The sequence below is a fragment of the Oncorhynchus masou genome, chromosome 6 (assembly GCF_036934945.1).
Source record: "Oncorhynchus masou masou isolate Uvic2021 chromosome 6, UVic_Omas_1.1, whole genome shotgun sequence".
NCBI lineage: Eukaryota > Metazoa > Chordata > Actinopteri > Salmoniformes > Salmonidae > Oncorhynchus > Oncorhynchus masou.
The window spans coordinates 75,202,460-75,346,638 of record NC_088217.1 but is presented as its reverse complement, the minus strand read 5'-3'; the positions used below and the strand labels follow the sequence as shown (position 1 = coordinate 75,346,638).

At 44.4% G+C, this 144,179-nt stretch overlaps 6 protein-coding genes across 11 annotated transcripts; 4 read left to right on the top strand and 2 right to left on the bottom strand.

Annotated features, from left to right (window-relative positions):
• Window positions 1–1,883: 1,883 nt before the first annotated feature.
• On the bottom strand, window positions 1,884–32,284 carry LOC135542626 (ATP-binding cassette sub-family C member 4-like). Of its 3 annotated transcripts, XM_064969732.1 has the most exons (30): window positions 32,082–32,284; window positions 30,287–30,397; window positions 28,944–29,064; window positions 28,565–28,789; window positions 27,953–28,042; window positions 26,828–26,991; window positions 25,134–25,259; window positions 20,065–20,314; window positions 19,214–19,321; window positions 18,421–18,510; window positions 17,725–17,916; window positions 16,925–17,019; window positions 16,732–16,818; window positions 14,696–14,792; window positions 14,262–14,471; window positions 13,532–13,669; window positions 13,364–13,401; window positions 13,149–13,255; window positions 12,842–12,988; window positions 12,592–12,671; window positions 12,326–12,476; window positions 12,116–12,235; window positions 11,844–11,954; window positions 10,510–10,610; window positions 4,901–5,248; window positions 4,672–4,761; window positions 4,380–4,552; window positions 3,719–3,824; window positions 2,838–2,972; window positions 1,884–2,644 (listed from the first exon to the last, which is right to left on the bottom strand). In XM_064969732.1, exons 1-30 carry the CDS (start codon window positions 32,153–32,155, stop codon window positions 2,558–2,560), a joined length of 3,972 nt encoding a protein of 1,323 aa, XP_064825804.1. In that variant the 5' UTR covers window positions 32,156–32,284; the 3' UTR covers window positions 1,884–2,557. The 3 variants fall into 3 exon arrangements, with proteins under 3 accessions (XP_064825804.1, XP_064825805.1, XP_064825806.1); XM_064969733.1 differs by lacking the exon at window positions 11,844–11,954; XM_064969734.1 differs by lacking the exons at window positions 28,565–28,789; window positions 28,944–29,064; window positions 30,287–30,397; window positions 32,082–32,284 and adding an exon at window positions 28,389–28,546.
• Window positions 32,285–68,433: 36,149 nt separating this feature from the next.
• LOC135541201 (claudin-10-like) lies at window positions 68,434–70,500 on the top strand. The gene is made up of 5 exons (XM_064967307.1): window positions 68,434–68,653; window positions 69,268–69,429; window positions 69,513–69,594; window positions 69,725–69,823; window positions 70,344–70,500. Exons 1-5 carry the CDS (start codon window positions 68,434–68,436, stop codon window positions 70,498–70,500), a joined length of 720 nt encoding a protein of 239 aa, XP_064823379.1.
• Window positions 70,501–73,210: 2,710 nt separating this feature from the next.
• LOC135541200 (claudin-10-like) lies at window positions 73,211–76,048 on the top strand. Its single transcript, XM_064967305.1, has 5 exons — window positions 73,211–73,736; window positions 74,041–74,202; window positions 74,274–74,355; window positions 74,438–74,548; window positions 75,135–76,048. Exons 1-5 carry the CDS (start codon window positions 73,505–73,507, stop codon window positions 75,526–75,528), a joined length of 981 nt encoding a protein of 326 aa, XP_064823377.1. The 5' UTR covers window positions 73,211–73,504; the 3' UTR covers window positions 75,529–76,048.
• Window positions 76,049–77,778: 1,730 nt separating this feature from the next.
• On the top strand, window positions 77,779–80,641 carry cldn10d (claudin 10d). Of its 2 annotated transcripts, none has more exons than XM_064969719.1 (5): window positions 77,779–78,343; window positions 79,416–79,514; window positions 79,843–79,924; window positions 80,019–80,126; window positions 80,241–80,641. In XM_064969719.1, exons 1-5 carry the CDS (start codon window positions 78,112–78,114, stop codon window positions 80,419–80,421), a joined length of 702 nt encoding a protein of 233 aa, XP_064825791.1. In that variant the 5' UTR covers window positions 77,779–78,111; the 3' UTR covers window positions 80,422–80,641. The 2 variants fall into 2 exon arrangements, with proteins under 2 accessions (XP_064825791.1, XP_064825790.1); XM_064969718.1 differs by having other exon boundaries at window positions 79,353–79,514.
• LOC135542613 (cilium assembly protein DZIP1-like) lies at window positions 80,625–95,822 on the bottom strand. Of its 3 annotated transcripts, none has more exons than XM_064969715.1 (18): window positions 95,717–95,822; window positions 93,717–94,319; window positions 91,254–91,338; window positions 90,561–90,697; window positions 90,312–90,458; window positions 90,062–90,187; window positions 89,913–89,975; window positions 89,616–89,744; window positions 89,269–89,317; window positions 89,049–89,099; window positions 88,744–88,803; window positions 88,054–88,211; window positions 87,626–87,830; window positions 82,440–82,575; window positions 81,833–82,218; window positions 81,522–81,649; window positions 81,214–81,376; window positions 80,625–81,123 (listed from the first exon to the last, which is right to left on the bottom strand). In XM_064969715.1, exons 2-18 carry the CDS (start codon window positions 94,173–94,175, stop codon window positions 81,074–81,076), a joined length of 2,532 nt encoding a protein of 843 aa, XP_064825787.1. In that variant the 5' UTR covers window positions 94,176–94,319; window positions 95,717–95,822; the 3' UTR covers window positions 80,625–81,073. The 3 variants fall into 3 exon arrangements, with proteins under 3 accessions (XP_064825787.1, XP_064825788.1, XP_064825789.1); XM_064969716.1 differs by having other exon boundaries at window positions 91,254–91,293; XM_064969717.1 differs by lacking the exon at window positions 88,744–88,803.
• An 18,223-nt stretch (window positions 95,823–114,045) lies between these two features.
• LOC135542619 (heparan-sulfate 6-O-sulfotransferase 3-B-like) lies at window positions 114,046–139,882 on the top strand. Its single transcript, XM_064969725.1, has 2 exons — window positions 114,046–114,894; window positions 136,214–139,882. Exons 1-2 carry the CDS (start codon window positions 114,326–114,328, stop codon window positions 137,004–137,006), a joined length of 1,362 nt encoding a protein of 453 aa, XP_064825797.1. The 5' UTR covers window positions 114,046–114,325; the 3' UTR covers window positions 137,007–139,882.
• The last annotated feature ends 4,297 nt before the right edge of the window (window positions 139,883–144,179 follow it).

Below are 144,179 nucleotides of genomic sequence, written 5' to 3'. Positions count from 1 at the left end.
TACACATGGGGACAAAGATGGTAATTTTTGGAGAAATGTCCTCTGGTCAGATGAAACAAAAATAGAACTGTTTGGCCATAATGACCATCGTTATGTTTGGAGGAAAAGGGAGATGCTTGCAAGCCGAAGAACACCATCCCAACCATGAAGCACGGGGGTGGCAGCATCATGTTGTGGGGGTGCTTTGCTGCAGGAGGGACTGGTGCACTTCACAAAATAGATGGCATCATGAGGAAGGCAAATTATGTTGATATTGAAGCAACATCTCAAGACAGTCATGAAGTTAAAGCTTGGTCGCAAATGGGACTTCCAAATGGACAATGACCCCAAGCATACTTCCAAAGTTGTGGCAAAATGGCTTAAGGACAACAAAGTCAAGGTATTGGAGTGGCCATTACAAAGCCCCGACCTCAATCCTATAGAAAATCTGTGGGCAGATCTGAAAAAGCATGTGCGAGCAAGGAGGCCTACAAACCTGACTCAGTTACACCAGCTGTCAGGAGGAATGGGCCAAAATTAACTTATTGTGGGAAGCTTGTGGAAGGCTACCTGAAATGTTTGACCCAAGTTAAACAATTAAGACAACGTTACACTCAATTAGTATTTGGTATGTTAACTTCTGACCCAATTGGGAATGTGATGAAAAAAATTAAAAGCTGAAGTAAATAATTATATTCTGACATGTCACTTTCTTAAAATAAAGTGGTGATCGTAACTGACCTAAGACAGCGAATTTTTACTAGGATTAAATGTCAGGAATTGTGAAAAACTGAGTTTAAATGTATTTGGCTAAGGTGTATGTGAACTTCCAACTGTAGGTACAGGGATAGGGACCAGAAGGTCACAGGTTCTAATCTTGTTGCTGCCAGAGGTTTCGAATTGCAGTGTGGTTTGTTTTCTAACCTTACCCCAACCCCTATTCCTGAATTTACACAATCACCTTTGTTTCAGCCCTCAACAGAACATCTAATAAGCAAAGTCACAGGATTTATAAATGTGGTTTTCACTACGTCAACGAGATTTTACAAATTGTATAAATGTTGATTAGGGGCTTTATTCAGTCTGTATGGCGGAAGTCCCACGCTATAGCACAAATGAAATTGAAAGGCAATGTTCGTGTAGACTGTAAGGTAAACGCCACAGCAGCTTAATCAGAAATAACCTTTGCATTTCAATCATGCTATAATGGGGGATCTTCTGCACTACAGATTGAATCAATTAGAAATGTGAGTGATATTCATTGAAGTAAACTCATCCGACAAGACCTGAGGATCAATGCTGAATAAACGGGCACAGTCAATTTATCGATTACAAGCGAGAAAAGCTCCTGTATACGCCATTTCAAGTCCCAGTGCAGTCAAATGTGACTTTCCTAGGTTAGGTTGCCAGTTCAAATACGGCGTGCGACTTGTTTTTCAATATTCCTTACTAATCACAGTTCTAATCTACGTGACTAACCATTTCATAACCCAGTGCTGTCATGTGATTTTCCTGTTTTATAAAACGTTTCCAGACTGAGGTTGGAGTAATTTCAGTATTATGAAGCCCTTGTAACGTAAGAGCTGTTTGAAAACACAGGCTGAAATTTCAGGCAATTTTGGGAGAGTTTAGTTAGACCACTAAGAGCATTCCAAACCTCTGCCAATAAGCCAATTGTCAAGTCCCCCCCCTTCACTCAGGCCACTCCCAGACAGTATCAGCACAATTTTTGCCTGAGAAATTGCTCTTTGACTAAATATGTAGTGGGATTCATAATCAAACTACCCAAGTATTGAGTTTCAGAAGACATTCGCAAGCCCTATTTGATGCAGTGACTACAGTAAATACTGCATTTGGAGCTGCAGATGCAAATAAGTTGTAAAAGAATAGACAAATCACTGGTGTACATAGTGTTACATTTTTACATGAGATTGATTTGGTATAGCTAAATAACTTCTGTTTTTACATGGAATACACATTACATTTTTAATAAATATGAATTATACAAAGATGATTAATTTAAAACTGCTGCAAAAAAATGAAGGCACTAAACTACATGACAGTTTATATAACCAGACAATAGGCCACGTAAATGAATCTAAGGAAAGAGTTCTCAAATTTTGGCCATTGTAAATTGTGGACACAAGTCTGGCAAAAATATTTATCAGTCAAGTCACAATTATACAATCAATTGTCATGGGTCTCGATGGTTATTCCTTTAAAATCGATTGGTTACTGCATGTTTCTTTGATAAATAAAAAAGCGAAATAAATAAGGGACGGTTAACGTTTAGTGTTTCCTCAACACGTTCCCCATCCCAACTTTCTTAGCTTGGGGAAAAATCCCTACAACTGCATAAGTGGATTTGACTCAACTCCGCCTATGACACACTGGACCAAACCGTTCCACCTCTTTGCAGCTTCCTGTCCAAATGGAGTTTCCGACATGGAGTTTTTGCAGGGTGATAAGGCACTGTTGATCTCTGTAGACTGGAGAATGCCATGGGACTGCAGTGCCAGCCAACTCTGAGGAGCAGTACTCCAGGCTTTGAACAATAGCCAAAGCCTCCTCCAAGCTGTTACAGGGCCGTCTCAAAGATGACCAAGTTGCCGTCCGCTCCGACCCCTCCGTTGGTCGTACTGGGACGACTCCGGCTGTTGTATGCCTGAATCAAGACGAGACAACCAGTGTTAGTGTACGCCAACCCGAAAAGCCAGAGGTATGTGGTGGATGCACAAGAACACTACTCCCACACATCTGTGTGGTAGCATGTCACTTTGAGCAGTAAGCTATTTAACTGCCAGAGAACAGTGGGAGAGTGAAGTGGACATGCTCTGTTGAGTCAGTGTGCTACTTACCTGTTTAGCTGACTGCAGGAGGGCAACAGCCTCCTGCCTGCCTGTCTGCTGGACCATCTTAAAGAAGATACCGTCGTGGTTCTGAAGTAGGGTGTAGGGCTCGTCGTATTCGTGGATCTGACCAGCGTCTAGAACCTGGGAACAGAATGAAGTTATAGTAAGTAATCTATGGTCTATCATTAGGGATACAAAAAGGACCCGACAAGCCCTTGGACACACGTTTGGGGTCACTTAGAAATGTTCTTGAAAGAAAAGCACATTTTTTTTGGTCCATCAAATTAATCAGAAATACAGTGTAGACATTGTTACGGTTCTAAATGACTATAAGAACATCCAATAGTCAAAGGTATATGGAATACAAATGGTAGAGAGAAATAGTCCTATAAATACTATATTAACTACAACCTAAAAACCTCTTACCTTGGAATATTGAAGTCTCATGTTAAAAGGAACCACCAACTTTCACATGTTCTCATGTTCTGAGCAAGGAACTTAAACGGTAGCTATTTTACATGGCACATATTACTTCTCCAACACTTTGTTTTTGCATTATTTAAACCAAATTGAACATGTTTCATTATTTATTTGAGGCTAAATTGATTTATTGATGTATTATATTAAAGTTAAAATAAGTGTTCATTCAGTATTGTTGTAATTGTAATTATTACAAAAAAAAAAGAAAAGAAATCGGCATCGCCTTTTTTGGTCCTCCAATAATCAGTATCGGCCGACCTCTTTACAACATTAACAATGTTATTTTAAAAACAAGGACATTTTTAAGTGACCCCAAACTTTGAATAGTGTATATATATATAAAAAAATAATACTCGAGTAGACAGATACACAATGATCACCCAACTGGGTAACTGGAGAGCTCTCACCAGAATGCGGTCGCTGTCTATGATGGTGTTGAGGCGGTGGGCGATGGTGAGCACGGTGCACTCCCTGAATTTGTCTCGTATCGTCTTCTGGATCAACTCGTCTGTTCTACAGAGCCAGGACACAGAGGACACACTCAGCTGTGAGGAACACACACACACACCTCTACTACTAGATGCCTCCCAGTCTTATGTTGCATTCATAACCAAGTGGGAAGGTGGTAATTATCAGTTGGATGCTTTCAACTAATTGAGAAAAGACGAGTGGCTAATTGACAAGAGGCTGAATCAAACTAAAATTACAGCTATCATGCCTGTGAACAAATGTTTGAAAACGATAAGTACATTTATTTTTGTATTTTTTTTAAAGTATGGTTTTGTCAAATGTTATAGAGAATTTTCTTACATTTACATTTAAGTCATTTAGCAGTCTTAGTAGGTGAAGTCAGCATGTGAGAAAAGTCCAAACTCAGGGATGATAGATGAGTTTCCCCACTAGTAATTACTAGTTGGAGGGGCCTTCAAGTGGTTTTTCCCAGTCATAAGTGGTGAATACCACTTGGTTATGAATGCAGCATATCAGCTGTCTCTGCTGCTCAGCTCGAAAGGACAGACAGGAGGTCCTCCATGGCAACACGTGTGTATGTGAGAGGCAGCTCTGTACCTGGGGTCCACGTTGGCTGTGGCCTCGTCTATGATGAGGATGCGGTTCTTCCTCAGAACGGCTCGGGCCAGACAGACCAGCTGCCTCTGACCCACACTGAAGTTGGAGCCCGACTCGGCCAGAACCGTCTCCATCTTATTGGGCAGCTCTTCCACTACAGACTTCAGCTGGACCTGGAGAGGAAACAGTTACTGGAGTAAGAGCCTGATCAATGCCACCAAAAACACACATTAACCTGTATGTCAATTCGTGAGAGTATGTCCCGTTACTGTATCAATAGGAGGAGCAGTACCTCTTGGAGAGCGTTCCACAGGTCCTCGTCTGTGTGCTGGCTGAAAGGGTCCAGGTTCTTCCTCATGGTGCCGGTGAAAAGCACTGGGTCCTGCAGAACAGAGGGGCCACAAACAGAAAAATGTAATAAGCTCTAACAGAGCCATATCTGAACTAGGAGCCTTTCCTTTACTACTTTTAGACGGACTAAGGGACAGAGCAGCCACAGAAGACCCACCAACAGTAGCTACCTGAGGTATGATGGACATCTTCTGGCGCAGGTCATGAAGGCCGATCTCGGAGGTCAGAACTCCATCGATGTAGATCCTGCCCTCTGGCTCAGCCAGGCGGAAGAGCGCCGATACCAGGGAGCTTTTCCCTGCACCCGTCCTGCCCACGATGCCAACCTTCTCTTTGGGCCTGAACATGGCCTTCATGTCCTTCAGGACCACAGGTCCGTCTGAGCTGTAGGAGAAGCTGACTCGGTCAAAGGTGATGAGGCCTTGGCTCGGCCACTCAGGAGGAGGACGCTTCTGGGTTTCCCAGGGTGCTTCACTCTCCAGCTCTGTGTACTCCACCACCCTCTCCACTGACGTCATCTGAGGACGGTGAATAAACCACGTCAGTCAAACAGCCCTGGCTTTTGTACCAGCATGGCGTCTAAGCAGCCCAGTACATCATTGGGGGCGAGCTCACTGCCATCTAGGAAGGAAGGCCCAGATCCCAGCAACCCAAGCCATAGACTGTCCTCTGCTTACGCACAGTAAGTGGTACCAGTGCATCAAGTCCGACACAAACAGGCTCCTGAACAGCTTCTATCCCCAAGCCATAAGACTGCTAAATAGCTAACAAAATGGCTACACAAACTATCAGAGTTGACCCTTGTATTTAATTTTGTTTCTATGCTCACTCACAGGAATCTTGCACACACACAATCATATTAGCTGCTGCTCCTCTGTTTATCATACATTCTGATGCCTAGTTACCCCACCCCTATCACTCCAGTATCCCTGCACATTGTAAATATGGTACTGTAACTGACTGACCCCAAATATAGCTTACTCACTTCACATGCTGTTCTTATTTCTATTTCTCATGTGATTTTGTTCAGCTTCCGGGTTGGAGCGAGCGGTCGAATCTACACTTCGGTCCGCAGGTAGTATAACTTTTCATTACATTTCATTATAGTACAACGGTTTGATTTGTCTAATCTTAGCAATTTCTTCTTAGCTAGCTACATAGCCGTCTTTGTATCAAAGATAATTGCGTAATTATCGTATTTCGTCGTCCTAACGTAGTCTACACTGCTATCTGCCCAGCAGCTAGCTAACGTCCACCGTCTACCGAATATCAGCACTGTAGAAACTATTACACTCAACTGAACGACTTGATTAGTGTAGTGTTAGCTAGCTACATAGTTGTCTTTGCTGTCTTCGTATCCAAGACAATTGTGTAGTTTAGAGTGTGTAGACTTAGAGTGATTATCTTAATTTACCGAGGTTAGCTAGCCAGCTATTTGTCGTCCTTAACGTAGGAGATACTGCTAGCTAGCTAGCCAACAGCTAGCCAACATCTACCGAATAGAACTTCAACAACCCGGTCAACATTCCGCTTCACTCCACAGGTAGTATCACATTTTCATTTCACTTCATTACAGTACAACGGTTTGATTTGTTTGATCGTAGCTAGCTAGCTACATAGCCATCTTTGTTCAAAGACAATTGTGTAGTCTAGAGCGATTTTCTAGGTTAGCTAGCCAGCTATTGTCGTTCTTTTAACGTAACGTAATCAACACTGCTAGCTAGCCAGCTAGCCCTCGAATAGCAGCACTGTAGAAACTATTACACTCGACGGAACGACTTGATTAGTGTAGTGTCAACAACGCAGCCACTGCCAGCTAGCCTACAAAGTCAACAACGCAGCCACTGCCAGCTAGCCTACTCCAGCAGTACTGTATCATTTCAATCATTTTAGTCAATAAGATTCTTGCTACGTAAGCTTAACTTTCTGAACATTCGAGACGTGTAGTCCACTTGTCATTCCAATCTCCTTTGCATTAGCGTAGCCTCTTCTGTAGCCTGTCAACTATGTGTCTATCTATCCCTGTTCTCTCCTCTCTGCACAGACCATACAAACGCTCCACACCGCGTGGCCGCGGCCACCCTAATCTGGTGGTCCCAGCGCGCACGACCCACGTGGAGTTCCAGGTCTCCGGTAGCCTCTGGAACTGCCGATCTGCGGCCAACAAGGCAGAGTTCATCTCAGCCTATGCCTCCCTCCAGTCCCTCGACTTCTTGGCACTGACGGAAACATGGATCACCACAGATAACACTGCTACTCCTACTGCTCTCTCTTCGTCCGCCCACGTGTTCTCGCACACCCGAGAGCTTCTGGTCAGCGGGGTGGTGGCACCGGGATCCTCATCTCTCCCAAGTGGTCATTCTCTCTTTCTCCCCTTACCCATCTGTCTATCGCCTCCTTTGAATTCCATGCTGTCACAGTTACCAGCCCTTTCAAGCTTAACATCCTTATCATTTATCGCCCTCCAGGTTCCCTCGGAGAGTTCATCAATGAGCTTGATGCCTTAATAAGCTCCTTTCCTGAGGACGGCTCACCTCTCACAGTCCTGGGCGACTTTAACCTCCCCACGCCTACCTTTGACTCATTCCTCTCTGCCTCCTTCTTTCCACTCCTCTCCTCTTTTGACCTCACCCTCTCACCTTCCCCCCTACTCACAAGGCAGGCAATACGCTCGACCTCATCTTTACTAGATGCTGTTCTTCCACTAACCTCATTGCAACTCCCCTCCAAGTCTCCGACCACTACCTTGTATCCTTTTCCCTCTCGCTCTCATCCAACACTTCCCACACTGCCCCTACTCGGATGGTATCGCGCCGTCCCAACCTTCGCTCTCTCTCCCCCGCTACTCTCTCCTCTTCCATCCTATCATCTCTTCCCTCTGCTCAAACCTTCTCCAACCTATCTCCTGATTCTGCCTCCTCAACCCTCCTCTCTTCCCTTTCTGTATCCTTTGACTCTCTGTCCCCTATCCTCCAGGCCGGCTCGGTCCTCCCCTCCCGCTCCGTGGCTCGACGACTCATTGCGAGCTCACAGAACAGGGCTCCGGGCAGCCGAGCGGAAATGGAGGAAAACTCGCCTCCCTGCGGACCTGGCATCCTTTCACTCCCTCCTCTCTACATTTTCCTCCTCTGTCTCTGCTGCTAAAGCCACTTTCTACCACTCTAAATTCCAAGCATCTGCCTCTAACCCTAGGAAGCTCTTTGCCACCTTCTCCTCCCTCCTGAATCCTCCTCCCTCTCTGCAGATGACTTCGTCAACCATTTTGAAAAGAAGGTTGACGACATCCGATCCTCGTTTGCTAAGTCAAACGACACCGCTGGTTCTGCTCACACTGCCCTACCCTGTGCTCTGACCTCTTTCTCCCCTCTCTCTCCAGATGAAATCTCGCTTCTTGTGACGGCCGGCCGCCCAACAACCTGCCCGCTTGACCCTATCCCCTCCTCTCTTCTCCAGACCATTTCCGGAGACCTTCTCCCTTACCTCACCCCGCTCATCAACTCATCCCTGACCGCTGGCTACGTCCCTTCCGTCTTCAAGAGAGCGAGAGTTGCACCCCTTCTGAAAAAACCTACACTCGATCCCTCCGATGTCAACAACTACAGACCAGTATCCCTTCTTTCTTTTCTCTCCAAAACTCTTGAACGTGCCGTCCTTGGCCAGCTCTCCCGCTATCTCTCTCAGAATGACCTTCTTGATCCAAATCAGTCAGGTTTCAAGACTAGTCATTCAACTGAGACTGCTTTTCTCTGTATCACGGAGGCACTCCGCACTGCTAAAGCTAACTCTCTCTCCTCTGCTCTCATCCTTCTAGACCTATCGGCTGCCTTCGATACTGTGAACCATCAGATCCTCCTCTCCACCCTCTCCGAGTTGGGCATCTCCGGCGCGGCCCACGCTTGGATTGCGTCCTACCTGACAGGTCGCTCCTACCAGGTGGCGTGGCGAGAATCTGTCTCCTCACCACGCGCTCTCACCACTGGTGTCCCCCAGGGCTCTGTTCTAGGCCCTCTCCTATTCTCGCTATACACCAAGTCACTTGGCTCTGTCATAACCTCACATGGTCTCTCCTATCATTGCTATGCAGACAACACACAATTAATCTTCTCCTTTCCCCCTTCTGATGACCAGGTGGCGAATCGCATCTCTGCATGTCTGGCAGACATATCAGTGTGGATGACGGATCACCACCTCAAGCTGAACCTCGGCAAGACGGAGCTGCTCTTCCTCCCGGGGAAGGACTGCCCGTTCCATGATCTCGCCATCACGGTTGACAACTCCATTGTGTCCTCCTCCCAGAGCGCTAAGAACCTTGGCGTGATCCTGGACAACACCCTGTCGTTCTCAACTAACATCAAGGCGGTGGCCCATTCCTGTAGGTTCATGCTCTACAACATCTGCAGAGTACGACCCTGCCTCACACAGGAAGCGGCGCAGGTCCTAATCCAGGCACTTGTCATCTCCCGTCTGGATTACTGCAACTCGCTGTTGGCTGGGCTCCCTGCCTGTGCCATTAAACCCCTACAACTCATCCAGAACGCCGCAGCCCGTCTGGTGTTCAACCTTCCCAAGTTCTCTCACGTCACCCCGCTCCTCCGCTCTCTCCACTGGCTTCCAGTTGAAGCTCGCATCCGCTACAAGACCATGGTGCTTGCCTACGGAGCTGTGAGGGGAACAGCACCGCAGTACCTCCAGGCTCTGATCAGGCCCTACACCCAAACAAGGGCACTGCGTTCATCCACCTCTGGCCTGCTCGCCTCCCTACCACTGAGGAAGTACAGTTCCCGCTCAGCCCAGTCAAAACTGTTGAGCCGTGGAGTTAGTAACAGCAGCTGCAAACGTGGGCTAGGAAAAAACAGACAGAGTATCCCGTCTACCAAACAACGACATTACTACAACGTATCCAATTTACCAGCAGAGACATTCTTCAAAGAACTCTGTTGGGCAACACGACCTTCCATCAACCACCAACCTATCAAAGTGCAGCTCAGAGTAAATATTTACTGCATTTTCCTTTTCCAAATGGGCGGTAATTTAGAATGCATAAGATACTGTATTTACGATAGCATGGCTTCTCCCTTTGTTATGCAAGTCTTCCCACTCTTTCACTCAAACCCAATCCCCCTTTTCTTTGTGTAACCAGCTGTCATATCTGTTCCGTCCGCCAGGGACGTTTTCCTTTATGATATAATTTGTAATCAAGGTATGATTCATCCTGTGTATATGTAATTCTGTGTGATTAGTTAGGTATTTAGTAAATAAACCCAATTTTGTATTGCTGATTCAACTTGTTAGCCAGGGTTCGTGAAGATAACCAAGAATTTACAACTTTCAGATTAGACTGAAATAAGGTGACGATTAATATTGACTGCTATTGATGTAAAATATTACTAGGTCTTTAATAGTTTATTAGGAAGATAACAGCTCTATAAATATTATTTTGTGGTGCCCTGACTTTCTAGTTAACTACATTTACATGATTAGCTCAATCAGGTAATATTAATTACAGAGAAAGGATTTTATAGAATAGCATGTCATATCACTTAATCCGGCATAGCCAAAGACAACACTGGCATGAAAACCAGCATGAACAAGATGAAAGGCCAAATAGACCAGGAGGCAGTTTCAGAGCGGCCACTAATAGTTCTGAGAACTGGGTTACACATTTCAATCAACATACTTCCAGACTAAGTTGTCTGGTGGGTTTGTAAAGCATGTAGCATCTCTGAAGAAGGGATTGATTGTAAAAACAGGTGTTCCTCTACATATCTGGTTGTCTCACCATGTTCTCCACCTCAGCACTCTGCCGTACCCCCCACTGGAACATCCCCATGAGAGTCACAGCGTAGGACAACGCCAGGCCTACAGATCCAGCCTCCACCTCTAACAAGGCCAGAGGAGAAACAAACAGGACACTGGTTAGACCCAATGCTCAATCATTGCTATTCTAGGTCTGGTCTGGCAACAAGCTGCAGTTTTCATAACCTCCTTCAGCCCCAAGTATACAGTCTTGGCCAAAAGTTTTGAGAATGACAAATATACATTTTCACAGTCTTCTGTCCCAGTTTGATGATGGAAATTTGCATATACTCCAGAATGTTATGAAGAATGGTCAGATGAATTGAAATTAATTGCAAAGTCCCCTCTTTGCCATGCAAATGAACTGAATCCCCCCCCAAAAAAATTCCACTGCATTTCAGCCCTGCCACAAAAGGACCAGCTGACATGTCAGTGATTCTCTCATTAACACAGGTGTGAGTGTTGACGAGGACAAGGTTGGAGATCACTTGGTCATGCTGATCGAGTTCGAACAACAGACTGGAAGCTTCAAAAGGAGGGTGGTGCTTGGAATCATTGTTCTTCCTCTGTCAACCATGGTTACCTGCAAGGAAACGCGTGCTTTCATCATTGCTTTGCACAAAAAGGGCTTCACAGGCAAGGATATTGCTGCCAGTAAGATTGCACCTAAATCAACCATTTATCAGATCATCAAGATCTTCAAGGAGAGAGTTTCAATTGTTGTGCAGAAGGCTTCAGGGCACCCAAGAAAGTCCAGCTAGCGCAAGGACCGTCTCCTAAAGTTGATTCAGCTGCGGGATCAGGGCACCACCAGTACAGAGCTTGCTCAGGAGTGGCAGCAGGCAGGTGTGAGTGCATCTGCACGCACAGTGAGGCAAAGACTTTTGGAGGATGGCCGGGTGTCAAGAAGGGCAGCAAAGAAGCCTCTTCTCTCCAGGAAAAACATCAGGGACAGACTGAGATTCTGCAAAAGGTACAGGGATTGGACTGCCGGCCTGGGGGTCAAGTCATTTTCTCTAATGAATCCCCTTTCCGATTGTTTGGGGCATCCGGAAAAAAGCTTGTCCGGAGAAGACAAGGTGAGCACAACCATCAGTCCTGTGTCATGCCAACAGTAAAGCATCCTGAGACCATTCATGTGTGGGGTTGCTTCTCAGCCAAGGGAGTGGGCTCACTCACAATTTTGCCTAAGAACACAGCCATGAATAAAGAATGGTACCAATTCATCCTCCGAGAGCAACTTTGTCTCATTCTCAAAAATTTTGGCCACGACTGTACTCTGTAATTGTGTTGGCTCTGTGTGCCGTTGTCCCTTACGGTCTCGGAGCAGAAGGCAGCCGAAGGCGGTGATGGTGACGAAAACGGCGCACATGCCATCCAGGCGGACGGCGAACCAGCGAGAGGTGACCAGGAACAGGAACCAGGATTCTGAGAGACACTGATTCAGTTATATTCCTATAGAACGGACCGCACAGAGCGGAGACTGGGTAGAATGTATACATGTTATTAAATATCATTCTCCATCAATGTACTTAGACCCATTGGAGACAAACAAAACGGAAGTAAGGCAGCATTCAAAGGACAATCACCAGAGTGCAGATCCTGATAAGCGTCAAAGGTATTTTGGAATCGCTCCTCAGCTCTGAAGGCTCGAATCGTCCACAGACCTTGGAGGGACGAGGACAGGTGGGAAAAGACTGGACTCCGAGCTGCAGAGAGACACACGGTTACTGATTACTGTCCATGTGCAGACACACACACACACACACAATTAAGCAAAAAAGGCCGTTGGCACTCACTGGTGGATTCCAGGCGCTTGACATCTCGTGATGTCTGCAGGAAGTAGCGTCTCAGGAACAGGAAGACTATGATAAGAGGGGCCAATGGGATGAGGATCCAGGGGATGACGGAGGCCGCTACAGCGACCACACCGATGATCTGCAGGAATATCTACTCAGGAAAACAGGCCCAAAGAAATAACCAGAGGAGAGGGAACAGGTTAACTGGTGATCGAATAGTAAATACTTTTGTGAAAATGACCCGGCCAAAATGTGTCGTGGCTCACCTGAATGAAGTCCACAAAGGTCCAAGGTAAGGCCGCGTCCAGTTGGCCAATGTCCTTAGAGAAGCGGTTGAGGACTCTTCCTGGGGCACAACAGAAGACAAGACCAGGAATTTAAAGACTTCTTTCTTTGTCTACAGATATTCATGTTTGACCTTAAGCAAACAATGTAGCGTCTCTCAACACAGAAACTGTGGCAACAGAAAATTGCTTTCCCTATGTGTTCCAGTTTGCGCATTGGCTTATGGCTCACCAATTGGGTTGACGTCAAAGAAGCGTACAGGTGTCCGGAGGATAGAGTTGAACATGCGGTTGTGCAGAGACTGAGCAGCTTTCACCAGCACATTGAACATCAACAGACTCCTGGCAAAGCCAAAGATGAGAGTTGCTCCAGTCAAACCTGAAAATACAGATTTCCCATTTTAGAATGTTACATTCTGAAGCACACATTTTGTAACACAGACAGACGCACAAAGGTTATGGAGGAAGAAATAGCCTGCATGACACTATTCTAGGAGTATCAAAACAACTCCCTGAGTAGGGTTTCCACTGTGTCTCACCTGCATAAATGCCGAGGTAGAAATCCAGGTTCAGCTGTTCAGTGACGTTGACACCATTTTGGATGGTCACAGTGCCGTTAACGTTGAGCTTCTCCTGCTCTCCTGCCCTGTCAATCACAGAGGTAAAGCACAGAGCCAGTCCCAACACGGCATGTTAAAAGGGTATCATGACAGTTGCATGACTGAAAATGAACAGTGAAATTAAAACGTCTTACCAATATGCCAACCACCAGTCCTGCAGAATATATGCTGCCTGCACACAAGAACATAAGTATGTTAGTAGACCTATATCATTTAATGAAGTCGTCATCAGATTGAGTTTCTTCCACACTACTAGCGCTGCTTTTGATCATGTAGTTGTACTGGGGTTATGATGTCATTACCTGAGCTAGGAACTGGAGTAATACAACTCCTATCAACACCAGGATGTTGGCGCCTGCCTTCAGGTACTTGACATAGAGGCCGACGCCGATGGTCCCCGCCGAGCGGCTCTCCTCGGCTACTGTCTGGACAGGCTCTGCCTGCATTACACAGAAACACCATATGATTTATTGGGGGTTATTCATTAAAGCCAATGCAAATAAAATAACATTACGCTGCACAGATATCATGTCTAATGAGTCATTCTGTGCACTCTGTGTCGGAGATGAACCTCTACATAGTTTAAGCACGAGGGAAGTTGAGAACTTACACAACCCCTGTGTTGGGGAATCTGAGCATGTCAACAAGATCCAAATGAAAGTTGTTTTTTTTAAGGAAAGTACAACATGTACTTTGCTGTGGCTTACATAGGTTCTACTTAAAGGCAACAGTAAACACCCCCACCCCTCTTGGGCCGCCATATAAGTGTAATTGCCGGATTTGTATAGCAGGACATCATTCACCCAAAGGTCGGCAAAATCAGGTCAGTGCTGTCTGAGATATGACGTGTGAAGGACTTTGCTGTCTGGCAAACTTCTACTAAAAGTTTGTACGCACTGCCTTGTGGACAAAAAGAGCAAGCACAGGTAACTTTTTATTCACTCCCTGCTTTGCTACAAAATATCTGGGGCAGAGTGAAAATGCTCCTCGTGACTATATCTAAGGACTGGACTGGAAGTGGGCGGGACCCACCGGAAGCTGTTCAGTTCCATCTTTAACAGAGCGTATGGAGGAGGTGTGGGAGACCTCTGAATTCTGCGAGAGGGTGCGGCTGCATGGCGAGCGGCTTTCAGTCTCCACCCCTGGGGCTTGTGGCCCCTCCTCTTCCCTCTTCAGGAGGGAGGTGAAGTCGACCCCAGAGCGCTGGAGTTCGCTGTACGTCCCCCTTGCCACCATGTGACCCTGAAACAGACACACGAAAGTCACACCCCACCAAACATCTGGAGTTTGTATGTAATGTTTAAGTCGGTCTGCATTTATACAGGTGTTCCTACGTGTGTTTACAGTGTAACCCATGGTAACCAACCACACCCGCTTGCAGTGCGGGTCCTGCATTAACTTAAGCGCAGGGTAGTGCATATGTGCTCCTATGTAGTCTTAAAGTGTGTGTGGAATGTTGAACACACCTCCTTGAGGACGAGGATCTGGTTGGCTGCTTGGAGGTACTGCAACTGGTGGGTGACCAGGATGCGGGGCTTATTCTTCAGAATACCACAGATACACCTGGACACACATGGAAATAGACACAGAGACTTTTTAGAGTACCAGATGCGCGCCGGCAAATTGGAGATTGGCCCTGTTTGAGAGGTGACAATCACTAGGGCCAGCTCACAAGTATTTGCTTTTTAGACATGGTTCCTAAACAACAAAAGCAAAATCATTTTGAAAAAATATGATCGCATCGACACAGATCAAACTGGCTCCACAAAGCTTAAGTAGGCTACCACAAAGGGAACCTGAACGCTGTTCTCTAGAAGAGTCCGCTGTTTCAGCCTAGGTAACGGTGCCTATTGAATTTCTTTGCAGCGCATACATAATTTCAGATTTTCGAAATTGATAAAATCTCAAATCTAGTGCAAAGGCATTATAGGAGCATTTCCTCTATAGCTAATACCAGACACTCACTCATTCTTCATCGCGCAGTCTTCTAATCTCCCCACTCAATTTAATGCCAAGATGTTTATATTGATGTTTGATCATTACAGCCTAGCAGGTTGCGTGATCCTCGTAATGTTACGCGGAAAATACAACTAATGGGACGCAGTATTAAATGTATATCACACTCGCCCAAATGAGACCAGTTATTTTTAGTATTTGCATTTCATTCCTTTCACTAGCAAATGCGAGTGAACTGCTGACACTTTAGAGCCCACTGAATGTCCAGCTTATGTTTGCTAACGTTAGCTTGAAACAATGAGTTTACCTTTCCACAACACACAGAGCCGAAAAGGGATTTGTCCATGTGTATGTACAGCCGACAGTCGGCAAACTCAGCATCACATCAAACAGGAGGGGCAGACGCAGGGTAGCTATGTCCAATAATGATGTATTAAATCATCATATCTGTTGACACAAACTCCATTCATGTCGGTGTGTTGCAGCTCAAATCGGGATGATTTACTCAGTGGATGTATTTATTAAAATCAATTCAAGCCCCATTCATTTCTACGTACTTTTAACTCAATCTCATACATGGACAGAATTGCATAGTTGGTAGGTAAAATGTGTGCATGTTGGCAGGTCTGTGACAGCATCCACACCAAAAACACAGATTTACACTTACAACGCTATTGAAACCTGTTCTAACCATTATAGCTTTTTATACATGTGAGCCCTGCACAGTAAAAGTGCTGCCCACCCCTCGTCACTGCCCTGCTGGTTCCATTATGAACACTTTCCAGGGGACCATGTCATGTGACAGGAAGCGGTAGAGTAGGGCTCTGTTGCCATTGTGTGCTTTGACAGTGGCAGCAGCACCACTCCTTTTCCTGCCTTACTACCCTCACTGATCCCCACCGGGCCCCTCTGCTGTGATCAGAGGCTAGGGCTGCTTTGATGGAAAACTCAGGGAGGTGGGAATAGAACGCTCCAGGCTTTCTGCTACCCTGCCAGATAAATCACCAGCCACCAACAAAGGACTGGGGGACAGGAGCAGGAACAGAATGCTTCATAACGCCCCAGAACAATAGTGGAAGTACTGTACACATTCCAGTTTATGCTTCAGTAAGTCAGTAGTTCATTCACTGCATTACAAGTAAGAGAGGAATACATTTCTGTATGCTTTGCTCATGATCCTTGGAGGTACTGTCCTTGCTTAGCCAATGTTACAGTAGCACATCTTGTTTAGACTTGGTGAGCTACCCTGTGGCAATCCCCGTGACCCCTTTATAAGGACAAGGAGAGTGAGGATTACGGTGCTGCAAAAGTCAATTCTACATCTATTCCACATTGGTTCAACATCATTTCATTGAAATGACGTGGAAACAACTTGGATTCAACCAGTGTGTGCCCAGTCGGTTTGTGTTTTCTATAGTTTTGCTCTTTTACAGTCATGTTGAGACGTGTACCGAGAGCAAAGTTCTAGCAGTGTATTGCATCACTATTCAGTTGTGTATAAATTCTTCTTTTTTGAACTGTTTAGCTGAAACTGTGGTTGACTCACTGTTCAAACAGGTGTCTCCCGACCTCAGCATCCACAGCACTTAGAGGGTCGTCCAGCAGGTAGATATCAGCATCCTGGTACACAGCCCTGAGACACAACAAGGCTTTCAGATAGACTGGAGGATATTCATCGCATCTATAGAATGTACCTCAGCTCGACTTCAAACCAGAGTAGAAATGAGTTGTGGTCTTACCGGGCCAGGTTCACTCTAGCTTTCTGTCCCCCACTGAGGGTGGCTCCTCTGTCCCCTATCACTGTCAGGTCCCCATCTGGCAGCAGCTCCATGTCCTGAAAACAGAAGGGACAATAGAGATGACAGGAGTTAATAGGACCCACAATCCCTCAAACAGGAGGACCATAATGACTATGTGCAAGACATGATCTTCCACACAGAGGGAATGCAGCTTGTACACAGTGGTAGTGTTACAGAGTGCACGGTTGGGGAAGTGACACTCACTACAGATCACTGTGTGTGTGGTTCCTCTCTAGGTTTCTTCCTAGGTTTTGGCCTTTCTGGGGAGTTTTTCCTAGCCACCGTGCTTCTACACCTACATTGCTTGCTGTTTGGGGTTTTAGGCTGGGTTTCTGTACAGCACTTTGAGATATCAGCTGATGTAAGAAGGGCTATATAAATACATTTGATTTGATTGGTTTGAAGCGTTCTCCATGGCAAGTGAATGTGTGGCTAAAAGTCCAGTCCTCTGATCAAAGAGGAAGTGTTTGTAGAGCAGATGTCTGTTTCATGGGATGTGGTTGTGAGACCTTGAAACTAGTCTCACATTGTGTTCAATAGGGCAGAGAGGACAGCGTGTATGTGTTCATGTACGAGTGTTGACAGCTCTGATGTAAGGCGTACCACCTAGAGCCCAAGGTGTTGGTTCTCTTTTGCAGTCAAAGTTCATGAGATCCAACGGGCTCAATGGAGCTTCAATCCTTGCATTTAGCAATCTCCCAGCGTTAAATACCATGAGAGCTCCATTCAGTGTGTCTTACCCTCTTGAGGGCGCAGGCTCTCAGGACCTTCTCATACTTTTGAGGATGGAGCGCTTTGCCAAACAGGATGTTGCTGCGGATGGTTCCGGGGAACACCCAGGGCTGCTGGGAGGCATAGGTCAGCTGACCTTTGACCTTCAACACCCCTTTGTCGTGAGGCAACTCCCCCAGGATGGCACTGAGCAGAGAGGACTGTGGGAAATTTGAAGGGGGAACAGGTGAGCTTGATAACATACACTGAGTGTGCAAAACATTAGGAACACCTTCCCAATATTGAGTTGAGCGTGAAAAACCCTACAGCGCTGCAGTTCTTGACAAACTCAAACCAGTCGCCTGGCACCTACTACCATACCCCATTCAAATGCACTTAAATCTTTTGTCTTGCCCATTCACCCTCAATGGCACCATGTCTCAAGGCTTAAAAATCCTTATTTAACCTGTCCCCTCACCTTCATCTACACCGACTAAATTGGATTTAACAAGTGACATCAATAAGGTATCATAGCATTGACCTGGCCAGGCTCATGGAAAGAGCAGGTATTCATACTGTTTTGTACACTCAGTGTACACAAAGGCACTGTCACAGTCAGAGCAATACCCGTTTCTGATTCACACGGTAGACAAATATTCCAGTTGCCTTGCTGTCCTCATACAGTGATGTAATAGGCTGGCACACCAAGAAACATGACCTCTGACCTTTCCAGCCCCCACAGGTCCAATGACAGCGACAAGCTGCTCTGACTTTACTGTGAGTGACAGGTTCTGGAGAGATGGGGCGTCCTGACTCTGTACAGAGTGAGAGAGGGAACATTTCAGGTTAGACTTTATTATAAGAGTTGTAATACAGTGAGAGGTTAGCATGTCTTGGGGGTATGATCTAACTTTCTCACTCATCATTATTCACATGCAGGATTATCCATAATCATGGTAGCAGCCACATTAATGTAGAAGTGTTTAGAAACATTATATTCTTATTTACAATAAGTGACATTTAACATTAATTTCTATTGGGCACAAAATAATCTGAAACAACCAAAACAAACAGCAAATGCATCCAACACAAGCTTGATGTAATCTGTGTGTGCTAGGAATTATGGGACCAAATACTAAACGGTTGACTACTTTAATACACAAGTGAATTTGTTTATAAATACTTTTGCTCCCCTAAAATGGGAGGACTATGTACAAAAAGATGCTGCAATTTCTAAACGGTTCACCCAATATGGATGAAAATACTGTCAAATTAAAGCTGAGAGTCTGCTCCTTAACCTCAGTAATATTTCAAATCTGGAGTATGTATCTGTGTGTATACATTGAGCTCAAAGTGCTGGAGTAGAGACAAAACAACTAAATTGCCTCTGTCCCAATACGTTGAGCTCACTGTATACACACACAAGTAGCGTCAAGCTGTAATAAATGTGTGTGAGATAGCAGTAAACAGCACTGTAGCTGTATTTAGGAGTCTGGGTGGCAGTGGTTGAACATTCACCGTGTCCCAGTAGCAAATCAGGTCCTGGATCTCCACATTGGGCTCTTGCTTCTCCTCCTGGAGGAATCCATGTTTGCTTTTCACAATCTCATCCAACAGGAGAAAAGTCTGAGAGTGGAAACAAGAGAGAACCAGTGATATACAGCCATGTCTCATGTTAACAAAACCACCGCGTCGAGATTGATCCCAGGCTTCGTTTACAATCGTGTTGGATCGAGATGACACATTTAACAACTTGAAGATTTTGATAGCAATGATGCCCGTTACGTCCCTGGCTTTGAACAATCAGATGACCTACAGTAATGAAAAGTCTGGCTGTGGCTCAGATAAGTCCCATGGTGATTTTACAGTCACTGATCATAAAGCATGATAATGTGACATGATTACATAATGAGTCTTAGGAGGTCAGATCCAGAGCTGGGACTTGTGTTTCACATTGGCATCTAGGCAACTGTCAGGGCAGCACGTCTAAAATTAACTAAAAAGGAACCGAGCGCAGAGACGACACCTGCACTGTCGGAAGCCAACACGTGCAGAAGACGAGTCTTGCACAACCTCAGGAGAGCTCTGGTATTGTATGGTTCACACAGAGATAATACTTACATATGTCAGAGATAATGATTAAAACCACCCAAGAAATAATGCCATGATTCACATCAGCGCTTTGCTGTTTTTACGTCTTCATTTGACATGGTTTCTTTTTAACGAGGGACAATGCCTCATAGCATCTCTACCTTGGATTAACTACAGATGCTGTGTGCTTCCCAGTAACTTTACCATATGATACCACAAATAAATACTGAAACTCCTTAAAATGGTTGCAGTCTCAGAAGCTCACATGTATTTTGTACCTTGATCCTGCGGACGCTGATGCGCGTCTCAGACAGTTTCTCTATGGCCGAGGGGAAGAAGAGGGTGACGGTGAGGCGGACGGCACCGTACAAAGACACTGCCACAAACACCCGGCTGGCTGAGATGGTGTTCCCCAGGAGGACATAGACGGTGAAGGTGATGAAGACGATGATCTTACTGGCTGCAAAGAAGGAGGCCATGTTGAGGCCTCGCAGGTAGGAGCTTGACATGATCTTGGAGATCTCTTTCCTGGGGGAAGAATGGGAGAGAGGCGTTCCATAACAAACAAACCCAGGAAGCATTTCAATAAGTATAAGACCACAGAAACAAGTCTGCATATAAATATGCCTGAGGATGCTACATGATTGACATGAAAACCAGGACGACGACACACTGATAACATGGCTTTGATGACTGTTGGTTTATCTGGCCACTTTTCTGAGTCCTGCAAGTATGTGTAAACACGTGTGGATATGCAAAAGGAGAGCAGCAGGGTTGTCCTGTTGCATGGGGAGAGGTTGATGTGCACCACAGATTCACTCAGTGACATTATTAACCACTGCACGAGGAATCCGTATGTAGCCCTTTATAAAATTGCTCAGATTGAGTATTTTTATCACTGGGATAAACCATGGGCACTTTGTTCTCCTTTTACTAACAGCCAGGTGACAGATTTAGACAGCCTTATGACTGGATAGTAGTAGCATGTCCATGTCACAGCTCAGAGGTGGAGAAGCAGAGCTTGTCGACACCTGTTAACATGCCAGTGGCTTTGTGCCAGCTCTGTGATCCGTTGTCCATTTTAGGACATCGTAATATACACAGTGTACAAAACATTAAGGTCACCTTCTTAATATTGCGTTGCACCCCACTTTTGCCCGTAGAGGAGTCTCAATTCGTTGGGTGGTGGACCATTCTTGATACACACAGGAAACTGTTCCATGTGAAACTCAGCAGCATTGCAGTTCTTGACACAAACCGGTGTGCATAGCACCTACCACCATACCCCGTTCAAAGGCACTTAAATATTTGGTCTTGCCCAGTCACCCTCAATGGCATGCATACACAACCCATGTCTCAATTGGCTCAAGAATACTTCATTAACCAGTCTCCTCCCATTCATCTACACTGACTGAAGTGGATACAACAAGTGACATCAATAAGGGATCATTGCTTTCACCTGGTCAGTCTTTAATGGAAAGAGCAGGTGTCCTTAATGTTTTGTACACTCAGTGTACATGGTGGTTGTGTGTCAGAGGCCCTCTAGCAATACCACACCAGGCAATAGTGGTGGTTATGAAAAGTAGGGTCAGGTGGTATCCAGATTTTCATACCGCTACTGTAACATACCAGGGTATGGTGTTCCCGGCAATGCACACAAGGGGGCACCATTTCTCTTCAAACAGTCATATTCAATCAATCCCTATACCAGTCTGCTGTTCCCACATGCTTCAAGAGGTCCACCATTGTTCCTGTTCCCAAGAAAGCTAAGGTAACTGAGCTAAACGACTAACGCCCCGTAGCACTCACTTCCGTCATCATGAAGTGCTTTGAGAGACTAGTCAAGGACCATATCACCTCCACCCTACCTGACACCCTAGACCCACTCCAATTTGCTTACCGCCCAAATAGGTCCACAGACGATGCAATCTCAACCACACTGCACACTGCCCTAACCCATCTGGACAAGAGAAATACCTATGTGAGAATGCTGTTCATCGATTACAGCTCGGCATTCAACACCATAGTACCCTCCAAGCTCGTCATCAAGCTCGAGACCCTGGGTCTCGACCCCGCCCTGTGCAACTGGGTACTGGACTTCCTGACGGGCCGCCCCCAGGTGGTGAGGGTAGGTAACAACATCTCCTCCCCGCTGATCCTCAACACTGGGGCCCCACAAGGGTGCGTTCTGAGCCCTCTCCTGTACTCCCTGTTCACCCACGACTGCGTGGCCACGCACGCCTCCAACTCAATCATCAAGTTTGCGGACGACACAACAGTGGTAGGCTTGATTACCAACAACGACGAGACGGCCTACAGGGAGGAGGTGAGGGCCCTCGGAGTGTAGTGTCAGGAAAATAACCTCACACTCAACGTCAACAAAACTAAGGAGATGATTGTGGACTTCAGGAAACAGCAGAGGGAACACCCCCTATCCACATCGATGGAACAGTAGTGGAGAGAGTAGAAAGTTTTAAGTTCCTCGGCATACACATCACAGACAAACTGAATTGGTCCACTCACACAGACAGCATCGTGAAGAAGGCGCAGCAGCGCCTCTTCAACCTCAGGAGGCTGAAGAAATTCGGCTTGTCACCAAAAGCACTCACAAACTTCTACAGATGCACAATCGAGAGCATCCTGGCGGGCTGTATCACCGCCTGGTACGGCAACTGCTCCGCCCTCAACCGTAAGGCTCTCCAGAGGGTAGTGAGGTCTGCACAACGCATCACCGGGGGCAAACTACCTGCCCTCCAGGACACCTACACCACCCGATGTTACAGGAAGGCCATAAAGATCATCAAGGACATCAACCACCCGAGCCACTGCCTGTTCACCCCGCTATCATCCAGAAGGCGAGGTCAGTACAGGTGCATCAAAGCTGGGACCGAGAGACTGAAAAACAGCTTCTATCTCAAGGCCATCAGACTGTTAAACAGCCACCACTAACATTGAGTGGCTGCTGCCAACACACTGACACTGACTCAACTCCAGCCACTTTAATAATGGGAATTGATGGGAAATGATGTAAATATATCACTAGCCACTTTAAACAATGCTACCTTATATAATGTTACTTACCCTACATTATTCATCTCATATGCATACGTATATACTGTACTCTATATCATCGACTGCATCCTTATGTAATACATGTATCACTAGCCACTAACTATGCCACTTTGTTTACATACTCATCTCATATGTATATACTGTACTCGATACCATCTACTGTATCTTGCCTATGCTGCTCTGTACCATCACTCATTCATATATCCTTATGTACATATTCTTTATCCCCTTACACTGTGTACAAGACAGTAGTTTAGGAATTGTTAGTTAGATTACTTGTTGGTTATTACTGCATTGTCGGAACTAGAAGCACAAGCATTTCGCTACACTCGCATTAACATCTGCTAACCATGTGTATGTGACAAATAAAATTTGATTTGATTTAACAGTCAAAAAAAATAAATGCTTACAAATTACTAGCGTATTCCCATAGCGGACAATTGCGAACAAGCGCAAGTCAACATAAACAAATTACAAGGACAGACATCTCAGCGCATGAAGTTGTACAACTATGTCAAAAGGTTTGCTGCACACACAACAAATATTAGACAGCAGGGTACTTGATCCAGGAGGGGATTGATTGTCTCTGCTGTAACCAATAATCTTGATCTTGCATGCTAGCCACTTAGCTAGCAAACCATTTACATAGCTGGAGCCCTGACTTGGAGAGAATTTATTTGGCACGTCTTAGATAGTTTTAGACGTAAGATATTTAAACAGTTGTGAACTTCAAGCGTAACTTGATCACCTCTCTTGCACTGGACAACAGTCGTCACGAAAGCTTCCGTTAACCCTGTGCTCTTTGTAAACAAACATACCATGATTGGCTCAATCAGCTGCATTGGGGCAGGGCTTCATAATGAGAAAAATAAATAAGCAACAGGCAAAATGAAGAACAAGATCTGCTTTATCTATTAACCTAGTGCACAAGATGACATAAAAAATATACATACACTCAGTGTCCAGTTTATTAGGTACACCACCCCGACAGTAATTCACATGGCTGTGACTTGCTATATAAAGCAAGCAGACAGACATGCAGTTACTGTTCGATTGAACTTCAGAATAGGCAAAGCGAGTATGATCGTCGGTGCCAGGCGGGCCGGTTCCAGTATCTCAGCAACAGTAGTGACTAAGGTTACAGAGAATGGTGCGACAAACCAAAAACATCCAGTCAGTGGTAGTCCTGTGAGCGAAAACAGCTCGTTGATGAGCGCAAATGAGAATGGCAAGAAACAGGCAAGCTAACAGGCAAAGAACGGCGCAGTACAACACCGGTGTGCAGAACGGCATCTCGGAACACAAAACTCCTCTGTCCTTGCAACAGATGACCACACCAGGGTTCCACTCCTATCAGCTAAAAACAAGATGCGGCTCCAATGGGCACGCCAACACCAACGCTTGAAAAATGAGTGGAAAACATTGCCTGGTCCAACGGTAGTCAGGATTTGGCATAAGCAGCATGAGTCCATGGCCCAATCTTGCCTGGTGTCAACGGTACAGGCTGGTGGCGGTGTTGTAATGGTGTGGGGGAATGTTTTCCTGGCTCATGTTAGGTCCATTGATACTAATTGAGCAAAGTTTCTAATCTCTGAATAATTCAGACCGTTCTGGAGGAAAAGGTGGGTCCAACCCGGTACTAGATGGGTGTACCTAATAAATTGGCCACTGAGTATATATTGACAGTATTGAAAATCATAACATGGGTATTTCAAAATACCCCAGTACACCACCCAAGCCGAATGAAAAAGGGTTCATCACTAGGATTTCAGTCGATTTGACTGACAACTATATGTTTGTATAACTTATACATTTGTGTCAGTATTACTTTGGCACAAAGTATGAGATGGACTCAATGCATTGTCTAGATAAGCTTATCTAAAATGTCTGGACAAACCCTCAGGAGACTGACATGAATGTAGTTTGTGTGTTTGACAATTTCCTTAAACAGCGTTACAACATCACAAGAAGCTGTTGTTGGTGTCGATTCCTCATCACAGAAAAATAAGAGGAAGGTATTTGGTTAAAACACATCATGGGACCGTGACTCACGTCAGCAATCCTAACAGGAAAACCAGCTGAATTGAATCATGGGTGATGGCAGAATTCTTGAAATAACACATTTCACAATCTGTAATGGGCTTTGGACAATAGCGTTTGTTAAGTAAGCATTATTACAGTAACAATATCTACAAATTTAACACTATTTCAATATTGAGTTTGTTCTGTGCAGTGGGATCTGTTCAAAAGCTTCAATGTTATACTTTTTTTTTACCTTCTGACATCATTGACCAGTGCTGAGAAGGGCTTCTCCCAGGCATACATTTTGATGATCCTGATTCCAGACACCACTTCATTCATGGTGCGTATCCTATTGTCAGTCAAGGCAGCGGTTTTACTCCTGCAAGAAAAGGACAGTTCTGAGCTATTTTTAAGACTGTAAAAACACCAGCTTCATGTGATTTTATTTAGTACTCCCACACATAGAGATACATTTGTATACAATCATATGCAAGTAAGGTTTGAAATTACTATTATTTAGTTAAATATATCTGTTTGGGCTTATTGCGGTCAATTTGCAGTCTACAAATTATTTGTAAGTGTGTTCAAGCCCCCTGACCATGTGCTCAAGAAAAAAAAAGGTAAAAAGAAAAAAGACCACTATATTTCATAGAAAAACCTGGTTTATTGACAAGACAGCGAAATGTGCCCTCACAGGCTCCATGCTGGGGTTACGTTCTCACGGGCTCCGCGCTGGGGTTACGTTCTCACGGGCTCCGCGCTGGGGTTACGTTCTCACGGGCTCCGCGCTGGGGTTACGTTCTCACGGGCTCCGCGCTGGGGTTACGTTCTCCGCGCTGGGGTTACGTTCCGGGCTCCGCGCTGGGGTTACGTTCTCACGGGCTCCGCTGGGGTTACGTTCTCACGGGCTCCGCGCTGGGGTTACGTTCTCACGGGCTCCGCGCTGGGGTTACGTTCTCACGGGCTCCGCGCTGGGGTTACGTTCTCACGGGCTCCGCGCTGGGGTTACGTTCTCACGGGCTCCGCGCTGGGGTTACGTTCTCACGGGCTCCGCGCTGGGGTTACGTTCTCACGGGCTCCGCTGGGGTTACGTTCTCACGGGCTCCGCGCTGGGGTTACGTTCTCACGGGCTCCGCGCTGGGGTTACGTTCTCACGGGCTCCGCGCTGGGGTTACGTTCTCACGGGCTCCGCCGCTGGGGTTACGTTCTCACGGGCTCCGCTCACGGGCTGGGGGTTACGTTCTCCGCGCTGGGGGTTCTCACGGGCTCCGCGCTGGGGTTACGTTCTCACGGGGTCCGCGCTGGGGTTACGTTCTCACGGGGTCCGCGCTTGGGTTACGTTCTCACGGGGTCCGCGCTTGGGCTACGTTCTCACGGGCTCCGCGCTGGGGTTACGTTCTCACGGGGTCCGCGCTGGGGTTACGTTCTCACGGGGTCCGCGCTGGGGTTACGTTCTCACGGGCTCCGCGCTGGGGTTACGTTCTCACGGGCTCCGCGCTGGGGTTACGTTCTCACGGGCTCCGCGCTGGGGTTACGTTCTCACGGGCTCCGCGCTGGGGTTACGTTCTCACGGGCTCCGCGCTGGGGTTACGTTCTCACGGGCTCCGCGCTGGGGTTACGTTCTCACGGGCTCCGCGCTGGGGTTACGTTCTCACGGGGTCCGCGCTGGGGTTACGTTCTCACGGGGTCCGCGCTGGGGTTACGTTCTCACGGGGTCACGTTCTCACGGGGTCCACGCTGGGGTTACGTTCTCACGGGGTCCACGCTAGGGTTACGTTCTCACATGGTCCATGATCAGTTTATAAATGGCCAAAGATCAGTTTATAAAGCCATTGGTATGTTCATTTGGTTTCGTATTGGGCAAGAAAAGGGAGAAAGGCACTCACCAAACTCCCTGCTTATTTTGAAAAATCTTAAGCTCAAACTCCTATCTACATTGTGTGTTACCTGAACTTGGAGAAGAGCCTTCCGAACATGGTCTGCGTTGGCATGAGGATGACGAGAACGGCCATGCCTGCGAGGCATGATGGGCCAATCTCCACCCACAGCAGCCCCAGGACGGCCGCCGCCTGGAGAGGCCCCACCCACAGGAAGTGCAGGAAAATTGTCACCTGTAACAAAGTGGGGGGGGGGGGAATCATGTGTTGGAACTCATAGGGTGAGAGTATTTCTAAACGACAACAGGATTTTGGGAGATGGTTGTACAGCAGTTGTCTCAAATTCCCACCAGCAGGCCACCAGTGACTTACAGGCCTGATGTGGCCCACAAGCCATGAGTTCTAGACCTCTGTGTTACATCTTCAACATGGCTGCTTCATCTACACTGTAGTTTGATGCTAGTCACTGAATCGGACTGTGTACGTTCCATTCAACCATGTTCTAAACAGTAATATGTAGCAGCATCTTTCCTTGACTTTGAATCATTGACCACAACATGCATCAAAACAGTAGGGTGGAGCAGGGCAGTGTTTTCCCAACTGTGGTCCTTGAGTACCCCTAACAGTACACGGTTTCATTGTAGCCCTGGACAAATGCACCTCATTGAGGGCTTGATGATTCGTTGAGCAGTTGAATCAGGTGTGCTTGTCCAGGGTTACAATAAAAATGTGTACTGTTGGGGGTACTGGGGAAATAGGATTGGGAAACACTGGAGTAACAACTCAAATGTTAATGTGTCTGCCAGGTGCCTGGAGAAGCCTGTGACTGACCTTTATCAGAATGTACAGTACTATACTTCAGTCTGTCACCAAGAAACATCCCTTTAGATGCCAAAATAGGTTACGTTTTCACCCCAGGTGTCAGCACACAGATCAAAATTAAACTCAAGTGTTAACCTGCATGGTGCCAGTCAAAGTAACAACTCAGTCAGTCTTGTGTGACTTATGCAACCTTCCAGGGTTGAAGTAACAGAGCTGATATTGGATTGGGTCTGTCTGCACAGTGGATCAAAAGTATAGGTCAATTTTCAAAAGCTTTTTTCTGCTGTTGCTATTAGACCAAGTCAGCAATATGCAAAGTGATAATATATATATATATATATATATATATATATATATATTACAAGGTTCATACCTCATCAAACTTGTTGACATCATTGGATAGCAGGTTCACTATTTGGCCTGTGGTTGTTTTCCCCATCGCTGCACTGCTGAGACACAGGGCCTGGGGTGACACAGACATTACCAAGTTAATTATTGCAAACTCAATAAATAACACCAAGTGATTTGTCACTGTCACAATACAAAGAAAATACCTACACGTCAGTTTGGAAAGGCAGTCATACCCTAGAGCAGTGTTTCCCAGCCCTCTCCTCAGGGACCACTAGTCGCTTCACATTTTTGTTGTAGTCCTAAACTGGCACACCTGATTAAATTACTCTATCAATCATCAACCCCTTGACTAATTTAATCAGGTGTGCAAATTTAGGACTACAACAAAAATGTGAAACGTATGTTGGTCCCGAGGAGAGGGTTGGGAAATACTGCCCTAGGTGAGGGGAGTTCCTTACCAATTAGTGACCTTAATTCATCAAGTACAAGAGTGGAGCGAAAACCTGCAGATACTCTGCCCTCTGTGGAGTGAGTTTGACGTGTGTGAGAGAGAGACTCATCCTTTAGTCAGCCGAGCTCAAGTTCAGAAACAACCTTGAAAAAAAAGGTGTAGGCATGTGTCTCTTATAAAGACCTTCTTGTAGATCATGTGACACATGGCTACTCGCATCTTCATGCCGGTCCTCTGGACGTGGAAGAAGTAGAGGTGATGCGTGATAGCCAGGATCAGGGTGGACAGACAGACACCAGCAGCGTAGCCAAAGGCCTCATACAGTGCGTCCATATTATCAGGATTGTAATTCTCAAAGTACTGGATCAGCTTTCCCAAGAACACTGGCTGGATCACCTTAATCACCTCCTATTGGGGGAACAAGAGAAGAGGTAGAGAATACAGAGGATATGAGGTGAATCCACAGCTTGATATATAAACATATGGCTAAGATATCATTGAAATTCCCTAGCAGTACAGGGTACCGGTAAGTCTTCCACAAGTCATGTTTTTTTCTACATACCTCAATAAGAGTAAAGATCCCCAGCACTGCGTAGGGTTTCCAGTAGCACTTGATGAGGACTTTGGTGAGTTTGGGAGGCCTGAGTTCTTTAGCAGCTTTCTGCACCTCATGGTCCCAGTGCCTGAGGAAAGACGGCTTTTCTTTTACTATGGGAGAATCGCAATTGAAATTACTTGATTTCTCATGTCCTCTCTAATGAGTATTGAGAAGGAGGCGAGGACCGACGACACAACAAGTCCCTATAGGTACCTGGATGTTCAATTCTGCATTGCATCATGTGGTGATACAAATGGGCAATCTAGGATTGGTACAGCGATTTCTTTACATTTAAATGAGTGACATGGAACACCTTTAAATAGTTCTGAAGTAACTACATTGATTTGTCATTTTAAAATATTTCGAGGTCGTTTTCCCTGCAAAAACAAGGAGTTTTTTTATTATTCAAACCACCTGCGGGCCAGATTGGACCCCTCCAATGTTTGACACCCCTGTTTCGATAAAGGCAACAGACTGGTCAGCCTGACCACATTTAACAGACGTAGGATATTTTAGTTAAATTTGTGTACCTCCATTTAGTATGATACGCTACGTTGCGTATTGAATAATGGTCCGGTTACTTAAGACAGAAACAAAAGTTGGGTGGTTGGTCGGGGAGAATGGGTACATCCAGCAACTCAAAGGTTACATGTTTTAGTCGCGTCGGGGACAACAGTAGCATTTTAGCTAACTGTTCCCCTTAAACTCTACTTTGCAGGTATGGAGAATTTAAGTTAATACTCCTAACCTGCTGCTTTAGCCGCTAACGTTAGCCACAAATGCTAATGACGCAACAAGAAGCCTGGCCTTAGAGCAAGACGTATCATACTATACATCCTCCAAGATGCTTGATACATTCAGTCATCCAATTTCTATGATGTGGTACGACCATTATTCCATTTGTAAGGTAACATATCATACTAAATGGAGGGATACAAATGTACATTCCAAATCCTACAAATTGAGTCCAGGTTGGATAGGTGAAGCTAGACAACATTATTTTCTTATTTATTCCGTTTACATGCTTCCTTTTACTGAGCTATTTCATAATAGTCCTTGAAAGCAGGCAGGACAGGCAGCCTGTAAAATATTAACAATGACATGTTAAATGCAGCAACTCCTTTCCATCTATTTATCAAAGGGTAAACAGCCAACAGAATATGGCTGTCATGATATGCTTGGTGTATAGTAGTGGGAGGATAAACATCTGGTTCGAAGACCCTTCCGCTATTACGTTCTATTTGGCCTTAATTAACCACAATTCAACAGGCCACTTCTGACTTAATTCAGAATGATGTTTGCCATACCTCTGTAGTTCCTCTCCCAGTCTCTCAGATCCATCCTCCGGAAGCACTTTGTACATGTCATCTTCCTCTAACCTCCGTTTGTATCCAATGCGGAACAAAGGATTTAGCCAGCTAACAAAAAAGGGAAGAGAAGAGATGAAGAGTTCAATACATGTAGTGTTACATTCAGGATGAGCAGGGCAATGCATGCACTAGACGAGGGGTTCCCAAACTCGGTCCCGGGCCCCCCGGGTGCACGTTTGTTTTTTTCCCCCCAGCAGTACACATCTGATTCAAATAATCAAATCTTGATGATGAGGTAGTTATTTGAGTCACTGTGTAGTGCTAGTGGGGAACAAATTGGGGGGAAAAAACTTGCACTCAGGGAGGCCCCAGGACCAATTTAGGGAAATCTTGCAGTAGACCAGTGCTTCCTAAACGTTTTCCCCCCATGTCCCCCTTTCATCTAGGGCTAGCAATTACCAGGCACCTCACGATATTATCCCAATACTTAGGTGCCGATATTATATGCATTGTGATTCTATACTGTGATTCAATGTTCCAAACATATTGCTCACCAAATGTCTGCTGCAGAGGAACAAGAGAGCTATCAGAAAACGAGTTTTGATCCGTCATAGAAATAAAAGCGCTGAAATGAACTGGCTCCCTATTTAAAAAGATGGGGAACAAGCTATGAAGGAAAAATACTGGAGATTTGGTACAGCAAACTAGCACAAAAATATTGGGATAGTCAAAACGATACATCAAAAATAATATCCCGATATGTAGCTATCAATTTTTTCCCCGGTGACTACTTTCATAATTGGTGAACATCACCTGGACATTTCTGAAGTTATAAATAGCTCTAAGGTCTGCAAAGACAAGAGGAAAAGTGCTGATGCACTACCCAATTTCGAAATTGCACCTTGTGCATTATACTATTACAACTTTCAAGAGTAAGTTGAACAAAAAAAAATTTAAAAGTTGTTTATTCGTCATCTCCCACTACCTCTCCAAGCCCCCACTGCAGTAGACAATCTACTATATTTGTGACATAGGCCTACTGGTAGCATGTCTTTGTAAAAAGCATTTATTGCAAATGCTTGAGTACCCAACTGTGTGCACTGTGCATGTAAAATGTACAAATTGTCAGCAAAGGCCTGAGCAAACAGCAAATTATGTTTTAAAGACCTACTCCAATCTCCTTTTCAGCTAATTTGCACTCGAAAAAAAACGATTTTGCTCAAAACATTTGTGTTTTACCCATTTGTACATTACTGTATTTATACGTGGGGCTGGTGTATTGTTTTTCAACAGGAAATGTCTAAATGTTGCTGGAGTGCGTCTTTAATGCAAATATAAAGCACAGCTTGTCTCATTCAGTCAAAACGAGGCATCCATCCTTTCCCTTCTGGCAGAGGTTTACCGAGACAAATGAGATGGCGATTAATAGCCTCGTTTGCGCAAACAATATTCTTGATTCATAAATTACTGGAATCTTATTTGGCATCATCCTTAATCCAAGACTGTATGAATCAACCGGAAATTGTGATTTCTCGGTGGGGAAAACCATCGAATTACATGGGTAAAACGCACTTTGTGTTAAACCATACTAGTGATTTGAGTTATAAGTGTTTATTATGACGTTATACCTCATTTAATTAATCAGCAAATCATTTAACCCCTCAAACTAAAATTAATCGAATACGTTTTGAATATCCTAACGGTACCACTTTCAGTAAACACTATAACGACTACCTGTAGAGCCTAGCTCAACTTTATTTCAATAACCCGGCGGCGAAGGTAGTTGACTTACCAGAAGAATACCTGTGAGAAAAGATTAGCTGTTGTCGATGGATTCGTCTTCGCATCTTTTTTTACCGGTTCCATATTTCCCTGCTGGCTCTATTCAAAGGCTTGGCCAACTTCCACGCGTGCGGTGCGACAAAATCTGCTAGCTCCAGTCTTCAAAACGGTTACTTTATTTCCTGTCGTGTAAACTTGGTTGCACGCACATGGTACTGGGTTAGGTTACAAGAAAGACAGCCAGGAGAATTATGTCAGCCAATCACTGATCTCGAGTCGGAATTGTGCTGTTGCACGCCACGAGCTACCGAGCGCCAAACTAGGTCGTCACTAGTTACCAGTCATAATCCCCGCCTATTTCTAAAATGTATCTTCTTAAAATGTGTTTTTAACTTAACCCTAACATTAACCACACTGCTAACCTAACCTTATGCCTAACCTTAAATTAAGACCAAAAAGCAAATTTTGTTTTTCATGAATTTTTACGAAAAGCCCACTTTGACTTTGTGGCTGTGGTAACTAGTGGAAACCAGAGAGAGCGGTGGAAATAAGGTAATTGGTGGCAAGCAATAGCAGCGGTCTCATTGAGTAATGTCCAAAATGTAAATACATAGTACTGCATGCTACATCCTTTCTAGGAGTAGAGCCAAGTTGACTCTAAGGGCGACTTCTACCTGGAGCTAACTTCGAGTTCATGAACCACCTGGTACTCTTGAAGGCATTGGTTTGTTGCGAACATGAACACTACAAAACATACCTCTGCAAACTAGTAAGGTCATTCCATCAATTCAGTGCCTTTTGAGAAGTGTAATTTAGTCCCCCGAAAACTTTAGATTTCACGTAATTTTAACATTCTGTCATCAACGTAATAAAAAAAATCCCATCTCAAAAGGTAAAATATTTGGCACTTCAGTGCCTATTTTGTGCCAAATAAAATAACAGGGTTGACGATTTATTTTTAAGTCAGCCATAAATCCCTTTGTGACAGGGGAAAAGGAAGGTCATTGTGTGAAACAGGGAGTGGCAATTGAATACAAGCGTCACAAAATTGTGTTCATTGCATCGACCTGCTCAGTTTTCTACCACAAAACACCAAAAAATGGCCAAAAACAGTAGAACCAGCTCATCTGCTTTTACTCTACGATTTGACAATTAGATGTTCAATGTTTCATTTGAATTTTAAAAAAGGAATAGTTTCACCATATTAAAAGGAGAGTTCAGTTCCAGTAGCAGTGTTGACCTTAAAATGACGGACAGATGTCAATCACTAATCACATGAAATAAATGATAATCTTCAGAAATTACTTTTCAAAGCAACAAAATAACTAGGGATTTATAATGATGGTGAAAACTTGGAGACATTTTGGGATTATGTGGGTTAAAATCTTCCTAGAAGTGACAAAAGGGTTGACAGGCTGAATATTGGCACTTCAGCAAGCCTGTATTCATAATAAAAAATCTGGTTTGTTGAATTCTCCATGTGTTCTATATTAAAGGGCACTTCATTTAATATAACATGCTTTTAGAATTCAATATTGGTGCACAATTTCTACTTATAATATCAAAGAAAAGGCACTATATTTGTGGAACGACCCTCTAACAAATATAAATGAAAGCTACAGTCTTGATAGTTTGAGCACATCAACATCAAACATATCACTGTGTAAGTGTGTGAAGCCCCCTATAACACATAATACCTATTTGTTATTTGGTTACAAACAAATAATAAAACAAAAACAATAGGATTCCTGCATCTTTGGTGCTAAGAACCCTAAATAGGTGTGACGCAAAACTAACTGTAAACCTGACTGTGTGTTCATGTTCCTGAATCCCGGCTAACAAAAACGTATCCTTAGAACACATGTAGCCTATCAGCTTTCAGGGATGTGATCTGGTTTCTCTCTCTAGCAGAATGGGTAGTAAACAGTGACACCATAACAACCATCTGTTATATATTAGTGCTGTGGTAAATATGTACTCAGTGAGGAGGTAACCTTCAAGCAATTAATTTTAACCACACCGAGAGCAACAACTTTTCAACATGCACATACATTATTCTTGTCTCTAAGCATTTTTGAATGTAATTTTCAACAGTAAAAGCTACTGTAGACCTACTGTAAGGCTCACTGAGCATAGTGCTCTCTTTTCTCTCTCGCCTCTCTCTGTATAGCCACATATATACCTGCCGCTAACATGCGTCCTTTATCTCGATCTTGTCCACATTCTGATTGTGCTCATATTTTCAGAAATGTGTCTACACATTGTATTCAAATGTGGCTCATATCTTTCCACTGTGTTCGCATTGTGACCAGATTTCCTGGTCCCTCTCTGTAAGCAAATTATTTAACAGCTACTCTTTCAAAATATTACGTGTTTATTTATTTTAAGACACATATTAAGACACATATTGATGCCATAAGTCAATGGTCCCATTGGGCACACACTGGTTGAATCAACGTATTTCCACTTAATTTCAATGAAATTACATTGAACCAACGTGGAATAGATGTGGGTGCTACCTTTCAATGATTTTATAAGGTGCAATAATAATATTTTAAATGGTTTCACTGTCCATATCTGTATACACTTGTAAGATATCCGGACGCAATGCGTGCCTGACTACTTCCAGAGGTGGTCAGGAAGATTGACGACTTCCAGAGGTGGTCAGGAAGATCGAATCACAATCAGATCACAATGCATCTTTTAATCGTCGATACTTGTCCTAAAATTTGGACAGATCAGGACAAAGGATTCAGGTTAGAACCAGGTATAAACGGGGCTTCTCTCTCTGCTACCCTATAATGATAAATCAATGAAAGAGCGGATTGCAGGTGACAGATGCACTATTACACACTCCAGGTGGGTTCTTCTTCAGATAAAGGACCTGGTGAGAGATAACCCCCCTCCCCTTCCCCCCTCCTTTCCTATCCTCCATCCCTGATCTGCCCTTTCACCACAGACAAAGGAGTGGCTCGGGAGCTTTTGAGGAAGCAGACAAGTCGTGTCCTAACTCTTTCTCTCTCTTTCGCCCTCTCTCTATCTCAAATCAATTCAGAGTTTTATTGGCATGGGTGCACATGTTTACATTGCCAAAGCAAGTGGAATAGACAATAAACAAAAAGAGAAATAAGGAAGGGAAATAAACCATCATAAATGATCAGTAAACATTGCACTCACAAAGGTTTTTACAATAATATAGACATTTCAGATGTTATATTGTTGGCTATGTTGTAACAATGTGAAAATAGTTGAAGTATGAAAGGCGAAAATAAATAAACCGATGAATATTGGTTGTATTTACAGTGGTATTTGTTCTCCACTGGTTGCCCTTTTCTTGTGTCAACAGATCACATATCTTGCTGTTGTGGTGGTATACTGTGGAATTTCACATAATCACACAATTCTTTGTGTTTCTGTGTAATCTGAGGGAAATATAGAGAATTATTGTGTCTCAAATAAAATTTTACAGTGAAATGCTTACTAACCAACAATGCAGTTTTTTTAAACAGATAAGAATAAGAAATAAAAGTAACAAGTAATTAAAGAGCAGCAGTCAAATAACAATAGCAAGACTATATACAGTGGGGCAAAAAAGTATTTAGTCATTTATTGTGCAAGTTCTCCCACTTAAAAAGATAAGAGGCCTGTAATTTTCATCATAGGTACACTTCAACTAAGACAGACAAAATGAGGGGAAAAAATCCAGACAATCACATTGTAGAATTTTTTTATGAATTTATTTGCAAATATGGTGAAAAATAAGTATTTGGTCACCTACAAACAAGCAAGATTTCTGGCTCTCACAGACCTGTAACTTCTTCTTTAAGAGGCTCCTCTGTCCTCCACTTGTTACCTGTATTAATGGAACCTGTTTGAACTTGTTATCAGTATAAAAGACACCTGTCCACAACCTCAAACAGTCACACTCCAAACTCCACTATGGCCAAGACCAAAGAGCTGTCAAAGGACACCAGAAACAAAATTGTAGACCTGAACCAGGCTGGGAAGACTGAATCTGCAATAGGTAAGCAGCTTGGTTTGAAGAAATCAACTGTGGGAGCAATTATCAGGAAATGGAAGACATACAAGACCACTAATAATCTCCCTCGATCTGGGGCTCCACGCAAGATCTCACCCCGTGGGGTCAAAATGATCACAAGAACGGTGAGCAAAAATCCCAGAACCACACAGGGGGACCTAGTGAATGACCTGCAGAGAGCTGGGACCAAAGTAACAAAGCCTACCATCAGTAACACACTACGCCGCCAGGGACTCTAATCCTGCAGTGCCAGACATGTCCCCTTGCTTCAGCCAGTACATGTCCAGGCCCGTCTGAAGTTTGCCAGAGAGCATTTGGATGATCCAGAAGAAGATTGGGAGAATGTCATATGGTCAGATGAAACCAAAATATAACTTTTTGGTAAAAAAAACTCAACTCGTCATGTTTGGAGGACAAAGAATGCTGAGTTGCATCCAAAGAGTGAAGCATGGGGGTAGAAACATCATGCTTTGGGGCTGTTTTTCTGCAAAGAGACCAGGACAACTGATCAGTGTAAAGGAAAGAATGAATGGGACCATGGATCGTGAGATTTTGAGTGAAAACCTCCTTCCATCAGCAAGGGCATTGAAGATGAAACGTGGCTGGGTCATGACAATGATCCCAAACACACCGCCCGGGCAACGAAGGAGTGGCTTCGTAAGAAGCATTTCAAGGTCCTGGAGTGGCCTAGCCAGATCTCAACCCATAGAAAATCTTTGGAGGGAGTTGAAAGTCCGTGTTGCCCAGCAACAGCCCCAAAACATCACTACTCTAGAAGAGATCTGCATGGAGGAATGGGCCAAAATACCAGCAACAGTGTGTGAAAACCTTGTGAAGACTTACAGAAAACGTTTGACCTCTGTCATTGCTAACAAAGGGTATATAACAAAGTATTGAGAAACCTTTGCTATTGACCAAATACTTATTTTCCACCATAATTTGCAAAAGAAGCTGTTTAGAAGCCTCTTGGATATGGCTTGGGGGTAGAAGCTGTTTAGAAGCCTCTTGGATATGGCTTGGGGGAAGAAGCAGTTTAAAAGCCTCTTGGATATGGCTTGGGGGAGAAGCTGTTTAGAAGCCTCTTGGATATGTCTTGGGGGTAGAAGCTGTTTAGAAGCCTCTTGGACCTAGACTTTGCTGTCCGGTACCGCTTGCCATGTGGTAGCAGAGAGAACAGTCTATGACTAGGGTGGCTGGAGTCTTTGACAATCATAGTGAAGGCGTAGGCTCAGGTTTTATGGGTCTCTTTGTTTTTGGTTGGACAGGTTGGTTGGATAGGTTCCTCAGTTCCTTTCTTAGGTTTTTGAATTCTTCATCAAAGCATTTGTCATTGTAGTTCATTTTCTTAGGTTGTCTGGTTGAAATGTTTAGATTTGATTAGGAGGCTGAGAGTTTACACCTTGGCTATTGCAGCAAAACATTTTGTCCCCCCTTTTTCTCCTAATATCAATTACCATTTTGTCTCATCACTGAAACTTCCAAATGGGCTCAGGAGAGGCGAAGGTCGAGTCATGCGTCCTCCGAAACATGACCTGCCAAAAAACACCCACCCACTTAGCTCCAATGTGTCAGAGGAAACACTGTTCAACTGACGATCAGTCAGCCTGCAGGTACCCGGCCTGCCACAAGGAGTCACTAGAGTGAGATGAGCCAAGTAAAGCCTCCCCAGCCAAACCCTCCTCTAACCCGGACAACGCTGGACCAATTGTGTGCTGCTCACAGGGACTCCAACTCACAGCTGGTTGTGACACAGCCTGGGATCGAACACAGGTCTGTAGAGATGCCTCAAGCACTGTGATGCAGTGGCCACACATGCACCATTCAGGAGGCCACATGTTTTTGCAATTTACAAATAAAAAATATGAATAATTATAAAAAATAAAAAAGCATTAGTGTTTAGTGAGTCTGCCAGATCAGAGGCAATAGGGATGACCAGGGATTTTCTCTTAATAAGTGTGTGAATTGGACCCTTTTCCTGTCCTGCTAAGCATTCAAAATTCTATTTAGGAATCTAGTGAAGTAAAAATGGTCAAATTTAAGTAGTAAAGTACAAATAACCCCCAAAACCACTTAAGTAAAAATACTTTAAAGTACTACTTAAGTACTTTACCACCGTCATGAAGTTGCCTGAAATTAATTTAAAAAAATGTTGGCTAATTGTTTTCTGTGGCAGGTATGCGTACATAACTGTAAAGGAGTCAGGTGCAGGAGAGCAGGTATTGGGTAGCCAATGGAGCCTTTTATTTAGGCGAACCAAAACCACAAAATGAAAAATGGATCGGCAATGGATAGAAGACCGGCGACTTCGACCGCCGAGCATCGCCCGAACAAGGAGAGGCATCAACTTTGGCAGAAGTCGTGACATTCTGGTAGATTTCCACACTATTTTCCTTTCACCTATAGCATTTCTTAATAGTATGCAGTTTTTTTGGCTTTGAGGCCTCATGATTGAGTATTGCCCTGTTCAAGAAGACTGATTTTGCTGTGATCTGATAGAGGTGTCAATGGTCTGACTGTGAACTCTCTGAGATACACTGGGTTGACTTCAGTGATAAACTAGTCTACAGTACTGCTGCCAAGGCATGAGCTGTAGGTCTACCTATTGTGAGAGTCCCCTCGAAGCCTACCTTTGACTATGTGCAGACCCAGTGTGTGACAGAACTGCAGGAGTTGTGACCTGTTTTTGTTGGTTGTTTTGTTGTAGTTGTGTCTAGGGGGATATTGTGGAAGGAATACTGTTTTACTGGAATAATGCGTGAAGGTGATAATCGTGACTGGCGACTTGCAGGCCCTAAAGCCCAGCGTGAAGACTCAATCACATTTTTTATGACATTGTTTGGATGGCTGACCATTTTTGGGCTAACACACCTTATCTGTGGTTTTCTCCAGTTCCCATGCAATTCCTGGGGTCACTGATGCGAGAGGAGGAATGAAATAGACAAAATGAATGTCACTTGTGTGAATGAAATTGTCATGTTTGCATTGTTTCAAGAGTTTATAAAGAGCTATGACTTATTGTATATTTAATTGTACTGCAAGTGCTATGGATTTATTGTTTCAGGGAAGCTGTATTCTTTTGTTTGTTGGACAGGGATAGTTTAAAGAGGAGTGACACAAAGGTGCGCTCCTATCATTTAAATTGATTAGATAAGAATCTGGGTGTGTTGTTCCTGTCTTTGTTTTTACGAGTAAAGTGCAAAGAAATGCTAATTCAGGTTGGGGGTGAGTTTCTGCTTGAATTTGGTTAAAAGGGCAGTGAATTTTCTCATACTTTGAGAACATTCACTGTCTTCTTGGTAAGCAACTCCAGTGTGGATTTGGCCTTGTGTTTTAGGTTATTGTCCTGCTGAAAAGAGAATTCATCACCCAGTGTTTGGTAGAAAGCAGACTGAACCAGGTTTTCCTATAGGATTTTGCCTGTGCTTAGCTCCATTCCATTTATTTGTTATCCTGAAAAACTCCCCAGTCCTTAACAATTACAAGCATGCTCATTACATGATGCACTCACCACTATGCTTGAAAATATGAAGAGTGGTAATGTGTTGTATTGGATTCAAAGGACGTTGGTGGCACCTTAATTGGGGAGGACGGGCTCCTGGTAATGGCTGGAGCGGAATAATAAAAATGGTATCAAATGCATTTAACACATGGTTTCCATGTGTTTGATGCCATTTAATTTCCTCCATTCCAGCCATTATTATGAGTTGTCCCTCAGCAGTATACACTGGTTGGATTTGTCCCAAACACAACACTGTCTTGAGGACCTAAAGTTTATTGCCCTGCCAATTGTTTTGCCGTATCACTTTAGTGCCTCATTATAAACAGGATGCATGTTTTGGAATATTTGTATCTTGTACAGGCTTCCTTCCTTTCCCTCTGTCATTTAGGTTAGTATTATGGAGTAACTACAATGTTGTTGTTCCAGCCTCAGTTTTCTCCTTACAATTGGCCTCACGGTGGAGCGGTTTCCTTTCTCTCCGGCAACTGAGTTAGGAAGGACGCCTGAATATCTGTAGTGACTGGGTGTATTGATACACCATCCAAAGTGTAATTAATAACTTCACCATGCTGAAAGGGATATTCAATGTATGCTTTTTTTACCCATCTACCAATAGGTGCTCTTCTTTGCGAGGCATTGGAAAACATCCCTGGTCTTTGTGGTTGAATCTGTGTTTGAAAGTCCATGCAACTGATTATGTGACTCGTTAAGCATATGTTTACTCCTGAACTTATTTAGGCTTGCCATAACAGAGGTTGAATACTTATTGAATCAAAACCGTTGAGCATGTAATTTGTCATTAATTTGTAAAATGAATTCAATCCATTTTAAATATAGGCTGTAATACAATATAGGCTGTAATACAACAAAATGTGGAAAAAGTCAAGGGGTGTGAATACTTTCTCAAGGCACTGTAGGCAGCACACAGGAGGAAATGTTTCTCTGTTGAGATTATTTCCATATTTATTTCTAACCAGATGTAATATGTTCCTGTTTTTATTATTTAATTGAGAGGGTTAGGTCTGCTCTATACCAAATTAGCATACTGTCACGATCGTTGTATGGAGTAGACCAAAGCGCAGCGTGGTTAGAATACATTCCTCTTTATTTAATGAAGAACACGAAGAACACTTAAACAAAAACAACAAAACGACCGTGACCGCTATATAAACAATGTGCTAATGTGCAACATAACAGACAATAACCCACAAAATACCCAAAGAAGATGGCTGCCTAAATATGGTTCTCAATCAGAGACAACATTAAACACCTGCCTCTAATTGAGACCCAATCTAGGCAACATAGACCAACATAAACACCTAGATGAAAACAACCCCATAAATCTACAAAAAACCCTAGACAGTAGAAACACCCTAGAATGAGACAAAAACACACATTTCACCCATGTCACACCCTGACCTAACCAAAATAATAAAGAAAACAAAGAATACTAAGGTCAGGGCGTGACACATACCCCCTGAGTCTCTTCCCTGTTTCACACCAGGTCATTTGGTGGATGGGACTACCATCTCCTCTGTACCATGTTTCTTGTAGGATGACAATGTCTGTATTTCCTGATTTCTTTGGTGGTCTGGGTTCCTGCTCTTTAGTCCAATGGCAGATCTTGTATATTCCAGGATGAAATAGTCAAGGCTTTGTGTTACACAGTGTCCAGTGTTGTTATTTGCGCGGTTTAGGCTCGGACCACTAGGTGTGAGCTGAGCATCTGGTGCATGCCTCTTAGGCTGCAGGATGTGGCTTGGGCGGGTGTATTAGTGGGGGTTGGGCCTGTTGCTCGGCTTACAGCCTTTTGCTCTCTCTTTCTCTCTTTCTCTCTAACTCTCTCATTCTCTTCAATACAGCAAAGAACAGAGATAACACTCTCTGGGTGTGGTGCATTTGCTGAAACTTAAAAAAGCAGAGTCATGCTATCTTGCTGTAGCTTTTTAGCTCCTCTCTGGGGCCAGAGCTCAGGGAGAACAGCCAACAAGGGATTGCACTGTTGCCCTGCTCAACCAACTCAGTAAAATTCATCAAGAAAGGATCAAGGTTATTCCCTTATTGAAACCTTGTGATACGATTTATCTTCTACATCAGTGTTTTTCCTAATCCTTTCTTCCCCTCTTCGTTTTCTCTTTCAGTAATTCATTTCTCTTTCACTACTTGTAAGGCAAGTGGCCATAATCAAAGGACTGGAAAAAGGAAATGTATGTCACCATAAATTGAATTTGTGCGAAGTGATCTTGGGATTATGGAATGGAAAAGACTAGAAAACATGATGTAATACATACTAAAAAAATGGTTATATTTAGTGCCAGAAAGGGGTTCTTCGGCTTGTAACCATTGTGGATCATTTTTACAAATCCTGCAAATGCGAATGTATTGGCTAATGGGGAGGCTCTTTTTTAGGGTTGTGGGGTGGAAGCTGTCTCTGAGTAACAGGGAATTCCTGTCCTATGGCTTCCTGTATAGATCCGTGCAACCCCCCCCCCCCCCCTTAATCAAAATGTAAAGAAAACTTGTTTCATGCGCATCAAAGGCTAGCGTGAATTTAAAATGTTGACTGCTTGTATTGATGAAGGAGTGGAATCGATGAAGTTCCTCTGCTGTTCCCTGGAGTTGAAGAAATACATCATCAATGAAGCGTTTCCAGAGTCTGATATGACGCAAGAATGAATTGTTAGGACTGAAATTCTTCACATTCTTCTCAAACAACCCCACATGCAAATTGGAATAATTTGGTGCCATTTTACTACCCATAGCAGTTCCCTTCTGTTGAATGAACATGTCATTGTTCTGACTAAGAACCTTTTCATGTTTGGCAAGTTCAACAAGTTCAAGTTCAACTGTTTGGCAAGTTCATCTCAGCAAGTTCAACAGTATGGTTAGAGCTAGGGAGTGTGCCATTGAGTCGTTGACGAAGGCAGTGTGCCATGGATTCTAGGCCTCTCTGGAGGGGGATATTAGTATACAGGGGTTCAACGTCAAAGCAAGCCATAAGCATCTCCCCATTGATGTTGTCCATTGTCTTAAGGGTGTTAATCATGTCCATAGAATCGTGTACATATGCAGAGTGACACCACACTGGGTTATAGAACGAAATCTACAAAAGCAGAAATATTTTTAGTCAAGGAACCAAATGAGGGCACAATAGGTCTCCCTGGTGGCTTATCCAATCGTTTGTGGATTTTTGGTAAAGGCATGAATAACGCTCCTGATTAGATCTACTTTCATGAATTCACATTATTTTTGCATAATGTCTCGGATTTCCACAAGAGACTTCAGCTTGCAGTGAATCTCATCTTTGAACAGTGGTGTGGGGTCACGTGACAATAGAAAGTTGGGTGGTTCAATTGTTCCCAGATTCCATTGACATCACGGTTCAACAACACCACAGCTAATTAAGTATGTCATTGTAGCAAGTATTTCTAAACAAAAAACCTGATCTCTTAAAATGTTCCTTCATTTTTCTATACAATAGGCCATAGTTGATTTTGGATCAATAGGCCTGGCATATTTCATCTTTCAAGGAGTTTTCCATTTTGCTTGGGTTATTTTGTATAAAAACCTTTAGGCCTACCTATAGAAGAAGAAAAACAACTCTGCATTCCTGCTCAGACTGGCAAGAGTGGCCAAAAGGGTGTTTGACATCTCCAGTGGCTCTGCAAGCATGGTGAGAAGATATTCTCCGCTGTTGGCCTGCTCTCCAGGCACCATCGCATGAGCCTGAAGCCACAGACTCTGGCCAAACTGGTGTATCTAAATATCAATTCAAAGGCACTTTAGACTGAGTCTAATAGTGTGTCGCACTCGCAAATGCTTCACACTGTATTTCTTTATAGCCTTGAAATAATATAGCCAAAATAATTCAAATCCGTTCCTTCTTAGATTCCCTGTCTGTCTCCTGACCTATTTAGTGTTTATATGCTGTTTAATATGGCATATATTTGAAATGACGAGCACTTCTTACAATCACCCTTTCATGTTTATTATAACACTTTTCATTCAAATCATATGGTTTGGTTTCAATACTTCAAAACCAAATGGAAGGTCCATGTAGTCACACAACTGGATGGGTGTTGGTTAAATAGTGATTTTAATTAATGGAGCGAATTTGGATTATTATTTTTTGCGATTTTCTGACCGCTCAACTCTGCTCACATACTCTGGGTGACGTATTCTCTCTCTCTCTCTCTCTCTCTCTCTCTCTCTCTCTCTCTCTCTCTCTCTCTCTCTCTCACACTCACACTCACACACAGATCATCTACCCATAGCCTGTGCCTTTGGACCCACTATTTAGGGGTCAGAAAGTGTGACCTCAATGGAATTTCACTGACCGTTGTAATGTCTACAACACAGTATACTAATGGTAGGAAAGTGAAGTGGCATTCTGTCAAACCGTAGGATCACACTATTAAGAGGGAAATTAGCTCACAACAGTGACTGTTCAGAGGAAAATGCAGTGCCTTTAATTGAATTGCCCCAACAACATTTCTCCTATTTAGTAAGTCAACTTAACAATTGCTGTTCAAGAGTGCAATAGCAGTGGGATGAGTGTAGCGTCATAGAAGACTCAATGCTGTAATCGCTAACGAAGGTGCTTCAACAAAGTACTGAGCAAAGGGTCTGAATAGTTCTTTATATTTCCGTTTTTTATTTATAATACATTAGCAATGATTTCTATAAACATGTTTCTGCTTTGTTATTATGGGGAATTGTGTGTAGATTGATGAGGGGAAAAAACGCTGAAATCAATTTTATAACAAGGCTGTAACGTAACAAAATGTGGAAAAAGTCAAAGGGTCTGAATACTTTCCAATGGCACTGTATGTACAGTACATCGACTCAACTGGTGCTCCCTGTATATAGACATGTTTTTTTTACAAATTTCTATTAGTTATTCACTGTTTATTTATTTATTGTCACTATTTATATATATTTATTTGATCTTATCTTTAACTCTGCATTGTTGGTAAAGGACACGTAGGTAAAGATTTCACTGTTAGTCTACACGTGGTCTACAAAGCATGTGACAAATAACATTTGATTTCAGTAAGTATCCTATCTTTGGTAGCGTATCTCTGACAGTCAATCAAATTAGTGAGATTTAGATTTTTCTCATGAAAATAATATAACACATTTACTATCCACACAAAGTAATATTGCAAAGTAGCTGGTTACTTTGTTAAATGTATTACTATATATTACCTTTCCAAGTAACTAATCTCTGATTATGTAAAAGAGTTACAGAGAAAAGCCGGGTGTACACTACACAATGTTGGCCACGATATACCTGTCCTAGACAAGTTTAAGATCAGAGACCATATGCCCATGTTGCCTACTCGGGTTGCGCGGCCGTCACCGACGCTCATTTAATGTGAGCGGGTCAAAGACGCAATCTAAGGGTTACCAATCTAGTCTTTGAGCAGTCCCAGAAGTCCCAATACTTTCAAACATGTTTGATTTTATCTGCACAAAATCTGCAATGCTCTTGCAGTGCGAGATGTGCAACAGCAATTTTTGAGAACGAGGATCAGCAATAGCCAATGAGTGCTCACCAGAGAAGAAGCCAGTGAGATGATGATGTTGTTTCACATCACCCAGAATGTGTCGACTCTGGGGCAGGAGCCATGACTACTACTAGTATGTGTTTGTACTTGACTTTAACCAAAGCATCAAATCATTACAGCTCTGAAGTTCACAAGCAAATGTTACTCAATTCAAAATGCTGACTAGATATTTCAACTGAATGTCTGACTGAAAACGTGTATAAGGCTGCTTTGAGCCACAGCTCGTTGTGGCTACATTAAATCACATCATTGTTCTTGCGAGACAGCCTGGTATCAACAATCCTCACGACCAGGTGAATAATCTTGTAGTGTGTGACCCCCCCCCCCTTCTGTGCCACATATTTTAGTGTGAGAACCACTACGTTGGTAACACCCCAACAAAAATACAGGGAAGACCCCGAGTGACTAAGTCCTAGCAGAGAAGGGATAAATGCAAACTGCCAACAGTATTATCCAAAGGAAGACATCCTAATGACATATCTCACATAAGCATTATTATGTAAATAAAACATCTTATTTATGAATGTTACCTAACTAATTCTGATTCATCCCCAACAGCTGTGAACACTACGGGTGACAAGAAACCTCAAGAGAGATTAACCACCGAAGACTCTAAAGAAGAAATAAATAAAACATGGCTCCTAGACCAAGACCCTAAAGGCAAGAAGGTTGATCTATTATGGAAAAGAAAACATAGGAAACCTGGATGGCTCTGGAGATACGTCATGGAAGAGACAATGCCTGAACCAGTCACATCTTGACGGTGGTGATTTAGAGACTGATGGAGGTGTTGGTTTACCATAGATCATTCCCCAGGCCCTTTTCTCTTAGAAAGGAATTAAAGAATACTTACATATAAACATGTACAGTTGAAGTCAGAAGTTTACATACACCTTAGCCAAACACATTTAAACTCAGTTTTTATTTTTATTTTTATTTTTTACAATTCCTGACATTTAATCCTGGTATATAAATTCCTTGTCTTAGGTCAGTTAGGATCACCACTTTGTTTTACGAATGAGAAATGTCAGAATAATAGTAGAGAGAATGATTTATTTAAACTTTTATTTCTTTCATCACATTCCCAGTGGGTCAGAAGTATACATACACTCAATCAGTATTTGGTAGCATTGCCTTTAAATGGTTTAACTTGGGTCAAAGGTTTTGGGTAGCCTTCCACAAGCTTCCCACAATAAGTTAGGTGAATTTTGGCCCATTCCTCCTGACAGAGCTGGTGTAACTGAGTCAGGTTTGTAGGCCTCCTTGCTCCACATGCTTTTCCAGTTCTGCCCACACATTTTCTATAGGGTTGAGGTCAGGGCTTTGTGATGGCCACTCCAATACCTTGTTCCCTTCGGTCTCAACATAGACTTTGATCTGAAGACATTCTTGGGATTATTGTGACTTTGCCATTGTAATTGTTTGTAGGCTTATGTAGACTAAATTTAATCTATGATTGTGTGCTATCCATTTGTTTTTTTGTATTTTGTTCTTGTATGTCCTTTAAATATTTGAGAATTAACCAATGATATTAGGCCATACTTGGCCATGATTACAGACACCCATGTGTGTCTTTTGACACTATATAAATGAGTCACCCTGCAGTGTTTGTGATTATACCCTGATGAAGACAGCGTGTCTGTCGAAATGTTGGACATGACATTTTTGCATCTGAGCTCTTAGAGTGTGTGGCTCTCCTTTATTTTCAAGTTTTCTACTCCGCTAGCAAGCACCTCACCTAAATAGGTGTGCGTTTCTTTTTCCTCTAGATTGTTCTGTTACCCAGTAAACAGCACCCTACCGACAAAAAAGCTCTAAAACGATGCAGAATGATAATTATTTTCCTGATATTGGTCATAGACCCAAACAAGATTACTTTGAATTTAGCCAAAGGGAGCATGAAAACATCATAGTATTGGTCCCTTTTTGACATGTTGGGAGGTAATTCTGACATCTCGAAAGAACTGTTAAAGCATCAGACGAGAATGCATCTACATATAGTCACACTATCGCGTGGCAGCGCAGACATTCAAATCAAATCTGATGCATTAATTAGGTAAATTGGGTGTAAAATGTACACTGTATGTAGTATACATATTAATAAATATGTTGCATGCTGCAGGCTATGTTTAATTTCCTCTGAATTGATTTAGTTAATTAAAATGTTTTATGGATATTATCTCATGAGGTGGGCATAACATACAGTATTTAGCCTGTTATTTCCCGATATTCCTAATCCATGCAACAGACGCAATGGGAAGGGCCCTTTCCTCCACAGCCCAGCGTCTCTTATCTGACACCTGCTGAGATCAAAACACACACAGCTCATTTACAGCCATTCAGAGGACAGTGGGATATTATAAACCCTGGCTGAGAACCTGTCTTCCTGCCCATGGAGTAAGAGGGGAGGACAGGGAGGAGGGTGGAGGAGAAAGGCTACTATTACATGACTCCATAATTCTCTCATGGATTGTGTGAATATGTCGTGGAAATACTGAATGAAATATTTCTCAGATACCGGAACTTGTACATTCAAAAATGCTTTATTATCAAAGTAACAGAATTCCATGGAACAACTGACTTCTCTTGTTCAAAACATCAGTATTTATACATTTCCACCAGATAATGACACTCTTCCCTCCTTTCTATGTAAATGATTAACTCCCCTTGGGCCACCATGATCTTTTTGTTTTAATTCTGGCGTGTTTGCGCCCACATCTGACTCAGTTTAGGTTATATTGGTGGCGTCACCACCGGTTTACTATAAAGAATAATACATTTATTACATACTGTATATATGTTCCCAATATACGTACATTTCCAATAGCTTTTGATTAATACAACCATGTCTTCCCACTACATAGCTTGTGGCCCCTGTTGTGGCCCCTGTATTGGTTGGTAAAGATGTACAGTCACTGTCCCACACCAGTTCAGGTCTGTGTCACTTGGAAATGAATAACCCATGTAACTGTCTAGTAGCCTTGACTAGATTCTATGTGTCAGTCCAAACAGTCTGGTCTATGTTAGCTCAGCGTAGCATGTTCACATAGATACCTAGTTCTGTTTCTTCATGTCTAATGGTTAACTCTATGTTGGACCACTCCTGCACATTCACATGGTTTCCACCTTCATTCTGCTTACACATCTAATATTTAACCTTATATTGCTTCTTCTTCCTATCTCAAAAGGAAATAGTATAGGTACTGGAAAATCACCTGGTGACTGGAGGTTCTCCAACCTGGGTACAGGAAAATCACCTGGTGACTGGAGGCTCTCCAACATGGATACAGGAAAATCACCCGGTGACTGGATGCTCTCCAACATGGGTACAGGAAAATCACCCGGTGACTGGAGGCTCTCCAACATGGGTACAGGAAAATTACCCGGTGACTGGAGGCTCTCCAACATGGGTACAGGAAAATCACCCGGTGACTGGAGGTTCTCCAATACGGGTACAGGAAAATCACCCGGTGACTGGATGCTCTCCAACATGGGTACAGGAAAATCACCCGGTGACTGGAGGCTCTCCAACATGGGTACAGGAAAATTACCCGGTGACTGGAGGCTCTCCAACATGGGTACAGGAAAATCACCCGGTGACTGGAGGCTCTCCAACATGGGTACAGGAAAATTACCCGGTGACTGGAGGCTCTCCAACATGGGTACAGGAAAATCACCCGGTGACTGGAGGCTCTCCAACATGGGTACAGGAAAATTACCCGGTGACTGGAGGCTCTCCAACGTGGGTACAGGAAAATCACCCGGTGACTGGAGGCTCTCCAACATGGGTACAGGAAAATTACCCGGTGACTGGAGGCTCTCCAACATGGGTACAGGAAAATTACCCGGTGACTGGAGGCTCTCCAACATGGGTACAGGAAAATCACCCGGTGACTGGAGGCTCTCCAACATGGGTACAGGAAAATCACCCGGTGACTGGAGGCTCTCCAACATGGGTACAGGAAAATCACCCGGTGACTGGAGGCTCTCCAACATGGGTACATGAAAATTACCCGGTGACTGGAGGCTCTCCAACATGGGTACAGGAAAATCACCCGGTGACTGGAGGCTCTCCAACATGGGTACAGGAAAATTACCCGGTGACTGGAGGCTCTCCAACATGGGTACAGGAAAATTACCCGGTGACTGGAGGCTCTCCAACATGGGTACAGGAAAATCACCCGGTGACTGGAGGCTCTCCAACATGGGTACAGGAAAATCACCCGGTGACTGGAGGCTCTCCAACATGGGTACAGGAAAATCACCCGGTGACTGGAGGCTCTCCAACATGGGTACAGGAAAATCACCCGGTGACTGGAGGCTCTCCAACATGGGTACAGGAAAATCACCCGGTGACTGGAGGCTCTCCAACATGGGTACAGGAAAATTACCAAAGAGCTGGAAATTTCCCCAACAAATGCTAGTTGGATTTTAACCCTCCAATCTCCCAGGCCAGGTCAGCCATGTACATAACCCTGTAGCCTACTGAGAAGATAAGGGGGCGGCAGGTAGCCTAGTGGTTAGAGAGTTGGGTCAGTAACCGAGAGGTTGCCGGATCAAATCCACAAGCTGAGAAGTTAAAAATCTGTTCTGAACAGGGCAGTTAACCTACTGTTCCCCAGTAAGTTGTCATTGTAAATAAGAATGTGTTCTTATCTGACTTGCCTAGTTAAATACATTGCCTCCTGCATTGAGGAAAACAAGAGTCCAAGGCATGCTGACCTCAAGTATGTAAGATTAGGACTTTTCAACTCACTATGAGATCTACAAATCTCATTTGTAAGCAGTGATCTTGTACTGTTGAGAATGTAGATTTTGATCTGAAGACATTCTTGTGATTGTGACTTTGCCATTGTAATTGTTTGTATTCTAAATTCAATCTATGATTGTATGCTATCCATTTGTTTCTTTGTATGTCATTTTAATATTTGAGAATTAACCAATGATATTAGACCATACTTGGCCATGATTACAGACACCTGTGTGTGCCTTTTGACACTATATAAACGAGTCACCCTGCAGTGTTTGTGATTATACCCTGATGAAGACAGCTTGTCTGTCGAAACGTTGGACATGACATTTTTGCATCTGAGCTCTTGAGTGCAGCTCTCCTTTATTTTCAAGTGTTCTACTCCGCGAGCCAGCACCTCGCCTAAATAGGTGTGCGTTTCTTTTTCCTCTTAAGTCTCAACACATTGGAGAAGCCTTGCACAAGCAAGTGACTGAAATGAAAGGAACATTAATATTGTACTTTGCTTCCCTCTGGTGGTGTAACTGTGTCTTAATTGTGGTCTTCGCCTGGTGGTGGGGGTAAATAATAACAATTACCTTCATTGGATGTTGTGTAGTCTGAGAAGACAGGCATCAACAAAAACATATGTTCTATATTTATATTATTTCAGTGCCATAACAATACAGTAAACAGAGGTGTACATATAAATAAACAATACAGCATCAAAACAAATTTAAGACGTAGTATAAAACCAGTGACCTGCAAACAACATACATTCCTCAATACCTGAAACATCATCTATGGCCACAAAACTATAAACCAGTGCAAGAAATCAAATGAAACAAAGCGACATAATGTCTTTCAAACATCATTTAATGTCAATATCCATGATACATTTATCCACTTTACCACCGGTGTTAAAAAAAGAACGTATTAAAAATAAAAAATAAAAGTTGTCGGTTTCTTCTCTTAAGTTTTGGTTCTGGTTGCAATAGAAATAGTTTTTAAAAACCCCACTGTTAACAAACCATGTCCAATACCATCCTAACAATGTGTCCTAACAATGTAGGCAAACAATACTATAGGAATACAGGTAACCAAACACCAATCACCCTTAGGTGTCAAGAGTAACAATAACACATGTACATACTATATAACACACTTCTGACTGCTTCAACCACAGCTAACCGAACCTATTAATTAGGGAGAGAAATCAAATGTTTATTAATTTAAAATCAGATAAAAAGATGTAGTAAAGTAAACTGCATAATGTAGCCTAAATATGTAGGGTTTCAAGTTAAAAGTTAAAGAACAGCATAGGCACGATGTCAGGTTTGAGGGAAAAGTGTTGTCTTTGCAGGTTGACATCAACTACTGTTCTGTCTGGTGTATCCTGTCATGGTCGACAGATATGCTTACGAATCACGTCTCTCCTGACCACCGCTTGTTCCATTCATCCATGGGAGAGCTATGGTGCCTGGCTGTTCGCTTAACTCTTCTCCTCTGGCTGGAGGATGAATGGTGACCACGAGGGGCTTACATTCTGAGAGGAACCTGGACAGTGACCGTGACGGGACTTGCATTCTGAGAGGAACCTGGACAGTGACCGTGACTTGCATTCTGAGAGGAACCTGGATGGTGACCGTGACGGGACTTGCATTCTGAGAGGAACCTGGATGGTGACCGTGACAAGGACTTGCATTCTGAGAGGAACCTGGATGGTGACCGTGACAAGGACTTGCATTCTGAGAGGAACCTGGATGGTGACCGTGACGAGGACTTGCATTCTGAGAGGAACCTGGACAGTGACCGTGACGGGGACTTGCATTCTGAGAGGAACCTGGATGGTGACCGTGATGAGGACTTGCATTCTGAGAGGAACCTGGATGGTGACCGTGACGAGGACTTGCATTCTGAGAGGAACCTGGACAGTGACCGTGACGGGGACTTGCATTCTGAGAGGAACTTGCATTCTTCTGAGAGGAACCTGGACAGTGACCGTGACGGGGACTTGCATTCTGAGAGGAACCTGGACAGTGACCGTGACGGGGACTTGCATTCTGAGAGGAACCTGGACAGTGACCGTGACGGGGACTTGCATTCTGAGAGGAACCTGGACAGTGACCGTGATGGGGACTTGCATTCTGAGAGGAACCTGGACAGTGACCGTGACGGGGACTTGCATTCTGAGAGGAACCTGGATGGTGACCGTGACTTGCATTCTGAGAGGAACCTGGACAGTGACCGTGACGGGGACTTGCATTCTGAGAGGAACCTGGATGGTGACCGTGACTTGCATTCTGAGAGGAAAATGGACAGTGACCGTGACGGGGACTTGCATTCTGAGAGGAACCTGGATGGTGACCGTGACTTGCATTCTGAGAGGAAAATGGACAGTGACCGTGACGGGGACTTGCATTCTGAGAGGAACCTGGACAGTGACCGTGACGGGGACTTGCATTCTGAGAGGAACCTGGATGGTGACCGTGATGAGGACTTGCATTCTGAGAGGAACCTGGATGGTGACCGTGACGAGGACTTGCATTCTGAGAGGAACCTGGACAGTGACCGTGACGGGGACTTGCATTCTGAGAGGAACCTGGACAGTGACCGTGACGGGGACTTGCATTCTGAGAGGAACCTGGACAGTGACCGTGACGGGGACTTGCATTCTGAGAGGAACCTGGACAGTGACCGTGATGGGGACTTGCATTCTGAGAGGAACCTGGACAGTGACCGTGACGGGGACTTGCATTCTGAGAGGAACCTGGATGGTGACCGTGACTTGTATTCTGAGAGGAACCTGGACAGTGACCGTGACGGGGACTTGCATTCTGAGAGGAACCTGGATGGTGACCGTGACTTGCATTCTGAGAGGAAAATGGACAGTGACCGTGACGGGGACTTGCATTCTGAGAGGAACCTGGACAGTGACCGTGACGGGGACTTGCATTCTGAGAGGAACCTGGATGGTGACGGGGACTTGCATTCTGAGAGGAACCTGGATGGTGACCGTGACGGGGACTTGCATTCTGAGAGGAACCTGGACAGTGACCGTGACGGGGACTTGCATTCTGAGAGGAACCTGGACAGTGACCGTGACGGGGACTTGCATTCTGAGAGGAACCTGGACAGTGACCGTGACGGGGACTTGCATTCTGAGAGGAACCTGGATGGTGACCGTGACTTGCATTCTGAGAGGAACCTGGACAGTGACCGTGACGGGGACTTGCATTCTGAGAGGAACCTGGATGGTGACCGTGACTTGCATTCTGAGAGGAACCTGGACAGTGACCGTGACGGGGACTTGCATTCTGAGAGGAACCTGGATGGTGACCGTGACTTGCATTCTGAGAGGAACCTGGATGGTGACCGTGACTTGCATTCTGAGAGGAACCTGGATGGTGACCGTGACTTGCATTCTGAGAGGAACCTGGATGGTGACCGTGATGAGGACTTGCATTCTGAGAGGAACCTGGATGGTGACCGTGACTTGCATTCTGAGAGGAACCTGGATGGTGACCGTGACTTGCATTCTGAGAGGAACCTGGATGGTGACCGTGAAGGGGGCTTGCATTCTGAGAGGAACCTGGATGGTGACCGTGACTTGCATTCTGAGAGGAACCTGGATGGTGACCGTGATGAGGACTTGCATTCTGAGAGGAACCTGGATGGTGACCGTGATGAGGACTTGCTTTCTGAGAGGAACCTGGATGGTGACCGTGATGAGGACTTGCATTCTGAGAGGAACCTGGATGGTGACCGTGAAGGGGGCTTGCATTCTGAGAGGAACCTGGATGGTGACCGTGATGAGGACTTGCATTCTGAGAGGAACCTGGATGGTGACCGTGACTTGCATTCTGAGAGGAACCTGGATGGTGACCGTGACTTGCATTCTGAGAGGAACCTGGATGGTGACCGTGACTTGCATTCTGAGAGGAACCTGGATGGTGACCGTGAAGGGGGCTTGCATTCTGAGAGGAACCTGGATGGTGACCGTGACTTGCATTCTGAGAGGAACCTGGATGGTGACCGTGAAGGGGGCTTGCATTCTGAGAGGAACCTGGATGGTGACCGTGACTTGCATTCTGAGAGGAACCTAGATGGTGACCGTGACTTGCATTCTGAGAGGAACCTGGATGGTGACCGTGACTTGCATTCTGAGAGGAACCTGGATGGTGACCGTGATGAGGACTTGCATTCTGAGAGGAACCTGGATGGTGACCGTGACTTGCATTCTGAGAGGAACCTGGATGGTGACCGTGACTTGCATTCTGAGAGGAACCTGGATGGTGACCGTGAAGGGGGCTTGCATTCTGAGAGGAACCTGGATGGTGACCGTGACTTGCATTCTGAGAGGAACCTGGATGGTGACCGTGATGAGGACTTGCATTCTGAGAGGAACCTGGATGGTGACCGTGATGAGGACTTGCATTCTGAGAGGAACCTGGATGGTGACCGTGATGCGGACTTGCATTATGAGAGGAACCTGGATGGTGACCGTGATGAGGACTTGCATTCTGAGAGGAACCTGGATGGTGACCGTGAAGGGGGCTTGCATTCTGAGAGGAACCTGGATGGTGACCGTGATGAGGACTTGCATTCTGAGAGGAACCTGGATGGTGACCGTGACTTGCATTCTGAGAGGAACCTGGATGGTGACCGTGACTTGCATTCTGAGAGGAACCTGGATGGTGACCGTGAAGGGGGCTTGCATTCTGAGAGGAACCTGGATGGTGACCGTGACTTGCATTCTGAGAGGAACCTGGATGGTGACCGTGAAGGGGGCTTGCATTCTGAGAGGAACCTGGATGGTGACCGTGACTTGCATTCTGAGAGGAACCTGGATGGTGACCGTGACTTGCATTCTGAGAGGAACCTGGATGGTGACCGTGATGAGGACTTGCATTCTGAGAGGAACCTGGATGGTGACCGTGACGGGGACTTGCATTCTGAGAGGAACCTGGACAGTGACCGTGACGGGGACTTGCATTCTGAGAGGAACCTGGACAGTGACCGTGACGGGGACTTGCATTCTGAGAGGAACCTGGACAGTGACCGTGACGGGGACTTGCATTCTGAGAGGAACCTGGATGGTGACCGTGACTTGCATTCTGAGAGGAACCTGGACAGTGACCGTGACGGGGACTTGCATTCTGAGAGGAACCTGGATGGTGACCGTGACAAGGACTTGCATTCTGAGAGGAACCTGGATGGTGACCGTGAAGGGGGCTTGCATTCTGAGAGGAACCTGGATGGTGACCGTGACTTGCATTCTGAGAGGAACCTGGATGGTGACCGTGACTTGCATTCTGAGAGGAACCTGGATGGTGACCGTGACTTGCATTCTGAGAGGAACCTGGATGGTGACCGTGATGAGGACTTGCATTCTGAGAGGAACCTGGATGGTGACCGTGAAGGGGGCTTGCATTCTGAGAGGAACCTGGATGGTGACCGTGACTTGCATTCTGAGAGGAACCTGGATGGTGACCGTGAAGGGGGCTTGCATTCTGAGAGGAACCTGGATGGTGACCGTGACTTGCATTCTGAGAGGAACCTGGATGGTGACCGTGATGAGGACTTGCATTCTGAGAGGAACCTGGATGGTGACCGTGATGAGGACTTGCATTCTGAGAGGAACCTGGATGGTGACCGTGACTTGCATTCTGAGAGGAACCTGGATGGTGACCGTGATGAGGACTTGCATTCTGAGAGGAACCTGGATGGTGACCGTGAAGGGGGCTTGCATTCTGAGAGGAACCTGGATGGTGACCGTGATGAGGACTTGCATTCTGAGAGGAACCTGGATGGTGACCGTGATGAGGACTTGCATTCTGAGAGGAACCTGGATGGTGACCGTGAAGGGGGCTTGCATTCTGAGAGGAACCTGGATGGTGACCGTGATGAGGACTTGCATTCTGAGAGGAACCTGGATGGTGACCGTGACTTGCATTCTGAGAGGAACCTGGATGGTGACCGTGACTTGCATTCTGAGAGGAACCTGGATGGTGACCGTGACTTGCATTCTGAGAGGAACCTGGATGGTGACCGTGAAGGGGGCTTGCATTCTGAGAGGAACCTGGATGGTGACCGTGACTTGCATTCTGAGAGGAACCTGGATGGTGACCGTGAAGGGGGCTTGCATTCTGAGAGGAACCTGGATGGTGACCGTGACTTGCATTCTGAGAGGAACCTGGATGGTGACCGTGACTTGCATTCTGAGAGGAACCTGGATGGTGACCGTGATGAGGACTTGCATTCTGAGAGGAACCTGGATGGTGACCGTGATGAGGACTTGCATTCTGAGAGGAACCTGGATGGTGACCGTGAAGGGGGCTTGCATTCTGAGAGGAACCTAAGAGGCAAGCATACGTGAGAAGGTGAGAAATATTCACATTAGCACTGCAGGAAATAGCCGTCACCCAGTGACTGGCTTTCCAAGTGGAGATGATGGATCAGTAAGGCAACTTTTCAGTTCAAAAATCTATTGAACGTACACAGGATCCTGAGAACACTGCCTCAGAATATGAACAGAACATGTTCCAACCCAGTCAACACGAGTGACACTTACATAGGTTTCAGTTACCTAACAAGTTGGTATTGACGGTCTCATCGATAAGGCTGATTTTCTAGTGACGTTTTTGCGCACTTTGAACAAGTACATCTTCCCTAAGCTTCCCCTTTACTTTATGGGTCGTTCCATTTGACTGCAATCACCTTTTGACTGCACCTCTCTTGATTTGAACAAATCTTTCCACATGTTTGACCGGTGAAAACGTGATTGAAATCAAATGGAATGACGCTTATCAATTACACATGGTAATGTTTTAAGTCACATCCTGTGAGAGTTGGGAAATACACCGGTCTGTTCACCCCTATTCTCTGTCACCCCTCTTCTCTGTCACCCCTCTCACTTTGACTCCCAAGTTTGCTTAGGTCATGTTGACCCAGACTCACTGGCCTGTTTAAAATAACGATACATTTGCATTCACTACTCAGCTCCTAAAATAACATAATACCCTTTCATCTAGATCACATATGTCAGAGTCAAGGCCCGCGGGCCACATCCGGCCCGCGAGAAGGTTTTTTACGGCCCCTGGGATGATCTTGATTTATTATTAGAACCGGCCCGCAGACCGCAGCAAGCCGGCAGCCCGCAGATCTTTTACACGCACCAATACTACATTTCCCACAATGCAACGGTGACGCACCGAGCAGTAGGCTGCTTCATTTCAATATTTATTGGCACAGCAGTCGTCAGCATCACAGTAAAATTAACTTTCAGATACCCATCAAAAATGGCAAAACGGAAGGTGGACACTGAGAACCGGGGTTTCAAACAAGGTGGGAGTCGGAGTATATGTTCACGGAGGTAGCTGGAAAACCTGTGTGTCTTCTGTGTGAGAAAGTGTGGCGGTACTGAAAGAGTATAATCTGAGACGACATTATGAAACGAAACACGCGGACAAAAACAAGAATATGGACATGGAACAAAGGCTACAAAAGGCAGAGGAATTAAAACGAGGCCTCAAATCTCGACAGGCTCTGTTCAAAAAAGCCAAATCACAAGGCCAGGCTGCTGTCAAGGCCAGTTTTATTTTGGCAGAAGAGATCGCTAAATCAGCCCGGCCATTTACGGAGGGGGATTTCATCAAAAACTGCATGATTAAAGTTTGTGACGAAGTTTGCCCAGAAAAAAGGCAACTCTTTTTAAATGTGAGTCTGAGCAGAAACACCATTGCCGAGAGAGTAGACCAGTTGTCCATCAATCTAAAAGAGCAGCTTGTGAAAAAGGGAAAAGATTTCATTGCATATTCCTTGGCTGTGGATGAGAGCACCGACATTTCTGACATTGCCCAGTTGTCAATTTTCATCCGCGGAGTGGACTCCAGCCTAAGCGTGACAGAGGAGTTTTTGGCTTTACGTCCTATGCATGGCACAACTACGGGGCATGATTTGTATGAAGAGGTGTCAAGATGTGTAAATGAGATGGAGCTGCCTTGGGAAAAACTCGTGGGTTTGACAACCGACGGAGCACCTGCGATGTGTGGACACAGGAGCGGACTGGTGGCGAAGATACGGGAAAAGATGCAAGAGGAAAACGCGACAGGTGAGCTGACAGCTTATCATTGTATCATACACCAGGAAGCGTTGTGTGGTAAAGCCTTGAAAATGGAGCATGTAATGAGCATATTCGAACAGTCCGGCCCTCGGCTTGTAGCTAAATTTTTTATTTGGCCCTCCGTCCATTTGACTTTGACACCCCTGATCTAGATGATTCCAATCAGAACCCAACAGTCAGTCAGTCTTGGTCTGAGATTTTTCTAAAAGGAAAAATACATGTACAACAGTTTGAAATACTGGGAAATCATTGGCAATTGTAAAAGTAGCCTACCATGCGAGGCTGGCATAGCCTGCGACTTACCTTCAATTTCATTTGGCCTCTTCTGCTTCTCGGACCACTTGTAACCAACTCCAGGTATTTTTGCTGTAACCAGAAGAACTTGTCATTGACTGGAAATCCAACAAAATGTATCTAAATATTGACCTGTAGTGTGTTATTCTGTGTGTTTGTTTTTCATCAGCTATATACATTACACAAAAACTTGAGGGAATACGTGTCATTTTCTTTTGCCAGTGGCTTGTGATTGGTGTCCTTGCCCGAGTGTCTGAAGTCTTTCGGAGGTTCACGATGGAGAGACTTCGCCCAATGCTATAAAGAACCATGCTCATATGGTTCTAAATGGAACCTGCATGGTGCTATAAAGAACCCTTTCTTACAGTTCAATAAGGAACCATTAATAAGGGTTCTATATCGGGTTCTTCTATGGTTACAACCCTTTTTGGGGCTATATAGAACCCTTTTTATGGTTCTTTCTTTATGTTCCAAAGTATTCCCACACATAATAGAGACACCCTTAGAACAGTCTCAATTTGTCAGTTCATGGACTCTACAAGCTGGCTCATGTTTACTCCAATGCTTCCCACAGTTGTCAAGTTGGCTGGATGTCCTTTGGGTGGTGAACCATCCTTAGTACATACAGGAAACTGTTTAGCGTGAAAAACTGAGTAGCGTTACAGTTCCTGGCACCTACTACCATCCCTCGTTCAAAGGCACTTCAATCTTTTGTCTTGCCCATTTACCCTCTGAATGGCACACACATGCCTCAATTGTCTCGAAGCTTAAAAATCCTTCTTTAAGCTGTCTCCTCCCCTTCATCTACACTGATTGAAGTAGATATAGGAAGTGATATCAATAAGAGATCATAGCTTTCACCTGGTCAGTCTATGTCATGGAAAGTATAGGTGTGATTATGTTTTAGCAGATGCTCTTATCCAGAGCGACTAGGGTAAAGTTCCTTGCTCAAGGGCACACCAACAGATTTTTCACCTAGTCAGCTCAGGGATTTGAACCAGTGACCCAACACTCTTAACCACTAGGCTACCTGCCATCAAATATTATATCGGTTTGCGCTTCTTGTGGTCAATTTGCAGTCTTCAAATGATTTGTAATTATGTTCTGGACCCCTGGCCATCCGCTGGTGCCAGGACAACAACCTCTCCCTCAACGTGTTCAAGACAAAGGAGATGATTGTGGACAACAGGAAAAAGAGGACTGAGCACACCCCATTCTCATCGACGGGGCTGCAGTGGAGCAGGTTGAGAGCTTCAAGTTACTTGGTGTCCACATCACCAACAAACTAGGTCGCTCTGGATAAGAGTGTGTGCTAAATGACAAAAGAACAACAAAAAACATGTTGCTATAGCTACTGTCTTGGAGTTTTGTAAATATTTTAATTCAACCAGGTAAGTCAGTTAAGAACAAACCCAGATGACGCTGGGACAATTGTGCGCCCAAAAAAAATAAATCAAGGTGACTTGCAAAGATGAGCAAGTGAGGTGATGTAGTGTCCATAACTAAAGAATCATTGTGGAATCTGAAAAAACACGTATCCCAAAAGCATAGTCTATTTACTACTTGCACATGCTAAAAGGAAGGAAGGAAGGAAGTGGATAGTTAATTAAGAAGGCCAACACACTTAAAGCCTCCAATTCACCGCTTTGACAATGTTTTGATCGAAACGGATCTTCATCAGGTAAAAAAACAAAAACTCACATCCCAAAATATGCACATTTCACCTCACATTAACTTTGCGGACATGATGCATGTTGGGTGAAAAAACAATGTGTATCTCTAATAATGTAAATGTCAACTTTAACTAGGCAAGTCAGTTAAAAACAAATTCTTACTTGCAATGATGGACTAATGAGATTGGTACATTGGTCCAGAAAATATATTTACAAAATGACTAAGTAGGTAACGTGGGGGGGGGGAAACTACAAACACTACAGATTAAAAAAAAATATTATCATAATAATTCCTCTCTCAAAAAACAAGCACACAAGGCACACACCTCTTTTAATGTCTCTAGGATGGTCTCTGCCACCCTCTGGTGACAGGTGGAACCATGACAGAAGGCATGACAAATCAAAGTGACATATTCATGTAAGAAATGGTCTGATATCAAACTGTTGGTTCAGACCTCTAGGAGACATGGTGCACCAACGGTGAAAACAATACAATTCTCTTCTCAATAATAGATTATCACCCCGGTATTGAACTAGGAGGACTGTAGCTTGAACACCAGAGAACACTGAGTGAGGAACCCCTTGCATCTTCCCGGGTGGCCGTCACACCGCTCGGGGGCTGGGATCTTGGGTTCCTGGTGCAGGTTCCCTGGAGGAGCTACGGCGATTCCTGTAGCCCTGGGCGATGAAACTTGGACATTGGCTCCTCCTGGGTTGAGGTTGGACTGTGGTTGGAGTGAGTTGGTAAGTGCCCGGAGGGTCTCTGATATTTGGGAGAGTTGTTCTTGCTGCCGCCCCATCAGTAACCCTTGGTGGGTTACAACATTCTTGATCTGGGTGATCTCTGCTGGGTCCATGTTTGGGCAGAAGCTTGCTGTGACATGGTGAGGTTGGACCCAGCTGCAGAGAAGAGACCAGATGAGGAATCAGTGGTTAATAATACTTTATTGAGAAATGGAAGCCACAGGACAACAGTACACTTGAAAAACCAGTCAATCTGTGTACAACAAATCCTGCATATGCGAATGTATTGGCTAATGGGGAGGCTCTTTTTTAGGGTTGTGGGGTGGAAGCTGTCTCTGAGTAACAGGGAATTCCTGTCCTACGGCTTCCTGTATAGATCCGTGCACCCCCCCCCCCCTCTTAATTAAAATGTAAAGAAAACTTGTTTCATGCGCATCAAAGGCAAGCGTGAATTTAAAATGTTGACTGCTTGTATTGATGAAGGAGTGGAATCGATGAAGTTCCTCTGCTGTTCCCTGGAGTTGAAGAAATACATCATCAATGAAGCGTTTCCAGAGTCTGATATGACGCAAGAATGAATTGTTAGGACTGAAATTCTTCACATTCTTCTCAAACAACCCCACATGCAGATTGGAATAATTTGGTGCCATTTTACTACCCATAGCAGTTCCCTTCTGTTGAATGAACATGTCATTGTTCTGACTAAGAACCTTTTCATGTTTGGCAAGTTCAACAAGTTCAACAGTATGGTTAGAGCTAGGGAGTGTGCCATTGAGTCGTTGACGAAGACAGTGTGCCATGGATTCTAGGCCTCTCTGGAGGGGGATATTAGTATACAGGGGTTCAACGTCAAAGCAAGCCATAAGCATCTCCCCATTGATGTTGTCCATTGTCTTAAGGGTGTTAATCATGTCCATAGAATCGTGTACATATGCAGAGTGACACCACACTGGGTTATAGAACGAAATCTACAAAAGCAGAAATATTTTTAGTCAAGGAACCAAATGAGGGCACAATAGGTCTCCCTGGTGGCTTATCCAATCGTTTGTGGATTTTTGGTAAGGCATGAATAACGCTCCTGATTAGATCTACTTTCATGAATTCACATTATTTTTGCATAATGTCTCGAATTTCCACAAGAGACTTCAGCTTGCAGTGAACAGTGGTGTGGGGTCACGTGACAATTTCTGATAGAAAGTTGGGTGGTTCAATTGTTCCCAGATTCCATTGACATCACGGTTCAACAACACCACAGCTAATTAAGTATGTCATGGTAGCATTGTAGCAAGTATTTCTAAACAAAAAACCTGATCTCTTAAAATGTTCCTTCATTTTTCTATACAAAAGGCCATAGTTGATTTTGGATCAATAGGCCTGGCATATTTCAACTTTCAAGGAGTTTTCCATTTTGCTTGGGTTATTTTGTCTAAAAACCTTTAGGCCTACCTATAGAAGAAGAAAAACAACTCTGCATTCCTGCTCAGACTGGCAAGAGTGGCCAAAAGGGTGTTTGACATCTCCAGTGGCTCTGCAAGCATGGTGAGAAGATATTCTCCGCTGTTGGCCTGCTCTCCAGGCACCATCGCATGAGCCTGAAGCCACAGACTCTGGCCAAACTGGTGTATCTAAATATCAATTCAAAGGCACTTTAGACTGAGTCTAATAGTGTGTCGCACTCGCAAATGCTTCACGATGTATTTCTTTATAGGATATAGCCTTGAAATAATAGAAATAACATAGCGGAAATCATTCAAATCTGTTCCTGTCTGTCTCCTGACCTATTTAGTGTTTATATGCTGTTTAATATGGCATATATTTGAAATGACGAGCACTTCTTACAATCACCCTTTCATGTTTATTATAATACTTGTCAGTCAAATCATATGGTTTGGTTTCAATACTTCAAAACCAAATGGTAGGTTCATGTAGTCACAAAAATAATTCATTTTTGTTCCATCTTGTTCCTGTCTGGCTCCTGACCTAATTAGAGTGTTTAAATGCTGTGTAATATGACGTGTAGCCTAAATGATAGGTCGAACAAAAATTGATGGGTGTTGGTTAAATAGTGATTTTAATTAATGGAGCGAATTTGGATTATTATTTTTTGCGATTTTCTGACCGCTCAACTCTGCTCACATACTCTGGGTGACGTATTCTCTCTCTCTCTCTCTCTCTCTCTCTCTCTCTCTCTCTCTCACACACACACACACACACACACACACACACACACACACACACACACACACACACACACACACACACACACACACACACACACACACACACACACACACACACACACACACACACACACACACACACACACGGACCTTTGTAATGTCTACAACACAGTATACTAATGGTAGGAAAGTGAAGTGGCATTTTGTCAACTGTAGGATCACACTATTAAAAATCAGATTATCTTGTTATCTTATTGTCTCACACACCACATCCTCACCTCCCCTTGTTTATAGAGCTGCACAAGGTCAATGCATCACTCTCTGTAATATATTATTGTAAATGGTTTTCTTGAGAGACGGACTCACTCTTCACAGGTTTTACTCACATTTAAATTTCATCTTAAATGTTTTATTCTGTTTGACTGGCTCTAATTACTGACACAAAGAGGGAAATTAGCCCACAATAGTGACTGTTCAGAGGAAAATGCAGTGTCTTTAATTGAATTGCCCCAACAACATTTCTCCTATTTACTGAGTCAATTTAACAATTGCCGTTCAAGAGTGCAATAGCAGTGGGAGTCATTCAAACAGGTTGCTGAAAGTTGTAATGAGTGCGCTGAGAGTCAGGAAGCAAATTCAGGGAGTGGGTATTTTAATAAATGAAACAATAAACACGCAACGCACTGACATGAAACGGAGCCAATATCACCCGAGGAAAGAACCAAGGGGAGTGACAGATTGTTCACCTTTATTTTACTAGGCAAGTCAGTTAAGAACAAATTCTTATTTTTAATGACGGCCTAGGAACAGTGGGTTAACTGCCTGTTCAGGGGCAGAACGACAGATTTTGTACCTTGTCAGCAAGGGGAATTGAACTTGCAACCTTTCGGTTACTAGTCCAATGCTCTAACCACTAGGCTACCTTGCCTAGGGAAGATAATCAAGGAGGTGATGGAGTCCAGGTGAGTGTCATGAGGCGCTGGTGCGCGAGACAATGGTGACAGGTGTGCGGGATAATAACCTAGATGCTGGAGGGGGAGTATATGTGACAGTAGCGCCTCTCCGACGTGCGGCTCCGGTCGCAGGAAGTGGTCAAAGGGGATGAACCCGGGGATCAGGAGAGGACCGGTCACCCCTGCTGATGAACATGTAACACCAGCTGAAGCACGGGAACCTGACGAGTCAGCTGTGGTGCGGGAACCTGACAGATCGGTTGCCTGGCGATCCGGTGGAGGCATGAGAACCTGACGAGCCAACTGAGGCGGGGAGCCTGGCGATCAGGTGGAGGCATGAGAACCTAACGAGCCGGCTGAGGCGGGGAGCCTGGCGATCAGGTGGAGGCATGAAAAGCTGACGAGCCAGTGGAAGCAGGGGATCCTGGCGATCAGGTGGAGGCATGAGAACCTAACGAGCCGGCTGAGGCGGGGAGCCTGGCGATCAGGTGGAGGCATGAAAAGCTGACGAGCCAGTGGAAGCAGGGGATCCTGGCGATCCGGTGGAGGCATGAAAACCTGACGAGCCTGCTGAGGCGGGGAGCCTGGCGATCAGGTGGAGGCATGAAAAGCTGACGAGCCAGTGGAAGCAGGGGAGCCTGGCGATCAGGTGGAGGCATGAAAAGCTGACGAGCCAGTGGAAGCAGGGGAGCCTGGCGATCAAGTGGAGGCATGAAAACCTGACGAGCCGGCTGAGGCTGGGATCCTGGCGATCAGGTGGAGGCATGAAAACCTGACGAGCCAGCTGAGGCGGGGAGCCTGGCGATCAGGTGGAGGCATGAAAACCTGACGAGCCAGCTGAGGCATGAGAGCCTGTAGCAGTTCCCGGACCCAATGTCATTATCCTGACATAAAAATGTAATTTAAAAAACACTCCCTGATGCTTCCCTTAGGTGAGGTGTTATTCTTTAACGAGTGCGCTGAGATGATAGTGATATATGTGCATATGATGATGTGCAAGTAGAGATACTGGAGTGCAAAAGAGCAAGAGGATAAATAACAATATGGGGATGAGGTGGTTGGGTGTGCTATTTACAGATTGGCTGTGTACAGGTAAGCTGCTCCAACAGCTGATGCTTAAAGTTAGAGAGGGAGATATAAGACTCCAGCTTCAGTGATTTTTGCAATTCGTTCCAGTCATTGGCAGCAGAGAACTGGAAGGAAAGGCGGCCAAAGTAAGTGTTGGCTCTGGGGATGACCAGTGCAGTATACCTGCTCGAGCGCGTGCTACGGGTGGGTGTTGCTATGGTGACCAGGGAGCTGAGATAAGGCGAGGCTTTACCTAGCAAAGACTTATAGATGACCTGGAGCCAGTGGGTTTGGCGATGAATATGTAGTGAGGGCCAGCCAACGAGCATACAGGGCGCCGTGGTGGGTAGTATATGGGGATTTGGTGACAAAATGGATGGCACTGTGATAGACTACATCCAGTTTGCTGAGTAGAGTGTTTGAGGCTATTTTGCAAATGACATCGCCAAAGTCAAGGATCGGTAGGATGGTCAGTTTTACGAGGGTATGTTTGGCAGAGTGAAGGAGGCTTTTTTGCGAAATAGGAAGCTGATTCTAGATTTAATTTTGTATTGGAGATGCTTAATGTGAGTCTGGAAGGAGAGTTTACAGTCTAACCAGACACCTAGGTATTTGTGGTTGTCCACATATTCTAAGTCAGAACCGTCCAGAGTAGTGACGCTGGACGTGCGGGCAGGTGAAGGCAGCGATCGGTTGAAGAGCATGCATTTAGTTTTACTTGTATTTAAGAGCAGTTGGAGGGCACTGAAGGAGAGTTGTATGGCATTGAAGCTCGTTTGGAGGTTTGTTAAGAGAGTGTCCAAGGAAGGGCCAGATGTATACAGAATGGTGTCGTCTGCGTAGAGGTGGATCAGAGAATCACCAACAGCAAGAGCGACATCGTTGATATGTACAAAGAAAAGAGTTGGCCTGAATTTAACCCTGTGGTACCCCAATAGAGACTGCCAGAGGTCCGGACAAAACAGGCCCTCCGATTTGACACACTGAACTCTATCTGAGAAGTAGTTGGTGAACCAGGCGAGACAGTCATTTGAGAAACCAAGGCTATTGAGTATGAATGCGGTGATTGACAGAGTCAAAAGTCTTGGCCAGGTCGATGAAGATGGCTGCACAGTACTGTCTTTTATCGATGGCTTGTTATGATATCGTTTAGGATCTTAAGCGTGGCTGAGGTAGCACCCATGACCAACTCAGAAACCAGATTGCATAGTGGAGAAGGTATGGTGGGATTTAAAAATGGTTGGTGATCTGTTTGTTAACTTGGCTTTTGAAGATTTTAGAAAGGCAGGGCAGGATGGATATATGTCTATAACAGTTTGGGTGTAGAGTGTCTCCCCCTATGAAGAGGGGGTGGCAGTGAAGCCTAGTGGTTAGAACATTGGACTAGTAACATGAAGGTTGCAAGATCAAATCCTTGAGCTGACAAGGTGCAAATCTGTTGTTCTGCCCCTGAACAAGGCAGTTACCCCACTGCTCCTAGGCCGTTATTAAAAATAAGATTTTTTTCTTAACTGACTTGCCTAGTTAATTAAAATAAATAAAAACAGGGAGATGACTGTGGCAGCTTTCCAATCATTGGGGATCTCAGATGATACAAAAGAGAGGTTGAACAGGCTAGTAACAAGGGTTGCAACAAATGCAGTGGATCATTTTAGAAAGAGAGGGTCCAGATTGTCTAGCCCAGCTGATTTGTAGGGATCCAGATTTTGCAGCTCTTTCAGAACATCAGCTGTCTAGATTTGGGTGAAGAAGAAGCGGGGGGCTAGGACAAGTTGCTGCAGGGGGTGCTGAGCTGTTGCCCTGGGTAGGGGTAGACAGGTGGAAAGCATGGCCAGCCGTAGAAGAATGCTTATTTAAATGATCGACTATCGTAGATTTAACAGTGGTGACTACACTGCAGACAACTAACAGAGTTTTTGGAAAATGTGGTCACATTCTGTTACCAAACTTTACATCTGCACTGTTCTTCGAGCAAATGTGTTTTTGTCAAATTTGATGTGGAAATTGTTCAAAGTAGTCCTTGTGCATTAGACTGAGTCTCAGCCATTCTGTTACAGTGGAATTGCCCCGTAGCTATTCATTCAGTTCTCTATAATAAATTCTTTGGTCTTTAATGTAAAACTGGACTTACAGTTTTTGGTCAATATGTAACCAGCCATAGGAAAACACATCCACAATAACAGGAAACTAAGGACAATATGTGTGATATTGCTCTCTCTCTCTCTCTCTCTCTCTCTCTCTCTCTCTCTCGACCTCCCTCCTTCAATGGGAAGCCCTTGTTTCATTTCTGACATCCAAACACCCCCTATCCACAGGAATGACCATTTCTACAGCAAAAATAAACAAACATGACAAAACATGCTGGCATTTGCTGAAATACCAAATTCCACCTCATTTTCAACATACAGAAACAACTACTTTCCTTCCAACTGCACTGATGTGAAGGACATAAAGCAGTGAATACTTGCCCTTTCACCAATCCTGTGTTTGTTTGATCTGGATATTGTCAGATAAAACAGAGAGAGGAAATGCCCCTATTGAAGTTTTCGCATCATGGCTCAGGACACCCTCATGTGGTTGCATGAATATTTATATCTTCTCTCCACTGGGTGGGGCTATGAGTCAACAGATAGGCCGACCGAACACCAGATAACTGCAACATTTATAAGATTGGTATGAAACATTTATAGCAGGACATTTTATAATCAAATCAATTAATTGTATAATTTCAACTAGCATAATTGTAAAGAAACTATGTAAAACTAACCGATGCAACGAGTGAACAACGGTCTTCCTCTGTCTATCTATATGCTGAGCAGTTGCTTATTGTCAATTTTCTGTCATACACATGTCAGTGTCTTAGCTCTGTTTCCTGTCCACCAGCAAACATGTCAAATCCTTTCAATTAGCCCCATCTCCTACTGATCCACTCACTGACCCCCCCTCCTCTCACTCAAATGACTACTGTGGAGTGATGTGTGTGTGTGTGTGTGTGTGTGTGTGTGTGTGTGTGTGTGTGTGTGTGTGTGTGTGTGTGTGTGTGTGTGTGACTGTGTGGATGGGTGGATGGGTATGTGTGTGTGAAAGAGAGAGAGCATGTGTCTGTGTGTGTGTGTTTGACTCACTGTGTGTGTGTGTCAGTGTGTGTGTCTCGGTGTGTGTGTATGTGTCTCAGTGTGTGTATGTGTGTGCATGTGTCTCAGTGTATAAGTGTGTGTGTGTGTGTCAGTGAGTAATGTGTATCCTTGGGATTGGTCCACAGGTAGAGGTGCAGAGTCTTGAACACAGAGCCCTCCCTGTTGAACATAAACCAGGCTACGACATCTTAACCACTGACACACTTCACCTCCTAACCATTCATCCTGGACTGCCTCTCTGCTCTGTTCTCCATGCACTGTCCTCCACAGTATACAGTCTCATCTACCACAATTGCTGTTTACCAGCTTACCTGACCCAGCTCTACAACAGACAGGACAGGACTGAGGAGGATGAGTAACATGGCCACGGAGATCGTTGCCTTCATCCTGAACATATCTGGATGGATCCTGGTCTGCTCCACGTTGCCTACTGACTACTGGAAGGTGTCCTCCGTGGATGGGACGGTCATCACCACGGCGACCTTCTGGTCCAACCTGTGGAAGACCTGCGTCACGGATTCTACAGGAGTGTCCAACTGTAAAGATTTCCCCTCCATGCTGGCTCTAGATGGTCAGTCCAAACTTTAGCTGGTTGCTATTTTTCCTGTGATGTTGTATTGTCATTGTAATTGTATGCGATTATGTGTATTTTTGTGTTTGCATATGTGTTTGTGTGTGTGCATGCGTTTGTCAGTTTGTGATTATAATGGAGATATATATATATATATGTGTGTGTGTGTGTGTGTGTGTGTGTGTGTGTCTGAGAGAGAGAGAGAGCGCAAATACGTCACCCAGAGTGTGTGTGTGTGTGTGTGTGTGTGTGTGTGTGTGTGTGTGTGTGTGTGTGATTTCTTTGACCTAATCACAGATGTGTTACATCTTAAGCATCCGTCTCCTGGGATGAATGGCTGGCTCTGAAAAAAGTGGTATTTGGAATTTGATAACCCTATCGGTTTGTTGGCTTAAGGCCAAGAGCCTCTAAAAGATACACTACCAGAGGCCAGAGACACATTTGAACCGGGTGTTCAAGCTGCCATTTGAGGATACAATGCTTTTAAAGTGGCAATGAGAGGAAAACTGAGAAAGTCAGAGCACTTTTACAAGTGTGAGATAACTCTGTGTTTGTCTCTTTATCTCTCCCTCCCTCACACCCACCCACCCACACACACCCACCCACCCACCCAGTGTATATCCAGGTGTGTCGGGGCCTGATGATTGCGTCTGTGTGCCTGGGGTTCTTTGGAGCCACCCTGGCCCTGATGGGAATGAAGTGTACCAGGATCGGAGGCTCAGAGAGCACCAAGGCCAGACTAACAGGCCTCTCAGGCCTTCACTTCATACTCAATGGTGAATATTCATTATATTGTGTGCTCGTTGAACTACTCCTTGCTATTTAGACCAGAGCTGAGTCCTCTCTGTTTTCTCTGCAGGGCTTTGCTCCTTGACTGCATGCTCCCTGTACGCACACAGGATCACATCAGAGTTCTTTGACCCACTCTTTTTTGCTCAAAAGTAAGTGCTCAGCTTAACTGTGCTACTTAATGTCCTACTGCACTGCATGTAGACAAATGAAATGCAGTGAGCACATGTATTTACTAACTGGTCACTGGCTTTGCCGGCTATGCCGTCCTCTCGTTGCCAGGTTTGAGCTGGGTGCAGCGCTCTTCATCGGCTGGGCTGGCTCGGTGCTCTGCATTTCAGGAGGACTCATATTCTGCCTCTCCTTGTCAGAGAGCTTCAGGCAAGTTTGTACAATTAATTAAACGATGATCAATTACAGAAAATGATTACTTTGACCGACGTGTTTCCCCCCCTTCCATTTACTCAGTGTGTTATGTGATCTGTAAGTACGGTACGTATCTCAACATCATGTTGACTGAGACACAGAAATGGAAAGTTATCTATAATAGAGTAGACGGATCGTAAAGCTTGTCATTCAGTAAGTCAATGAAGCAGTTTAATTTGAACTGTAATTAAGTTGTTTAAGTACTGGGATATTCAGGGATCACTGTCAACATCTTGTCTCATAGTGATAACAGTATAAGGACATGCACTGTATGTTGATGACTGAATGTTTTCTTTGTGTATAGTATCAACGTATTTATGTGAAAGTCACCTTGGCTAGGGGGCCTAGGGAACTAGTGTATGGGGTGGGATGAATTGGCCTAGATCCGAAGACTTCTGTCTTCTGAACTAGAACTGTTTTACCATGGAAATGGAATGTATATCTCAAAGGAGTAACCCTTAGTGTTTTCCTCTAGTCGAGCAGAGTGCTCCTACAGTGGTGGTACGTCTATGGTAACCAAGCGTCACAAACCCTGCAAGTCTGCCAACAGTTTCTACAAATCGCCAGTTTCCTCAGACCCCCGAGACCCAGCAGAACACTCAGGGCAGTTTGGAAAGAACGCCTATGTGTGACAACGGACGGAACACTGGCATTGCCATATGGTCATATGAGGTGACCATGGACTTTTTGACCCTTGGGCTAAGCTTGTTGAGGTCACCTTTTCATACCTCTTCAACCAGAACCCCAATTCCTTATTGAGACGGATTCCTGTGTGATTACATTACCTAGGGGTGTGATTCATGCTACCTGCTTTTATTTTCCTTAATATGGAACCTCTTTCCAATGCACTGCTCATGGAACATGGTTTTTGATATCTTCTCTGCCAAAGGAGACTCATTGCTGTCTCTGTGCCTCTGCTGTATAACTGACTTGAACAATGTCACCCCCTGTGGCACAAACAATGCTGGGGGAAATAACCCCTGAAATCAGTAAGAGGAAATAGACAAGCTGTTGGCTGCTCTCTAAAGCCACATTAGGTAATTGGCCTCTTCTGTCAACGGGCGATAAACAAAAGAAGTCAGATAAGCTTGTTTTCTTCACAGAGCAGGACATTCGGTTTGGCTCGGATCACAGTATAAACTCCCGGGTCACCTTGAAAGGACAAACGAACTGGTGCTCTTCCAAATCCATTGTTGTTCATTAGATATGCCTCAAGAGCAAATATCAGGAATATGTGTCCGTTTGAGGTCATCTAGAAACATTACTCAATTGGTTAATTCCTGTACGTCTCCCAATATGTTGTAATCAGTGGCAATGTCAATAAATGTTTTTTTTTTTTTGCATACAAGGAATTCAGTGATCATTTTCTCTGAATGATCTGGTGAAAGAACATTAAGTCAGTATAAAGGAAAGGGGGATTGAATAAGTAGACTTTTTAATTGGGGGATTTAACACTTTGACATGGACCTCTGTATGAGTGTCTCAAGACAACTACCTCCGGAACTCAACTGTGGAGCCAATGCCTGTCTGCCGTATGCTGTCACTCTTCAGCAGACCACAAGTGAAGCCTAGACGAAGAAAGAGTCAATAGAGAACATTGTGTGCTCTCAAGAAATGTCAAGTTGTTGTATTTTTGCAATATACCTCACACTGAAAGATGGCCCCCTACGTTCCGTTGTCTCGACTGATCACAGAGTTACCAGTCAACAGCAGTCCTGCCCCAGTTGATCTCTGTTCAGACTCAGATATGAGAATCGAAAGTTTCCTCCACCGCCTGCCATCTATCCCACCTTCTGATCAATGGAAACCTTAACCCTGTTACTTGAATCCTCTTGGCCCTCCGAGCCGGGGGACTCTCACCAGCTGGCATAGAGCTACAGCTGGTAGCCGCCCCGTGCTCCCTGCTCCAGTCCTGTGTATCCGTAAACAAGTGTCGGGTGTCCCGCAGCTCTGGTTGGTCAGAGGACCGACCTACTCTGACTACACTACTAAGTTAGGATGATAGCCAGACATCGAGACAAAATCAATAATGGTGAGTGATTTCACATTTTGATGTCCATATTTTTCAGAATGAATCCAGAGATGAATTCACCATTTAAAAAATACACAGTTTTATTGCATGCAATAAGTCTAAGATTCCTCATTTGTATGGATTGAAGCATCAGAAGAGCCACATGAATCCCAAGCATCCCTAATTCATGTCTATTTTATTACATCAGATTCTAAATTCAAACATGAAGGCCACCAGCAGAATCCTTGCCCCAAAAAGCAGTTTATTTATGCCAAATATACAGAAAATCCATTATGGACAATACTTCTAAACATACAAAAGAATCAAGTACTTTTCCGTACAAAATACACAAGTTGAGTGTGATTTATTATTATTATTATTATTATTTGGACTGTGGTTGAGGTACAGTTTGGCTGCATTTCAACAAGACACCACCAGAGAGCAGTATACCTATACTTTTATTTAGAGGACAATCGAGTCAAACTATTGACAGATAGAAATTCAAACAATGTTCTGTGTATGCATCTTTGGATGGAATCTTACTTAATATTTCTTAAATTCTCATGGTAGGTTATTCTGCAGCAGGTATTTGTGCTTTATAACCCATAATTAACGTGAGGCCCTGCCACAACCACTCTTTAGTTCTTTCTCCGTTATTAGCCCATCATTAATGAAAAGCATGAATTACCACCATATAGGTCCATGCATCACAACAGTGGGTCCATTCCAATCTCCCATCTACTTTGCCGATAACTTTGCCAATAAGCCGAGGGACCCGGTACAAAGAAGACCCTTCTCATCTTCACTCACCACAAGAAAATCCATCACTCCCCATGCAACTAATACCATCAGAGAGAGCCGTGGATTTAAGCATAATTATATGAGGCCAAAGACGTTATGTTTTAATTATATAAGTGAAGCAGGCAGCACACCTAGCTAATAACCTACCGCAGCACGAGGCAATGTCAACGGACAATGGAAGCGCTTCAGCGGACTCTGAAGTTGTAATTCCTCAGGTAATGAGTTCTTATTGAACTCGTTAAGGTCAGACCAGCACTGTATTTAAAATAATAATCATCTTGAGATGAGGTCAAGTTTTGCCATAGCCTCTGGGTCGTACTAGGTCATGTTTATGTCCTTTGAATACATTTGATCAGAATAGGTCAAATAATTCAAAACCCAAGGAATCAGCTTGGGACATAAGAGATGGGAGGTTTCTGAAACGTGAGATAAACACTTAGGTCAACATTTTCAGCATCCAAAAAAAGGTTCTGGAAACCTGAGCAGCAACAGACCCATAGCCACCCTCATGCAGTATGGGAAAAGTGACGACCAGGTACAGCAACAAAAATGACTGTCTCCTTAGTCATACTGAGCCCTGCTACCAAGCTGACTGGGATGAGCAGGTTTCTTCCCTATCACAGCACAGTACAGCAGGAGACTCGGGCTCCACTGGACGGTGGCTCCACCAAGGAGACACACCATCGTATAGACGAGAGAAAAAGGAATCGCCAATAAGTCAGATCTTGAGAAAAGAGACGCAACAGCGACGGTCGTAATAAGACAACGTGAGGGTTATCTAGATATAGAGCAAATAGACTGACTCCACACACCAGAGTATCAGGATGAAAATCCGCGTGATGCAGATCTGGGGCTTCCTGATGACAGTGCTGGGTTGGATCTTTGTGGCATGCACCATGGCCATGGAGGGCTGGAAGGTCACGTCCATCGGGGGCATGGGTGGCTCGGCTGTCATCAAGGTGGCCTGGTACTGGTCTAACCTGTGGAAGGCCTGCTTCACCGATTCCACTTCTGTCACCAACTGCCAAGACTTCCCTGTGCTCTGGTCCGTGGACAGTAAGTACTGTAGAGACATGCATCATATATTGTGTTCTAATTCTATTTCTGTGGTGGGCATGAAGTCGTATATCAACAAGAGGGACACATCTGAAGACAGTCTATTAAGCTCATTTACCCCACCAAAAATAGGCTTTAAAACCAATTCTGTTCATATGTGACTATTACTGTACTCTATCTTTTAAGGAAACTTCTTTAAGTTTAGACTGTTTCAGTACAGTGACATTGGGTATTCCACTGAAGTTATAAAGCCTACTGTAGTGTAAAATGTGACCGTGCGTTTGGTTGTGTTCTAATCAACCAGACCACATCCAGATTGTGAGGGGCCTGCTGATGGGTGCTCTGTCTGTGGGGATGCTGGGGTTCGTACTCAGTCTCATTGGGATGGAGTGCACCTTCCTCGGGGGCAAGGACAAGGCGAAGCACAGGAAGCTCTTCACTGGAGGAGTCTGTCACATCATCAGTGGTAAAATCACCTGCTAGATGCACACTGTAGCAGATTGAGAGTAGCTGACTGACTCACTTCGTCTTATGCAGGCTTTCTGGCTGCGTCGGGATACGCTGTCTACGCAAAATACGTCTCTGGGGAATATTTCAACCCCTATTTGGACGGATTAAAGTAAGTTGACCTGGATGCAGGTTTTTCCATTCAGTTACAAGATAATATTTATTGATTCTCTCTCTCTAACACACCAACACAGGTTTGACCTGGGGACTCCTCTGTTTCTTGGCTGGGTGGGATCAGCTTTTCATATGACAGGGGGTTGGTTCTACTTGGTCTCTGTGTGCAAACTGCTCTGTGAGAACGAGAGGTGAGTACAAGCATAACCAGCCTCATCATCAAATCAAAGTTTATTGTCACGTGCGCCAAATACAACAGGTGTAAACCTTACAGTGAAATGCTGAATACAACAGGTGTGCACCTTACAGTGAAATGCTTACTTACAGGCTCTAACCAATAGTGCGAAAAAAAGGTGTGTGTGTGTGTGTAGGTAAGTAAAGAAATAAAACAACAGTAAAAATACATTTGAAAATAAGAGTAGCAAGGCTATATACAGACACCGGTTAGTCAGGCTTATTGAGGTAGTATGTACATGTAGGTATAGTTAAAGTGACTATGCATATATGATGAACAGAGAGTAGCAGTAGCGTAAAAGGAGGGTTTGGCAGGAGTTGGGACACAATGCAGATAACCCAGTTAGCCAATGTGCGGGAGCACTGGTTGGTCGGGCCATTTAGGTAGTATGTACAGCACAATTGGTTAGGAGCCCGCAAAATGTTGGCCACCTCCTCCGGCACCATTTTCATCAAATTTTCATCATGAAATAGTTATTAATTTATTCATAACACACTTGTCATTGATTTGTTCTTTCTCATTTTGTGTATCATCTCTCCCAGCGAAACTATAGTCATCCCTGAACTTCCTGAGGTTGAGAGGGACCAGGCCAAGTCCACCACAGTACAGTCCCCAGGATCCCAGATCACCTCAACGATCAAGGTTCCATCTGCATCTAAGATTTCTTCAAAATCTGCAGGCTCAGATGTGTCTGCCATCTCCTCAAGGTCTGGTCAATCCGGTCGCGCGTCCAAATTAGAGCGGTCTGGACGGTCCTCGAACTCCAGGCAGTCCTCGAAATTTGGCAGTGGGTCTTTGACGTCTGGTCATCCATCGAGGTCTCATGGGTCAGTGCACTCTGAGGTGAGCAGAGGCAGTAGTAGTACAGTGTCCTCTTTATCCAGTGGGTCAAGAAGGAGCAAGAGAGAACCGTTTATCAAAAACTCCTATATATGATCTGGTTCTGTTCATACTATGTGTGATTGTGACTGGACCGAACTGAAGTAACAATTGTATATACTGTGTATGATGATTAGTGCTGTCAGAGTTAATCCGTTAACTCAAGTTAACGTTTTTGAATTTTAGTGAACTAATGTTTTTGAATTGCGATTAATCACATTGTCTCTAAGCTTTCAAAATACAGTGAAAACATCCAAAGTACATAATTTATACAGATAAAAACAACAATTCGATGTCAAAACAAGTTGACAAGGAGGTTCAATTAAGTGGACAACTTTGGACAACTCAATTTGAGCAAATTCTGAATTTGAATCACAACAAATCCTTTGATTAACTCAATTAAATGTTTGAATCGTTTGACAGCCCAATAATGATCCAATTGTGATTCTGTATGTGGGGGAAAGTCTCTGTATCCAATGGCCTGTTTCCTGGGAATGTTTCACTTTCATCAAATGAACTGCTTCATCACAGTCATTGTATTGCTATTGATAATGTCATTAAAGCTGTTCTGCCTTTCGTCAAGCTCTCTCTGACTCCGTGTTGTTGTTGTTCTCCCTTTTCAAACGATTCAACTGTAGTCTAATCAAAATCAGTATATTTTAAGATATAGAAATAATCACCAACTCTTTTAGATGTTACTTTCCTAATATTGTCAGCACAGTCATACCTGCCAAAGCAGTCAGGGAGGTTTCCTGTAAACAGTCTCTGTTTTTGGTGTTGCCACTCTATTCTGCCCGACACTGTTTCCTATTTGAACTAAGAGTGATATGCCGCACAGCTGACAGACCGACGTTCCAATCTTGTGCTAAGTGAATATGGAATCATTTTTATTGAATGCATTTTTGTGAATTCCGTGACTGAAATCAGTAACTTTGCAATAGATCCAGTAACTTACCCCCGCTAGTCCTTGTGAGCGATCCTCTCCACCTGTCCAGACAGAGGAATGTGGAGGACGTTGGTTCAGATCCTGGGCCTCGAGGTGTTCATGCTGGACTGGGTGATTGTGGCCTGCACCCTGGCTATCGACTACTGGAGGGTGGCCCAGGTCGGGCGCTGGTCCAACCTGTGGAAGGACTGCTCTGAGGACTCCACCACTGTAGTCAACTGTGTGGACTTCTGTGGACAGTGAAACGTGGTTTGAGTACTAGAATCTCTCGTCTCGTATCTGGTATCTCTGTGTGGAATAATCAGGAGTCTTATGGGTGCAGTGTCTGCTAATATGAATTTTTCTCTAAAACTGTATGGGAATGCCAAGCTGCTTTTTGCCTACATTTTCCCTACTCAGGTATAATATTGGATCTACTCTTTGGCTTGGCCTCGTGAGAGGCTTCCTCATCATATTAGGACCCATTCTGTTCTCTGCCACTATATTCACAGTAGCCCATTCACAGTACAGTATAAGCGACAATAAGCATACATGCCTAAGTTACATACACCACCACATAAGCATGCTTCTCTAAGTATTGCCTTACCTCTCTAATCTTATTACATTTGCACACACTGTATATAGATTTTTCTATTGTGTTATTGACTTTATGTTTGTTTGTCCCATGTCTTATCCCATCTCTTGTGTTTTGCTTTATCCTGGACAGGTCATAGTTGTAAATGAGAACTTGTTCTCAACTGGCCTACCTGGTTAAATAAAGGGGAAATAAAATTAAAATAAATAAATGAATGGTGTATTTTCAGTTATCAGTCTACAATGCGATTTGCGTAAATGTTGAGTGCATGTTTTCTGAATATATCTTAATTCGCTTTATATAATTTCTCTAGCAGGGTGGAATTGGCCCCTTCCTCCAGATTTCCCATGGTGCCCCTCACCAGAGAATTCTCAACTGGAGAAAACAGCCAATCCAAACAGTCACAAGAGCCAAAGGGACCTAACAAGACCCACGTCTACAGTGACTGGTTGTGATTTTGTGGCATGTGCATGTTGCAGTGGGAATTAAGTGTTTTTGTATGTAGCTGTTCTGTGTGTATTAGCATGTTTTTCATTTTAAAATGCTATTTTAATTCTTGTGGCAAAACAAATTGTCCAATAAAGATCTACTTTAGCATACTGTCCTCAGCTCTACTCTATAGGCTATATTACATTGATAATGATCTATTTGTCCAGAGAATATCGACATGAATTAGTTACATGCACCAGTATCTTGTGACCTTAGCTGGGAGGGAGCAGTTCATCCACTGTGATTTGAGAAAGAGGGCTATGAGAGAGAGACCTAGTCAAACCCCCATACGAGGGGAGGGAGAGCGGGAAACAGTTTCACCACTCCCCATCCCTGACACTATCTCCCCCTGGATCGTGGGAAAAGAGACGTTTGCTTACGGAGCAAAACCCTGTGAGATAAGCCAAACGTACACAATGCTGGTTTGACTGGGAGGCATCAGTGACATAACAAAGCAAGTGCCTGGCTGCACCTCGACTTCCACAGACCGAAGATCCTGAGCAACTGTGGAACTTCACTCCAGCTTTGTTCACTCTACCCATCTCTCTGGTTAATCCTCCTCGTAAACCTAGCTTTTTTGGGGGGAACCACTGCCAAGCTCAAGGAGAGCATCTTCCTTATCACCATCATCATGAAGCACAGGACGGTGATGATGTACATGGAGATAGGCTGCTTTGTGTCCTGTCTGGCTGGCTGGATTCTGGTGAGCTCCACCCTGGCTATAGAGTACTGGACCTGGTCTGAAGTGGGCAGCGTGGTGCTCACCACCGGCAACTACTTCTCTAACCTCTGGAAGGACTGTGTCTCAGACTCAACGGGGGTGTCCGACTGCAAAGAGTACCCCTCCATGCTGGGACTACCAGGTATGTTCTGGTCAGCTTGTCACAACTTCCATGGATGTGTGATTCTGTCCTAATATGGACACCGTACATCTGATGATACATGATGGGATAGTGACGCTTACAACTTGGAGGGTTATCTCGATCTTCAGTGCAGTTGATGGTCATTCAGCAGATGCTCTTATACAGTACTACATTACAGGCAGATAATGGGGCAGAGCAGAAGTATGAATATGAATATCATGATCAACATTTTGCAGACGGAACTAGCGATACCATAGAGTGGAATCCACAAACTCCAATATACACGGAGTGTACAAAACATTAAAAACACCTGCTCTTTCCATGACATAGATTGATCAGGTGAAAGCTATCATCCCTTATTGATGTCACTTGCTAAATACACTTCAATCAGTATAGAGGAAAAGGAGGAGAAAGCTTAAAAGAATGATTTTTAAGCCTTGAGACAATTGGATTGTGTATGTGTGTCATTCAGTGGGTGAATGGGCAAGACAAAAGCCTTAAATGCCTTTTGACAGAGTCTGGTAGTAGGTGCACCAGCTTGTGTCAAGGACTGCAATGCTGCTGACTTTTTCACACTCAACAGCTTCCTGTGCGCATCAAGAATGAAAAAGGAAATCTAGCCAACTTAACACAATTTTGGGAAGCATTGGAGTCACCATGGACCAGCATCCCTGCTTTTGACACATATCATATCATATCTAGACACTCTTATCCAGAGCAACTTACAGTAGTGAGTGCAAGCATTGTCATACTGGTCCTTCATATGAATTGAACCCACAACCCTGGCTTTGCAAGTGCCATGCTCTACCAATTGAGCCACACGGGACTTGTAGTACCGTGCAGAGTCCATACTCTGATGAATTGAACTTGTTCTGAGGGCAAAAGTGGGTTGGTACAACTCAATATTAGGAAGTTGTTCCTAATGTTTAGTACACTCAGTGTATAATACTTAACTATAGTCCTGTACTTTGGCTTCCTGTTTAACTGAGTGTTCTACTCTCTGCATCAGTGTTCCTCCACTCAGTAAGGGCTCTGTCCATCTGTTCTGTCATCCTTGGGTTCTTCGCTGGAGTCCTCACACTGATAGGGATGAAGTGCACCAAGATTGGAGGGTCAGAGCTTGCCAACGCACGGGTCACCTTCGCCGGGGGAATCACCTATCTGGCATCTGGTAAGATATGTTTATGGAGTATCTGATTAGTAACCGAGTGGGGCAGCGGTCCAGAGTGGGGCAGCGGTCCAGAGTGGGGCAGCGGTCCAGAGTGGGGCAGCGGTCCAGAGTGGGGCAGCGGTTTCAGGCACTGCATTTCAGTGCTAGAGGCGTCACTACAGAGCCTGATTTGATTCCAGGCTGTATCAAGTGGCTGTGATTGGGAGTCCTGTAGGGCGGTGCACAATTGCCCCAGTGTCGTCTGGGTTTGGCCGTCACCGTGAATAAGAATTTGTTCTTAACTGACTTGACTAGTTGAATATGATAATAATAGCGGTTTTCCTCCTAGGATTTGCTGGCCTGATCGTGTACTCCTGGTGGGGTAACAAAGTAAGATCAGAGTTTGTGGATCCCAATTTCAAGGCACAGAAGTGAGTGGATTTTTTTTTCAATGAGACTGCGGGAACAACATTGGTTTCAAGTAGTTAAGTATACAGTATATGCTTTCTAATTTTTTCACTTCAGATTTGAAATCGGAGCAGCGGTTTTTATTGGCTGGGGAGGCTCGATCTTGCTCATCACCGGAGGTTTCGTACTCAGTTTCTTCTCTGGAAAGGAGGGTCTACGCTCAGCGTAATACAATCCACAAAATTCCTGCTTCACTCGAAAGACAATAGTTGGCATCAGAGGAATATATTTTGTGTCGAATGTGTAACATCATCTCAGTTCTCTTGCTCCGTCTTCCAGATCAAAGAAAAGGCCCCGCAGACCTAACTCCTATGCCACAGCTCAGACCAGACGCACATACATGATGCCAAACTCTTCCAGAGTGACTCCAATGCCACAATTGGTCCAAGGGAGCAGAGGTGGCAGAAAGATCAGGACAACAAGGACCACTGGGACGTATAGCAGGGACGATTTTGTTTGAGCTGCAGTAGCTCCTGTACCGCAGGAAATACACTGCTTCATATCATTGGTCGTTAGTTACCATGAACACATTGTGAGAACTGAATCAATTTGATTTGGTAACTGTCTCGCCACCTACACCTTATGTATGAATGTTTTACTAACATAGAACTGTGTTCCTTTTGTGAACTGAATTGACATCAAGGAAAGGGATGAATGTTTCCATTTGATACAAAAATAAATGTTTATTGCTAGCATGTATAAATATTTTAGATACAAAAACACATTTTCTTTTCTTTCATGGGACACACAAATGTCATGTAAATTGTTTTGACACAAATCATACAAGTACCTCACATGGAGTGCAATATCACATTTCATAAAACCTCTAAGTTGACAATTCACTATAGCTAATATATAATCTGTATATAAAATAAAAACACTGAAAACTGCCACAAGGCAGATGGCTACCACTGTCATAGGTGTATATCTCTAGAGAAATACTGTGTCCTGAACAGAGAGGATCTCTTCGTTAAGTCTCTTCTATATGCAACTGTAATTCTAACAGTATCGGTAAATCATGTAGAAGTATATTTGCCTTCCAAATAATTCCTATGGGCGTCATATTGAGTTGTATCATTGTAGAACTGTAAACCTGTATCACCTCCATATGACTATATATCATCGTCACTCCAGTCGCTGCCGGTTCCTGCTTCATTCAAACCTGGGGAATTGATAAACATCATCAGAGGCTGAAGGTGAAGGATAAAGGGACCTGAATGGAGCCGGGTCTGTGAGAGTCAGTGAGACTGACCTGTTTTCTGTCCCTTCCCGGTGGATGTTCCCCAGACACTGGTAGTGCTGTCTGAGTCCAGGCTCTTCCTCACGGGGGCGGTGGGCTTGCCCACGGGGGCGGGGACCGATAGGTCATCCAACGAGGAGATATCCCAGTCATCCTCATCATCATCGTTTGTATACTGAAACGCCACATAACAGTCCAGATGAACACGATTAGGATATGGGAACATTCTGACGTCAGCAAATGTTCTGTTTGTACTCTGTGTCTTATGTTACTCTGAGTTGATGATGACACAACAGAGGAGGCGAGAGAGAATTTCTCACCTTGAGTTCCCGTACAATGTCTTTGTCTTTACTCTCTGGTAAGAAGCTCACTCCCCCTAGCGGCTTCTTTGGTCCTCGGTCTGCAAGCTGCTTCTCCAGGCTCTTAGTCAAGTCCTTGACCAGGTTATCTGGAAAGACAACTATGGTCAGCACAACGCATAAAAACCTATGGGTAACAGTTTTCAATAAACACAAAACTAAAAAAGAAAAGGCTGTAGACGTGGGATATGTGCGTTGCTGTCTGAAATTAGCACTTAATACCACACAAAGGAGTAAATCATAGCAATAAAAACATCAAAAGTCCCTCTTACTGTTTGTAGTCTTCTGTACGTTCCCATTCTGGTCTTTGTAGTTCTGGAGCTGTTGTTGGTCGATCTCCTCCAACTCACTCCCCTCTGTCCACTCTCCCTCACTCTCTACTACGTTGACCCCCATCTTGGTTGTGTTGACCGCAGCACTTCTGGGCTGCTGGGGTTTATATGGCTGAGCCTGGGTGGTCCTGGGCTGGCCAGATCTGGTCTGGACCGGTTTGGACTGGGTGAGTTTGTGATGGGGGGTGGTCTTGGGTTGTGTTGGTTTGGGCTGGGACGCTCTGTGATGAGGGACTCTCTGCTGCTGCCTGGATTTCTGAGGTGGCTTCTCCTCTTCAGACTCCTCCTCCTCTGTTGACTTGTCGTCTGAGCTGAAGGGAGGGGTCCTACGAGGCCAGAGGCAATGTCATCATTTGAAATGAACATACAATCAATCACTCCCATATAAGGTAATACGACACAGCTTGTAAGACAACTCACTTTCTATGGTATCCTTCTCAATGCAACAGACTATGTACTCAGATTTCTGATACCACATAAATGAAGCCAGTGGCGAGGTAGTCTCTGGCGTGAGACAAGCAGCAGGAGATTCTGACTCGGTACGTACTTGGGAGTGGAGGTCTTGGGCAGGGTACTGGTAAGGGTCCGAGGGGCAGGCTGTTTGGCAGGCGCTGCTGGTGGTCCTGAAATCACTTGTGTCACCTTGGAGGAAAGGCTACTGGACCGTTGTCTGGCCTGGGTCACTTTCAGGAGGGACAACAATCAGCTGATTAGTTAGTTTGAAGACGTCTCGAGTCCTAAGTAGGCTACAACGGAGACGGACATGACTCCTGTTGGGAGCAGCTTAATTAACCTCTTGAAGCTAGGGGGCACTATTTTTATGTTTGGAAAAATAACGTTCCCAAAGTAAATGGTCTATTTCTCAGGACCAGATGCATATAATTGACAGATTAGGATAGAAAACACTAAAGTTTCCAAAACTGTCAAAATATGGTCTGTGAGTATAACAGAACTGATATTGCAGGCGAAACTCTGAGGAAAATCCAATCAGGAAGTGCCTCTTATTTTGAAACCCTTCTGTTCCTTTGCATGCCTATCCTCCATTTAAAGGGATATCAACCATCTGGCTTCCCTAAGGTGTCAGTCTTTAGACATAGTTTCAGGCTTTTATTTTGAAAAAGGAGCGTGAAAGATCACATTGCGTAAGTGGATAGGTGGGGGCTCTCAGAGTGAGTTTTTGCGCTACAGAGTAAAGCAGCCATTGTTCCTCCCGCTGTTATTGAAAAACCTACACACTCGGTTGATATATTATCGAATATATATTTTAAAAACCACCTGAGGAATGATTATAAAAAACATTTGACATGTTTCTGTGGACATTATGTATACTATTTGGAATTTCCGTCTGCGTTGTCGTGACCGCTCTTTCCTGTGGATTTCTGAACATAACGCGACAAACAAACGGAGCTATTTTGGACATAAAAATAATCTTTATGGAACAAAAGGAACATTTGTTGTGTAACTGGGAGTCTCGTGAGTGAAAACATCCGAAGATCATCAAAGGTAAACGGTTCATTTGATTGCTTTTCTGATTTTGACCAAGCTTCCTGATGCTAAGTGTACATAATGCTATGCTAGACATCGATACACTTACACAAACGCTTGGATTGCTTTCGCTGTAAAGCATCATTTCAAAATCTGAGACGACAGGTGGATTAACAAAAGGCAAAGCTGTGTTTTGCAATACTGCTCTTGTGATTTTATGAATATGAATATTTTTTTGTAATATTATTTGACTGTTGCGCTATGCTATTCACCGGTTGCTGACGAAAATGATCCAGCGACAGGGATGGGTAGCGTCAAGAAGTTAAGGCTTAAATGTTAAATTGATTAAGGGGGACGTTATTAATGTCACCAGCAGCATGCTAGCAAACTATCACAAGAGAATGGAATCGACCCATGAGATGAAACATGAACCCCTCAGCAAAAACCCCATGAACATTCTTGAATGAGTTAAAAGTTCTAAGTCCTCATACTCCCCACATGCCATAGACCACCAAGTGCTAACAGTCAGTATCTGGATAATATCTGTGAAATGCTTGACAATGTATGTGATATCAACAGAGAAGTATATTTTCTGGGTGATTTAAATATTGACTGGCTCTCATCAAGCTGCCCACTCAGGAACAAACTTCAAACTGTAACCAGTGCCTGCAAAACTGGTTCAGGTTGTCAGTCAACCTACCAGGGTAATTACATACAACACAGGAATGAAATCATCAACATATATTGATCACATCTTTACTACTGCTGCAGAATTGTGCTTTAAAGCAGTATCCAAATCCATAGGATGTAGTGATCACAATATAATATCCATATCTAGGAAAACCAAAGTTCCAAAGGCTGGGCCTAATATAATGTATAAGAGGTCATACAATACGTTTTGTAGTGATTCCTATGTTGATGATGTAAAGAATATTTGCTGGTCTGTGGTGTGTAACGTGGAGCAACCAAACGCTGCACTTGACACATTTATGTAAATTGCTTATTCCAGTTACTAATAAGCACGCACCCATTATGAAAATGACTTTAAAAACTGTTAAATCCCCTTGGATTGATGAGGAATTGAAAAATTGTATGGTTGAGAGGGATGAGGCAAAAGGTATGGCAAATAAAGTCTGGCAGCCCAACTGACTGGCAGCCCAACTGACTGGCAAACTTACTGCAAATGAAGAACGAAACTAAATGTGACTAAGCTAAATAAAAATACAAATAAACTATACAATGAAACAAAGAAGTGATATAAAGAACGATAGTAAAAAGCTTTGGAGCACCTTAAATTACATTTTGGGTAAAAAAAGCCAACTCGGCACCATCATTCATTGAATCAGATGGCTCATTTATCACAAAACCCACTGATATTGCCAACTACTTTAATTACCTTTTCATTGGCAAGACAAGCAAACTTCAGGTTGACATGCCACATCCAAGTATATCAGACCAAATTATGAGAGATAAGAACTGTACTTTTGAATTCCATAGAGTCAGTGAGGAAGAGGTGAAAAAACAAGCCACCAGGGTCTGACAATCTGGATTGAAAATTACTGCGGATAATAGCGGACGATTTCGCCACACCTTCAATTTAAGACTACTAGAAAGTGTGTGCCCTCAGGCCTGGAGGGAATCTAAAGCTATTCCGTTACCCAAGAATAGTAAAGCCCCCTTTACTGGCTAAAATAGCCAACCAATCAGCCTGTTACCAACCCCTACTAAACTTCTGAAAAGAATTGTGTTTGACCAGATATAATGCTATTTCACAGTAAAGAAATTAACTCATATGTCAGGCGAACACCTGAGACAAATCCAACCAGGAAGTGGGAAATCTGAGGTTTGTAGTTTCATTTAAGTGATTGCCTATCCAATATGTCGTGTCTATAGCAGCCAGATTGCACTTCCCAAGGCTTCCAGCAGATGTCAACAGTCTTTATAAGACTTTATAAGAATAAGAGCTGTTTCAACTAGTGGACGAGGCTGTGGCCAATCAGTTGTTTACTGCGTGGTCACAAGGGCGCACCGTTCCTTCTTTTGCCTCTGTAATGAATATGCTATTGTCCGGTTGGAATATTATTGAAGATTCATTATAAAAAGACCCTAAGGATTGATTGTAAACATCGTTTGACATGTTTCTATAAACTGTAATGGAACTCGACTTTTCGTCTGGATTTTGTGGTCGCGCATTATGCCTTTGGAATAGTGAACTAAACACGCGAACAAAACGGAGGTATTTGGACATAAATATGGACGTAATCAAACAAAACAAACATTTCTTGTGGAAGTGGGAGTCCTGGGAGTGTATTCCAACGAAGATCAGCAAAGGTAAGTGAAGATTTTTAATGCTATTTATTATTTTTGTTGACTCCACAATTTGACGAGTAACTGTATGGCTTGCGTTTGTGGCTGAACGCTGTTCTCAGATTATTGAATATTGTGCTTTTGCCGTAAAGCTTTTTTGAAATCTGACACAGCGGTTGCATTAAGAACAAGTTTATCTTTAATTCCATGTAAAACATGTATCTTTCATCAAAGTTTATGATGAGTATTTCTGTTATTTGATGTGGCTCTCTGCAATTTCTTCGGATGTTTTGGAGGCATTTTTGAACATGGCGCCAATGTAAACTGAGGTTTTTGGATATAAATAAGAACCTGATCGAACAAAACATACATGTATTGTGTAACATTGAGTCCTGGGAGGGTCATCTGATGAAGATTGTCAAAGATTAGTGATTAATTTGATCTATATTTCTGCTTTTTGTGACACCGCTCTTTGGTTGGAAAATGGCTGAATGCTTTCTGTGACGAGTTGCTTACCTAACATAATGATATGTTCTGCTTTCGCCGAAAAGCCTTTTTGAAATCGGACAACGTGGTTGGATTAACGAGAAGTGTATCTTTAAAATGGTGTAAAATACTTGTATGGTTGAGGAATTTTAATTATGAGATTTCTGTTGTTTGAATTTGGCGCTCTGCAATTTCACTGGCTGTTGGCGAGGTGGGACACTAGCGTCCCGAACGATCCCAGAGAGGTTAACAACACTATCAACAAGGCAGGTCCTACAGGCTAGAGGTCAACTGATTATGATTTTTCAACGCCGATACCGATTATTGGAGGACCAAAAAAAGCTGATGTCAATTAGGTCGGCCGATTTTGTACATTTATTTGTAATAATGACAATTACAGCAATACTGAATTAACACTTATTTTAACTTAATATAATACATCAATAAAAATCAATTTAGCCTCAAATAAATAATGAAACATGTTCAATTTGGTTTAAATAATGCAAAGTGTTGGAGAAGTAAAAGTGCAATACGTGCCATGTAAAAAAACTAATGTTTAAGTTCTTTGCTCAGAACATGAGAACATATGAAAGCTGGTGGTTCCTTTTAACATGACGGTGTCCAAATAGACCGATTTCCGATTGTTATGAAAACGGCCCTAATTAATCGGCCATTTCGATTAGTCGGTCGACCTCTACTACAGGCCCTGGTTTTGTCACACCTGGACTACTGTTTAGTCGTGTGGTCAGGTGCTACAAAGAGGGACTTGGGAAAATTGCAGTTGGCTCAGAACAGGGCAGTGCGGCTGGCCCTTAAAAGTACAAGGAGAGCTAACATTAATGACATGCACATCAATCTCTCATGGCTCAAAGTGGAAGAGAGATTGACTACATCATTACTTGTCTTTGTAAGAGGTGTTGACATGCTGAAGTTACCGAGCTGTCTGTTTAAAATACTAGCACACAGCTCGGACACCCATGCATACCCCACAAGACATGTCACCAGAGGTCTCTTCACAGTCCCCAAGTCAAGAACAAACTATGGGAGCGCACAGTACTACATAGAGCCATGACTACATGGAACTCTATTCCACATCAGGTAACTGATGCAAGCAATAGAATCAGATTTAAAAAGCAGGTAAAAATACACCTTATGGAACAGTGGGGACTGTGAAGTAACACAAACATAGGCAGACACTTGCATACATACACATGATAACATACACATGATAACATACGCACTATACACACACGCACACATGGATTTTGCATTGTAGATGTGTGGTAGTGGTGTATGGGCCTGAGGGCACACACTTAGTGTGTTGTGACTCACATAATGATTGTATTGTAATGTTTTTAAAACTGTATCACTGCCTTTACTTTGCCAGACCTCAGGAAGAATAGTTGCCTTGGCAGCAGCTAATGGGGGATCCATAATAAATACAAATACATGTACCTTGAGTGGGTTGTTTTGGTTTGACCCGCTGCTCGGGGGCAGAGTCACTCCCTGTCCTCTTGTCCTTCAGTCTCAGACGCAATGTGTGAGCCACATCCTCTCGGTGACGCCAGTAGTCCGGAATGTCCCTCGCCGTACTCTCTCTCTCCGAGCGCAACTTAGCCATGAGATCACTGTACTCGCTGCCTCCGAGTCCCCTCAGCCCCTACAGAGTTGTGTAGATTAGAAAACGGAAGACGCTTAACTATCATAAGGATTATCTTTACTGGGGAGACAGATGATCCCTTAAGTCTATTAGTGAAGTCAATTTGTTGTATGTTTTTGATGGTGTATCGGTCAGGCTGACTCTTTAATGGCATAGATCTTCCACAGAGTGTGATTTTAAAGATTCCATAGTGTATTTGTACTCATAAATGTACAGTACATACCTGTTTGACTCCCAGGGACTCAAGCTTCTCTAAGAGTGCCTGCTCCAGGGCGGGACGCAGCTCCCTCTTGATGTCGGGGTTCTTCCTCAGGACACTGGTCACCGAAGACGCCTGCTTCATTACAACAACTGGCTTCTTCTCAGACACGCTGGACGAGTCTATGACAAGCACCAGACAGGTACAGTACAGTTACACACATACACTTGATGACACACTCAAAATAACACGGACGCCTTTGTAGTTTCAGAGGACAGGCTGGGCAAGCATGAAAATGATTTGAGAGAGAGAGAGGTACATATTCCTTGTCTTCCATCTACAAAGGACCTGTGCCATAGATAACTACAGCTAACAGCCACAGGATTCTGGAGAGGGATGCTCTCTGCATATTTTAGCGACAAATACAAATCATGACAAAAACAAAGTGATTAACCAGTCATAACTAGCCAATGGCAATGCAGATTACACAGTAAGCAACCAATCGATTAAACACAGGATATGACATCATGGAACACCCTGCTTCTTCGCTTCTAGAAGAGGAGAACATCTTGCTGCTTTTTTGGGCCAACGTGGCTTTGAATGACTCAACTTCACAAATGCTCATGGCAGGCATCATAGACCGACTCACACGTCCGTGCAGAGAGCATGCATGGAGCAGACAGACAGGCGCTGCTGTCATCTAGACTGTGTTACCTTTGTCCTCCTCAGACAGCTCCTCTATAGGATCCAGTTTACGAGCTGAGGGAGGCTGCTCTGATTGGACAACACAGGGGGTCAGAGGTCAGACAAGAGCGGGAATTAGGAGGAAGGAACTCCGGTAGAGGGTACAATAACATTGATCTTTAATGGTGTCTCGTTGGGAGGTCTGATCAACGGGGAGAGATCGCTGACAGAACAGTCATGTTACGTGCTTGCATACCTTTTCTCTGAGCAAAAGGACGCAGATGTCTAGATTGACTGAGCTACATATTGTTGGGAATCTCCTGCTAATTACCTACCCTTCACTACTCTCTTTGGTTTAGGCTCTGGTGCCGGGGCTGTTATGATCACTGAAACATACAAAGTAGGAACAATTGTCAGCAATAACAGGTTCTTTACAGAACTACAAACCGCTAATATCCAAGTTCAAGCTAACATCCAGATTCAAGCCAATATCCAAATTTGACAAATATAAACAAAGTAATACAAAACATAAAGTCAAAGAAAAAGCATGCATACCTGGAACTTCAACTAATTTAGTAGGTGGATTTGAGGACATATGCTTTATCTGTGAAAAGAAGAAGTATAATTAGCTACATTTCTTAATTATATATATTTTTATGTTTTATATTCAAAGCTGTAGAACCCCAAGGGCGTGATCTAATTTAATTTAACTTCTTAACATGCTTATGAAGTCAGAGTGGCCCTGACGACTACACTATATGAGCGTGTGAAAACATGACACGTCCATCTGGCCCCATCAATCCAGGATTTCCTGTATGAGGGCCAAGTAGGCGCCCTGTTTCCGGATATTCCCAGCTGCCCCGGTGGCCGGGTCGCCAGGGGGTGGTGGCGAGTGAACTGACCTGCTCTCGCTGAGAGAAGATGATAAGGTCCCGCTCCTGAAGCCGCTGGTCACTCTCCTCCTTCTGCCTCTGGCTCTGCTGCTGCCACTCCACCACAGACGACTCCAACCTGCTAAACTGATCCTGCCACTGAGAGGAGACATAGGACAGACGTAGACGTTAGAGATCCCACTGCGATGGCTGCCTCTTTCAAGGCTCTCCGCTGACCTTGAATGAACTATTCAACAGAACTCACAAGTAGTTCTGTTAACCAGCATTCTTCATGAAAGCTTCACAGATGTGTCATCCACATCTTACCTGATTCTTCTCACTCTCATGGTTAGCCTTCATTTTTTCTATTTTTGATGTAAACCTTTCTTCCTGTAACAAAATAAATAGTTGATCTTTTTTTGTTGTTATCACAACTTGAAATATTTCAAGAAAAGAAGTACTGCTTAGCTGCTTACCAGTTTCTTGTGTTTCTGATCAATCTTCTGGATCACAACATTGTTTTTTTCATCCATGTCTTGGTCAGTCTGCTGGGGAGCAGGACTGGGCCTCCTCTCAGGAGTGGTCATCTTGAGATCCACTTTCTGTACAGGTCACATCAAATCATTCAAACAAAAACCTCCCTTACTTACAGAACCAAATCCCCAACACATCAGTTTGAACTGGACACAGAACCATGAAAGTCAGTGCTTTGTCAAATGGACTAACTTGTTGAAGAAGAGCGTTCCTGTTGTGAAGCATCTCGATCTCCCTCCGGAAACCGTCTCTCATCTCCTCTATCTTCCTGTGTTCTTCTTCCTTCCATCTCTCTAACTTTCTCATCAAATCCTGGTGCATGGACTGCTGGTCTCTTTCCTACAGATGAAAAGAGAATGAAAATGGTCAATAGTTCTAAACAAATACGCAAGTGCAAACTGCTCAATGCCATGGAAACAAGCACAGTTCTTATTGTCCCACCTGAGAGGCTTTGGCCAAGAGGGCTTGCCTCTGTGACTCCAGCTCAGATGTGATGTAACTCAGCTGCCCTTTCAGCCGACTGATCTCCTCCTCATCTGCAATGCTCTTCACTTCCCTCTGGTTGCCTGTCCTTAACTCTGAGAGAAACAATAACAGAGACATACTAATGAAGAAAAAGTTAGCCTAACTAGTGTTTTAGGGCCCGGGCTCAAAGATACACCTCTCTCTTTCTGCTAGACTGTGTGGGAGTGTGTGACATGTCTACTGCTGCTCCAAACTAGAGTGGGATGTCATAGGAACTGGTTTTCCAGCATTGTAGGAACACTGTGGTGCACTTGGGGACACCCATACCAGTGGGACTCCCTATGGGACTGTCAGGGAGACGGGTTGGTTGGCTGCAGCAAACTTTTTTTTTTTAATTCTTTTTTTTAAACCTTTATTTAACTAGGCAAGGCAGTTAAGAACAAATTCTTATTTTCAATGACGGCCTAGGAACAGTTGGTTAACTGCCTGTTCTGTGGCAGAACGACAGACTTGCCAGCTCGGGAGTTTTGAACTTGCAACCTTCCGGTTGCTAGTCCACCACTCTAACCACTAGGCTACCCTGCCGCCCTTCTTACCTGACTGACGGTTACTTTCCCTACCGTTCGCTGTAAACTGATGATCAAACCTTTTAAAGCTCTCTTGACTTACGGCTGTCGTACTCGTCTGCATGGCGGCGTTGCATGTGATTCTGGAGAAAGGAGGAATTCATGAAGGCTTTATCACAATGTTGACACTAAAGGAAAAGAAAAGGAACCTGAATTATACATCAACAGTATATTCCCATGCAAAGATTGCAATGAATCAATGGGCTGAATACATGTTGTTTGCTACCTTCACTTATAGATCAAATGTAAAGTCAATTTTGTAATAGGCAACTTGGGCCGTGTGTAAAATATGAACACATCTGAATCCAAAGCTCAAGCCGCGACTATGCCATCTACCATTAAGCTTTAATGACTGTTTCCTGGGAGACAGATCAACATAGCGACTATGCCATCTACCATTAAGCTTTAATGACTGTTTCCTGAGAGACAGATCAACATAGCGACTATGCCATCTACCATTAAGCTTTAATGACTGTTTCCTGGCAGACAGATTGACATAGCAACTATACTATCTACCATTAAGCTTTAATGACTGTTTCCTGGGAGACAGATCGACATAGCAACTATACTATCTACCATTAAGCTTTAATGACTGTTTCCTGGGAGACAGATCGACATAGCAGCTATACTATCTACCATTAAGCTTTAATGACTGTTTCCTGGGAGACAGATCAATATAGTGACTATACTATCTACCATTAAGCTTTAATGACTGTTTCCTGGGAGACAGATCAACATAGCGACTATACTCTCTACCATTAAGCTTTAGGGACTGTTTCCTGGGAGACAGAGCAACATAGCGACTATGCCATCTACCATTAAGCTTTAATGACTGTTTCCTGGGAGACAGATCAATATAGCGACTATACTATCTACCATTAAGCTTTAGGGACTGTTTCCTGGCAGACAGATCGACATAGCATGAGTGACGTGATTCACCCCGGATGCCTGGCGTCACCTCGCTCCAGCTCACAGGAGGAGTGACAGACGGGGCAGATTAAACGCTGGAGCAACCACATCACACGACACATTTAACGCCCGACACCCAACACAGCCTGTTTGTGCCTTCATTCAAACTGAACCGCACTGACACCGATACCTTGTTGCGCTGCGTGCTGGTGCTCTACCATGCTGCAGGGGAAGTGGTGGTTTCTACAACAGAGACCCTTGTTGTTGTGTGCTGTAATTACATTGCTGCTCTGGAATAACTGTGGAAATGGCCAATGAAATTGAATTAGGTTTGGTCATTGATAGAATCAAGGCGGTTGTGTATCTGTTGGCATCCGTTTGCCGTGTCTTGAAGTGCAAGATGGCAATAAAAAAGCAGACTTAAACCTTCATTTTCTAGATTGCATTGACAACACACAGGCTGAAATAGGCAGGACGTTTCTTGAATGATAAAGCACTACAATTTAGGCGACATTTCTGTGCTTTGCAGACAATTAGGCTTGATGCTGTGTATCAAATACACTGTGCATTCTGTATATCTGTTGAAGTTTCTGTATCTGTAAAATGTAGCTTGACGCAATATATTTGAGTACCTGTGTGAAACAATCAACCCATCTAGGTCTATTTTTGGGTGCATGGTGGCACATCAATAATTGAGCTGTACAGACACCTCGGTTATCAACGTGCCTGTTACACTCACCTAGCAACAATGCTCATTCATATGAAACACTAGGTGTTGTCTTGGCAACAGCTGAGCCCTATTCAACAGCAATACCCTTTAAAAGTATAAGGATATATCCTTCTATTCTACATCTTTTCAATAAATGCATACATTTCTGGTGTAGAAAATAGAACATCAAAACGTCACGTTGACTCGAGACCAACGTTATTATGGAAACATGAATGAGGGTGGGGGAGGTGGTTCAGTCATTTTGGTTCCGTCTCTTGCCACCCTTTATAAGTGGGTTAAAAGAAGTAGGTCTAATTATCCCCAGCTGACACCAGCTGCTCAGAACACAATCCTATTGTTTAGGTCCCAAAACAAGGCTGATAATGATTACGTCTAACAATCCTTATAAAGTGGCCACATTACAGCTACGGGACAAGGTGAACCTTTTTCCAATACTATGTCTCTGATTTAAATGGTATAATTTATTTAAACCAAATCAAATTTGATTTGTCACATGCGTCGTAAACAACAGTTAGACTAACAGTGAAATGCTTACTTACGGGCTCTTCCCAACAATGCAGAGAGAAAAACAATAACAATTATAGGAAAATAATAACACGATGAATAAATACACATTGAGTAATGATAACTTGGCTACATACACAGGGATACGAGGTAACTGAGGCAGATATGTACAAAGATGAACCTCCTGTTAGCATTCTCACTCCTCTGACAATGATAATTGAACAAAACTAAAGTAGCTCTGAATACCGCCTGGGGAACAATGGCTACGAGGAGGACCCAGGAGGAAGGTGGGAATAACTGTTGTACAATACACATAGAAACAGACACTGAGAAGAAGTGGCAGCGTGAGGAGGTGTTCAGTACCTTATGGCAATTGGTCATGTTGATCATAGCCTGCTGGTTGAGGGCAATGATTTTCTTCCTCTGCTTCAGCTCAGTCTTCAGTACCTTGGCCTGGTCCGCCTGCTTCTGCTGCTGGGCCTGGAGCTGCTGGTGCTCGCGGACCTGGGTCTGCAGCCTCTCCTCGGCTGCCCCCAGGCTCAGGGTCAAGTACTCCTGGGAGTGCAGCAGGTACTCCACTGTCAGCTGGGCCAGGCGGAAGAGCTTGAGCAGCGCTGGGTCCACGGGGTTCTGGCAGCGGACACAACGCTCCCCCTCCACGTTGCAGAAGGTCACCCCTGTGATGTGCTCCTGCAGGGTCTGGAAGTCCAGCTCGCTGGCCACCAGGTCCACGTCCACCGCGCTGATCCGGCGCCAGTCAACGCTCTCGCGTCGCGGACGGAATTTGAAGGGCGGGATGGTGGTGGATGTGGAGGCAGACATGGCTGGTGGGGGTGGTGCTGGAGGACACCCGGCTGCTGGAGGAGGGCTGGCTCAGGGGGGAGTTTAGGGGGAGGGGATCCCAGCTGATGAGTGGGTCCCTTGGGTCTCTGGCTGGTATGGGTAATAGACGTTATTGTAAAATGGCTGAAAAAAACAAGACATTTATACTAGGTTATTATTTTGGATTTGATTTGTGACAGACAACAACGGAGAGATTGTGTGTTACATATTAGAAATGCAGCATCTCAATCAAGGTCAGGGAGAAACAAACCTTCTGCAGGGATCACAGCAGTTCAACAGCAGCATGAACACAGAGTAGAGAATATGGACATAAAAAAGCAAGGATTCCACTATTCAGCACATGAATGAACCATATGAGATGACACAAAAAATGGTAAGCATTACATTCGTATTCGATGGTAATCTACCCAGTTCTGCTGATGTCGAGTTGATGCCGTGTTGTCCTTACCATCGTGGATTTCATGAGAAATGAGATTGAACATAGAAAACGAGTAGTCGTTTCCTATTGGTGCACGCCCCCTTCAGCTGTCTGCCGCCACACAGAGGCAGAGCATCCTCTCGATCACCATGGAGACAGAACAGTGCGTCCCACTTAACTTGTCTCCCCAGGGAGCCCGTAATCAAAATATTGCACCTAAACAATCCTAAATGATTCCACAATGCACGAGACTGCAGCATCAACAGCATCCTCGCAAGCTGGACGTATTCAATGTTTTTGTGAAGCCACTGACACTGCAGTAATAACATATGACCATTTCTAATTAATGTTCTGTTATTCTACCCACGTGATATCTGGCTGGCTAACATCTGCAACAAAAATGCTTAAACTTCCGTCTTTTTTCTATTTGTGCATCAAAAGCCACATAACCAATTGAGTGAAGTGAAGTGTCAAGCTCTCAACATGCATGACATTGCTTGATCGCTATTACCAAATCATATAAACAAAATCACGCAGCTATTCTCATCGAACTAGATCATTTGTAGCCAAAAAACACATTTGATTTCTGCAGCACCACCCAATTCTGGTTGCCCATCTCAAATTACGGGCACTGTGCCTCAAAAGACGTCAAGTTGGGACAAGTTGAGCCCAACAAAAGAACAGAAAAAGTTTCGATTTTTTTTAACGTTAGTTAGCTAACGTTACCTAGTTATAAATGTAACTAGGCTATATTAGTTAATAGCGTAGTAACTCGCTATTTAGCTAGCTAAGTAACGTTTATTTTGTAGACATGAACAAAATAGCAACCAATAAATTAGCTAGCTCACACGTCTGTATTTTCAAAAACACCCCTAGCTAGGTAGCGGACTAAACTCCACTCCATGGTGAAGGAAGAGTGGAGTTTAGTCCGTTAGTTACTACCGTCGGCTCGCTAGCTAGCTAAATTGGCTAACGGACATTTAATTTAGCAGCAAACTCATTTATTGAACATTGACTTCATTGTATGTGCATTTTGAGTGTATCTCATAAAATAAATAACATTCTGATCGAACTCTAAGTTTTAGTTAGAACTCAAACTTACCGTCTGCAACGTTTTTGAAGTCCATAAAAACAGTTTTTCCACGGGACTCGGGCTTTACTGAGATCTTCGGATGGAGTGAGACTGGAAAGACTGTGGTGACGTAGAAGCTGCTGCACACATTCCAAAAGCTCTGCTAAAGGAACTCAAACTGCTGAGATTTAGGAAAGGGGGATTGACAAATGTGTGTGTTGGTCTATTATCCCCTAAATACGCAATTGCATATACCATATACACATTTAGAGCCACAGTGCTTTTAATATTTTGTTGGCTGTTGGTCGTTACTTTTTAGTCACAGTCGTTGTTTTTATAGGCAAGAAAAGCAACGGCGCAAAGGACAGCGCTCAAAGTGGTGTTGGTTTTTAAGTGGATTTTAGTGGCTGAAGGACTCCCCCTTGTGGTGAAGATTATGAACTTCCCCACAGAGATGTGTGCCTTGTTCTGCCAGAAGATGTCAGTAGTAGGTCCTTTATAAAAATGTTTATGATTATCCATCACTGGCATGTCAGTTGGGAAACATGTCAGCTGTTTTAGTTGAGGGCAGTCAGGCCAAACAGCTGTGGGGGCAAGGAGAGAACACAGCATCTCCTTGTTAAAAGAGACAGAAAGACACTGTGGTGTGCATCATGCCGGTCAGCACACGCACACAGTGAACATTACATTGTTCATTTAACAGATCATCTAGTGCTGAACCTGCTGTCGGAGTCCCGCTGCTGTGGTAGACTGACAGTAGGCGCTATGTGAGCAGTGGATCCTGGTACATTTCCCTGGTCAGTCCCCAGACTGCACCACCAGCAGCAGATAGAGGTCCTGATAAATAGAGGATTTATTTCAGACAGACAGGATAGCCCCAGGCAGACAGACAGACAGAGACTTTTCTCTCAGGGGCTGGCAGGAAGCCCCTGCTGGTGTGGTGTGGCATCCCAATGAAGCATCCCACAGTTCAGCAAAAGGACAACATGTTGAAGATGATGTGTAGAGGTCCAAGTTTCACCCAAAGGCGCCTGACCACAGGCCCATTAGATGCTTACTCCAAAGGTCGATATTGGTGATGTCTGGGGCCCTTTGGAAGGTGAAACCATCAGAGCCACTTCTGCAACTATCAAGCTGAGTGACAAGGAAAATTGCAAGACAATTGAGTTGCTACACTGTCGTCGCTATGCATCTTATCCTCCACTTTTCTCCATATCTGAAGCCTAGTGAACGTGGTATAACAATTGTGCAGTATCTCAGAGCTGAACATTCTATAGAAATGGTCCTTTTCCTTTCATCCAAGCCACTTTGTTGTCTATTTTTGACAGGCGAGCCGAGGAGTGTTTAGATACAGTGTAGCGAGGTGACTCGGCCTCGTAGGAAGAGAACATGAAAGGAAATAGTGACGAGGACAGAGGCAACCCACGGATCCTTTTATTGTCTACCCACAAACACATGTTGCTAAGTTCACTGGGAACCGAAGACTCTGTGTTCACAGGTTGTACATGATTTGTTGCTGGAGCTAGGGCGAAGAAGGCTCTAAGAGTGTGAGAGAGAAGGAGTTAGAAGTAGAGAGATTACCAAGAATCTCAAAAGTAATAAGAGGTAAGAGTCAGGGAGAGGTACCTGTATGCTGCATGTGGACTCGGACTGTGCTTTAGTGCTCTAAAATCAAATCACATTTAATTATATAGCCCTTCTTACATCAGCTGATATCTCAAAGTGCTGTACAGAAACCCAGCCTAAAACCAAACAGCAAGCAATGCAGGTGTAGAAGCATGGTGGCTAGGAAAAACTCCCTAGAAAGGCCAAAACCTAGGAAGAAACATAGAGAGGAACCAGGCTATGAGGGGTGGCCAGTCCTCTTCTGGCTGTGCCGGGTGGAGATTATAACAGAACATGGCCAAGATGTTCAAATGTTCATAAATGACCAGCAGGGTTCAATAATAATAATCACAGTAGTTGTCGATGGTGCAATAAGTCAGCACCTCAGGAGTAAATGTCAGTTGGCTTTTCATAGCTGATTATTAAGAGTATCTCTACCACTCCTGTTGTCTCTAGAGAGTTGAAAACAGCAGGTCTGGGACAGGTAGCACGTTCGGTGAACAGGTCAAGGTTCCATAGCCGCAGGCAGAACAGTTGAAACTGGAGCAGCACAGCCAGGTGGACTGGGGACAGCAAGGAGTCATCATGCCAGGTAGTCCTGAGGCATGGTCCTAGGGCTCACGTCCTCCGAGAGAGAGAAAGAAAGAAAGAGAGAAAGAGAGAATTAGAGAGAGCATACTTAAATTCACACAGGACACCGGATAAGACAGGAGAAGTACTCCAGATGTAACAGACTCAAATCAAATCAAATTTTATTTGTCACATAAACATGGTATGATGATGTTAATGCGAGTGTAGCGAAATGTTTGTGCTTCTACGTCCGACAATGCAGTAATAATCAAAAGGTAATCTAACCTAACAATTCCAAAACTACTACCTTATACACACAAGTGTAAAGATATAAATATAAAGGATATGTACATAAAGATATATGAATGAGTGATGGTACAGAACGGCATAGGCAAAATGCAGTAGATGGTATCGAGTACAGTATATACATATGAGATGAGTAATGTAGGGTATGTAAACAAAGTGGCATAGTTTAAAGTGGCTAGTGATACATGTATTACATAAAGATGCAGTAGAAGATATAGAGTACAGTATATACATATACATATGAGATGAGTATTGTAGGGTATGTAAACATTATATTAAGTAGCATTGTTTAAAGTGGCTGGAGTAGTAGTGATAAAGTAGTGATATATTTTTCCATCAATTTCCATTATTAAAGTGGCTGGAGTTGAATCAGTGTGTTGGCAGCAGCCACTCATGTTAGTGGTGGTTGTTTAACAGTCTGATGGCCTTGAGATAGAAGCTGTTTTTCAGTCTCTTGGTCCCTGCTTTGATGCACTTGTACTGACCTTGCCTTCTGGATGATAGCGGGGTGAACAGGCAGTGGCTCGGGTGGTTGTTGTCCTTGATGATCTTTATGGCCTTCCTGTGACATCGGGTGGTGTAGGTGTCCTGAAGGGCAGATAGTTTGCCCCCGGTGATGCGTTGTGCATGCAGACTTCACTACCCTCTGGAGAGCCTTACGGTTGGGGGCGGAGCAGTTGCCGTACCAGGCGGTGATACAGCCCGATAGGATGCTCTCGATTGTGCATCTGTAGAAGTTTGTGAGTGCCGAAATTCTTCAGCCTCCTGAGGTTGAAGAGGCGTAGCTGCGCCTTCTTCACGACTCTGTCTGTGTGCGTGGACCAATTCAGTTTGTCTGTGATGTGTATGCCGAGGAACTTAAAACGTACTACCCTCTCCACTACTGTCCCGCCGATGTGGATAAGGGGGTGCTCCCTCTGCTGTTTCCTGACGTCCACAATCATCTCCTTTGATTTGTTGACATTGAGTGTGAGGTTTCTTTTCCTGACACCACACTCCGAGGGCCCTCACTTCCTCCCTGTAGGCCGTCTCGTCGTTGTTGGTAATCAAGCCCACCACTGTCGCGTCGTCCGCAAACTTGATGATTGAGTTGGAGGCGTGCGTGGTCATGCAGTTGTGGGTGAACAGGGAGAACAGGAGAGGGCTCAGAACGCACCCTTGTGGGGCCCCAGTGTTGAGGATCAGCGGGGTGGAGATGTTGTTACCTACCCTCACCACCTGGGGGTTGCCCGTCAGGAAGTCCAGTACCCAGTTGCACAGGGCGGGGTCGAGACCCAGGGAGGAGTTTGGAGGGTACTATGGTGTTAAATGCTGAGCTGTAGTCGATGAACAGCATTCTCACATAGGTATTCCTCTTGTCCAGATGGGTTAGGGCAGTGTGCAGTGTGGTTGCGATTGCGTCATCTGTGGACCTATTTGGACGGTAAGCAAATTGGAGTGGGTCTAGGGTGTCAGGTAGGGTGGAGGGGATATGGTCCTTGACTAGTCTCTCAAAGCACTTCATGATGACGGCAGTGAGTGCTACGGGGTGGTAGTCTTTAGCTCAGTTACCATAGCTTTCTTGGGAACAGGGACAATGGTGGCCCTCTTGAAGCATGTGGGAACAGCAAACTGGGATAAGGATTGATTGAATATGTCCGTAAACACACCAGCCAGCTGGTCTGCGCATGCTCTGAGGACGTGGCTGGGGATGCCGTCTGGGACTGCAGCCTTGCGAGGGTTAACACGTTTAAATGTTTTACTCATGTCTGCTGCAGTGAAGGAGAGTCCGCAGGTTTTGGTTGCGGGCCGTGTCAGTGGGACTGTATTGTCCTCAAAGCGGGCAAAAAATTTAGTTAGTCTGTCTGGGAGCAAGACATCCTGGTCCGCGATGGGGATGGTTTTCTTTTTGTAATCCGTGATTGACTGTAGACTCTGCCACATACCTCTTGTGTCTGAGCCGTTGATTTGCGACTCTACTTTGTCTCTATACCGACGCTTAGCTTGTTTGAGTGCCTTGCGGAGGGAATAGCTACACTGTTTGTATTCGGTCATGTTTCCAGGCACCTTGCTCTGGTTAAAAGCAGTGGTCCACGCTTTCAGTTTCACGCGAATGCTGCCATCAATCCACGGTTTTTGGTATGGGAATGTTGTAATCGTTGCTATGGGTACGACATTGTCAATGCACTTTCTAATGAACTCGCTCACCGAATCAGCGTATTCGTCAATGTTGTTGTTGGATGCAATGCGGAACATATCCCAATCCACGTGATCGAAGCAGTCTTGAAGCGTGGAATCAGATTGTTTGGACCCGTGTTGAAGAGACCTGAGCGCGGGAGGTTCTTGTTTTAGTTTCTGTCTGTAGGCTGGGAGCAACAAAATGGAGTCGTGGTCAGCTTTTCTTAAAGAGGAGGGCCTTATATGTGTCGCAGAAGTTAGAATAACAATGATCCAGGGTTTTACCAGCCCTGGTTGCACAATCGATATGCTGATACAATTTAGGGAGTCTTGTTTTCAGATTTGCCTTGTTAAAATCCCCAGCTACAATGAATGCAGCCTCAGAGTATGTGGTTTCCAGTTTGCATAGAGTCAAATAAAGTTTGTTCAGGGCCATCGATGTGTCTGCTTGGGGGGGAATATATACGGCTGTGATTATAATCGAAGAGAATTCCCTTGGTAGATAATGCGGTCGACATTTGCTTGTGAGGAATTCTAAGTCAGGTGAACAGATGGACTTGAGTTCCTGTATGTTGTTATGATCACACCACGTCTCGTTAATCATAAGGTATTCCCCCCTGCCCCTCTTCTTACCAGAAAGATGGTTGTTTCTGTCGGCGCGATGTGCGAACCAGCTGGTTGCACCAACTCCGATAGAGTCTCTCGAGTGAGCCAAGTTTCCGTGAAGCAAAGAACGTTACAGTCTCTGATGTCTCTCTGGTTTTCATCAACCTTGTTGTCAAGAGACTGGACTGACCCTAGCCCCCCGACACATAAACTACTGCAGCATAAATACTGGAGGCTGAGACAGGAGGGGTCAGGAGACACTGTGGACCCATCCGAGGACACCCCCGGACAGGGCCAAACAGGAAGGATATAACCCCACCCACATTGCCAAAGCACAGCCCCCACACCACTAGAGGGATATCTTCAACCACCAACTTACCATCCTGAGACAAGGCCGAGTATAGCCCACAAAGATCTCCGCCACAGCACAACCCAAGGGGGGAGGGGGGGGGGGCAACCCAGACAGGAAGATCACATCACATCAGTGACTCAACCCACTCAAGTGACGCACCCCTCCTAGGAACGGCATGGAAGAGCACCAGGAAGCCAGTGACTCAGCGCCTTAGAGGCAGAGAATACTAGTAGAGAGAGGGGAACCGGCCAGGCAGAGACAGCAAGAGCGGTTCGTTGCTCCAGAGCCTTTCCATTCACCTTCACACTCCTGGGCCAGACTACACTCAATCATATGACCTCCTGAAGAGATGAGTCTTCGGTAAAGACTTAAAGGTTGAGACCGAGTCTGCGTCTCTCACATGGGTATGCAGACCATTCCATAAAAATGGAGCTCTATAGGAGAAAGCCCTGCCTCCAGCTGTTTGCTTAGAAGTTCTAAGGACAGTTTGGAGGCCTGCGTCTTGTGACCGTAGCGTATGTGTAGGTATGTACGGCAGGACCAAATCGGAATGATAGGTAGGAGCAACCCGTGTAATGCTTTGTAGGTTAGCAGTAAAACATTGAAATCAGCCCTTGCCTTGACAGGAAGCCAGTGTAGGGATGCTAGCACTGGAGTTATATGATCAACATTTTTGGTTCTAGTCAGGATTCTAGCAGCCGTATTTAGCACTAACTGAAGTTTATTTAGTGCTTTATCTGGGTAGCCGGAAAGTAGAGCATTGCAGTAGTCTAACCTAGAAGTAACAAAAGCATGGAGTAATCTTTCTGCATCATTTTTGGACAGAAAGTTTCTGATTTTTGCAATGTTACGTAGATGGAAAAAAGCTGTCCTTCAAACAGTCTTGATATGTTCGTCAAAAGAGAGATCAGGATCCAGAGTAACGCCGAGGTCCTTCACAGTTTTATTTGAGGCGACTGTACAATCATCAAGATTAATTGTCAGATTCAACAGAAGATCTCTTTGTTTCTTGGGACCTAGAACAAGCATCTCTGTTTTGTCTGAGTTTAAAAGTAGAAAGTTTGCAGCCATCCACTTCCTTATGTCTGAAACACAGGCTTCTAGCGAGGGCAATTTTGAGGTTTCACCATGTTTCATTGAAATGTACAGCTGTGTGTCATCCGCATAGCAGTGAAAGTTAACATTATGTTTTCGAATGGCATCCCCAAGAGTTAAAATATATAGTGAATACAATAGTGGTCCTAAAACGGATTTGTCAGAGGACAAAGCGAAATAAACAATAAAAATTAACAGTAAACATCACACATACAGAAGTTTCAAAACAATAAAGACATTACAAATGTCATATTATATATATATATACAGTGTTTTAACAATGTACAAATGGTAAAGGACACAAGATAAAATAAGCAAGCATAGATATGGGTTGTATTTACAATGGTGTATGTTCTTCACTGGTTGCCCTTTTCTCGTGGAAACAGGGCACAAATCTTGCTGCTGTGATAGCACACTGTGGAATTTCACCCAGTAGATATGGGAGTTTTTCAAAATTGGATTTGTTTTCGAATTCTTTGTGGATCTGTGTAATCCGAGGGAAATATGTCTCTCTAATATGCTCATACATTGGGCAGGAGGTTAGGAAGTGCAGCTCAGTTTCCACCTCATTTTGTGGGCAGTGAGCACATAGCCTGTCTTCTCTTGAGAGCCATGTCTGCCTACGGCGGCCTTTCTCAATAGCAAGGCTATGCTCACTGAGTCTGTACATAGTCAAAGCTTTCCTTAATTTTGGGTCAGTCACATTGGTCAGGTATTCTGCCGCTGTGTACTCTCTGTGTAGGGCCAAATAGCATTCTAGTTTGCTCTGTTTTTTTGTTAATTCTTTCCAATGTGTCAAGTAATTATCTTTTTGTTTTCTCATGATTTGGTTGGGTCTAATTGTGGTGCTGTCCTGGGGCTCTGTAGGGTGTGTTTGTGTTTGTGAACAGAGCCCCAGGACCAGCTTGCTTAGGGGACTCTTCTCCAGGTTCATCTCTCTGTAGGTGATGGCTTTGATATGGAAGGTTTGGGAATCGATTCCTTTTAGGTGGTTATAGAATTTATCGGCTCTTTTCTGGATTTTGATAATTAGTGGGTATCGGCCTAATTCTGCTCTGCATGCATTATTTGGTGTCCTACGTTGTACACGGAGGATATTTTTGCAGAATTCTGCGTGCAGAGTCTCAATTTGGTGTTTGTCCCATTTTGTGAAGTCTTGGTTGGTGAGCGGACCCCAGACCTCACAACCATAAAGGGCAATGGGCTCTATGACTGATTCAAGTATTTTTAGCCAAATCCTAATTGGTATGTTGAAATTTATGTTCCATCATCTCATTATAACACGTCACTTATAAGCAGTAGTCATTTCTAAATGGCTCCTCCCCGCTTGTGTTCCCAGAATATTCAGTCATACAGCTTTTAAATCAATATGTTTGGGTGTCTTCTTGACTTGTGTGATGCAACGCTTTCAGACTTTCAGTCTCTCTACGTAACTCACTGTGTAACGTCTGTACAGTATCACTCTGGTGTTGGAGGTAGAGAGTTCACACAACTGCAGTGGGCCAAGCATGGCAGGAGGGGAAGTGTTTGAGTACTGGCTGTTGCTATCCAATAGGGAGATGGGAAGTTGACATCGACATATATTAACAGAGATCATAGTGCATATCGATGTACCTTGTTAGGAATGTTAGCAAATACATAGGTTATGGCTCCACTTTCTATTCAATTGAAATACTGGAGTTCTCTATCTCAGTGTGCAGGTGGAGAGCATCAGTAGCTATCTTAATTTGACAGGTTGAAAGACAATAAAGGGTGTAGATCTGAAAGGGCGATATCCGACATAGTCCCTGGCAACTCTCAGCCTGATTCTCTTCCAATTCTGAGAAGGGATCTCATTCCTGTCAAGCCAGGACAAGAGAAGCACTTAACTTGACATTTAGAAAGGCTCAGAGATTCTCTCTAGAGGCCAGGGGAAAAAGAAAAGAAGAGGATGTTATCGCAGACATGTGTTTAAATGCCAAATGGGCTGGTAGCTCTGTGACCACGGAGATAGCAAAAACCTGTCCTCTGGCCTATTTGGAGTTCACATATTAAGCTTTTTCTACACATTCTCTTGTTTTTATCAAACATTATCTTCCAAGGCTTAGTGCTTAGCGAAAGGTCATCATCACAGAACAATCTTCTTACATAGCATATTAATTCTGCTTCGGCCCTTTCAGATACTACTGCAATACAAATGGATTTGAAACTGTCCACACATTCGGGCCGGATGAGATTTCACTGATCTTCATGACTCACAATCGCAAACATAATAACAAACATATATAGCTGAACAAGGTTAATATACTGCTCTGTCCCAAATGGGACCCCATGCCCAGTAGAGTGCACTACATAGGGAGATATGATGCCATTTGGAACGTTTCCTACATCTACTTCAGGTGTCCTTTTGAAGCACTGCTCTTGAAAAATAGAGCACTAGCTGCATCATTCTTTTCATCATTCCAACTGCTGCTTGTTGAAAGAATCCTTACAATGTTATTTATAATGGTGTTCCTTTATGTTGATATACAGTACCAGTCAAAAGTTTGGACACACCTACTCATTCAAGGGTTTTTCTTTATTTTTTACTATTTTCTACATTGTAGAATAATAGTGAAGACATCACAACTATGAAATAACACATATGGAACCATGTAGTAACCAAATAAGTGTTAAACAAATTCAAATATATGTATTATTTTACATTTTTCAAAGTAGCCCCGCTTTGCCTTGATGCCAGCTTTGCACACTCTTGGCATTCTCTCAACCAGCTTCACCTGGAATGCTTTTCCAACAGTCTTGAAGGAGTTTCTACATATGCTGAGCACTTGTTGGCTACTTTTCCTTCACTCTGCGGTCCAACTCATCACAAACCATCTCGATTGGGTTGAGGTCAGGTGATTTTGGAGGCCAGGTCATCTGATGCAGCACTCCATCACTCCCCTTCTTGGTCAAATAACCCTTACACAGCCTGGAGGTGTGTTGGGTCATTGTCCTTTTGAAAAACAAATGATAGCCCCACTAAGAGCAAACCAGATGGGATGGTGTATCGCTGCAGAATGCTGTGGTAGCCATGCGGGTTAAGTGTGCCTTGAATTATAAATTGATCACTGACAGTGTCACCAGCAAAGCACCCCCACACAATCACAGCTCCTCCTCCATGCTTCATGGTGGGAACCACACATGCGGAGACCATCTGTTCGCCTACTCTGTGTCTCAGAAACACATGCAGTTGGAACCAAAAATCGAACATTTTGACCCATCAGACCAAAGGACAGATTTCTACTGGTCTAATGTACATTGCTTTTATTTCTTGGCCCAGGCAAGTCTCTTCTTCTTATTGGTGTCCTTTAGTAGTGGTCTCTTTGCAGCAATTCAACCATGAAGGCTTGATTCACACAGTCTACTCTGAACAGTTGATGTTGAGATGTGTCTGTTACTTGAACTTTGTGAAGTATTTATTTGGGCTGCAATTTCTGAGGCTGGTAACTCTAATGAACTTATCCTCTGCAGTAGAGATAACTCTGGGTCTTCCTTTCCTATGGAGGTCCTCATGAGAGCCAGTTTCATCATAGCTCTTGATGGTTGTTGTTACTGCACTTGAAGAAACTTTCAAAGTTCATTCAATTTTCTGATTGACTGACCTTCATGTCTTAAAGTAATGATGGACTGTTGTTTCTCTTTGCTTATTTGAGCTGTTCTTGCGATAATATCAACTTGGTCTTTTACCAAATAGGGCTATGTTCTGTATACCAACCCTACCTTGTCACAACACAGTTTTCACAACACAACTGATTGGCTCAAACCCATTAAGAAGGAAAGAAGTTACACAAATGAACTTTTAACAAGGCACACCTGTTAATTTATATTCATTCCAGGTGACTACCTCATGAAGCTGGATGAGAGAATACCAAGTGTGCAAAGCTATCATTAGTCAAAGGCTGGCTACTTTTAAGAATCTCAATCTCAATCTCATATTTTGGTTACTACATGTTTCCATGTGTTCCATGTTATTTCATAGTTTGATGTCTTTGCTATTATTCTGCAATGTAGAAAATTGTAAAATGAAGAAAAACCCTGGAATGAGTAGGTGTGTCCCAACTTTTGACTGGTACTGTAATTGGCTTCATTAATAATTTAAAGGTCAACAAATGTTTGTTTTGAAGTATTGTTTCTGCTAACCAACAATATATTCTACTAAGGGGTGTTGAGGACACAATGTCACGGATTCCACCGGTACTGCTGCTCATTCCGTGTACGAGTTCCGGAGGTCTACGTCACCGGCCTTCTAGGTGTCGCTGAACTGTGTCATTACGCACACCTGATTCCAATTCCCCTGATTAGTAATTGTATATATGGGCCTTCTGTTCACCATTGTCTTGTGGGTTATTGTTCCCATGTCCGTTGGTCTTATGAGTACCTGTGCTTTGTTGTTTCGGCTTTCGTGCTGCTTGTATTGTGTACTCGTTATTACGGATCTCGTCCCGTGTAGTGTATTGCGGGTCTTGTCCCGTGTATCTATTAGAGGTTTTATCTTGCTCTTTTGTTTGGGTTACATCCCTGTGTTTTTGTATACATGTTTGCTTTGGGCTTTGTCCCCATACCTTTTCATGGCATGTTGTATATTTTGGTGGAGTATTAAACCCCCCTATTACAAATTCCTGCGCCTGTCACCAATCATTTATACAACGTGACACACAACATTCTCTATTTTCTATTTCTGTCAGCTCTCACCATTCTGCATCCCAAATGGCACCATATTCCCTAAAAGTGCCCTACTTTTAACCAGAGCCCTATGGACCCTGCTCAAAGGTAATGCACTATATGGGTAATAGGGTGCTTTTTGGGACACATACCATGTCACTGTGGAACATGTCACTCAGGGAATGTACTATAAAAGATTCCCTGTTGGCTGCCTTATGGAATGTGCCAAGATGAGATTCATTATATTTACGGCCGGAGGGAGATGACTAATCCGTTAGTATATTTTTCTTACCATTTCTGCTCTGCTCACTGAATATTTTGAGGCTTTGATGTACAGTTGTCCAATGCACTTACCTAAGCAGCCCAGGCATATCAAGCTTTCACAGATATCCCAGTGCAATTCTCCTAGTTTTGTGCAATGTGACTGCATTCTAATATTAAGATATCTGTTTGAAGCCTCCTTGCTCCTCCTCTGGGGAAGGTGTTTTCAGTAGATAATGACTTTCTGTGATTCAGACTGGATCCACAGGCTGTTCACCTTGTTTTCTTCCCCAAGTTGCTTGTTAAAGTCCTGAATACCCACACATATTACTGCATGAATTCCACCATGATTCATTGACATTATTACACATACTGCCTTGGGAAAAACAACAGCAATAACAGCTGTAATAACAGAAAATAATTTCAGACAAATACACATTTAGTTTTTATATATACTGTAGTTAGGATATGACTTCAACAACATATAAATACATATTTTGAGATTATATTGAGATTTGAAGCACTATGGAATGATTGAATGTCGGCCCTGGTCTTTAGTGGTGGAGTAATACATTGGCTGGTGAGGGCTAGTCTGGTGCCAGGGTCTGTGTGGCACAGCTCCCACTTCCTCCTTGACTCAGGTGGTACACTGGGTTAACTCAGCACCCACGTACGCACACCCGTAAGCACCCACCCATGCACACACGCACGTGCGCACACACACACACACACACACACACACACACACACACACACACACACACACACACACACACACACACACACACACACACACACACACACACACACACACACACACACACACACACACACACACACACACACCAAGGTATTTAGCCCTACCGTTACCAAGAAAGGCCAGTGAGTCTAGTCTCTATCCTATTCTGCATCCTATGAATGTCCTTCCCTATAGATGGGTTAGCTGATTGTTAGCTGATTGCTAGCTGATTGTTAGCTGATTGCTAGCCAGCATGACAAGAAACTGCCATGCAGGGAATCGTAAGTGACTCATTTCAGATGGTTTTGTCTTGTTCTTCATAACATGTCTTGTTTTGACTTGTTTTGACTGTTGTCATGTCAATTCTATGGCAAAAATGTGTTAGCTAGCGAACCAACAACTGGAACGAAGTATTTAAGAGAAAGTGCGCATTGTGAAAATTTGTATTTGTTTTCAATAAACATTGGAGACAAAATATAGTTTACATGTTGTCAACAATCAATGTCTGTCTGTTTTTCCCCATAGTTAGTTGCACATGTGTCAGTTTTGTTGCTAAACAACCAACCAGTCTATGCATCCTTCCTATTTACCAGACCTAGGTTCAAATACTATTTGAAATAATTTCAAAGACCAAAACTGCAAACCCAGCCATTTGGCACTCCAGACAGACTCAAATGCTTATATTTGAAAGATTTTAAAAAGTATTTGAACCCAGCTCTGCTATACACATCTATCGGAATCCTATGCTAATCCAAAATACTTTTATGTATCCCCAATTCACCCATTACTGAGTCATCTATGGTTTGACTTGAGACCTTCTTTTCACTCCATCCATTACACAACTATAGCACCATTTCTAATGAACACTGACATATCTTTTAAAGAATTCTATCAGGGCCAAGGAAAAAGGACACCTGAGAATTCACTCTCACAGCTTCACACTTTTGACCCACTTTAAATGGATCCTTTGAATTGTGACATATACAGTAATATACAGTACATGGCTGAAATCCTAAAGAATATGATTAAAATCACTTGTATGTGGTTGAGTTTTTTCACACTGTTTTTATTTTCTTCTTGAAATCTTTCATCTCCTTCAATTATGTCCATAACTCAATCAATGTAACAGCACCTCACAGTCAAGGAATTACTACAATGGCCCTTGCTGCAATGGATCATTTCCCCTCTGCCAGGAGAATGCCTGCAGAGAGGAGACTGCCTGCAGAGAGGAGACTGCCTGCAGAGAGGAGACTGCCTGCAGAGAGGAGACTGCCTGCAGAGAGGAGACTGCCTACATAGAGGAGACTGCCTGCAGAGAGGAGACTGCATGCAGAGAGGAGACTGCCTGCAGAGAGGAGACTGCATGCAGAGAGGAGACTTCCTACAGAGAGGAGACTGCCTGCAGAGAGGAGACTGCCTGCAGAGAGGAGACTGCCTGCAGAGAGGAGACTGCCTACAGAGAGGAGACTGCCTGCAGAGAGGAGACTGCCTGCAGAGAGGAGACTGTCTGCAGAGAGGAGACTGTCTGCAGAGAGGAGACTGCCTGCAGAGAGGAGACTGCCTGCAGAGAGGAGACTGCCTGCAGAAAGGAGACTGCCTGCAGAGAGGAGACTGCCTACAGAGAGGAGACTCCCTGCAGAGAGGAGACTGCATGCAGAGAGGAGACTGCCTGCAGAGAGGAGACTGCATGCAGAGAGGAGACTGTCTGCAGAGAGGAAACTGCCTGCAGAGAGGAGACTGTCTGCAGAGAGGAGACTGTCTGCAGAGAGGAGACTGTCTGCAGAGAGGAGACTGTCTGCAGAGAGGATACTGTCTGCAGAGAGGAGACTGTCTGCAGAGAGGAGACTGTCTGCAGAGAGGAGACTGTCTGCAGAGAGGATACTGTCTGCAGAGAGGAGACTGTCTGCAGAGAGGAGACTGCCTGCAGAGAGGAGACTGCCTGCAGAGAGGAGACTGTCTGCAGAGAGGAGACTGCCTGCAGAGAGGAGACTGTCTGCAGAGAGGACACCCCAGCACTGGATCACTCCTGTGAAATCAACTGCAGGAGACAGAGAGGGAGGTAAAACACCGTTGGAAACACTTGATGACACATCTAAGCTCTTTATCTCACACAGCAGCACTTGTAATTATCATATTTTGAGGTAAAAAAAACATGGATGCATTAATTCACAGGAAGGATTCTGATGCTTGTGCGTCCATGGATTGCAACATACAGTATGTCAAAGCTGCCAGTACATGTGTTTCAACTAGTTTAATTCTAGCTTTAAGTAGACAGGTAGGACAGCATTTACTTGTGAGCCTTTTCACATGTGATTTTTCCTCTGCAGAGAGGTAGAGGGGCCTTACCCTGGGATGTTGCAGCGGTGAGTACTTCCTCCCCCAGCACTGGCCTGATGGCAAAGCGCTGGTAAGCTGAGGTGACAGACTCCTGTCGGAACCCAACAGTCCTCCTCCAACGCCCCAATTTCCTTCCAAATCACGGAGACAGGTTCTGTATATTTCCTGTTTGGACAGGAAAGTGGGTAATGGCCCTCCTGGCACACAGAGCAATCATAGCTGCCATGGTAACCTTGGTGGGCAGAGCATGAGCGAGAAGGCATTTATACAGGCCCAAGAGGAAGACATGGGAGCTTTACCATTGTGTAGTTGGACCATGGGGGACAGTGGGGGGCGGAAGCTTGGCACTGGAGCTCCACAGGGCAGTGGGTCTCTACAGAAGCAAGGGCTTCTATCTAACTCATTTATGTGTTGGACACACACGCACACACACACACACACACACACACACACACACACACACACACACACACACACACACACACACACACACACACACACACACACACACACACACACACACACACACACACACACACACACACACACACACACACACACACAGTCAGTTATATGCAGTCAAGGCGAATGGCACAGTGTGTGATTCATGCACCTATGGAGTTAGATGTCACTTCCTGTCCAGAAAGTGTATTGATTTGGAGGGCCATCTATCTCAGCTCTCCAGTGAGGATTTCTCTTGGACCTCTTCAACCAGAACTACTCATACCTATTGAAACTGAGAGGACATGTTATGTACCCCTTCAATGTGATCCAGTTCTAGGACAGAAATACAACACATACACAGAGCATGAACGCAAACTGTCACATGATCTGTCCTCACATCTCAGGACTCCAGGGAATGTTTAAAAAAAGGTTACGTATAAAAAATATCTAATTTCCTGTAGTCACCTGTGCCCGTCGGGGCTGTATATCAGCGGTGAGGTGCTGAGTCTGCACTCTGAGGGGTTGTTCCTCATACCGCTGCCTGCTTGTCTGAGTCTCAGGCCCTATAAACATCACAGCCACAGAATTACAAGACTCTTTACCACACCTCACTAACTGGGACTGGTGCCAAGGGGGTAGCCAGCTAGCACAGAACATTCCCGTAACGATTCTGAGAACCAACATTTGTTGGCCGGGACGGCTGATGTTGATGTTCACAGTCACCAGGACTGGAATGTTTTTATTCTGGATTCAATTGAATAATAAGACCCCAACCTTATTGAGTAATGTACATTAGCTCAATCTTATGGCTGTCATCAATGATGGTAGTATTGGGAATGGCTCCAACTACCAAACATCTTTTCAAAGGTGTCCATGTGACCATCAAACCGTTTGGCAAGTGGGATCATGTTCAACCAACGAGGAGAGGAAAATGGCGAGAACTTATCGGTATAGTTTTTTTACGGTGTTATGTTTGAACTTATTCAACTGCGTGTGGTCGCTTGACAGTGGAAAGCTTGAGGACACAGCTGTTGTCTTCATCCCTTTCCACAACACAACTTCTGCTGTATTATCCACAGTCTCTCACCACTGAAGCTCTAACACTCACTGCTTATGGCTTTGTTCTCCTGGCCTGCAGTGACACAAACCACAATGTCACATTTTCCGGTGCTGATCAAAGCTGTGATTATGTTACCGCAGAACAGGACAGGGCAGGAGTCATGTGCTGGAGCAGTCACGGCAAAAAGACGGTGGAATACTAAAGTGTTTCACCACATCGTTATAAAAGCCTTTGATGGTGGGGGTTTCAGGCAAATCTCAATAAAAGCTTGAGATCTATATAAAAGCTTAAGAAACATGCATTTGTTAAAAAGCTTAGTGGAAGCACTTACAGTCTTTATGATACAGATTGAGAACAGCATGAGAATAGACTATATTCATGCACACTGTCCTGCAAGGCCATGCAGGTTATGGTGTAATTTTGGAAAAGGCAGTAATGTTGGAGGTGCATTGCAATGAAAATCCTCAGCAAATGATTACACACATGCACTTGCGCTCGCACGCACACACACACACACACACACACACACACACACACACACACACACACACACACACACACACACACACACACACACACACACACACACACACACACACACACACACACACACACAAGGCTGCCGGCCCAGACGGCATCCCTCACCGGGTCCTCAGAACATGTGCAGACCAGCTGGCTGGAGTGTTTACAGACATATTCAATCTCTCCCTATCCCAGTCTGCTGCCTCACTTGCTTCAAGATGTCCACCATTGTTCCTGTACCCAAGAAAGCAAAGGTAACTGAACTAAATGGCTATCGCCCCGTAGCACTCACTTCTGTCATCATGAAGTGCTTTGAGAGGCTAGTTAAGGATCGTATTACCTCTACCTTAACTGACACCTTAGACCCTTAGACCCACTACCATCCAGAAGGCGGGGTCAGTACAGGTGCATCACAGCTGGGACCGAGAGACTGAAAAACAGCTTCTATCTCAAGGCCATCATACTGTTAAGTAGCCATCACTAGCCGGTACCACCCGGTTACTCAACCCTGCACCTTAGAGGCTGCTGCCCTATGTACATAGATATGGAATCACCAGTGACTTTAATAATGGAACACTAGTCACGTTAATAATGTTTACTTGCTGCTTTACTCATTTCATATGTATATACTGTATTCTATTCTACTGTATTCTAGTCAATGCCACACAACATTGCTCATCCTAATATTTATATATTTCTTAACTCCATTCTTTTACTTTAGATTTGTGTATATTGTTGTGAATTGTTAGATATTACTACACTGTTGGAGCTAGGAACACAAGCAATTTGCTACACCTGCAATAACATCTGCTAAATATGTGTTTGTGACCAATAACATTTGATTTGATTTGCCACACATACACATACTAATGTACTGGTTACAAAGGTGGTTTGCTTTGCTTTCCTATAATCGAGGTACTATCTGTCGCTATTGGACCTGTCCAAGGTTCTGAAACGCTATAGCCGAGTATAGACCGTTCAGGTCAGCACAGGGCTCACTTTAAAACCAAGAAGACATACGACATTTGTATAAAAGTAATGCAGTTACTATTGGAAATTTGATGAACCAGAAGTTTGACATCAGAAACTCCTTTGCAAGCTGCCCGCGAAGGAATTTGATTTCCATTAATGGGGATGGCCGGTGTAGGTCTGTAGACATAATCAAGTATCCCCTGTTTGGATTGGCTTAAAAACCAATGTTTTACTGCGAACATTGGTATGGTGGCCAATGGGTATTTCACGTAGGCTATGTTCATGGATTGGTTGATTTTGCAGCAAGTGCTAATAAATAATTGGTTCATATGCAGAGGGTTCTCTATCCTCCGCTTTCAATGTATTGCCTTGCGCACAGAATAACAATTGTTGTTGAGATGCTGACTTGAAGAGCCGACCTTAAGCGACACACAATTATTATTTAAAAACATTGTCGCGGTGACGCAAAGGTTTCAAATGAAAAGTGGACTGGTTAGGCTATAGAGAGATGCATGGGTCGTGCGTGTGCGCCTGGTGGTTATGCTACTAATGACAGCGTGATGTATTTATGCGAGCTTGCAGTCGCCGCCTCCGGACAGAGCGGTTGTCGAAGAAGAAGATGCTGAATCAGCTGCGCGCTCGTGAGATAGACTACCCCGGATAGGCTATGTCTCCTTTTCCAATTTCACAAATGTCTCCCTTGCTTCTGACAATAGAATACGATACATTGGCACAGCGTTGGGAACAGTTTATTATTACATTTTTCTGCTGGAAATAAATAGGCTGCCTGTCTAGAGAGATGTGCATCGCTCCAAAGGAGACATCAAGTTTGACAACTGTGACCATCTAGGCTACGATGAAGCAGGTTGCACGAGGAGTAGGAGCATTTGGTTTGGCTGGAGACTTTATGTTACCGCTTTAATCAATGGCATGACTATTTCACCACGCACAATGGAGGATAAATCCAACAAACTCATTTTGATTCCGATACTGGCCGTAGTCTTCTTGATGATAGGCTATCAGTACATTTGTTCAGCCGGCAGTAACTCTTGTCGCTTTCTAACTGGGGACAAGTTGAGTGGAATTTTCCGACAATATCACTCAGGGGACGAAATTTACGCGTACCAAGATGGGCTGGACGAGGAGGGTTCCTCGAAAATTCTGTCTAAATTCAATTTTACTGACGGAGACCTTGAGCGACACGTGGATTTCAACATCAAAGGAGATGACGTTATAGTGTTCCTCCACATCCAGAAAACCGGTGGGACTACTTTCGGACGACACCTTGTCCGAAACATTCACCTCGAACAGCCCTGTGATTGTATGCCCGGACAGAAGAAATGTACCTGTCACCGCCCGGGCAAAGCGGAGTCCTGGCTTTTCTCCAGGTTCTCTACAGGCTGGAGTTGTGGTCTCCATGCGGACTGGACCGAGCTCACTAACTGCGTGCCTGCAGTGATGAACAAGAAAAGCAAGAAGGATGCTCAGAGGAACGGACGGTAAGGGGGTCAATTTGATTCTTGCTCCTGTACCTAATCAGTAGACCCTAAACTGTTTGTGGCCAGGAGAAACAGTGTGAGGTGCAAGTGTACATTGACAGACTTCAATTCAGTGATCAGATAGGTTTGAAAGAATAATGTAGCCTATACTACATATCCATACAGGAACAATACCATGCAAAGGGTGGAAAACCCTGACTCTCAGGGGTTGCAGTGGGCAGACTTTTCTTCCAACTCGGCATGAACACTGATTAAAATCGTTATGGTTTGTATTAAAATACTATGATTAGCCTCTCTTTTGAATAGAGCTAAAAGCTTGATTAAAAGCATAGAAGGCAAGGAGCTTGACTAAAGATGTGAACATGTTCCCCCCTTGCACTCATGTTCCCGTTGAAAATGAATTTGCACTTTTCTGAAGGCTTTAACAGGCAATAGTTATCCTCACAGAGGGCCACTTACTGTACATGACGCATTTATACATGGCTATAAACACATTATAAACACCTTATAAACTGCATCTATGTCAGGGTTATTCCATTCTGGGGTAGAAAGGCTGAAACACTTCTAGTTAAAACATAAAAATAAAAAAACTTGTTCCCTTTTTACTTTTTGGGTTCTGCTTGACATTACAATCATTTAATCTTCTTGTATTTTGGTTGGTGCATATGTCCTCTTGTTGGTCCTGATCCCGTACTTCTTACTGTAGATTTAGGATGTACTGTAACCATAGGGATAATACAAGTAGAGTACTGTAGATTATCCCCATGGTTTTTATTGGTATCAAGAGTTCAAAGATAATCAATGATTATGAGGGTGTTATAAAAGACCATATAGACTGAGATAGTAAAACCTGAAACAGTAAATCTGGTACAACGCAGGTAAGTATTCCAGAAATATGATCTATTTGTATAAGAAGAATAAGCATGGAAATGAAACGGGTCAAACGGTCAGACCAGAACCATGGCACTGGTTTGTTAAAGTTCCAATGCAGTCATTTTAATCTCAATATCAACTCATTTCTGGGTAGCAATTCATTACCTTCATTTGAGAAAAAAATATAAATGGTAAAATATAAACAAAAATAGCTTGTCAGCAAAGAGCAATTTCTCAACAAAGATATTTGCTAAGACTGTCTGGGCGTCATCTGAGTGGGGAGGGGGAAACTGAAAACAAGCTGTTATTGGCAGAGAGGTTTGGAACTTTCTTTCTTATTGGTCTAGGCAAGCCAGGCAAGCCAAAATTCCATCCCACCAAAACAGACTGAAATTTCAGCCGGCCTTTTCAGCTCTTACTATAAAGGGCACTATCATCATTTTCACAATTTTACAGTATTATTCCAAACTCATAGTGGGAAAATATATAAAACACATGAAAAACATGTTTTTAACTGCACTGGGCCATGACATTGGAAATTGAGAGGTTGTCACTCTGAGAGTCTCCGTGCCTATAGGCTAGTATGGAGCATCTATGTGGACATGTTGGTCTTTAGTGGAGCCAAAGCTGCCATCTGTCTATTGTTGCCCTCTGGTCAACTCACAGACACCCATCATCTGGTCTCCCCTGGTCGAGGCTGTGTCAGGGCTGGTGCCAGAGCTCTGACAGCGTTGGCATTTCCAGGCAGTCCCCATGCAGCTCCAGAGCATGGGACGCTTCAGTCAGGCTAACGCATGAAAGGTCACATCCATCCCAGCAGATCCTGTCACATCAGACTACTTTCATTGGAATGCCCACCGTGGGTGAATGTGGATGTATCACCTGTTCCTAACCAACATGATCAGGATTAGGCTCTGCACTAAGGCTAAAATCCCTCCCTCCCTCCCTCCCTCCCTCCCTCCCTCCCTCCCTCCCTCCCTCCCTCCCTCCCTCCCTCCCTCCCTCCCTCCCTCCCTCCCTCCCTCCCTCCCTCCCTCCCTCCCTCCCTCCCTCCCTCCCTCCCTCCCTCCCTCCCTCCCTCCTTTCCACATAATTTACCTTCACTTCACCAACCCCATCAGTGAGTCATGTTAGGTTACTGCCAATTACTAATAAGAGCACCGTGCCACAGAGTCCAGCATGGCGTGCTCCTCACAACAGCAACACACTGCTCCAACCTTAGAACCTGCCTCATTTGTCACTTCTGCTCTTGCACGGTCAGCTGCAATGGTAGGAAAGAGAGAGAGCGAGAGAGAGAGAGAGAGAGAGAGGAGGCAAACCTCACTGTCTCACCCAAGTAGAAAGATAACATAATTACCTGTTCTGGGGTCAATTCCATCTCAGAACAATCAAATTCGAATGGCATTGAATCACCGGCAATGAACTGGAAAACTGACCATTATCTTTGACAGTTTTTTTTTCTTCAATTCATTGAAAATGAAAGTCAAACCCTGAGGCTGACGGACAGGGCTTTTACTCAGAGCCTGTGAACATTGGCTAATGTGTTTCTTCCACAAAGAGACACCACTACTAGAATAGACAGAATAGACAAAAATATGTTATTAACATTTTGCTTTGTTTTATAGGAGGAGAGATAAAAATCCTACCCAGGACCCACTGCAGTCTAGTAGTCTAATAGTATGGGTTTTGTGCACAAAATCCAGTACACAGATGATTCAGCGTTGTCTTCCTCCTCCACGTTTCACTGGCACTGGGACCCAAAGCACAGAAAAAACCCATCTGGTGGCAAATTTCTGACATTAATCTTGTCCTGCACTTAAGTCAATTTCTCATCCGTTAAATCCCTCAGCTCAAGATTCCCATCTGAAGAGATGGCTGTTTTATGTAAGCTCCTCTCACAGTCAGTTCAGAGGGTAGATTGAATTTATAACTGTATTTACAGTGAATTTCACATGACTGTCACAACCCATTTCACACACACATATAACAAGGACGTCACATCAGATAGGACCAAAATGAATAAGAACATGTCAATAAAATGAAATAAAACGGATAATATATGATCAGAAGGTGATTATCAGTGAAGGTGTAGCCCAGGTGTATTCATGTACAGCAGATGTCTCACACTCCGAGGTGTGTGTGTGTTCCAGACACTCTGTGTAGATCAACCACACGCACGCACACACACATGCACACAGAGCTCGGAGCATGCTCTTCACACATCATTAGACACAGCATCCCGGTTCTGACTCTCATTTCCCCTTTTCTTCTTCACAGAAGGCAGGAGAGAGAGAGAGGTATGATTTCCGACCTTAATTAGCCAAGTTGGTATAAGGTAATTCTGTCATTAGTGTGTTCCCTCGGTGCAGTTTCTATAGACCTGGAATTAACTGGACCAGGGCTTCCCAAACTCAGTCCTGAGGCCTCCCAGGGGTGTACGTTTGGGGTTTTGCTCTAGCACGACACAGCTGATTCAAATAGTCAAAGCTTGATGAAGAGTTGGTTATTTGAATCAGCTGTGTAGTGCTGGAGCAAAAACCTAAATCTGCACCCAGGGGGGGCCCCAGGACCGAGTTTGGGAAACCCTGAACTAGACCAAAGGTCCATTCAGTTATTATTTCCCATAGAAGTTGGTCAATTGATCATATGCCTTAATAAAGTATTGTGTCAGCAACACCTTCTCCCAGCAATTGCCTGGGAAGTCTCTCAAAAAAACGAATGTGTCGTTGGTTTGGATCATATTCCAAAAATGTATCAGTCCCTAATCAGAACGTAACATGTTCCATTGTAACGTAATATCGTGTATTCTGCAGAGGCATTCAGAGGATAGTAGTAATCTCCACACTCCTTTACGGGAGATGAGAGATTACATTGTTTTATCATCTGGAGGCAGATTAAGGAGCAGATCCCGATTTATACACAAACTTGTGGCTCTTCACGTGCATGTATAGCACGTCACTAAAGCCCCGGATACAAGCCTCTTTCTACTTGTGCCTTTCCCCTCTCCTTTTCTGTCTTATCGAGAAGTGTTTTGAGTACACAGGTTTCACGACAGAGACTCTGTGTGAGTGGTATTACAGTAACAGCTGTGTGTGTGTGTGTGTGTGTGTGAGGCGAGTGCTGCGTGTAGCTCACCCAAGACAACCCAGAGGATTGGAAGTGACTTATTTAGAAGAAAACAACTGCTAAGATTAACATGTCAAGATCAATTCATGACTAATACCTCAAAGCCACTGTAAATACTAACACTCCAGGTTTGAGTATTAGAGTAGTCGTTGGCTGTGTCAAAGAATTTCAAAATACTTTTGTTTGACTCTGAATTTCTCTAATATAAGGTCATTTGAAATAGTGACATTGACTGTTTTCATGTCGCCATGCCAAGTTATTTTCTGAGAAACAATCAGGACATGCTCATGAGTGACATGTGATTGCATCATTACCTGTTTGGCCATCTGTGTCTGTAGGCCATTGCTGTGGTTCCATGTATTACTGTATGTGGTTCCATAAGCAGTACATGGTCTTTCTGATAACTGTGTTAATGTCACGCCCTGGTCGAAGTATTTTGTGTTTGTCTTCATTTATTTGGTCAGGCCAGGGTGTGGCATGGGTTTTTGTATGTGGTGTGTTTGTATTGGGATTGTAGCTTAGTGGGGTGTTCTAGTTAAGTCTATGGCTGTCTGAAGTGGTTCTCAATCAGAGGCAGGTGTTTATCGTTGTCTCTGATTGGGAACCATATTTAGGCAGCCATATTCTTTGAGTGTTTCGTGGGTGATTGTCCTTAGTGTCCTGATGTCCTTGTTCTGTGTTTATTCACACCAGTATAGGCTGTTTCGGTTTTCGTTACGTTCTTTGTTTTGTAGTGTTTGTAATTGATACGTGTTTTACGTTTGTTTATTAAACATGGATCTCAATCTACACGCCGCATTTTGGTCCGACTCTCCTTCCCACCTAGAAAGCCGTAACAGTTAAAGAGAAGGGTGACATGCTAACTACAATCCTGACAGGCTGCTGTGCTCCTGACTTGTATAGTTTATCTTTAGGAAATGTCCAAATCTTTGCAACAAAAGCAGGTTTCTGTCAATTGAGAAAGATGCGCTGCTCTGTGCTGGGGGGAAAGTGAAGGCTGAAATACATTGTGGTCCAAGTAACTCACTGGAGAGTCCATTATTCTTTGGTCCCCCCCCCCCACCCACCGTCCCTCTCCCCCGCCCTCTCACCCTCACCCTCCTTCTCCCACTCCCCTCTCTCTCTCTCTCTCTCTCTCTCTCTCTCTCTCTCTCTCTCTCTCTCTCAACCCAAGATCTACCCAGTAAATCTCTCATTTTATTCCACTGTCTCTACACCAGTATCCCTAGGGCTTTCCTGTAGCCCCCAAAATAGCATCCCAGATCTGAGACCATCAGAGAACCACAGTTAGCCCCCCTCTCTCTTTTTGTCTACTCAATCTGAAATGGATCTGTGCCGTATCGAGTAACATTCCTTCTCTGCCTATTCTCCCGTGATCTTGGAATGGACTGCACGTTGTACTGTGTGTGTGTGTGTGTGTTGGCATATGGGCATGTGTGGGTATGTGCCTGTGTGTGTGTGCACGTGCGAGCACTGTAGGAAGATATTCTATTATCACCTCGTGTAACAACTGGCAGAGAACTCCAGTAGAGGAAGTGATCTGTTCAGTCACATCAACTAATTGCTCAATTAATATGCACAACTCTATTTAATCCAACATCATCAGCCAAACAAGTGGTGTTAAGTAATCACAGCATCTCTAAAGGAAAAAAGGATTTCACACACAGCTGTTCATGCTTGGCTAGCGCGTAGCATCTTTCCCTGCTTTAAATGAGTGTTGCATCAGCATTCACGCATCATCTGCAGAGAGAGACTATACACGCCGTCGAACAGACGCCGTTGAACAGACGCCGTTGAACAGGAGAGAGTGCAGAAGTGATCTGATTGGTCCCGAATACATGGTGACAGTCATATACATCCAGGAAGAGAAACAGTGGTTCTGTCCCAAATGTATCTCTAATCCCTATATAGTGCACCACTTTTGACCAGGGCCCATAGTGCTCTGGTTAAAACTAGTGATCTTTAGGGAATAGGATGAGATTTGGGACTCACACACTGAGAGAGGTACAGTAACAGTCCCATTCTGCCCAGTGTGAGCTCTGACGTTACTTGATGCTCTGTACCAAACGTTCTCAGTGAGGACTTAGTGAGCTCAGTGGTCATAATTGGGACTAGTTCCATTTTTTTTTTACCTGACCATGATGATCTCAGCGCTAGTCATTACAAGTTAATTACCCCAACAACACCTTAATATCCTGGAACTGGCTTGAGCAGCAATCAGTCATTTAACAAAATCAATCACACACTAGAGTGAATGGGTCTGTCCACTCCCACACTTGGCTGTACGGGCCGGGGACAGTGCTAAGAGTGTGAATGGACAAGAGGTCAGTCTGACCCATGGAACTGGAATTAGTTTCAATCTATTTCTAGGATCTGAGCTTACTCTACAGACAGCTCTCGCAGGTCTTTCAACTCATGTGGAGTTGTCCTCCCTGCAGTCTCTAAGAAGGGGCTTTGTATATGTAGTATCTATGCTCTTTTTATCTTACCATATCATTCCCTGCCTCTTTTTTGTCACTTCTCCCTCTCACCCTCTGTTTGTATTTTTCTGAGACCATGTGGTGCAGCGAGGGTTTATAATGCAGAGCTCCAGATCTTTGTTTTGTCGTTGTGTCTCTGTCCCTCTCTCTCTCTCTGCCTCTTCTTCTCAAATTAAATCAAATCAAAATCATTATTCTAAAAACCTCTACAGCAGCCAGGTGGTGAGATGGTGAGGCCGTAACACCCATGTAAGGACGAGTACTTCCTCTCTCTCTCTCTCTCTCTCTCTCTCTCTCTCTCTCTCTCTCTCTCTCTCTCTCTCTCTCTCTCTCTCTCTCTCTGAGGATTCATTAAGTAGATCTCTAGACCAGACTGGGTAGGATATCTCCCACAGTCTGGCTGTTGGCAGTAGTCACACAGCTCCACGTGGCTCTGGCTCAATGGACACACTGATGATCCAACTCCCTTCTGATCGTTTCCCACACTAATATAACTCCCATACTGACATTCTAATATTCGGAAAGAAATGTTTAGGTGATGTGATTTGTTATGTTCAGTTCCCTGTTTTGATAATCTTTCAGGCCCCTACAGTAAGTATTGAATGAATCTGCCACTAAGTATAGTAACATTGCCAGTGATTGGTTGGTTAATGGTTTATGGTTTATGGTGAATGTTTAATTGCCGGTTAGTGATCATTTAGTTAGTGGTTAGCTCTGATATGTCTTTATTTTGGGCTCCCGAGTGGCGCAGTGGTCTAAGGCACTGCATCTCAGTGCTAGAGACATCACAGCAGTCCCTGGTTCAAATCCAGGCTGCATCATATCTAGCCATGACTGGGAGTCCCTTAGGGAGGTGCACAATTGGCCCAGCTTTAGCTAGGGAATGCTGTCATTGTAAATAAGCATTATTTTCTTAACTGATTTGCCTAGTTAAATAATATATATTTTTAAAAATTGCATCTCTCACTATCTTTCTATTTCTTGTCTAACACCGTTGGCCTACTGCCTCTACCAATCACAACGTGCTTGATACAAACACAACACTGCACGGTTCAAGGACACAACCTCCATTCCCAGCAGGACATTCCACCTCCTGCAGGGGGGCTGGGGAGCAGGAGGTCACAAACTCACACCCTCTGTGTCTCCTGCAGGGAAGCTAATTCACACACCAGAAAGGGGTGTCGGAAAGTGTTTGAGGGTGTTAAGTTTGGGAATAGGACAACCGATTGGGTTATTGAGAAGATGAAAGAGTATGATAGAAAATGGTATGCCTCGTGTAGCCTATGTGGGTGAATGTTGCCTCAGTGTGGTGTTAGTGACACCTTTGAATTGGATTTGCACTGGTTGTGTGGTACACTCCCCAAGAATCATCAACACCCTAGCCTCAGTGTGAAGTGGAAACATCCACAACTTTCAAACCTCTTATCTACCAGTATCACACAATATGGCGGAAGTAAGGGTAGGGTAGGAACGCTAGTACACAAGTACCAGGTCAGGCAACCGTGATTTATTGAAATGTCTGATGGACTTATTCACCTCATTGGATTGGAATCACAGACAGTAGTCTCAGTTTGGCCAAACTTCCTATGGGGGGACTTCGTGCACAGACTTAAAACAGTCAACACAGCAGAAGAGTAAGAGATGGTGCTGCAGTGGATAGCAGCCATTTTACGGGCCCCGGACCAATTCTGCTTTTTGAGGGTATTGTTACGCTGATCGTAACTTCTTTGTACATAACGTGTTCGCCATAATTTCCTATGAACAAAAACAGCTTCCGGACAGAACAGCGACCACTAACCTTGATTTGGATGACAATTTATACTTCAATGATTCGACAGCTCTGGACTTGCTGCTTACTCCAGACCAGGCGCTAATCCCCGGGACTCGAAAAGAGGAAGCGTCAGCCCAGGAAAGGCAGAAGAGCCGCCATCCTGACAAGGTTATGCTGATGAGCAAATAAACCGCCTCTACCCTCTGTTCTGTTGGCGAACATACAATCACTAGAGAACAAACTGAAGAACTGTAATATTCTATGTTTCTCCATAAAATATTACAGGCCTTTATGGTTGAGTGGCCAAGCGGAAGCCATTCCTCAGTAAAAGGCTGAGGAATGGAGTTTGACAAAAGGCATCTAAAGCACTCTCAGACCACGATAAACAAGATTCTCTGGACTGATGACACCAAGATAGAACTCTTTGGCCTGAGTGTCAAGTGTCACATCTGGAGGAAACCTGGTACCATCCCTTCGGTGAAGCATGGTGGTGGCAGCATCATGCTGTGGGGATTGTTTTCAGTGGCAGGGACTGGGAGACTAGTTGGGACAAGTCTCTGAATGTCCTTGAGTGGCCCAGCCAGAGCCCGGACTTGAACCCAATCGAACATCTCTGGAGAGACCTGAAAATATCTGTGCAGCAACGCTCCCCATCCAACCTGACAGAGCTTGAGAGGATCTGCAGAGAAGAATGGAAGAATCTCCCCAGATACAGGTGTGCCAAGCATGTAGCATCATACCCAAGAAGACTCGAGGCTGTAATCACTGCCAAAGGTGCTTCAACAAAGTACTGAGTAAAGGGTCCACACCTCTCTGATTCACAGGGCTTAAATGCGGAAGACACATTCAGTTGAATACAGTCAGTTGTACAACTGGCTAGGTATCCCCCTTTCCCTTTCCTTTCCTAATACAAATTTAAATGTCATATTTCCGTTTTTTTTATACATTTGCAAAAATGTCTAAGAACTTGTTTTTGCTTTGTCATTATGGGGTATTGTGTGTACATTAATGAGGGGGGGGGGAACTATTTAATACATTTTAGAATAAGGCTGTAACGTAACAAAATGTGGAAAAAGTCAAGGGGTCTGAATACATTCCGAATGCACTGTACATCTCGCTGGTTTTTCCATGCATCGTCAAGACCGGTCGGCAGCCTCAGGTAGACAAAATGTCTCTTCGGTAACAACAGCTGGTGCTGATCTTTAATGTTAAGGAAGTCTCAAGTTTTTGTTTGCCTGAGTTAGAATACCTCATGATAATCTGCAGACTATTTACCAAGAGTTTTCATCTATATTTTTATATATCTATTTTCCACCACAATCCGATGCTGGCACTAAGACTGCACTCAATGAGCTGTATAGGGCCATAAGCAAACAGGAACATGTACAGACAGTACATACTGCGGTGCTTCTCATGGCTGGTGATTTTAAAGCAGGGAAACGGAAATTAGTTTTACTGCATTTTTACCAGCATATCACCTGTACAACTAAATGCAACAAAACTCAACATCACCTTTACTCCACACACCTAAACTCATACAAGGCTCTCCCCCGCTCTCCCCCCATACCAGATGAGCTAAATGCCTTCTATGTTCGCTTTGAGGCAAGCAACACTGAACTAGTGTCACGCCCTGACCATAGAGAGCCTTTTCTATGGTATAGTAGGTCAGGGCGTGACTGGGGGGTATTCTAGTTATTATTTTCTATGTGGGGTTCTAGTTTAGTTTTTATATGTTGGTGTTTCGTATGATTCCCAATTTGAGGCAGCTGGCTATTGTTGTCTCTAATTTGGGATCAAATAAAATTTTATTTGTCACATACACATGGTTAGCAGATGTTAATGCGAGTGTAGCGAAATGATTGTGCTTCTAGTTCCGACAATGCAGTAATAACCAACGAGTAATCCAACCTAACAATTTCACAACAACTACCTTATACACACAAGTGTAAAGGGATAAAGAATATGTACATAAAAATATATGAATGAGTGATGGTACAGAACGGCATAGGCAAGATGCAGTAGATGGTATCGTGTACAGTATGAGATGAGTAATGTAGGGTATGTAAACATATAAAGGTGGCATTGTTTAAAGTGGCTAGTGATACATGTATTACATAAAGATGGCAAGATGCAGTAGATGGTATAGAGTACAGTATATACATATGAGATGAGTAATGTAGGGTATGTAAACATATAAAGGTGGCATTGTTTAAAGTGGCTAGTGATACATGTATTACATAAAGATGGCAAGATGCAGTAGATGGTATAGAGTACAGTATATACATATGAAATGAGTATTGTAGGGTATGTAAACATTATATTAAGTAGCATTGTTTAAAATGGCTAGTGATACATTTTTTTAATATACATTTTTCCATTATTAAAGTGGCTGGAGTTGAGTCAGTATGTTGGCAGCAGCCACTCAATGTTAGTGGTGGCTGTTTAACAGTCTGATGGCCTTAAGATAGAAGCTGTTTTTCAGTCTCTCGGTCAAAACTTTGATGCACCTGTACTGACCTCGCCTTCTGGATGATAGCGGGGTGAACAGGCAATGGCTAGGGTGGTTGTTGTCCTTGATGATCTTTATGGCCTTCCTGTGACATCGGGTGGTGTAGGTGTCCTGGAGGGCAGGTAGTTTGCCCCCGGTGATGCGTTGTGCAGACCTCACTACCCTCTGGAGAGCCTTACGGTTGAGGGCGGAGCAGTTGCCGTACCAGGCGGTGATACAGCCTGACAGGATGCTCTCGATTGTGCATCTGTAAAAGTTTGTGAGTGCATTTGGTGACAAGCCACATTTTTTCAGCCTTCTGAGGTTGAAGAGGCGCTGCTGCGCCATCTTCACGACGCTGTCTGTGTGGGTGGACCAGTTCAGTTTGTCTGTGATGTGTACGTCGAGGAACTTAAAACTTACTACCCTCTACTGTCCCGATCATATTTAAGTAGCATTTTTTTCCACCTGTGTTTTATGGGATATTGTTTTACCAGTTTTACCAGTTAGTGCACGTAGCACCTCTGTAGTCACGGTTTGTTGTTTGTTTCGTTCTTTCTTTGTTGTTTTGTGCGTTTTTAAATAAATATTACATGAAAACCATATCGCGCTGCAGTTTGGTCCGATAATTATTCCAGCGAACGTGACAAAATATCCCATCAAATCAGGACCAAGCAGCGTGCCCAAAGAGGGAAGGATTTCTGGACATGGGAAGAAGTGATGGGGAGATGCGAAACCCTTCCTTGGCGACAGACAGAAGGAGAATATGGAGGACAGCGACGACGAAAGGGTTCGCGGCTACAGAACGCCTAAGGACAACCCCAAGTTTATATTTGGGGGTGGGACACATGGAGCTGGCGGCTGAGCAGAGGGAAGAGCCAGAGACTGTCAGGGAGGCAATGACAAAGTTGGGAGAGAGTGAGATGAGAGAGACGTTGTGCAAGTGTGTTCTGCTCAACATCCGACCAGACCAGACGCCCTGACCATAGAGAGCCTTTGTTTTTCAATGGTATAGTAGGTCAGGGCGTGACTGGGGGGTATTCTAGTTATTATTTTCTATGTGGGGTTCTAGTTTAGTTTTTCTATGCAGGTGTTTGGTATGATTCCCAATTAGAGACAGCTGGCTATTGTTGTCTCTCATTGGGGATCATATCATTGTTTCCACCTGGGTTTTATGGGATATTGTTTTGAGTTAGTGCACGTACCACCTCTGTAGTCACGGTTTGTTGTTTGTTTCGTTCTTTCGTTGTTGTTTTGTGCGTTTTCAAATAAATATTATGTGGAAACCATATCGTGCTGCAGTTTGGTCCGATAATTATTCCAGTGAACGTGACAACTAGTATTGTCACGATACCAGCATTTTGACTTCAATACCAGATTTAGTATCACAATACTCAATACCATCACGACACTCAATACAAAAACAATTCCAAAACGATACCACAGCAAAAAATAAGGCATATTAGCCAATGCCACAGAATGGCACCTCATCCAGACAGATAAACTCATCTATTGCCCTGTTAAATTTTGAGCGCATTTTTTTTACATCAACATATTTCAGAGACAGTCATGTATACATTAATGAATCAATTAGAAAGGTGAAAACCCGGGAAGAATTAGAAAACAGGAGCAAGAAACAGGCAGGAGCAGGGGAACAAACGCTGGTACGTTTCACGAACAAAAGAAACTGGTAACAGACAAAGAACACAGGTATAAATACACAGGGGATAATGGGGAAGATGGGTGACACCTGGAGGGAGAGACAAGCATAAAGACAGGTGGAACAGATCAGGGTGTGACAGTACCCCCCCCCCCCCCTCTCACTCTCTAGAAGCGCCACCTGGCGGAAACAGGAGACAAAGGGCTGTGAGACATGGGTTTAACTCTGGACACATGAAAGGTGAAAGGACACATGAAAGGTGGACACATGAAATGTGGGATGTATGCGAAGGGTACAGGAGCCGGGGTCTGGTGGCAATCCGCTTGTCGTCGATACCTGGAGGTGGTCTTGAGAAGGGCCGACCAGGCTCTCCTCCAGGTACGACGATAGCGGCAGACAAACATCTGGGCAGAAGGTATGACGACCTCTTCTTCCTGCTCAGGGAAGAGCGGGCTGATACCCCAGGGAACTCTCAAAAAGGTGATAGACCCATGGCAGAGCAGGGAAAGGTGTTGTGGGCGTATTCGACCCACACAAGCTGCTGGCTCCAGGTGGTGGGGTTGGCGGAGACCAGGCAGCGCAGACTTGTCTCTAGGTCTTGGTTGGCTCACATCGACGGGCCTTTGGACTGGGGGTGGAACCCGGAGGACAGGCTGGCCGACGACCCAATGAAGGTGCAGAATGCCTTCCAGATCCGGGACGAGAATTGAGGACCCAGGTCGGAGACCATGTCAATGTGCAGTCTATGGATCCGGACATGCTGACATGCTGCACCATGAGCTGGGCCGTCTCCTTGGCAGAGGGTAGCTTGGGGAGAAGAATGAAGTATGCGGCTTTGGAAAACCGATCCACAAGGGTCAGGATGGCGGTGTTGCCATCAGACAGGGGGAGACCCATGACAAAGTCTAGGGAGAAGTGGAACCAGGGACGGTGAGGGACAGGCAGAGGTTGGAGGAGACCAGCCAGAGCTTGCCGATGAGTCTTATTCAGTGCATAGACCATGCAAGCGGCGACGAATGCGGAGACGTCAGGAACCATGGTAGGCCACCAAAAGCATTGTTGCACAATAAGCCAGGGTCCGCTGGGAGCCCAGGTGGCAGGCAAGCCTGGAGGAGTGGGCCCACTCCAGGACCGTCGAGCAGACTGCGTCAGGAACGAACATCCGGTTTGGCTGGGAACGCTGTGCCTCCCAAACCTGCTTCGCTATTCCCCAGCTGGGTGCTGTCGCCAGGCATGAGTTGGGTAGGATGGTCTCAGGTTCTGGGGTACAGCCCCTCTGAAGTCAGCGCAGCCTGCCCCGGGACGTCTTCCTGGGGCCTCAGAAGTTGCCCCGGACCTCTCCTCCATTCCCGTGGAGTACCAGGACCTCCAGGAGGTGTTCAGTAAGGCCCGGGCCGCTTCGCTGCCACTGCACCAACCATTTGACTATGGGAATGATCTTTTTCCATGCACCACTCTGCCCCGGGGACGACTGTACTCTCTTTCAGTTCCGGAGACCAAGGCTATGGAGACCTACATTGAGGACTCCCTAGCAGCTTAAATTTAGTGAGGGAGATATAAAACTCCAGCTTCAGAGATTTCTGCAATTCGTTCCAATTATTGGCAGCAGAGAACTGGACGGAAATTTTCAGGATTTTTGGTTGCCTTCCTTTTTGGCAGAGTGTGCAAAAGCAGTGAATTAAACAAACTTAGGGAGGAGGCCTCTAATGTTAACATGCATGAAACCAATGCTTTTACAGTTACAGAAGTCAACAAATGAGAGCACCTGGGGAATGGGAGTAATGCTGGGGGCTGCAGGGCCTGGGTTAACCTCTACATCACCAGAGGAACAGAGGAGCAGGATAAGAGTACGGCTTAAGGCTTAAAGAACTGGTCGTCTAGTACGTTCGGAACAGAGAGTAAAAGGAGCAGGTTTCTGGGTGCGGAAGAATAGAATGTACAGACAAGGGTATGGTAGGATGTGTGTACAGTGAGGTAAACCTAGGCATTGAGTGACGATGAGAGAGGTTTAGTTTCTAGAGGCACCATTTAAGCCAGGTGCGGTCACTGCATGTGTGGGGGGTGGAACATAAGGGCTAGCTAAGGCATATTGAGCAGGGCTGGAGGCTCTACAGTGAAATAGACAAAAATTACTAACCAAAACAGCAATAGACAAGGCATATTGACATTAGGGAGAGGCATGTGTAGCCGAGTGATCATAGGATCCAGTGAGTGAAGCCCAGGAATTATCTGATGGATTTCTTCGGCTAAGTCGGGAGATGGGCCTAGCTTGAGGCTAGCTCCAGGCTGACTGGTGCTTGCTTCGGGACAGAAACCCCCTGGGACGGTTACGTCAGTAGACCAGTCGAGATGGATCGGCGGGGCTCCGTGTCGGCAGCAAAGGATCCAGGCTAATTGGCAAAAGAGGTATTGAAGCCCGGGAATTATCTGATGGATTTCTTCGGCTAGCCCAGAGATGGGCCTAGCTCCAGGCTAGCTCCAGGCTAACTGCATCACCGCTTGGTATGGCAACTGCTTGGCATCGGACCACAAAGCACTACAGAGGGAAGTGCATACTGGGCCGAGCTCCCTGCCATCCAGGACCTCTATGCCAGGTGGTGCCAGAGAAAGGCCCTAAACATTGTCAAAGACTCCAGCCACCCAAGTCATAGACTGTGCATGAAGTCTGGCAGGACCAGCAGGACCCTGAATAGCTTCGAACCCCAAGCCATAAGACCGTTAAATAGTTACCCAAATAGCTACCCGCACTATCTACATTGTTCCTTTTTGAACCACCTCTTTTGACTCATTACATACACTGCTGCTACTATCAATCCTGTTGTCTAGTCACTTTACCCCTACCTATATGTACATATCTACCTCAATTTCCCCTGTGTATCAACATTGTGTATTTATTCCTCTTGATGTTCTTTTTATTGTTAAAAATGATCTCTCCTTTGTTGGGAAGGGCCCGTAAGTAAGTATTTCACTGTCAGTCTACACCTGTTGTTTTTGAAGCATGTGACAAATAAAAGTGTATTTGATTTGAGCCATTTTCCAGGAGGTGACTCAATTCCCCCTCATCAAGCCAGTGTGTGTCCTTAATAGTAATGAATGAGAATTGTCTTGGCTAATATTGATCCCATGTTCCACATTTCCTCTACGGCGTGAGTTCCTTTAAAGCCTAAGCAAGCGAGGGGAAGGTGAGGGGAGGCAAGGGGGAGACAGCAATAGCGTCAAGTTCGCCCCACACACTCCGGGAAATCAATGAGAGGCTGTCTGCACTGCAGATGAAGGAGACTTGGAGATCAGGCCATAAGAGGGGCATAGACATAGAAATAGAATTCTAGGTCTATGGCAATACAAGGTGTTTCAAATCCTATTGCTCCTGTTTTAAGTGTCCCGTCCATTCATTTAAGTTAGTCATTGAGTGCTTTGTCTGTTATAGCAGCATACTGTTTTCTTAGAGTTTTATTATTTTTATTATATGAGTTTGTGTCCAAGTATCTTCCCGACTACCACGGGTCCAAGTACCCATAACACCCTCTGTTCCCCTCAGACATTTCTAAACCAGAGAACTATGTCTAAAAGGTCAGCAGACACTGTATAGCTTACTGAAGTCCAGTGGATACAACTCCAGCCGTGTTAAATGCCATAAGCCAACTTCGCCCATTTAGTAAAAAAAAAAAAATCTTTGACCAATTATCTTTATTCAACCATCCATCAGACAGACACTGGGAGTCGTGGCAGGGCAGTATTGATTGCTTGTCCAGAGTGTTTCTATGCACTGTTGAAATGGTCAGTTATGAATGATTGAGAGGCACTCATCTTATTAGGGTGGATAGAGGCCTCTCTGCCACTGGGTCAGATGCATCTGAAATGGCACCCTATTTCCTATAACAATTCACTACTTTTGTCAAATAAGTGCACTACATGGAATAGGGTGTCATTTTAGCCACAACCATTGCATTGACCATGCCAGAAGATGATGAGGTGTGTTCTGAATGAAAATGATTATGTAGTAGTGAATTACGTTATTGCTCATTTACTTACTTTCCCTATATTGCTTGGTTTGCTATTTTATCTCAATAAATATTAGTGACTTCGTGGTTATGAATATTAAGTTATTTCGGCTTCTTACAGTAAATGTTCATATTCCTTGTTGTAACACAACTTGAATTGAAGTTACACAGGGATTTTGTGAGAGCAACACAGAGAGGAGCTGGGCTAATTTCAATCAATCAATCAATCAATCAATCAATCAATCAATCAATCAATCAATCAATCAATCAATCAATCAAGTGTATTTACCTGCACCTCTCTGATTGAGCTCTATGCGAATAGTAGTTTGTTTCTCAATGAAGTCATCAGACAGGATCAGTCCTCCAGCCACGCTAATAGAATCTCATTCCATTATGGAAACCCAGTAGAATTCACACATATTCATTAGAGGAGTAGCATCCCGCTACAGTTGTTGAAACAGTGGGAGGGAGTTGTAGTGTAGACGGTCATCTAAGGTCAGGGTTAAAGTACCAGTTTGAGGATGGTAAGCTAGATCTGTCCATCTACCTGCAGCATTTAACCTTTTACTGCAGTGGGCTGAACAATGGTCCCACACAGAGTGTTTCTTGGTAGTCTTAAACAAATCTTCTTTGAAACTAAATTATACACACATGGTTATGGGCTTCAAAAATAGAAGACACATGTACCATAGAGCTGAAGTGTATTACATTTTGAGTTTGCATCCCGATATTACACGTTATGTACATTTACATACAAAAATATAAAAAACATTTGACATAAACCCACCAGATATTCTGTGATAAAAAAATAATTTATATCAATTATGAAATGATGAAAAATTTGATGGACCCTAAGCATTGTTTGAGTGTCATTTATAAGGGATTGTAATATATGTATAAGCACACAGAGTATATACGATTTGGCGTTAAATAGTTTGGAGTACAGTTTCACATGTTGTTTTATTTAGATTTCATCCCATTTTATAGATGACTGGCACTAACACAGTAAAACAAGCCCTCAGGCTCTGGTCAGCTTCAAGTGACTGGAGTTCTTTCTGTGCTGTAGAAATAAAACTAGTATAATGATCCAAAAATATAAATGCAACATGCAACAATTTACAGTTCATATAAGGAAATCAGTCAATTGAAATAAATTCATTAGGCACTCATCTGTGGATTTCACATGACCACCCACTGGGGAGCCAGGCCCAGCCAATCAGAAGGGCTTTGTTTTATCAGCTGTCCGGGGGGCTGGTCTCAGATGATCCCACAGGTGAAGAAGCCGGATGTGGAGGTCCTGGGCTGGCGTGGTTACCCGTGGTCTGCGGTTGTGAAGCTGGTTGGATGTACTGCCAAATTCTCTAAAACGACATTGGAGATGGCTTATGGTAGAGAAATTAACATTCAATTCTCTGACAACAGCTCTGGTGGACATTCCTGCAGTCAGCATGCCAATTGCACACTCCTGCAAAACTTGAGACATTTGTGGCATTGTGTTGTGTGACAAAACTGCACATTTTTAGAGTGGCCTTTTATTGTCCCCAGCACAAGGTACACCTGTGTAATGATCATGCTGTTTAATCAGCTTATTGATATGACACACCTGTCAGGTCGATGGATTAGCTTGGCAAAGGAGAAATGCTTACTAACCGGGATGTAAACAAATTTGTGCACAAAATGTGAGAGAAATAAGCTTTTTGTGTGTATAGAAAATGTCTGAGATCTTTTATTTCAGCTCATGAAGCATGGAACCAACACTTTACATGTTGCATTTATATTTTGGTTCAGTATATATGTAAATGCATGGAGTGTAGCCAGTCTGTAAGTCAACATCCATCCTGTTACAGAATATGATGTTGTCCCAGGTCAATTACATGCCAAACGTGTGCATGTTGAAACAATGTGCGTGTGCACTGTTGTTTTGCACAGTAAGATAAAGCTGAACACTCCATTGTTTGATGACGGACTCTATTAACTGTTGATTGATGCCCTGACCTTCCCAACCACTCTGTCGCTCGAACACACACACACACACACACACACACACACACACACACACACACACACACACACACACACACACACACACACACACACACACACACACACACACACACACACACACGCAGACGAGTAATCGGAGTGCTTTGACATTCGCCCATTCATGTCAATAGGTCACTATAGAAGAATAGGAGGATGGAGCTAGAATGTCTGGATTGTGTGGAGACGTATTGATGGGCCTGTCCTGTGGTTAGCGGCCCAGATGTAGGATCATAATTGGGCCTCTAACCAGGTAGCCTGATGGTTAGAGCGCTGAGCCAGTAAACGAAAGGTTCCTAGATTGAATCCCCGAGCTGACAAGTTAAAACTCTGTCCCTGAACAAGGCAGTTAACCCACTGTTCCTAGGCCGTCATTGTAAATAAGAATTTGTTCTTAACTGACTTGCCTCGTAAAATAAATAATATTGTCACAGCAAAATAATCCTGCAGCAACAGGATTTGAACATTTAGTCAATAATGTCACTTGAACAGTGGTTAGGCTATTAGCTGGTCAAAATGTAGTAACATGAAAAGTAATATACTCTTAATAGAACTGTGTGTTTTCAGTGAATTTATGCATATCATTCCTGCGGTGAAGGAAAATGCTCAGCAACAAAAGGGTGATCAAATAAAGGTCCTACATCTGTAGGTACTGGAGGTCTAAAATGCCCTCTTCCCTGAAACACTGTGTAGGCAGCAGCTGTGGGAGTGTGTCCATCTCTCTGTACAGCTCTGGGAGTGTGTGTCCATCTCTCTGTACAGCTCTGGGAGTGTGTGTCCATCTCTCTGTACAGCTCTGGGAGTGTGTGTCCATCTCTCTGTACAGCTGTGGGAGTGTGTCCATCTCTCTGTACAGCTGTGGGAGTGTGTCCATCTCTCTGTACAGCTGTGGGAGTGTGTCCATCTCTCTGTACAGCTCTGGGAGTGTGTGTCCATCTCTCTGTACAGTTGTGGGAGTGTGTGTCCATCTCTCTGTACAGCTGTGGGAGTGTGTGTCCATCTCTCTGTACAGCTCTGGGAGTGTGTGTCCATCTCTCTGTACAGCTCTGGGAGTGTGTGTCCATCTCTCTGTACAGCTGTGGGAGTGTGTCCGTCTCTCTGTACAGCTCTGGGAGTGTGTGTCCATCTCTCTGTACAGCTGTGGGAGTGTGTCCGTCTCTCTGTACAGCTCTGGGTGTGTGTGTCCGTCTCTCTGTACAGCTCTGGGTGTGTGTGTCCAACTCTCCCCACACTCTCAGTGTATCAAAGCTGCCAGTTTAATACATTTACAGCCTGTGCCGTGGTCGGATATCCATTACGGCTTGGAGCGTGTGTGTGCATGTGTGTGTGCATGTGTGTGAGTCTCTGTGTGTGCGTGTGTGTGTGCATGTGTGTGTGCATGTGTGTGAGTCTCTGTGTGTGCGTGTGCGCGCACGCTCGCATGTGTGTATCATGAGAGAAAACTTTGTTAGAATCTATTTCTGCTGACACATTAAAATCTCGGTCGATGGTAGTCTGCCACCTGACAAATAATCTCCTAATTACCTTTGAGGGTGGTGTGTGTGTGTCCCCTGCACCAAAAGGTCAACAGTCAGATGGTTCTTTAAATGACAGTCACAGAGCCATTATTACCACTTCAGTGGTGCAGACTGACATTTCACTTTTCTCAATTACCCCTAAGAGGTTTGGTAGAAATCAATATTTGTTCATCAGAATAGAGACAACATCAGACATACTCTGACTACTCAACGCCATTGCTCACCGTTGAGAAAATCCTGTTCAAGCAATTCAGTTTCTGATCTGGCAAAATGTAAGCAATTGAGTGTTGACTATGGCATCTATCTTATAAAGTGTCTGTTCCTTCTTCGTCAAGTGTTCCCATCTGATTCAGAATGTACAAGTGAATGCTTCGTGAAGCTCCGTCTCCTCTGACAGTCTACTCTTTTCCTACCCGCTCCTCATAAACCTCTAGCAGCTCGCCGTTAGGGATCTCAAAGTGGAAACAAGCAGCGCTCTATGTTTGACATAGTCTGACTCCATGGAGCTGCAGCTTTCAATTCTCAAACTCCCGTCACTACCTGTCAAGGGGGGTGCTACTATTTTTTTCCAGTGCCCAAAACGGTTCCCTTACTTTATTTGACTATGTAGAAAACGAATGTAGAAAATACTGCAATGCGAGTTGATCTGTGTTAGAAGAAGTGATTCTATATACATAGAATGGGATCTTTCTGACTACACGCTCACCTTTAGCCTATATCCCCTTTTTTGATTTATGAGAAATCCTCTAGGGATTGGATGTTCGATAAATTGATAATCTTCCCGAAAAAGTACAGTAGAAAACGCAATGAAAACAGTTTCTTAAATGTAGCTATTTGTTATGTAGTGAAAGGAAGGTACCAAGGCATGCATATTCAGGAGCTAGGGAGGCCTAGCAATAAGATGAGAAATATCTCTTATTCCGTATTAAAAATGAGAAAGCCCACTGTGCTCTCAGCTCATTAGGATCACTGTTTAGAGAGAGCCCACTGTGCCCACTGTGCTCTCAGCTCATGAGGATCACTGTTTAGAGAGAGCGTCATCTAGTGCTGGCTATTTTTAAATGTGAGAAATATCATATTTTCTTCACTCTTTTCATCGCCCCATTTCCACCTTTTTTTCTCTCTCACATGGTCAAATAATTATAGCTCATTGCCACCCTCTAGCTCATCAGTGAGTGTTAGCTAGAGGGAGAGAAAGTGAAAGACGTGTGCCAGTCTCACTCTCTCTAACTCTCCCACTTCTCCCACTTCCCAGTTCTGTCATTACAGATTGGAGAGCACAGAGGAAAAAAGATAAGGACAGGAGACATGGAAAGGAAGCAAGTATTGAAACTAATGTCTGTTTCTGTCTTTGCTGCTGCAGGAACTTCTACTACATCACCATGCTAAGGGACCCTGTCTCCCGATACCTGAGCGAGTGGAAGCACGTGCAGCGTGGCGCCACCTGGAAGACCGCCCTGCACATGTGTGACGGCCGCTCTCCCACCCAGGACGAACTGCCCGCCTGCTACAGTGGTGACGACTGGACCGGGGTCACGCTGACCAACTTCATGGACTGCCCTTCCAACCTGGCCAACAACCGGCAGGTCCGCATGCTGGCCGACCTCAGCCTGGTGGGCTGCTACAACGTCTCCACCTTCACCGCCGGCGCCGAACGGGAGCGCGGCCGCGTCCTACTAGCCAGTGCCAAGAACAACCTCCGCAACATGGCCTTCTACGGCCTGACCGAGTTCCAGCGCAAGACGCAGTACCTGTTTGAGCGGACGTTCGGCCTGCGCTTCATCCAGGCTTTCACGCAGATCAACAGTACGCGGGCGGCCAGCGTGGGGGTGGGGGAGGGGGTTCTGCGGCGGCGCATCGAGGGGCTCAACGCCCTGGACGTGGAGCTGTACGAGTACGCCAAGGAGCTGTTCCTCCGGAGGTACCAGTACAGCCGCCAGACACAGCACCAGGAGCAGAGGCTGAGGAGGAGGCAGGAGAGGCAGGAGGAGAGGCAGGAGAGGCAGGAGGAGAGGCAGCGGCTACACCAGCACACAGCCTCCATCTCCAAAGCCAGGAGGGAGGAGGAGGAGAGGGAGATAGAGGGGGTGGAAGGGGAGGAGGTGGGAGGTGTAGCCACCACAGAGGACTACAGCAGCCAGGTGGTGAGATGGTGAGGCCGTAACACCCATGTAAGGACTAGTACTTCCTGTCAGTCTCTCTCTCTCTCTCTCTCTCTCTCTCTCTCTCTCTCTCTCTCTCTCTCTCTCTCTCTCTCTCTCTCTCTCTCTCTCCCTCTCTCTCTCTGCCTTGGGCTGCCCAATGGTGTCTTAATCTTTCAGATGGATGTATTTATTATTTATTATTACTATGTATTATGATGTGGTAAACTTTTGTTTCTCCTCTCATGCAGAGTTTATTGTGTGTGTTCATTTTCTAATGCTTGTCTGTTCTTCAATGTTGCTGAGCAACTCTAGGGTGTCAAATGGACATTCTACAAGATTTGATCAGAATCTCCATGGGACTGTACGTAAATAAAATGAGCGCCTCAGGATTCTTGAAAAGTAATGTGGTTCGCTTAGGGTTGCAAAGGGAGGGTGCAGTACTGTGCAAACGTTTTAGGCAGGTAAGCTAACACGGTGAGGTTGCTGAAGACAGTTTACTGTCAAAAGTCATACACCATGGCAAGACTGAGCCCAGCAACAAGACACAAGGTAGTTATACTGCATCAACAAGGTCTCTCCCAGGCAGAAATATCAAGGCAGACAGGGGTTTCCAGATGTTTTTTGAAGAAGCACAAAGAAACGGACAACGTTGAGGACCGTAGATTCAGTGGTCGGCCAAGGAAACTTACTGCAGCAGATGAAAGACACATCATGCTTACTTCCCTTCACAATCAGAATTGGCAGAAAACAGAGGGACACTGGTACACCCATCTACTGTCCGTAGATGTATGCTCAGAAGTGCCCTTCCTGGAAGACTTGAGGCCAAAAAGCCATACCCCCAGGCCTCCCGGGTGTCACCAGAGACTCTGGGTTCGCGCCCAGGCTCTGTCGCAACCGGGAGGTCCGAGGGGCAACGCACAATTGGCGTAGCGTCGTCCGGGATAGGGAGGGTTTGGCCGGTAGGGATGTCCTTGTCTCATCGCGCACCAGCGACTCCTGTGGCGGGCTGGGCGCAGTGCACGCTAACCAAGGTCGCCAGGTGCACAGTGTTTCCTCCGACACATTGGTGCGGCTGGCTTCCGGGTTGGATGCGCGCTGTGTTAAGAAGCAGTGCGGCTTGGTTGGGTTGTGTATCGGAGGACGCGTGACTTTCAACCTTCGTCGAGCCCGTACGGGAGTTGATGAGATAAGATAGTAGCTACTAACAATTGGATACCATGAAATTGGGGAGAAAAAGGGGCTAAAATAAATAAAAAAATAAAAGCCATACCTCCGACGTGGAAACAAGGTCAAGCGTCTCAACTATGCACGAAAACACAGGAACTGGGGTACAAAATGGCAGCAGGTGCTCTGGACTGATGAGTCAAAATGTGAAATATTTGGCTGTAGCAGAAGGCAGTTTGTTCACCAAAGTGCTGAGAGCGGTTCACGAATGTGTGTCTGCAGGCAACAGTGAAGCATGGTGGAGGTTTGGGGCTGCATTTCTGCAAATGGAGTTGGGGATTGGGTCAGAATTAATGGTCTCCTCAATGCTGAGAAGTACATGCAGATACTTACTGTATCTATCATGCAATACCATCAGGGAGGCATCTGATTGGCCCCAAATGTATTCTACAGCATGATAACGACCCCAAACATACTGTGAAAGTCATTAAGAAGTATCTTCAATGTAAAGAAGAACAAGGAGTCATGGAAATTATGGTATGGCCTCCACAGAGCCCTGATCTCAACACCATCGAGTCTGTCTGGGATAACATGAAGAGAGAGAAGCACCTGAGGCTGCCTAAATCCACAGAAGAACTGTGGTTAGTTCTCCAAGATGTTTGGGCCAACTACCTGCTGAGCTCCTACAAACTGTGTGCAAATGTACCTAGAATAATTGAGACTGTATTTAAGGCAAAGGGTGGTCACACCAAATATTGATTTGATGTAGATTTTTCTTCTGGTCACTCACTTTGCATTTTTGTTAATTGATAAATATAACCTATTAACATGTCTATTTTTGAAAGCATTCTTACTTTACAGAATTTTTTCACACCTGCCTAAAAGGTTTGCACAGTACTGTATAATACTGGAAACTTTCAAAGTTTACCAGTAAACTACCAGGTTTTTGGTAGCTTTTTGTGTATTTTATCAGATGACATCTACAGGTCAGTTTGGGTACTTTAGTTTATCACAAGTGTCTGTAATTATATATGGCCATCTATGTGGCCTTATCACATGTAAAATGTATCAAATAATCACATAAGATTTTAAAATAAGAAATTGAATGAAAAACCTGTAAAATATTATCCAAATATAAACCATCAACTTAGTGAATACCAAATGCTCATGTTTAATATGAGGGTTTCAGCATAAAACACCTTTATATTTTTTTACACACTTTTATGTCTTTGTTGTAACTGTTTTGGCACCAAACTGGTAGCAGTTGTGAAAAAAGTCAATAGTTGGAAAAGTTTCAGAGTTAGATTAAAATAATGCCATTCTTGATTAGATGCTTTTTTCATTGATTAGGCTATTTCCTCTTGAACGATATGGTCTATACACTAGAAAGTCATGGACAATATGGACACAGATATAAAAAATGTATACATATATGAATATATATTTTTTAAGTTATTCGAGTAATAAGTTACCAAAGATTACATTTTAATTACCAAAATTACTGAAAATTCCAGTAACTTTGGTGAATTAACGGTAGCTTTGCAACCCAGGACTTGCTCATGATATCAAAAATAAGATACGATAGTAAATAACACAATAAAGGATTAATTAACCACCCTCCCATACTTTGGTTATTTAGGACAGGACTTGTATTAGTTTACCTTGTAAGTTTGCTTTCCAACTATAAGTTAGTATGTACAGTATGATGGTATTAAAGACGTTCACCTGTAGGAAAGCTGTTCATTAAATGTACGCAGCGTACCACTGATTTCCAAGCTTTCCAAAATCTGCCCCTTTTTCTGCTTCCGTTCACATTGTGTTATTCATGACAAAGAGAAGTCTTGATGACATCCAGTTCTCTTCACACACCTTCCCTGTCAAATCCACAAACGAGCACACACAAACACTCACAAACACGTAGACACACTCACACACTGTGTGATGGAACTCTGTTTAAGATGTTAGAAATAACCACGGGGGGGGGGGGGGGGCACAATAGGCTGGCTGTCTGAACCAATTAGAGCCTTCTTACGTCACCATGGTGGTGTAGAGCAGCTGTTAGCCATTAGTTTTGGTTACAGGCAGTTCAGGGTGAAATTAAGTGTTTAAAGTGCCATTGAGCTTGACTCCAACGCAGCACAACAAAGAGTAGGCTGTCTGAATGCCGTTCTCCTTCATCTGGGTACATAGTCACCCTGGGGATTTCAACACACCAGAGAGGCTGGTGTGATGTGATGAAGAGAGAACAGAACCAGTGATCTACAGTTGAAGTCAGAAGTTTACATACACTTAGGTTGGAGTCATTAAAAAACATTTTTCAACCACTCCACAAATTTCTTGTTAACAAACTATAGTTTTGGCAAGTCGGTTAGGACACCTACTTTGTGCATGACGCAAGTAATTTTTATCAACAAATGTTTACAGACAGATTATTTCACTGTATCACAATTTCAGTGGGTCAGAAGTTTACATACGCTAAGTTGACTGTGCCTTTAAACAGCTTGGAAAATTCCAGAAAATGATGTCATGGCTTTAGAAGCTTTTGATGAATTTCAAGGCCGACCTTCAAACTCAGTGCCTCTTTGCTTGACATCATGGGAAAATCAAAAGAAATCAGCCAAGACCTCGAAAATAATTGTAGACCTCCACAACACTGGTTCATCCTTGGGAGCAATTTCCAAATGCCTGAAGGTACCGTGTTCATCTGTACAAACAATAGTACGAAAGTATAAACACCATGGGACCACACAGCTGTCATACTGCTCAGGAAGGAGATGTGTTCTGTCTCCTAGAAATTAACATACATTGGTGCAAAAAGTGCAAATTAATTCCAGAACAACAACAAAGGACCTTGTGAAGATGGTGGAGGAAACAGGTACAAGAGTATCTATATCCATAGTAAAATGAGTCCTATATCGACATAACCTGAAAAGCCGCTCAGCAAGGAAGATGCCACTGCTCCAAAACTGCCATAAAAAAGTCAGACGACAGTTTGTAACCGTACATGGGGACAAAGATCGTACGTTTTGGGGAAATGTCCTCTGGTCTGATGAAACAAAAATAGAACTGTTTGGCCATAATGACCAGTGTTATGTTTGGAGGACAAAGGGGGAGGCTTGCAAGCCAAAGAACACCATCCCAACTGTGAAGCACGGTGGTGGTAGCATCATGTTGTGGGGGTGCTTTGCTACAGGAGGGACTGGTGCACTTCACAAAATAGATGGCATCATGAGGGAGGAAAATTATGTGGATATATTGAAGCAACATCTCAAAACATCAGTCAGGAAGTTAAAGCTTGGTCACTAATGGGTCTTCCAAATGGACAATGACCCCATGCATACTTCCAAAGTTATGGCAAAATGGCTTAAGGACAACAAAGTCAAGGTATTGGAGTGGCCATCACAAATCCCTGACCTCAATCCCATAGAAAATGTGTGGGCAGAACGGAAAAAGTGTGTGCGAGCAAGGAGGCCTACAAACCTGACTCCGTTACACTAGCTCTGTCAGGAGGAATGGGCCAAAATTCACCCAATTTATTGTAGGAAGCTTGTGGAAGGCTACCCGAAACGTTTGACCCAAGTTAAACAATTTAAAGGCAATGCTACCAAATAAGTATATGTAAACTTCTGACCCACTGGGAATGTGATGAAAGAAATGAAAGCTTAAGTAAATCATTCTCTACTATTATTCTGACATTTCACATTCTAAAAATAAAGTGGTTGTAACGGTTTTCCTACTTTTCTGAGGAGGAGTAGGATAGATCGGACCAAAATGCAGCGTGGTACGTGTCCATGTTTAATTTATTACAACGTGAAAGAACAGTTTTGTAAGACACACAACACAACTACCCACAACCCATAGTGTGAAAAAAGGCTGCCTAAGTATGGTTCTCAATCAGAGACGACGATAAACAGCTGCCTCTGATTGGGAACCATACCAGGCCAAACACAGAAATACAAAACATAGAACAAAATATAGAATGCCCAACCCAACTCACGCCCGAACCAAACTAAACTAGAAACATAAAAAAGGAACTAAGGTCAGGACGTGACAGTACCCCCCCCCCAAGGTGCGGACTTCGGCCGCAAAACCTAAACCCATAGGGGAGGGTCTGGGTGGGCATCTGTCCGCGGTGGCGGCTCTGGCGCGGGACATGGACCCCACTCCACCTTAGACTTGGCCCTCTTAGGTGACGCCTTAGGAGCGGCGACCCTCGGACTGGGGACCCTTGCTGCGGGCCCCGAATAGACGGGAGACTCCGGCAGCGCCGGACAGGCGGACGACTCCGACATCTCCTGACTGACGGGCGGCTCCGGCAGCTCCTAGTTGACAGGCGGCTCTGGCGGCTCCGGACAGGTCGGAAGAACCTGGAGGGAGGAGATGGAGAGACAGCCTGGTGCGTGGGACTGCCACAGGACCCACCAGGCTGGAGAGACCTATAGGAGGCCTGGTGCGTGGAGGAGGCACCGGATGGACCAGGCTGTGGGGGAACACTGGAGCACTGGTGCGCAGCCTTGGCACCACTCCTCCAGGCTGGATGACCATTTTAGCCCGGACCCTCCAGAGTGCAGGCACAGGTTGAACCGGGCTGTGGGTGAGCACTGGAGATCTGGTGCATACCACTCACACCTTTCCCTTTGGCTCAATGCCCACAGTCGCCCGGCACGGGCGGAGGGCAGGCATAGGGCACACTGCACCCTCCCAGCATCCTGGAGACTCTGCACGCAGAGCCGGCGCAGGATACCCTGGGCCGAAACAGCGTACCGGAGACCAAACATGCTGAGCCGGCACAATACGCCCTGGCTGGATGCCCACTCTCGCATGGCACTTGCGGGGGGCTGACCTATAGCGCACCAGGCTATGAGCGCATACTGGCGACACAGTGCGCTTTACCGCATAACACGGTGCCTGACCAGTACTGCGCTTCTTCCGGTATGCACGGGGAGTTGGCTCAGGTCTATCGCCTGACTCCGCCAATCTCCCCACGTGCCACCCCCACCCCCTCTCGTGCCTGTTGCGCTGCCTAACCTCATATCGCCGCTGCTCAGCTCTCACTGCCTCCAGATCTTCCTTGGGGCGGCGATATTCCCCAGCCTGTGCCCAGGGTCCCTTGCCTTCCAGTATCTCCTCCCAAGTCCAGGAGTCCAGAACCCTCTGCTCCTGGTTACCACGCTGCTTGGTCTTTTTTTGGTGGTGGGTAGTTCTGTAACGGTTTTCCTCGTCTTCTGAGGAGGAATAGGATAGATCGGACCAAAATGCAGCGTGGTACGTGTCCATGTTAAATTTATTACAACTGAACACAAAATAACAAACGTGAAACAACAAAAATCGAAACAGTTCTGTAAGGTGAAGACACACAAAACAGAAAACAACTACCCACAACCCATAGTGGGAAAACAGGCTGCCTAAGTATGGTTCTCAATCAGAGACAACGATAAACAGCTGCCTCTGATTGGGAGCCATACCAGGCCAAACACAGAAATACAAAAACATAGAACAACACATAGAATGCCCACCCCAACTCACGCCCTGACCAAACTAAAATAGAGACATAAAAAAGGAACTAAGATTATGACGTGACAGTGGTTATCCTAACTGACCTTAGGAAATGTCAGGAATTGTGAAAACTGAGTTTAAATGTATTTGGCTAAGGTGTATGTAAACTTCTGACTTCAACTGTATGTATGGAGGAGGAGAAGGGAGGGGAGGGGAGGAAGAGGAGGAAGTCCGTGTGTTCTTACTCCCATAATTGTACAACCATCATTATTTCTTATCAAGGGAACCCAGCAACAGTGAGATAAGTTGTTTTTCTCCATAACTAATACCATGCACTACTGTGAATAACACTTAGGATGTGAAGCTTTTTTTGAAAAGCAGTGTGATCCCAGTAGAAATCCATTGTTGCAAGAATTCAGACCAAAATTAACCTGAGTGTCAAGTCCACCGCTTCCCCAAATGGCACTTGTTCTAACCATAGGAGCTCTTTTACTTTTAGAATCATTAACATGAGCGAGCACTGTG

Coding starts and splice junctions, on each gene's coding strand:
- LOC135542626 (XM_064969732.1), bottom strand. CDS start 32,155: ATGGAACCGGTAAAAAAAGATGCGAAGACGAATCCATCGACAACAGCT. Junction 30,398..32,081: donor TTCTCACAGGTATTCTTCTG/GTAAGTCAACTA, acceptor CTTTTTTGTTAG/CTGGCTAAATCCTTTGTTCC. Junction 5,249..10,509: donor GTGCTGAGGTGGAGAACATG/GTGAGACAACCA, acceptor CACCGTCCTCAG/ATGACGTCAGTGGAGAGGGT.
- LOC135541201 (XM_064967307.1), top strand. CDS start 68,434: ATGAGTAACATGGCCACGGAGATCGTTGCCTTCATCCTGAACATATCT. Junction 69,430..69,512: donor CCTTCACTTCATACTCAATG/GTGAATATTCAT, acceptor TTTTCTCTGCAG/GGCTTTGCTCCTTGACTGCA. Junction 69,824..70,343: donor TCCTTGTCAGAGAGCTTCAG/GCAAGTTTGTAC, acceptor GTTTTCCTCTAG/TCGAGCAGAGTGCTCCTACA.
- LOC135541200 (XM_064967305.1), top strand. CDS start 73,505: ATGAAAATCCGCGTGATGCAGATCTGGGGCTTCCTGATGACAGTGCTG. Junction 74,356..74,437: donor CCCTATTTGGACGGATTAAA/GTAAGTTGACCT, acceptor ACACCAACACAG/GTTTGACCTGGGGACTCCTC. Junction 74,549..75,134: donor CTGCTCTGTGAGAACGAGAG/GTGAGTACAAGC, acceptor CATCTCTCCCAG/CGAAACTATAGTCATCCCTG.
- cldn10d (XM_064969718.1), top strand. CDS start 78,112: ATGAAGCACAGGACGGTGATGATGTACATGGAGATAGGCTGCTTTGTG. Junction 79,515..79,842: donor AATCACCTATCTGGCATCTG/GTAAGATATGTT, acceptor TTTTCCTCCTAG/GATTTGCTGGCCTGATCGTG. Junction 80,127..80,240: donor AAGGAGGGTCTACGCTCAGC/GTAATACAATCC, acceptor TCCGTCTTCCAG/ATCAAAGAAAAGGCCCCGCA.
- LOC135542613 (XM_064969715.1), bottom strand. CDS start 94,175: ATGTCTGCCTCCACATCCACCACCATCCCGCCCTTCAAATTCCGTCCG. Junction 91,339..93,716: donor ACATGACCAATTGCCATAAG/GTACTGAACACC, acceptor CTTTTCCTTTAG/TGTCAACATTGTGATAAAGC. Junction 88,804..89,048: donor ACCAAAGAGAGTAGTGAAGG/GTAGGTAATTAG, acceptor TTGTCCAATCAG/AGCAGCCTCCCTCAGCTCGT.
- LOC135542619 (XM_064969725.1), top strand. CDS start 114,326: ATGACTATTTCACCACGCACAATGGAGGATAAATCCAACAAACTCATT. Junction 114,895..136,213: donor GATGCTCAGAGGAACGGACG/GTAAGGGGGTCA, acceptor TTGCTGCTGCAG/GAACTTCTACTACATCACCA.